At 33.7% G+C, this 144,179-nt stretch overlaps 1 protein-coding gene and 2 long non-coding RNA genes across 6 annotated transcripts; 1 reads left to right on the top strand and 2 right to left on the bottom strand.

Annotated features, from left to right (window-relative positions):
- The first annotated feature begins 24,771 nt into the window (after positions 1-24,771).
- On the top strand, positions 24,772-25,945 carry LOC138125051 (uncharacterized). Its single transcript, XR_011157331.1, has 2 exons — positions 24,772-24,895; positions 24,944-25,945. It is a non-coding gene; the product is annotated as an uncharacterized lncRNA (long non-coding RNA).
- Positions 25,946-48,703: 22,758 nt separating this feature from the next.
- Positions 48,704-137,886, bottom strand: LOC138141573 (homeobox protein OTX2-like). Of its 3 annotated transcripts, none has more exons than XM_069062312.1 (5): positions 137,569-137,886; positions 80,477-80,610; positions 67,894-68,151; positions 54,258-54,430; positions 48,704-50,561 (listed from the first exon to the last, which is right to left on the bottom strand). In XM_069062312.1, exons 2-5 carry the CDS (start codon positions 80,559-80,561, stop codon positions 49,974-49,976), a joined length of 1,104 nt encoding a protein of 367 aa, XP_068918413.1. In that variant the 5' UTR covers positions 80,562-80,610; positions 137,569-137,886; the 3' UTR covers positions 48,704-49,973. The 3 variants fall into 3 exon arrangements, with proteins under 3 accessions (XP_068918413.1, XP_068918412.1, XP_068918414.1); XM_069062311.1 differs by lacking the exon at positions 137,569-137,886 and adding an exon at positions 98,085-98,174 and having other exon boundaries at positions 48,705-50,561; XM_069062313.1 differs by lacking the exon at positions 137,569-137,886 and adding an exon at positions 98,085-98,174 and having other exon boundaries at positions 48,705-50,561; positions 54,258-54,412.
- LOC138141168 (uncharacterized) lies at positions 63,188-64,463 on the bottom strand. Of its 2 annotated transcripts, XR_011163026.1 has the most exons (3): positions 64,089-64,229; positions 63,684-64,023; positions 63,188-63,620 (listed from the first exon to the last, which is right to left on the bottom strand). It is a non-coding gene; the product is annotated as an uncharacterized lncRNA (long non-coding RNA). The 2 variants fall into 2 exon arrangements; XR_011163025.1 differs by having other exon boundaries at positions 63,188-64,023; positions 64,089-64,463.
- Positions 137,887-144,179: the final 6,293 nt, after the last annotated feature.

Here is a 144,179-nt window from a genome sequence, read left to right as displayed (position 1 = left end):
GCTTGGTGCTCGTTATTTGTTTCAAAAGTTAGTGTTATTTTTTTATGTGAAGTTATACTTGTGACACATTGTTGTTTTCAGAATTAAAATCTCTATCAGAATTACTAAAAAAAAGTATGTAATCCCATTAAAAAAAAATATTTTGACAGTTTAGTCTTGAAGCCCTCGGAGCTATACGTGAATTTATTAAGCCGTTTTGTAGCTTATTAACAACCATTTAATTTGGTGTATAGATAATTAAAATCCTCCGATAAATAAGGGAGCTATGGACTCGTCTTTTTTTGGGGACACCCTGTATATATATATATATATATATATACATAAAACCTACACCTCAGCGCCTCCGTTTTATATAAACACTAAACGTTGTGACCTCATATATGACGCTACCACCTCCGTTTTCGGAGGTCATAACGTATCCTATGAAATAAAATAGTGCAGCACTATAGTGGGTTGCAGCTATCTCCCTCTGAACTTTTCGATGGAGGTCTTATGGTTAGTACTTTGTCAAAACATATTCGTCTCTAGTTCAGCCGTTCGCTACGAGCGCCACCGTCGTTTGCGTATATTTGAACTTCGGACGTTGTTACTTCCGCCATATATTCACAATAATTGTAGATAAACATTGCACTTCATCGCCTCCTACATTTGGCAACATCGAAGTAGACATAATAGGACGTACCTAATACGTTTTCATGCCGGCTCTATTGTTAGCGACGTCATAACTAATACTGTTAAAAATATTATTATTGATGAACAACATGGATTTTTGAAGGGTAAATCAACTACAAAAATTTATTTGTTCTTACGGAATATGTGATCAATTGTTTTGAAAAAAATATGGAAGTAGATTGTATTTACGCTGATTTAAAAAAGCGTTTGATCGAGTTGATAGGTAGATCTAAATTGTGTCTCAAACTCCACTGTTGTCTTGGATCAACTCTTATCTAAGAAATCATAAACAGAAAGTGCGCATTATTTCACATAGATCTAGGGAAATTAGAGTGACTTCTGGAGTTCCTCAGGGATCTCATTTGGGCCCTGTGTTGTTTTCGATATTCATTAATGATATAAAGAATGTTATTAGAGATAGCTTGTTTCTGCTGTACGCTGATGATTTAAAACTTTTTTACAACATTAGATCTGATTGTGTACGAATTCAGGATGATTTGTGGTCGAGTGGTTTCATGGTGTGAGTTCAATGGTCTAGAACTTAATATCCCCATGTGCAAAGTAATTCGTTACCCTAGAAAGAAAATTATTACCCTTCCATCTTATTATATTCATAATTGTGCTTTAGAATGTTTGTTTCAAATTAGTGACCTAGGAAAAATACTCGATAGTAAACTTACTTTTTGCTCGCATATTGAAAAAAATGTCAAGAACTCAAACAAAATGTTAGGCTTCATGGTTCATCAGTGTAGTAGTGCAGTGTGTTGCTATATAATGCACTTGTACGGTCTAATTTGGAATACAACATATATAATATGGTGTCCGCTGTATCAAAATGCTATTCACAGAATTGAAAAAATTCAGAGAAAATTTATAAAATGTGCCTGCTATAAATTCATTTTGATAGAAATAACTATGATTATTTTATTTATCATCGTTTTCGACCAATCGTAAGGCTTTATTTTTTGGATTATAGTGACAATTCCACTCGGAAAATTTCAACCAATCATAATTTTTCGATAATTTTAGGACCATGCTAAATTATCGGTGTAATTCGTTCCTAATTGGTCCAATGATTCAAAATACTACAAGCTGATAGGTTTAAATTTTCCGAGTGGAATTGTCGCTGTAATTTTCTCCTCCCTCGAATTTTACCAAACTCATTTGATCCACAGTAAAAATTTTGTTGTTTTCAACTAAGCTAACTAACGCTTGAGAGTCATAAGACTACGTATAAATTTAAAAAATTGTGTAAAAGTTGGAAATGAAATTTTCTTTCGTGGAATTGTCATGCCGAATACAACTCGATGGTACGAAATTGCGGGAAATGTTTCTCCTCATTTTACTCGTATTTGTTTCTTAGACAATTTCCACTCGTTCGCTACGCTCACTCGTGGTAAATTGTCGTCAAAACAAATACTCGTATAATGAGATCGAAAATTTCCGGCAATTTCGTACCCTCTCGTTGTATTACTAATGACAATTCGATAATTCGTCAAGTAGTTTTCTCAGATGTTTTCAATCCTATTGCTAAAGTAATAAAATAAATACTGTTGTCAAATGGTACTATTTAATTCATGAAATAATCAACCGAATTACACTCTAGCTCTTGAAATGATCTGTTTTAACACTCAAGCTTTCAAAAGCTATAGTGGAGTAAAATCACATATCTAGCTCGCTTATTTCTGCGGGTAGGTGATTCCAAGGTATAACTAAATGAAACCTATACTATCTTGTAGAGAACATTTTGGGGCATAAGGAATGGTCATCTACAACTTTTTTTAATAGGACCGAACTTTGAAAACGGCCTTGATACGTAGTTGAGGTGTAGTCTGAAAAACTACGTTTCTCGTAACATTTAACGCTGTGTTAATTTAACTATTGAAGCTATAATTATGATTTTCTGTATATTTGTAGTAAACAGTACAGCGCTTGCAATAGTGAATCGAAAATTTCGCAAATATCGATAGTTTTGAAAAAAATAATTAATAAATTTAGATTAATCAAAAATGCGCATCGTAAACTTCACTCTGCTGGGACCTATGTGAAATGTTGAAAATTTCGATACACATGCAGCGAGTCAAATGTAACTAGGAAATTGTAAAACTTTTAAAAAAAAGAATTAAGTCAGTAGCCCGTATACTTTTTGAGAAAATAATTTTTTTATTCGACGAGCGAACGCGCCGGGCGGCTCCTGGCAGGCAAATACAGGTGTCCCCAAAAAAGAAGACGAGTCCATAACTCCGTTATTTATCGGAAGATTTTAATTATCTGTACACCAAATTAAATAGTTGTTAATAGACTACAAAATGGCCTAATAAATTCAATTATAGCCCCATGGGCTTCAAGGGTAAACTGTCAAAATATTTTTTTTCAATGGGATTACATATTTTTTTTAGTAATTATGATAGAGATTTTTATTCTGAAAACAACAATGTATCACAAGTATACACTTAAATACCAAAAATTTCACCAAAAAAATGTAAAAAAAACGCTACTATCGTCTATGTTCCATTTTGTGCTAAACATTGGCATATCTGCGCAATCCCACATGTTATTATTTGTCATTTGTTTTTCCAGCTACCTTAATTTGGTTATTACATTCTAACGCAACGCATTTTGATAGCTTTTCACCTGGTGCTCGTCACTTGTTTCAAAAGTTAGTGTGATTTTTTTTTATGTGAAGTTATACTTGTGATACATTGTTGTTTTCAAAATTAAAATCTCTATCAAAATTACTAAAAAAAAGTATGTAATCCCATTTGAAAAAAAATATTTTGACACTTTAGTCTTAAAGCCCTTGGAGCTATATGTGAATTTATTAAGCCGTTTTGTAGCCTATTAACAACCATTTAATTTGGTGTATAGATAATTAAAATCCTCCGATAAATAAGGAAGCTATGGACTCGTCTTTTTTTTGTGGGGGACAGCCTGTATAACCCGGCACGCGTATTTAGTCGTCGTCTATCGATGTAGGGATTGTAGCAGTCCAAAAACAGTAATTGTAAAATTTTGAGTAGGTAAATTTTTTGTATTTTTGTTAAAATTTACCTATTTTAAATGCTTTCTTCGTCATCTTCATTCTCATATACCTAAACAAGAAACATTGTTGTGACATTTTTTGCAAGAACAATCTGCAGCATTTTAAGCCTTCCTTCATGCACATACATTTATTATTTTGGCATCATTGGTCTGTCCAAAAAATGTTCATCAGTTTTCTAATGTCATTAGGTATGGGATCCATTGTAGCTAAAACAGGTTCTAAAATGCCCTTATTTAGATTGGGAGATTTTAAATTGTATTAAATTAACCCAACACTACAAAACGCACTAGAATACATAAGTTCATGACAAAAATGTTATAAACTGCTTGAAGGATATATTTCAAATTTTACGTGCGTTAGCTACTTCTTGCTCTACGTAGAATTTAATGAATTTTATGTCAACCAATCTCTCGCTGGACAAACTATACATGACTACACAACGATATACGTAATTGATCAATGCATCTAAAATTTGGGTGAAGTATGTAGGTACATAATAATTATTATTTTTTAATGTTAATACCTTAGCACATGTTGACCAAAAGCATCATCTGTTGGTGGCAATTTTTTAGCAGACTTATTGGAGGTTGTAGTCAGTTTATACCTCAGTTGGTTTAATATGTTAATGGTCTCAGTTTTATTTTTTTAAAAAGCCAGTGCGAATTTAGTAGAAATTTTAACAGCCTCGGTCATAGTCATCGAGTTTAACTTCCCTAACTCTTTAAATGTTTTCAGAAGGACATTGTATGCTGATTTTTTTTTGCCGATTTTAAAACGTTAAAAAATGCATGGCTGGTAACACTTCATTTTCAAGTAGGTACATATGTGCACTAAAAAACCCATAGGTCAATCTTTTGACATACTTAAAATGAGCATATTTTGCAAAAGAACAGGAAGTAAAAAAAGAGAGAAATGAACTGCAATTCAAACTAGTATAAAAATAATACTTTTTGATATTGATTTACTTTGAAGATATTTTTTTAACATTTTTTATAGGAACAGGAGAATCGACGAGAAATAATATTTTGCTTTTTTTTAATGGTATTGCTTATCTATTCTTCTTAAATTAAAAAAAAAACAATTAAACAATAAATGTATGTGCATGAAGGAAGGCTTAAGATCCTGGAGTGATTGTTCTTGCAAAAAATGTCAGAACAATGTTTCTTGTTTGTATGAGGATGAATATGACGAAGAAGAAAGCATTTAAAGTAGGTAAATTTTAGCAAAAATACAAAAAAATTACCTACTCAAAATTTTACAATTATTGTTTTTAGACTGCTACAATCCGTACATCGATAGACGACTAAATACGCGTGCAGGGTTATATCTGCCTGCCAGGAGCCGCCCGGCGCGTTCGCTCGTCGAATAAAAAAAATATTTTCTCAAAAAGTATACGGGCTACTGACTTAATTCTTTTTTTAAAAACTTTTACAATATCCTAGTTACATTTGACTCGCTGCATGTGTATCGAAATTTTCAACATTTCACATAGGTCCCAGCAGAATGAAGTTTACGATGCGCATTTTTGATTAATCTAAATTTATTAATTATTTTTTTCAAAACTATCGATATTTGCGAAATTTCCGATTCACTATTGCAAGCGCTGTACTGTTTACTACAAATATACAGAAAATCATAATTATAGCTTCAATAGTTGAATTAACACAGCCTTAAATGTTACGAGAAACGTAGTTTTTCGGACTACACCTCAACTACGTATAAAGGCCGTTTTCAAAGTTCGGTCCTATTAAAAAAAGTTGTAGGTGACCATTCCTTATGCCCCAAAATGTTCTCCACAAGATAGTATAGGTTTCATTTAGTTATACCTTGGAATCACTAAAAGTCATAATTTCAGTCCGATTTTACTCCACTAGTAACCACTCGTGTCACTGACATAATTTCCCTCCACCAATTAATACTGTCAAAGTAACAGTCGTTACCTAGGGCAGCTTTCGTGTTAAAAATCGATCATTTCAGAGCTCTCGTGGAATTACAACCGATAATATATTGGCTTATTTTGGTTTAAGTACTTTAAGATCCAGACGCATTCAATTGCTTCTTTTTTAAAGTAATTAATTATATGATTACATGTTCGTCAATCTTAGGCTTATTTTTACTTTATGTGCCTCAATGTAATTTCAGAAGTGTAATCTGTTAGTTGTTCCTTATCATAGAACCAACTATGGGTTAAGGTCGCCTTTATCTAGAATCTGCAGGAATGTTAATTCACATTCTCATAATGTTGAATTTTATAGTATTAAATATAATAGTTTTAAAATTAGTTTAAGAAACGCTGTTTAGGGAGTTGTCACTCGTATCTATTGTTTTTGTTATGTTATTGAAGTTATTGTACCGAGCGATCATTTAAAAAATAAATCGAGTTTGCTTTGGAGCCTATGCTATAGCATGGGTTGCCATAGGTAACACGCCGACTCGATTTATTTTTTAATTGATCGCACCGTATTTGGTTTTTTCTTTATTTGTTCTCCACTGTTAAATGGTATTGTTTGCCGTTAATAAACCTATTTCATCATATACAAAACATCTTAAATCTATTTTTAGCGTGAAAGGAGTGGCAACAGCGCCGGAAGTCACAGCATCGAAATAATGTAATATATTGTAGGAGGTGAGAGCGATCGAATCATACAATCTATAATATTAGAGGAAATTGTTACCCCTCTTTAGAAACCTTTGTTACCGACTCTCCCCTTATGTGAAATTATGCTTTTAGTTCTTTATATGTGCATCAGGTGTAGTGGAGGCTTGAGCGCCCGCGAGTATAACGGAGGTCTTAGCGATGAAAATGTACCTATATATATATATATATATATCGATTCAAGAATTGGGCACCTGATGTGACTGTTCCTGTCTATATTTATTTCGAAAAACTAGTTAAAATTACATACAGGGTGTTTTCGAAGTTGAGGCGTTCCTTGCAACACAAGGTACTGTACATTATTCTTAAGAATTTTAGCGTAAATCTTCTTAGTAAAATGTTTGTATTAACGGAGATAATTGATTGTATATTTTTATTGTTTTCTAAAATTTTGAGTTCGGTTCTGTCTATTTCTCCACTGTACTAGATTAATAACTGACATGGCGCAGGATGGTGTTTTTCTGGAAATCGCTCTGCGTACTCTCTGGACGCCGCAGCTGCATTCTGATAACGTTATAACATTGCCCATATACATTAGCAACATATCTGTGAGTTCATTATTTTGGTAATGATAAAGCCATTCCGACTAATTAGGTGACAACTCCGACAGTATTTTTGAGTAACGTCCATGCTCATTTAATTTTTTTTTTGTCAGTTCTAATTTCTAACAAATCAGCGCAAATTTGAACAGGACCGGTTTCAAAAATTTCAAAAAGATTAACTTATTGTATCTTCATTGCCGTACACATTTTACTAAGGTGATTTTAGCTAAAACTCTTTAGAACAACGCATACTATCACATGTTAAAAGGAACGCCTCAACTTCGGAAACTTCGGAAAAAATATGACTGTAGGTAAAATCAAGACATTTAGAAAAATTGCATTTGTAAGATAAGTACATATTATTTATTTGGTGAAATTTAAAATGGTTTAATGTTAAAGTTTTACATCAATAAGAAATTATGTTGGTTTTTGGTTTAACTTTGATTATTTCGTTGAGGTTAAAAAGCTCTAAGGAGTTATTTTTACATTAGGTAGACCAGAAGACGCAAATGTGAAATAGAAATCTGAAATGGAGTGTGGGAGATGGTAGGACACTTGCAGGAGTTTGCAAATTTTGCTACAAAATTAGTATTAGCGATACCGGTCTGAAACAAAATCCGGTAATGAGAAGCCGATGGAAACCGTTATAAAAACTCTTAAGTACATTTTACGCGTTCAAGCTACTTAAACGAATTGAACGTAATCAATCTCAAAATCACCATTTGATCGATCCTATTATAAACACGTCTATTACACGACGACAGAGCGAAACCTGCCAAGTAAAAGAGTGGAAACCGCTCCGTGCATCCGGATCCTGCTGGATGCTGAAGCATCTCGTCGAGTCCACGCCCCCTTTTGTCTCAACGCCTACTAGATGTGGCGCTTGCGTGACCACGTGATCGCCGATCGCCCAATGCAAGGTGGATCTTGTAAATCAATTCCGTTGTCCCGATGGCAATGAGTTGGATAAAGAGCCCGTCTCATCTCGGATAGAAAAGAGAAGCGGATCGAGAGAAGAACCCTGAACAGTTTCAGTGGGATGTTGAAAATATTCAAAGATTTTCGAGTCAAGTTCACTTGAGTTCGATTATGGCATTTTGGCCGCTGTTAAATGTACGTAATCTGTATTGATTTGTACTTTCGTGCATTCATTTAGAACGACGGGGCCTATTAAAGGTACCATTTACCGACACAAGTGGAAAAGAAAGTGTGCACTCGGTAGAACAATTCTCACGTAGGTCCTCCAAAACTCTTCCCATACAAATACCAAAAGTGATGTTTTGTGCATCAAAACTACCACTCATACCACCATATTTTTATATTAACTAAATCCATGTAGGTATCGAGCAATCAAATTAATTTGTGATCGAGTCATCCATGGATTTGAATCCTTGTTTCAAGCAGTGTTTATTCAAGCGTCCAGTTCAAGTAACGACATACGATTTCGGATTCATGGATAACTCGATTATAAATTAATTTGATCGCTCTTTATTATAATATTACGTACAGGGTCATTATAAATGATTGTACCATCGTAGTTGGTGTTGAAAACACTACTACTAAGACCCCCTCAGCACATAACACTTTTTTTAATGATTTTACCTCGTTTTTAAGGTACCCTTTTTTAAAAAAGTCAAAATTTTAAGGAATCGATCCTGTTGTTCCAAAGGTGAATTCGATTTCGGCCAAAAAAATTCACCTTCTACCCTGTTTTTAAACATATGTATATGTATTTAAAAAAGCAAATATTTCAAAGATTTTGCCCTGTTTAAAGTTTATTTAAATGTTTTTAAAAGTATATTTATTTAAAAAGCAAATATTTGAGAGATTTTGCTCCGCAACTTTTTTTTGTGGATAAGTTATGAAAACCGCCTTTTAATAGGTATGTACATACAAACATACCTACCATAATTGACTAAAATTGCAATTATCAAAAAGGATTTGTGTTCTTGTTGGAAAATCATATGTAATATCACTAAGAATCAATTTCCTATGCCCACATAAATAAAACTACGAACAGTGATGAATTAAAGCAAATTGTCAAGGAGAAACTCTCAGATTTATATGAGGTAAAAGAGATCTTATCAGTGCGCCCCCGCATTCGAGTCTCAGGCATCTCAGGAGAGTTGAATGAGGCAACTTTACTCACTTATTTGTTTAAGCAAATGAATGTGTCTGAGAAAAAATCTGAATTGAAGCTTCTAAAATTAGCTCCCTTAAAAAACAATCAAAGTATCTTTTGTGTACTGATCGAGGTGGATATTTCAACTTATAAAAAGGCTCTGAGTGTAAGCATTGCTTAATCGGTCTGGACAGCTGCACAATTTATGATGCTGTAGAAGTATCTAGATGTTTCAATTGCAACGGTTTCAATCATTCGTCACATAAGTGTAAAAGCACTCTAAGCTGTCCTCGCTGTCCATGCTGTCAAGGAGTGTAAAGCCTCAGAGCTGTGTTGCGTAAATTGTCTAAAACTATAGGAAAGGGCCGAGGATAAAGTTATTGACTACAATCATGCTGTCTGCGATTACGATAAATGTGTATCTCACCAACAACTCATCAGCAAAGTAAAGCGGGATTTGGGCTATCACAATAGCAATTACAGCCTGTTTTAAATGATATGATATCACAATCTCGCTCTACCTTTGTTTTAAGTTTGTACTACCAAAATGTTGGTGGTATGAATAGTAAGATTTTGTTATTTACGAACCAAGTGCGGGAAGACGATGTTCCCGCATGAGCGCATTTTTTAAAGCACGAGCGACGAAGTAGCGAGTGCCTTTAATTAATGCGCGAATAAACGGAAGATGTCTTCACGCAAGTGGTTCGTACAATATTTTTTGTACGAAAATTGAATTAAATTTTTTTGTTTTAATACATTAAACATAAACGAACATAAAACCAAGTAGGCAGTGATCTTTGGTTATTGGAAACAATTGCTTCACTTGATATTTCAATTTTTGCAATAATTTGTGAATTTTGTAGGAACAATTTTCAACGATTATAAATCTTTCCGTAATTTTTTAATGGAGGAAAACCCAGGGAAGTTGTATTTTATGAACTAAATTTTATTGTTATCAAGACAGATTTTTTTTTGAATGCTTCAAAGGGCCAGTGTTTTTTGCAATTTTTACATTCGAGTCGACCGGGAAGCACTCGTTTCGGAGCGAGCGTTCGATATTGGAAGCGTTGTTTTCAAGGCTATGAGTACAAAAAATTCTTTTTTAAATTCAGCTCCTACATGCGACTTTGATTTGATAGCCATTTCTGAGACGTGGTTATCTGACTGTGTCTATTCCTCTGAACTTATTGATTATGATTTGTTTTCTGTATTTAGATGTAATAGAAATTTTTCTACTCTAGGGCTGTCTAGGGATGGTGGTGTCTTGCTCTTGCCCTTGGTGTTGAAATGGTTGATGTTTCGTCAATTCGTAAGGGTGTGCCTTCCCTTGATGTGTTTTGCTGTAAAGTAATGTTGAACTCTTTGACCCATATTCATGTGTTTGTTTTATACTTACCTCAATTTTTGACAACTTCGAATTATCGAATTAGTAAAAAGCATTCACGTTGTTTTGACATAACGAGCGGCCATGGAAATTTTGCATTTAAGTTGGTAGTAAAGCTGTCTGATGAATTAGACTGCTTTTCTAAGTTTAAGGTTATTCTTGTCAGTTTTACTACTTTGCAAGAGAAGAATAATCAAACATCGCGGGAAATTCAGCAACATCTTATAGTATAACCAGTATTCAGAGTATAAGAAAATCCTAGTTAAAAAAATGTCAAACAAGAAATTGAGGTTATGGTAAAAGAAAATTTATATTTCGTGAAACATCAACAACAAACAATAAAACTCAATCTTCAACATGGTGTACAACATGGTTAAACGAAGCCATCCTCGGAATCCGAATCAAGCTACATTTTTTATCGGAAATAATAAATAATAATTTGAATTTATCAATTTGCCGCGTGAAGGTATTTTGCCAAATTAGGAAATTCAAAATTACTAAACTGAAACAGCAAGTGATGCCAACATACTGTCATACTGACACCACGGATGTCATTGAAAACGACTATATGTTCATTTTGATAGATCCGCATGTCAGGCACTTTAGTGACGGAAATCAATCAGTGTGTCCAACGTTAAAAAAATAAATCATGGCCAAAACAACGTGAACGGTGTTTATTTATGCTTCTTAATTATTTATGCTTCTTCAATCTTTTAAGTAAGAAAGCACTGTTTACGCTTTCTTAGTAAGTGCTTTTCCTTCTATTACCCATTGGACACCAAACGTGAAAGATTTTAGCTCTCCTTTCGAGGACAATTTTTTCCTTTTCGAAAAACATTAGCATCGTTTAAGTGAAATGAATGGAATTTAAAGCTCATACGCGAATAAATTTTCAGTCAAATGTAAATATGTATAAACAAGCATTTGCTATTTTGAAAACCATTTTATCACAATATACGTTTTGTTCTAAGAAATTCTAAAAAATAAATAAAAAATCATAAAGGCGTATACAGTATGTCCCCGGATTGAGTTTACAAGAGGGAAAAAAAATGTATTTTTGATTTTACGCAAAAACTTCAGAGGAATAACATTTTTTGCTTCATCTAAAACCCCCATTTCTGTTATTAAAAAGTCTTTTTCAACACAGAGGAAGACTTAACATTAAAATCAAAGAATATGCAGAAAAAATATTTTCCTTTTTTTTTTTAAAAATCAAATGATAATTGAATATAAAACTATTCTATTAACTATGCGCCGTTTTCTGTACATCATTCAACCCTGTATCGAAGTTTAAGCTTCTGAACACCCATGCCTGATACATAACTGTTGGGAAATTTTTCATTAAATTTTGTAATTAATGACAAAAACCGGTCCAACATTGGATTAGATAAATTCTTTGTTCTAAAGACAACATTTTGCAACAGTAATAAGTTGTTTGTCAAAAAACCAGGCCAATTGTAATAAAATTTATAACATAAAAATTAATTCCAATTAAGTCCAAATTTGAACAAAAAATGTTAATTTAAGAATACAGTGTATCAATACTGAGATTTTAATAACGGAAATGGGGGTTTCAGATGAAGCAAAAAATGTTATTCCTCTGAAGTTTTTACGTAAAATCAAAAATAAAAATTTTTTTCCTCTTGTAAACTCAATCCGGGGACATACTGTATATTGACACGGAATGTGCAAAATATTACAAAGGTCCATTAAACTTTCTTAAAAATCTTTAATAAACTTTACTAACATAAACTAAATGACGTTATTGTGTAATTTTTCTGCTGCTTGAGAGTCTTGAGACGTTGGGTTGAGATTAAACCAAAGCGACGTACAGTCTATTCTATTTAAGAATGCAGTAGATGTCGCTTCGAATGGAGAACGTATCACACTGGCGAACGCGGCAAATTTGAAAACATACATTCCAAGCAACATTAACAAAAAAAAAAGTAATAAAGGAACTTACGGTAGTGGTATTCTATAACAAAATTGTAGTTTCATGATGCGTTTGATACAAAAACTCGATAAGTTTGACACTAATGACCAAAAAATCGATCAAATACCAAAATTTGACAGTAGTTATCAAAACGCAAGCATTGCCTTGTTGTAAACTTTTCTCTCGTTTTGACCAATCAACGACGGGAAAATAGTCCCTATGCTATTCTACACTGCATACTTAAATGGAATAGACTGTAGTATACATAAAGTTCACCCATTTTCAATATAGGAGTACATTACTGTTAGGGAATTTTCTTTTTTTGTGTTGCAATTAAAGTGTTTTCTTTTTTCTAATATTGAACATTCAAAGCCGGCGTTTTAAATGTGTCAAAAAATTTAACACTGTCAGATTATAATTATATTTGAAAATAATACAATTAACTAGCGATATCATGGAGGCGACACTGCCACAGGCAGGGTTATAAAGAGAAAATATATCACTTTAGAGATAAAACAAAGTGTTCACCGGTGTTTAAAAAAAAATTGGGAAGTAAACGGTCAAAATTTGGGGAAGATGCCAGTTTACCGAATGGTTTAGGAGATTTATGCCGTAAGTTCATAAATCCACTTTTAATTTAAATTAGCTTCAATCTCTTTAAGATATCTGAAGGGTTTGAGCACTGTTCGTTTTTAATGTCTCATGCTTCCACTCTGCGTCTTGCTCTGAAATTTTTTCCTTAAAATCTGTTTACGTTTATTAGGGTACACCTACTTACTGGTTTCATATATGTCAGATACGTTTTTTTTTGCTGTAGTTGTCCGTTTTATCCAAAATGTTTATGTTAGAAAAGGATATTTTACTGACTTGGGGTATTACATGGACTATACCATATTTTAAGTAAAATATTTAAGACTACTTTCTTCCTTCATTGCGGAACCCGATTAGAGATTTGTCAAAAAGAACAATTATCGTACATTATAACCTCTTAAAAATACACATAACCTGAATTATTATCTGAGACATTGCATTTTCAATAGAAAAAAGTTGTGTGATATTACACCACAAAAGTTACTAAAATCACTAGATTTAGCAGTGTATATTGAAAATGGATGAACTGTATAAGTAGTAGTACAGTCACGACCACGGTATTTCGTCAGTCTTTGTCATTCAACTGACATGAGCTGTAAACCAGGTTTTATATATTTCTAACCTCAGATTGGATTTTTGACATGGATGCTACTGATGGCATTTTGATTTTTATTGTACGTGACAGATTTTCTGTCACAACAATTTTGAATGTCAGTCATAATGACAATAAAGCTTAGGCTACACAAGTTTTTTCGAATTGACGGTAAAATAACTGACGAAATTCCGTGGCCGTAACTGTAAGTTATCATATCACTTCATAAAATTATTTTTTAGAAATATGGGAATGAAATTGGCAATCTTCATTCCACGCACGTTCCTATATGGTTCTCGAATCACCAACATTCACACTACAATAACATTACGTTAATCCTCGAAATGTATGCACTTGCTGCACTATTCGTTATACAGATTTTCTCATTTATGGGAATTGTTATAGGTTTGAAATATGTGCTCTGCATGCTCGAAACCATTAGTTTCCACCGCATTGTACTCTTTAATGTCGGTTTTCCATTGAAGCGTTACTTCTTCGAGTCTTTTTTCACAATATATCGGCGCGACACGACTACGTGCCCCAGTCAAAAGAGAGCTCAACCCTCGACACATCTGCCTTCAAAATTATTATTACTTTGAAAGAATTCTTCCCGAAAGTAGCGACACCATCATGAATCTTGCACTGCAACTAATTTGAAAAATAGTTCGGTTAATGATGCTGTCTTTAGTATTCATTAAAATTTTGTTGATGTTCATTTCAAAGATGTTTTATTGTAAACTGATATCTGAGGAACAAATTGATAATAATCATAACCAGTAACTAATATTACAAAATGAAGAAACTTAATACCAAATAGATCGAAGAAATTAATAGTAATAGAAAAATGTGTCAATTGAAAATTTAGAAACAGGACAGCATTAATCAATCTTAGAAAACTGCAACATGTTTCGATTCTCATTTAGATACGTCAATATAAAAGTTAAATTTTGTATGCTTAATCAATCGGTACCTATATACACAGTTTCACTTCGAGGTATTGTAAGAATTTCAGCCGGCTGGATATTGACAGACGTATCTGAAATCATTTATTTAACATCTAAAATGTACCTTTTAATTTGTTGTTTCAGTTTCAGAATCCATCAATCCAAAGGTCATACATGGTACATGAGCATAAATCAGAATTTAATAGTCTATCCAAATCTGCAAAAAAAATTGAGGTACTATTGGGGACAAATTACTTTGGTCGTCAAGTCAGTTGACTGACATAAGGGGCTATTCTGTATCGAGTACGTTAAAAGTAAAGCATACGTTAAAAGTTCGGACTTTGACAGACCTTTAAATTGGGGAGACAAATTTGCTATTCTGTAACTTCAGAATAACGTAGACCGATAAAATGGTAAAATATAACGTAGGTACGACAAGTTGATTGTGAACGAGCCTTAGCGCTTGCGCACTGAGAATTAAACTCATATTTGACAGTGTTAGGATTGAATCATAGACAAATGAACACACTCAACGAAGTGTGTCTATGGATTGAATATAAGTGAAAAGTGAGGTTAACGTAATGTAAACAAGAGTGATTGGTGAAAAGACAGCAATAATTGTGGAAGGCAAGTACTTGAGTATTTGGATTTATTGTGTAATTTTTGTTTCCGATGTTGACTATCTGATGTGGTGCTAGTGCGTATCTTTGATATCCATGAGCAGACGCCTGACATTGCGGTGAACATATTAATGTGTTGGGTGTTGATACGCATAACAGAAGAGAAGAAAGAAGTAGAAAACGCAAGCATCCCCAAACTAATGTAATAAATATCGCAGAAAAACATGAAGGGTGCCGAGTCCAATATAAAGCTGGCCAATGGGGTGTTGACTCGTGCTGCCAAACGCCAAAAAAAGAAGCATGTCAGTGCTACATTATAAATTTTAGTCATAATTTTCATAAGGATTGTTTTAAGTATATAATGAAATAAACATTTAAATAATGCATATCTATTTTTAATTGGGAATTTTTAATTGGAAAAATTGGGAAGTGCTGCATGAAACCAATCTTGTTGATTTAAAAAAGGAAAAGTTTATAATTATTGTAAAAACTCACAGAACATAACCCAAAAATGAAGATACACTGGGCAAAAAAACGGTCTATTAATTTAAGGGTCGGAAATCGTCGACCCATAAAAATAACGTACTTCCTCCCAAATTTGACGTACGTACGACAAAATTTTAACAGGATGCGCAGATACAGAATAGCTTTTTCGATTTGACGGAGCTTTAAAATTTTATCGGTGTGTTACTTTTAACGTACTAGATACAGAATAGCCCCTATAAAGTTGTAAAGCAAGTATTAGGACGGTTAACCTTATTTTTTACTACTGTCAACCACTGTCACTGTCAAACTCATCATTGCAAAATGTTAAATACCGAAAAATGGACAACTGAAGGAGATATTCCTAGGAGGAAAAATTGAAAAGGTTTCCACAAGGTAATTTGGCCCATGGACAATCCCCCAGAAACAAGGGAGATGATTCTAAATTTTTGAATGGTGGAAGGTGCCATATTTTTGACAAGAGAAAAGTCAATAATTTGAAATTGTTATCACTATTGACTTGACGTTAATGCTTGGTTTACATTAATTTGTTTTGAAGTGACAGAAAAATGACGACCAAAGTATTTTGTCCCCAATAGTACTATGCCAGCGAATAAATTTCGGACAGCAAATAGGCTGTCATTTTGAAAAATGAAATGTAGTCTAGGCTTTATTATCATAATTTCTGCATATTAATTATTTTCTCAATATGTACTTCAAAGTAACGTCAGATTAACTTAATCTACACATGCCATCTGTATCTGATTTTGTGTTGTCTATTGTTAGTCTTATTGGAACACAGATGTATACGGAAGGTAGATTTTGAACAGGACGTAGTGTCTCCTGATATTAAGTTAATTATGATTATGAAACACGATTTGTTGTATTGTGTCAAAGTGACAACAATTGTGAAAAATAGGTTATACCTATGTAAAGAGTGTTTTACGACTAATGACAATGACATGAAATTGATGTCCAAAATTTATTAGCTGTCATAGTACACTGTGTGCAGAAAAATCGCGTATCTACACCTATTTTTCACTGTGTTAAGTCGGTCTAGATTATTTCCGATTTTTTATTTGTCAGTGTCAAACAACTGTTTCACTGGCAGTATATAATCTATTTACAAATATAATGTCAAAATCCACATTTACAAAGCACAAAATATATATTAAGATTTTTAAGCATAGCAGGCAGCTTAGTAGACACACATGCACCAGACAGCAAACATCCTGGAACTGTTCTGGCACAAGAAGATATTGATTTGCCTCACAATTAGGTCCTCCAGATAGACAAGTCGCGGTTAAATTGATGGATACAAGTGTAAACGTTATAATACAAAGTGTCTCTAAAAAGAACGTAGGTATATTAAGAGTCCTGTGCAATTACCTATGCGGTTCTATTTCATTGTGTCGAACTATGTCGAGTCGTTGAAGCCGTCAAATCAGATGTCAAATGTCAAATTATTAAATCTTAGGATCATTCACATGTGAGTTCGAGGTCTTAGTTGTGTGGCTTGTGAGTTTCTTCAGTTTTTCTATGCAGTGTGTAAATTAAGTAACGCATACATTCAGTAATTCTGTTGATATTAATATTTTGGAAAAATTCTCGAAGGGGTATAGTGATTTTAACTTCAGTAAATATTTTCAGTTTCTTATGTCATTTGTTTTTCATGTTATGACGTCATCGACATTTTTTTTTAATAACAACCTATATTTTTTGTTATTGATTTTGGTAGTATTTTATTCCGTTTGCAACTGTATAAAATTTTCAATACGTCATAGGATTCGAGAAAACAGTATTAAATTTCAAAGATTAAAATTTCATTAAATTGGGAAAACTTATCTAGTTGCTGGTGTATAAAAACAAAAAACATTAGTTACGGCTGTCAGAATTACACAATTTGTAAATGTCACAATAAAGTAAGTGTTATTATTTTGCTTTTTCTAAATTAGAAAAACTATTTTATTAATAAAAATGGTACAATTGAGCGAAAAGCAGAGAACTGAACTGTTAATGATGATTGGTTATGGCAACAGAGCTAGGACACTCAAGAAGTGTTATGGCAACATTTTGTTTAAATGGAACGGTCAACAGACAGAATTGTAGATATTGGGATAGGGAAAATCCCCATTGGATGCAGGAAATTCATACCCAATATCCTCAGAAAGTTAATGTTTGGGCAAGAATTATTGATGACAGAATTCTAGGTCCATTCTTTTTTGCAAACAATTTGACTGGAGATAGATACCTTCAATTTTTACAGTTGGAATTGATGCCTGCATTAGTTACATTATTCTCCAAATAACCCTGACCTACCAAATAATACCATTTGGTTACAACAATATGTCGCGCCGCCTCATTACGCACAAGGTTGGTAGAACTGACTAATTTGTATAGCAGGTTGCCTCGTTACCATTTAAAACAATAGTTTGAATTTTTCCCCCGCAAAAGTTACTCGTGACGTCATAATGTAATAAACCTTTACTACAGAATCTGTCGATCACGCATTAGGTGTTCCTCACTAGAATAAAACCCGAAAAACCACCCAATAAACCCCACGGAGCTTATAAAGCTTGGGTTCTATTCGAACACTCAAAATTTCTGGGTTGATGTTACGTCACGAGTTACTTTTCCCACCACCGCCCAATTTTCAACAAGGCAACCTACTATACAAATCAGTCAGTTCTACCAACCTTGATTACGCAATTAATGTGCGACGTTACTTGGACCAAGTTCTCCCAGGAAGATGAATACGAAGAAGAGGTCCGATGGAATGGCCGGCTAGGTCTCCTGATCTAACGCCATTAAACTTCTTTTTGTTTTTATGGGGGTACTTAAAAAGTAAAGTGTAGGTACAACAATCGACCCAATAATTTAGAAGATCACAAGCAAAGAATTCAACATGAGATTATAGGTGAATATCACTTCAAACTATGCAGAATGTTATTTCTGTGCTTATCTTTGTGTTTGATGTTATTGTTAGAGTTTTTTTCTGGTTAATCAATTTATGTAGTTTCTTTTTATTACAATGTTTGTCTCATCAAGTCATCGTTATTACCAACTTTGAATTGAGCAGATATAATAATATCTAGATAAATGTAGGATTTGCGGAACTGAAGGGGAAACAATTGAACACATCATTTCTTCTTGCACCGTTTTAGCTCAAAGCGAATATAAGAAACGTCATGATATATTCGCTAAAATTATACACATGCATTTAGCTGTTAAATTCAATTTATTAAAGAATACACAACCACATTATAGTTATATACATTATGTTATGGTTTTCACCGACCACCAAAAACTCTGCATGTTGGAAATTTGTTTTAGGAACGGCGTAAAAATTGATGGGCAGTAGTTTTATTCCACACGTAATGCTTTTGAAGATTTCCAGAAAACTTTTCCAGAAGTGATCGTGCATTTTGATACATTTAGCAGAAAAGTACATCGTCTTGTGCACATATTCAGGGAAACTGGAAGTGTAAGACGTAAAGAAGGTAGTGGGAGACCAAAGGTGAGAAATGAAGAAAACATTGAAACGGTATACGAGAAGTAATTGCGGAGCACCCAAATACTTCAACACGCCGTTTACAACAAGTCAATAGGTGAGAATGTGGAGTGCAGAGAATCCTCATTATTATGCTGAAGTACTGTTATATCCACAAAAAAATGGAGTTTGGGCTGCAATAAACAGAAGAAGACTAATTGGACCTATATTTTTTGGAGGTAAATATTCAGCTATTTATTGTATGTAACTTTCAAAAACATAACTTTTCAAATTGGAGGAATACTCAGTACTGAGAGATATCGTTTGGAGATTTTAACTCCGTTTATTGAGACACTGTTAGACAAGGCTATTTCCAGCAAGACTTAGGTAGTTAATTTTGATTTAATTTTTGTATTTGTCCTCTAATTGGAATATGAATTCTGTTGGGCAAATAAATTATTATTATTATTAAAAAGACGGGGCTCGCATTCACGCGACCTGGGGAAATCTAAATTTTTTAATGGAATTTTATGACTACCGCCTTATTAGTTTAAATATGAATGGCCTCCCAGATTTTGTGATCTGACCCCGTGTGACTTCTTTTTGTGACCATACATTAAAAATTCAATTTTCACTGGAGCTGTGGTTGATATGGATGATCTTCGGCAAATTTGAGAAAATCAATAATAATTTGTCTTGGATGTTATCGACTTCATTAAAAGAAGAGTTAGGTTATGCATGCATGAAGGTGGTGATCACATAACACATCTTCTTTAAGTTTTATTTATTAATGTTGTTCATAATTATTTTTAAATCAATTATGTACACAACGAGTGTTCAATTGAATTGTTCATCAAGTTGGCTATGACTTTATTTTTTAAGAGACAACAACATCGTAAATTAAGTTGGTTAGACAAAGATAGCGACAAAAATCAAAGCCAATTTGATGAACTTTTCAATTGAACCCATGTTACATTTGTCTCATTAAAAAAGTCCTTTTAAATAGAACTCTGTTTCTTTTACAATTATTCGATTGATAGTTCAGACTTCAAATGGCTGAGTAGTTCAAGAATACGTTCGTTCCTAGTTCTAGGGTTCCTAAATAGTTCCAACTTTATGTTCAGACATACGTAATTTTTTTCATGACACACTTTGATGAAAGGTTCTTTGAATCACATTCGGCTATTTAATTCATAATAAGGTTTTGTGGCTATCTGTTTTTAAAGCATTTTTGCCGCTATTCAAGTTTCGATTCATTAGAGCTTCCAGAAGCGTCTCATTCGGGATGGAATTAAGTTAGAGTGGATTTTATGAATTTAAAATGTTTAACCATATTTTCAGTTTATTCATTTATTGAAGATACTATGGTTTACAGATTATGCTGCATTTCAATTTCACCCTGTATATTGCTTCTTTTATAGTCATTTGTTATAAACAAAATTTTTGTCACATCAAATGGCATTAAATAAATAGGTTAATATACTTCTCAGTTTTTTATAGCATTACACAATTATCAATTACGTACCTAGTGGTATTATTTGTAAAAAATAACAATGATATGAGGTTAAAACAATGTTGTTTAAATATGACCAGAATGTCGTAAGCAATCTACTGACTTGGAAGTAATTTGGTATGCACGTTGACTTACTTCATCAACTCCTAAATAGGTCAGCAAAGATCGATTTGATAGCTATGTAAGTCTTTAATCTGGTGTGGTGTTGCTTCGCTGGCGGGTTCAGGAAACCTTAGTATGTTGCGATATGGATGGGAGAATGTTGGAGTTGTGCCAGTCATCCGTCAAAGAGAGGGACGGACACAAGAGCGCTGATTATTCGGTCTAATCCTGCACAGCACGCTACTGGCCCTACTAATTGTAATACCCAGCATCACCGCACCACTTATCTGCCTACGCAGCACCGCCACTAACTACCGCGACGTCCGACAGTCTACCCCGAAACAGCATAGTCATTCCCCACGAGGCGCTACACTTACAGATAAGACACACCCGGCATTTGGGACACAAAAATTCTTGCAATTCCCAAAAAGAGCAGCAGAAACAACATCGCACACCAAGATTTCTGAACATGGAGGGTGGGTTTCACTTCCAAGAACTTATCTGCTTCTTTTCTGCTTTCTTAATTAATTTACACTGGTGTTTTTATAATACGCAGGCTTTTGTGAATAGTACTTATGATAAAGCACAGTTGTGGAATTGATAATAAATCTCACCTGAAATACATTCTGTATTTTTTCTATTTCTGTGGTACATCAAGCTGCACTTGGTCCAAGTTTGCTAAAGGGTAAAATAAAATTTCCCCAAACTGTGAAATCACAGCTATTTACGATATAATAGTTATTTGTATCGCTAGGCCAGAAACTGCACGTTTGCGAGCATGAGTACGGTTTGCAGTACGAGTCGATAGACGAGTATTGTAAGTACGAATGCTCGTAAAACAGTTTCTGGACGTGTGATACACAAAATTTTTCATGCCGACTTCTGCGGATTTTTGTTAAATGGAAGTTAAAGCACTTGTTCTAATAATTGGTATTAGGGACTTTTTTTGTGTTGGCAACACTTACATTTAAACATTTAAATTTTAAAATCAACATCGCTCTTGTTTCCTGACATTTATTAAATTTAATTAATTTGTTTTGTTTTTGACATTTTCCTGAAACATTTGTTGTAATAAATACATCAGCCCATATTCAAGACGTGGCTCGAAACGTAATTTTGATTAATTAATTTTAGTTAAATATCGCTTCTTTGTAGTTTGTACGTTGTTATAAATAGAAAAACATTTTTAACGAGCCATCCACAGAACAAACATTGACGTTTGATAGAATTCTGATCACAAATGCCAACCGAAACCGATGACAACTCGAAATCCCTACTTTTAGCCGGACTAGGCCGGCAATGCATGTGTTTCTGGACGATTTCGAGATCTGTAATTTACCAAATTCCGGCGGGAGGCACGAAAATATTGTAACGCGTCATTTTACAATAAGTAAGTGTACGTAAGTCGAGCTGGATAACCTATCTACATAGTATCGTAATATGAAAGTTGCGATATGAGGATTGTACATTGTATCTAGGGTGTTTTCGAAGTTGAGGCGTTCCTTTTAACATGTGATAGTATTAGGCATTCATGATCTTTTTGGGACCGAGTTGGCTATGATTTTTTATTTTCATGTTGGACAAATTGACTCAATGATGCAACGGATGCAATTTTTTTTTCTGTCAATGTCTGTTCGACATTTTCTTGGCACCACATTGTCAGATTTATTACTTTAATATTCGTAAGAAAGTAAATGATTTATTCAGTGTGTAAAAATAATTTAATTTCCGTCAAAGGAACAGTAAAAATTGTCAAAATAATTTTATTACGATAAAAAAATTCTATTAAACGATTTAATTTAATTTAAAAACGACATACCACATTTAAGAGATCCGGCAACAATGTGCCTGCTCAGAAAATATAACCTTAAACTGAAAACAGCGTAACCTAACTCAAAAGATGTCAATTTCCTTGAGGAAATTTAGTTATCACCGAGGTCCTGCCAACAAAATCACTAGATGGTCATAACCAACTCGGTCCCAAAAAGATCGTGAATGCCTTATATGCGTTGTTCTAAAGAGTTTTAGCGAAAATCACCTTAGTAAAATGTGTACGGCAATGAAGATACGTCAGTTATTAATCTAGTACAGCGGAGAAATAGACACGACCGGACTCAAAATTTTAGAAAACAATAAAAATATACAATCAATTATCTCCGTTAATACAAACATTTTACTAAGAAGATTTAGGTTAAAATTCTTAAGAATAATGTATAGTACCTCGTGTTACAAGGAACGCCTCAACTTCGAAAACACCCTGTATATCAGTTATTAATTATTATTATCGTTATTCAATGAGAAAAACTGTATTACACATATTAATAAAGTAATGGAGATGAAATATTTTTTATTTTTGTATCATCACTGTCAAAATGGAGACGATACGAGTATATACGATACAGAAAGTAAGAAAGTATTTCCTCAGACATCGCGATTGCAGCAAATGCGGCTCTTGCAAATGTACCTAATATTAGGGAAATTACTGCAAAAATATACTTCCCCCAAAGATACATATAGTGCGGTTACGACTTAATTAGTGTTTGCCTTTCACTAATATTCATTAGTCTTCATAACAGAACATCATAAATCTATCTGTTACTAGACCCTTGTCATTGGCTGACCGCAAACAAATTCTGCTCCATATTTATTGGTTTATTGCTTTTTTGCAGCAGACTCAGTAACGTGAGTCTTTGTAAACTATTTCAGAAGCCACAGCCATAATCACACCATATCTAAATCTATACAAAAATATCACTTTGTACCGGGTTTTCATAAATGATTCCTGTCACAAGAAGACTGTGGCTTCATTTAAATACCTACAAGGAGTCACAGCACACCTGATGCATGAATCAGTTATGAAAACCCTGTATAACATCTTACCGTAATAGTGCGGCAAAATATGTAATTATGCCACTCGAAATGCCACCCGAAAAGCCTCACTTACGCAGACGTATAATATTACATTTTTAATACTATCGCGCGTTCAAATGAAATCCTGGGCTGGGTCGCCGTTGGACACCGTCAATTATTGTGCTTTTTTAAAGCGTAGATTAATTGGAGCATGTTGACAGCTAACCTAAAATTTAGAGCCAGAAAAATCTTTCTTTTTTTCTTTCTTTGCAATGTTTTACATTAAAAATAGAATAACTTAACGATTCCACTTCTTGAAATAAATATCTAAAGGCACCCTTTACTGAAAACAAATATGTTCAATTATGTCCCGATTAAACATACGCAAATATAATTGGTGTCAAACGGCGGGAAATTCAAACTTTACACTGTTCTAAACGGTTTACTTTTTCCAACGCCCAGCCTAGGATTTCATTTAGACGCGCCATATCATATACATATAGTGTAGCGTTACGAAACGCCACAATGGCGATTGGCCGGAGTAGGAGGCCACGAGGTCCTACTTATGCTCGCGGGGCTAATAGATCGCAGTTCGAAGACCCGGAACTAGCAGTTAACGCACGGCATTTGGCAGCGCGACGCGCCCACCCTGCCTTCAAGTTTTTTACGTCGCTCATTCCGGAAGCGGAAAGTTTCAATTTAGAGTCATTTGTGCCAGCCACCACGGGGGGGCTGGAAGAACACATGTTACCCCCGCAAATGTCAGGCTGAGGTGGCCTCACGCCTCTAGGTTGGCGAGCTGCAACCTATCTTTCAGAACCCCACTTTCACTTTCTCTTTCTCTTCACTTTCTCTTCTTCTCTTCTCAGCGATAGGTGACCGTACGGCAATGTTGGGTCCCTTTTCCTCTTTAGTAACTTGCCGGAAAGTCATCTCCTTCTTTTCAACCCCATCTTTCTTCCTGTCCTTTTTTTGACCTGCGAGTTACGGCAATTAACATCAGGATAGACGTGCACGACTTACCGACACAATACCGTCCAAAATCTGAATTCTCCCGCTCGGTATAATTTCGAGGTAAACAAACCGACGCCATGACGGTCCACCTGTCATGACACGCGCACGTGTAGTACCACCGGAAATGCACATTTTTGATTGCGCAGTACCACGCAAGCGCAGCCCGCCTTATAGCACAACTGAATAAGGTCGAGAATCGCGCGCGTGACGATTTTCGCGATTTATGGGACTGCGGTACCGAGATTAAAAATGCGGAAGTCGGACACTTCGTCGAGAGCCGTCGAAGCGACGCCAGCGAAGCGCCTTTTAGAGTTCGTGGTCGAGTGACCCCTCGCACTATAGAGGTAATTATCGTTCAATTTTGAATTCATTTCACTAAGACCATGTATTAGGGGTGGTTCGATCCAGTTTAGAGTCAATCCCGTTTGGATGAATTGATCCAGTACCGTATCGCAACTTTAGAGTACCGAAAATTTTTGAGTAAAGGAGTGCCGGAAGGACTTCGATTTAGCGCCAAGAACCCCCTTTTTCGCTGAAAGGGATCGTTCGCAGGGCGATTCGTAGCCAGATCGTTCGCAGGGCGATTCGTAGCCAGATCGTTCGCAGGGCGATTCGTAGCCAGATCGTTCGCAGGGCGATTCGTAGCCAGATCGTTCGCAGAGGCGACCATTTTGGAGAACATCGTTCGCAGAGGCGATCGTTTATTTTGAGCACCGTATCGCCAAGGTCACACCGCAAGTCAAAAGGACGCTATTCGAGGAGACAACAGACCCGTCATAAAGCTAAGTCGCCATATTTTTTTACCGCGGCATTGCAAAATTTAGGAACGCCTCGAATTTCTCGCTTCTCGCTTTCATAATTTTTGTATGTTCACTAAATTTTTTTGAAACTTTGCAAATGTTTAGAATTTTTTTGTAAGAACCTTTTCATTCAATCTCCAGTGTCAACTTAAAGAAATTTCAGTCAAATTTAACGTTTCGGAACTTCACCGATTTAAACTTTCCTATCAGGATCAATTTTAATTTTTTGTCAAGGTGACACCCCAATCTTGACCTTGGGTTTCATTAAGTTTACATTTAATAATTAGCTCGATCAGAAGGAAGTCTAAGTTCGGGAGGTTCCTCATCAGGAATCAAAACATCTTTTATTTCGTCGAAGAATATCATGTTTAGTTTAAGATTCGGTCACATGTGAAAGAAAAGCTTTTCTGGTTACGACCAAAGTAGATATTAAGGCCACCAAAAAGTACTGGTTCCGCATCTTTCAATTTTCATCTAGTAGTTACAAGCGAACCATTATCGCATTCGTGTGAACCAGTACCGAACCACCAAATACTGTTCTGTGGATAATTTTGCAGTAACCGAATAAACCAAAATTTGTTTAACGATCAGAAAGCGTTTGCTTTTACTTACCTTCGACGAGTAAGATCTGAGCACTTGTCCCGGCAGCTGGACAAGCAACAACCAGCTCAAGACAATAGCTGCCTGGCGCCCATTTTTTTAAAAATCCGAACCCACGCCCTCTGCCCCGAAAAACCCCCTGGGAGCCCGGAGCTGTCACTGGCCAACTTTTGGTCACACAAATTTTGACGCCCAGAACGTGGGGCTCGATTTTTTGGAGCAACCACAAATTTTCGTTTATCGTTCATCTTCATTGAGGCTCAGTCACTTTTTTCAATCGGAGCAAAGGGAGTTGGTAAAGGTTTATTGAAAGTTGAATTTTTTGATTGTGTGTTAATGAGAAGCGGAAATTTAGCGGCGAATTCATTGTTTGAGTAGCGGTCTTATCTTGTACCCTCGACGACAAAAACCTTTTCTCGGAATCGACTATCGTGTTGCGCGCTGTTTTTTGGTAGTGTTTTGACCGGCGTTTTTATTGCGTTACCGACCCGTGGAATCGCGGTGAGTCTTCGTCAAAATGGACGAACAATTCAAGGTCAAGCATTTACTAGCTGACGAGCTGACGTATGAATTGCGTATACGCGGCATCACGACTAGCCGAAACCAGGACGATAAGAGGAAACTGTTAGCGAGAGCTCTGTCCAAAGAACTAGGTCGACCGGACGAATACTTTCTGTCACTTCATGACGCAGAGTATGATCACGACACCGAGGTCCAGGCCATTGAGGACACCCTTGAGAGCATACGCACGATTTTGACAGAATTTGAAGGAACGACGGAAAGTTAGGGAGGACACACAAAATGACAGTCACAATCGACACGGGAGAAGCATTGCCGATCAAACAACGTCCGTATTGGTGGTCTCCGTACATGCTTGCGGAAGTCAACAAAGAAATTGACCGCATGCTCGAGAACAATGTCATATCGCCTTCTGACAGTCCGTGGTCTTCTCCAATTTTGTTAGTAAAGAAATCTTCCGGTGAATACCGACTTTGCTTTGACGGTCGCAGGCTCAATGCCGTGACAAAACGTGACAGTTACCCATTACCGCGTGTCGACAGGATTCTCAGTATGTTGCGAGGAGCAAAGTACATCAGTTCGATCGATCTCAAGAACGCTTTTTGGCAAATCCCGTTAGATTCAGAGTCTAGACCGAAGACAGCTTTTGCGATTCCCGGCAGAGGTCTTTTTCATTTTAACGTATTACCGTTCGGACTGACAAACGCAGCCCAGAGGCAGCAGTGTCTCATGGACAGAATTTTCGGACCTGAACTAGAACCTCACGTCTTTGTTTACCTGGACGATCTAATCATTATCGCCCCGACATTCGAGAAACACGTACAAGTTTTGAGGGAGGTGATACGACGTCTTCGAGACGCGAAACTCACCGTGAATGCGAAAAAGTGTCAACTTTTCCGCTCAAGTTTGAAATATTTGGGTTTCACTGTCGATGAACATGGTCTAGGTACCGATCCAGACAAAGTAGCGGCCATGGTGAGCTATCCAGTCCCGAAGACTAGTACCGAAATCAAACGTTTCGTAGGCATGTGTTCTTGGTATAGGCGTTTCATCCCTCATTTTTCGACCCTCATGTCCCCGATAAACGCGTTACTTACCGGAAAGCGAAAGCGACAGAAAACGGAGTGGACTCCTGAAGCTCAGGAAGCTTTTCAGAAAATCAAGGATGCACTTGTTTCAGCACCCGTATTGTCAAGTCCTGATTTCTCGAAACCTTTCGTGATCCAAACTGACGCTTCAAACACCGGTCTAGGAGCAGTTTTAACGCAAGATTTAGACGGAGATGAGAGAGTGATCGCGTACGCCAGCCGTTCGCTAACAAAAGCCGAGCGAAATTATAGCGTTACGGAACGAGAATGTTTAGCCGTTTTGTTCGCGTTGGAAAAGTTCAGACCTTACGTTGAGGGCACCCATTTCACGATCGTGACGGACCATTATTCATTGCTCTGGTTAAACCGAATGAAGGACCCAGCAGGCAAGTTAGCGCGATGGAGTGTCAAGCTCAATCAATTTTCATTCGATTTGGTCCATCGTAAGGGCAAGCTCAATGTAGTACCGGACGCACTATCGAGACTACCTGCAGAAATTGCTGCGGTAGACATTGACAGCTTTCTCGGCGTGAACTTGAATGATTTGGACGAGTCGTACACGCGACTTCGCGACAACATAATCGCCAATCCTCAAAGAAATCCCTCATGGAAAGTCGAGAACGGTTTCGTGTATCGATTCGTACCGAACAAAATTGTACTACCCGGCAACGTCCCGGAGTGGAAGCTTTTAGTACCGCGAAATCAAAGAACAAAAATTTTAGAATCATGTCATGATGCACCGACATCAGCTCATTTCGGGTACTACAAGACACTTTCAAGGTTATCCATCAATCACTTTTGGCCGAAAATGCGTCGTTCCGTCATTCGTTACGTTCGAAACTGCAAGGTTTGCAATGAGCAAAAAGCACCGAACACCGCTCGCGCAGGGCTTATGGGAAAAGAAAAAAAGGTTCAGTTTCCGTGGCAAATGATTTCCGTTGATTTGATTGGTCCATTACCGACGTCCACGAAAGGATATTCGTATCTCTTAGTGATCGTAGATTGGTTCACGAAGTACGTTGTACTATTTCCGTTACGAAAAGCTACGAGCTCAAAAGTTACAGAATGTATCGAGAACGGAATTTTTCTTGTGTATGGTGTACCGCAATTCATTTTGGTCGACAACGGCAAGCAGTTTGTCGGAAACGAGTTTGTAAAGACTTGCGAGAACTACAAAGTTCAAAAGATCTGGTTCACAGCCAAGTATCACCCTCAGAGCAACCCTGTGGAGCGATACAACCGCACAGTTGGCACTGCCATACGAAGTTACGTCAAAGGCGCTCACAAAAAGTGGGATGCCGAGGTGGCAAAGATCGGGTACGCGATTCGCACAGCGGTCAACGAAGTAACCGGATTCAGTCCAGCATTTCTCAATTTTGGTAGGGTAGTACCCTGTACCGGTGAATTTTACGGCAAAGTAGCGGAAAATCCGGAAACCTTGACGACAGCTGATCGCGAAGATCACGCGAAAAATTTAGAACACCTCAAGACCATCTTGCAGGATGTAACCCAGCACCTTCACAAAGCGCACGAACGCAACGAACGCTCGTACAATCTTCGGAAGCGCGACGCTGAATTTTTTGTAGGCGACAAAGTTTGGAAACGCAACAAAGTACTTTCCAGCGCTGCGAAAGACTTTGCGCAAAAATTAGCGCCACGCTACGTGCTGTGCACGATAACGAGAAAACTATCGAAACTCGCGTACGCTCTCGAAGATGAGAACCGCGCAGATCTAGGTGTTTGGCACATGAAAGATTTGAAAGAATTCAGAGGATCTCTGGCAGAAGCCGAAGAACCGTAGCGAGCTTTGCATTTCACTTTTTCGTACCGTTCAATTTTTCGATTAATTCTTTTGTCCTCCTTTGGAATGTTGACGACAGTAAAATTTTACCGTGGAGTTTGTTCAGGAAAAGTTTATTTAAGAACCCCAAATTATGACATTTAACCGGACTTGACTTACATCATACCGCAGTACTCAAGTACTAATTGACATTGAGATTCAGTTTTCAATCGTTTGATACGCGCAGATATCGACAAGCCATTTTCGTGGCGAAACCAAAACTTTTCCAGTGATCAAATTTTGACGTTTTTTTTTGTGAAGACTTCATCTTCGTTTTTTTGTAAAAAGTAAAAGGCAACTGAGTTACCTTTTCCTTTTTCTTTTTGAGGAGGGGGGTAGTGTAGCGTTACGAAACGCCACAATGGCGATTGGCCGGAGTAGGAGGCCACGAGGTCCTACTTATGCTCGCGGGGCTAATAGATCGCAGTTCGAAGACCCGGAACTAGCAGTTAACGCACGGCATTTGGCAGCGCGACGCGCCCACCCTGCCTTCAAGTTTTTTACGTCGCTCATTCCGGAAGCGGAAAGTTTCAATTTAGAGTCATTTGTGCCAGCCACCACGGGGGGGCTGGAAGAACACATGTTACCCCCGCAAATGTCAGGCTGAGGTGGCCTCACGCCTCTAGGTTGGCGAGCTGCAACCTATCTTTCAGAACCCCACTTTCACTTTCTCTTTCTCTTCACTTTCTCTTCTTCTCTTCTCAGCGATAGGTGACCGTACGGCAATGTTGGGTCCCTTTTCCTCTTTAGTAACTTGCCGGAAAGTCATCTCCTTCTTTTCAACCCCATCTTTCTTCCTGTCCTTTTTTTGACCTGCGAGTTACGGCAATTAACATCAGGATAGACGTGCACGACTTACCGACACAATACCGTCCAAAATCTGAATTCTCCCGCTCGGTATAATTTCGAGGTAAACAAACCGACGCCATGACGGTCCACCTGTCATGACACGCGCACGTGTAGTACCACCGGAAATGCACATTTTTGATTGCGCAGTACCACGCAAGCGCAGCCCGCCTTATAGCACAACTGAATAAGGTCGAGAATCGCGCGCGTGACGATTTTCGCGATTTATGGGACTGCGGTACCGAGATTAAAAATGCGGAAGTCGGACACTTCGTCGAGAGCCGTCGAAGCGACGCCAGCGAAGCGCCTTTTAGAGTTCGTGGTCGAGTGACCCCTCGCACTATAGAGGTAATTATCGTTCAATTTTGAATTCATTTCACTAAGACCATGTATTAGGGGTGGTTCGATCCAGTTTAGAGTCAATCCCGTTTGGATGAATTGATCCAGTACCGTATCGCAACTTTAGAGTACCGAAAATTTTTGAGTAAAGGAGTGCCGGAAGGACTTCGATTTAGCGCCAAGAACCCCCTTTTTCGCTGAAAGGGATCGTTCGCAGGGCGATTCGTAGCCAGATCGTTCGCAGGGCGATTCGTAGCCAGATCGTTCGCAGGGCGATTCGTAGCCAGATCGTTCGCAGGGCGATTCGTAGCCAGATCGTTCGCAGAGGCGACCATTTTGGAGAACATCGTTCGCAGAGGCGATCGTTTATTTTGAGCACCGTATCGCCAAGGTCACACCGCAAGTCAAAAGGACGCTATTCGAGGAGACAACAGACCCGTCATAAAGCTAAGTCGCCATATTTTTTTACCGCGGCATTGCAAAATTTAGGAACGCCTCGAATTTCTCGCTTCTCGCTTTCATAATTTTTGTATGTTCACTAAATTTTTTTGAAACTTTGCAAATGTTTAGAATTTTTTTGTAAGAACCTTTTCATTCAATCTCCAGTGTCAACTTAAAGAAATTTCAGTCAAATTTAACGTTTCGGAACTTCACCGATTTAAACTTTCCTATCAGGATCAATTTTAATTTTTTGTCAAGGTGACACCCCAATCTTGACCTTGGGTTTCATTAAGTTTACATTTAATAATTAGCTCGATCAGAAGGAAGTCTAAGTTCGGGAGGTTCCTCATCAGGAATCAAAACATCTTTTATTTCGTCGAAGAATATCATGTTTAGTTTAAGATTCGGTCACATGTGAAAGAAAAGCTTTTCTGGTTACGACCAAAGTAGATATTAAGGCCACCAAAAAGTACTGGTTCCGCATCTTTCAATTTTCATCTAGTAGTTACAAGCGAACCATTATCGCATTCGTGTGAACCAGTACCGAACCACCAAATACTGTTCTGTGGATAATTTTGCAGTAACCGAATAAACCAAAATTTGTTTAACGATCAGAAAGCGTTTGCTTTTACTTACCTTCGACGAGTAAGATCTGAGCACTTGTCCCGGCAGCTGGACAAGCAACAACCAGCTCAAGACAATAGCTGCCTGGCGCCCATTTTTTTAAAAATCCGAACCCACGCCCTCTGCCCCGAAAAACCCCCTGGGAGCCCGGAGCTGTCACTGGCCAACTTTTGGTCACAATGTATACATATACCTATCGGGGGTTCATTTAAATTTCTCGTCAAAGTTGGCGTTGAAGAATCGATTGTGAACGCACCACGGATTACGGATTAGGGATCACGTATCAACTGTTTAAATCTAACCTCACTTTTTGCGTTGTTTGTGTTTTTACTCTGGAGACTGACGAGTGGTGCTTTCACAATCGACTCTACAAGGCCAACTTTGAGGAGAAATTTAATAATGAATTTGCTTTATAAATGTTATAAGAAAACTAAAATTGTTTCAATAACTCATCGACATTTTGTCCTTCACTATTGGCTGTCTTATCAGCTTATCACACTTGGCATCAGTTTTCGTAACATACACATCAATCGTCTTTTAACGCAATTTTCTTACCATTGTAAGAAATTTCATTTCACAGTTCAAACACAAAAGATGTTCAAGAATTCCACAATTTATGTGCATTATATTGAAACATATTCACTGTATAAGTTTGTTTCGGGGTTTTGTTCGTTTCTCCCAATTTGACACCTGACTAAAAGAGGAATATTTCCAAGTCATCCTCTCTTGCATTTTTCCCAAATCATAACTTATGTCATAACAAATTTTAACTATATTCATCGATTTAAAGGAATTCTGATATTTGCCAGAGATAAAGTTGGTTCATTCACCCCCACAGCGCATATTTAAATGAGATTTCAGAGATAATTAATTATGTGAAGTCCGTTGAAGGCACGAGCTACGGTTGACTTTTTGTGTTGCGATATATTTATTCAAGACTTGTGCTAAGCACAGTTATTTAATTGTTGAATGCTCCGAGCGCAATAAAGCACAACTTGGTGGTGTCACGAATTTATTTATGAACACTTGAATTTAACCTGCAAGTCATCTTCGAACAAACTCAGAAATGTTGCAGTATTTATTTACACCTGCTCCGACACTCCAATAACTTTTCAAGAAATTGAAGAAAATGAAAAATAAAAAATAGCAAGTAGCTTGTGCAAATTACATACAAATCCAAAGATTTTCCATTGTTATTCGATTTTACATTTTGATACCTACACATATCGGGTGTTCATTTAAATTTATCCTCAAAGTAGGCGTTGAAGAGTCGATTGTGAACGCACCACGGATTACAGATCATGGATTAGCTGTTTAAATCTAACCTCACTTTTTGCGTTGTTTGTGTTATTACCAGTCTGCAGACTAACGAGTTCACAATCGACTCTTCAACGTCAACTTTAAGGATAAATTTAAATTAACAACTGATATAACAAATATGTACTCGTACAAAATTAAGAAGGAAAAATTTTTCAATTTTCACCTGTGTGAACCGATTTTGATAAACGTCACAACTTGACAAAACGAAACGTCAAGCTAATTTTAAAGGTTTTAAGGGATGTGGAGCCTTTAAGGGGCTCGTCGAACAAAAAAACGTTGTATTCAATTCGTTCGTGTGTAAATTGGGCCTTTTTTGGCACTTGTTAAATAAACCACTATTAGTTAACTTATAGACAACAAGTAAAGTTTCTCGTACGAAACGTTAAGGTGTGTTTAAAGATATTTTGTTAAGATAACGATAACCTTAAACTATGATCTTTCACATTATTAATAGTAGACTTATAGGGTGTTATTCAAATGCATGTATGTAATATGTATCAAGAAATTGTGGGTCTTTGCAGAATGCAGATCCTAAGAAGTCCAGTACACTCGTTTTCAGTTAATTCACTTTTCACACTGCTACAAAAAAATACACAGATGTCATTAATTTATTTTTTTTAATCACCTTAACTCAGTAGTATACTGGATATTTTGATCAAATTTTATTTCGAAAATGAAATATTTTTGTTAAGAGTTTTTTTTTTTTGCTTATAACTTCTCATCATGAACAATAAATTGCCGTTCTTCTTTTGTACGTGTAAGTATTTTAAAAGCAGCTGTACAGCTATAGGTATATTAAAAAACAAGCGAAAATCTCTTTAAACATGTAAATAGATTATAAAGATTGTCAAAGAAAAAACTTGACTATTGATTAACGAAACACAAAAACTCATCCATAAAAAATATATTTGAAAACGGAAAGGTCGATATAAAATTTATAGTTTGCACAAAATACAACTGCATAGTTCTGTAGAAATTCAGAAGTCTTTAAAAAAGTAAAGTCAATATTTTTTCTACAGAGCATTATAAATGGTAGCGAGAAGTTGTCAAATACCTGGTCCCCAATGACGTCGTCATGACTCATGAATTTAGCCTTCCTCTGATAAATCACGACTACATTTTATGGTATAACCCTTGACCTATGATATCTCTATTGATCAAATGACAGCCGACCTAACACATTCACAGATTTGATTATTAATATATACAAGATGAGAGCAGCACTTTTGAAGATGAATTATTATGAAGTTATATGTGTCAAATATGCTTAGTGGTAGTTTTGTTTCGTTCTAATTTTGAGAAAATTAAAATACTAAAATTACTGCAATCAATTCTACATTATCAACCTTAAAGCCGTCAATTATTTCAAGTCGTTCGATTCGTGAAACCTAAAATGACATCTAAACGAAAACTCCTAACAAACCGGTATAAAATATCAATCAATAAGAAAGCACCCTAAACAGACTGTCATCCAGCGTGACGGCATCCGAGTACGACCGAGATTTGTTAAAATAATTTCACGGTGGCCGTAGATATTCCCAAAAGACCCGGTTTTCTGATATTAAATTATTTGACAGATGGTAAAAAGTAATTGCGAACTGAAGTTAAATTCCACCCTTAAGCTCCCATGGGTCGTGTTGTAATTTGTTAGTTCTGCAACGTACAGACAGCTATTATCAGTCGAATCGCTAATGGATGTGGTTATGGTATTGAAAACAGCGTTTGTATGTGGTGAAAGTAATTTTATACCGGAGTCCCTTGAGAACGGGGCATTTACCCTCTTTTACGGTATATTACAACGTGATTAAATATCCATTTGGGGTGTCTTTTGCTTTAATCTGCCGATTCCCAACGAATTAATTATTTCTGAAATCGTAATTAAAAAATTCTTGAAAGCATGCATTGTAAAGGAACGTCAACCTCATTTGCTTGTTTCAGATGCTTTAGATGTGTTTTCACGTTGTTGCTGATTTGGTTTTTAAAACATTACTATATTTTATACACATACATTGGTTTTCTGTTTGCATATTTTACCACAGCCTGGAAACACTTTAATCGTTGAATCACACTGTGATTATCTTAAACTGTACCAAATTACTAGAATATCTTGTATAAACTTTGAGTAGTAAACTCATAGAGTACCTAATACAGTATATTTAAAGACTTTAGTTCTGCAATTGAGACTAATTTGCTATCTTTAGATGTGCAAGCTGTTGATATTATTTATTTAATAAACGAATGTATCACGATTAATATAAATATTAATTTATTATACCTAGATAGATGCAAAAAGTACTAACAATAATAATTAACACAGCATTCACAATTTACTATCAGATTAATTACATAAAGTTAAAATGTATGTTATTGTTTTAATAGTAAGAGTGAAAGTGTTTCTCGTAGTAAACTAAAAAACTTTGAGAGAAACAGTTATCAATATTGAAATATGTAATTTCAAAATCTTAGAAATCTTGTAAAAATAATACTAAATGTTCCAGATTTTTCTTTTAGAAATATCACTCAATGGAGAAAAAAGGGAAATTAGATTATAAAAATAAATAACTAAATAAATTATTTAATAAAGTAATAACATAGAGTTTATCAATTAGAATGAAGAAAAAATCCGTAACTGGTCAATGTTGATATCGAAGGGGATTCGTAATAGTGGTAAATTCAGCAATGTAACTTCATCCTCCTGGCCACCCTCTTGAGTATCATTCTAGGGAACAGGGATTGATTGATATATCATTTTAAAAGCATTTTACATTTTCTTTACAATAATATGAAAAATAATAATTATAGTATGTAGTTTATTTGATGAGTTCTTGTGTAAATTGGGGTTTTTTGGCACGAGTGCCAAAAAAGCCCAATGGACACACGAACGAGTTGAATACAACGTTTTTTTGTTCGACGAAGCCCTTAAAGGCTCCAAATAGCTTAAAATTTTTAAAATTAGCTTGACGTTTCGTTTTGACACATGGTGACATTTATCAAAATCCTGTCACATAGGAGAAAATTCTCAAATTCTGACAGTGTCAAACAAAAAAGTATACTTAATATCATTAGAAAAACTGCACTGGAAGCACTGGTAAAATTATTTTCAAATAATTTAAATTCTCTTTTTCAACCGAAGCAGCCGACCATTGTAATAACGAGGTTTACCACGGTTTATAAGGAAAACTGTGAATTATTTAAAGAAAAAAAAACTGTGAAGGAAAAGTCGGTAACAGAAGACCAAACAAAAGAACATGGGACAGAAATTATGGAAGCAACTCCATCCACATCCATTCGAAGGCTTAGTATCATTATGCAAATAAAGAAATAAGTTAATACATTTAGGCCCGGTTGTACAGGATCATTATAAATGATTGTTCCATCGCAGTTGGTGTTGAAAACCCACACAAATTTTGGATGTGCCGCAGCCTCGCAACGTTAGCCAAACTAGTAAACTTGATTTCCACTACCGTCAGGAGTGCCACCTATCGGCGATACTAGTCTCACTCATTTTATAAGGCTTGCGGCACATTAAACGCTGTCACCAACGGCAACTGCGATGAGACAATCATTTATAATGACCCTGTATAAAGCGATATCAAGTTCGTTGCTAAAGTTAACATAATGAGAAGCGATCTGATAGGGGGATATTTTAACATTGGATTTGAATCAGTCAATCAAATGGGCGGATTTGAGACTTGACGCGTTGTTAGCTGACATGATGTTAACTAAGCTTTATACAACCGGACCATGTAAATTCATTTTCGTAATGACAAACTAGAGTTACTAAATTTAGTAACTTTCAAAAAGTTAGGTTATGTATCACGTTATTTGCTTCTACAATTTTGTATTTTTTCATTACGTTTCCATTATCTCCATGGCTCATTTCTTTTATTTTGTTGAAAGCTTTTAAAATGTGCTGCTTCGTCTGCTTGCTTATTGATGCTCTACTCCGTATTTTTTCTATGTAGGGAATTTTGCGGTAGTTGGTGACATTTTTATATTGCATAATTTTAGCCGGCTGTGAAAAAAAGTAATTTAAAACGTCAGATTTTTTTTATTTTCGCATTTGATGTTTGAAAATGAATGCTGAAGAAAGTTTATCACTAACGCCGCCGCAAATTAGGCAAACTGCACAAAGACGTTAGAAAATTTACTGCCGGAGAAGTCCAAATCCCAGAATGAAAATTAAACGTTTTGTTCATTGTTATTTATTAATTTGCTTTGTTCTCTGCGTTATTTATTTTTTGACGTCTGTCAGTTGACAGTTCATGCTACCAACATCAATACAGTAAATTTTACTAGTCTATTCTAACACGCGCTAACGACCTATTAAAGCACTCAAATAACGTCATTTGGATGCTAGAATAGACTTATTCTAAACGCAAAATAGACAAATAAACTTATTGCACCCAAAGATTAAAGAATTTCGTCTGTACACTATTAACCTATTGTTGTATGTAATATTATACGTTTGGACTGTACTCTATCAATGACACAGATAATTTAAAATTTTCCTGTAAATAAAAGAAAAATGAAACACATTTTTTATATTTAGGAAATGAGTTCTCTTTTAAATAAAGTTATAAATAAATGTCATTTTGACGTTTTTCTAATTTATTTTAACATAAATAAATTAATCAACACAAAGTAATAATTTAAAAAGTTGTGTCTTTTGAGACAAAACGTAGTGTGTTGAAGTGCTACACACATTTTAAACGAGATAGGACCGATCTAAGTAACGATGCGATTATTATTAACAGATTGATGGATGAAGACGTATTTGGCACATTCGCGCAAATGAAGCACTCGTTCCTTCGTCGCTTGTGCTTCAAATAATGCGCTCATGTACGAAAAATGGCTTCTTGCACTCAGTTCGTAAATATCTATTATCTACAACACTGCGTAAAATACTGAGTTTTAGTAGTTTTACACACACTTTGAACATGCATGAGCTTTACAGCATACACAATTTAAAACAAATCAATCAGAATTTTCTTCGAATTAATTTGCTGTTGCAGTACATATTTGCTTCCTCCGAAATATTAGGAAGTGTACAATTCATATCGGCTTCTTCACTCTGATCCATTATTTTAATGTATTCTTCGAAAAATCACTACCAGACACAAATCAGAATGTATTATTCACTCACCCTGATGCGATGTTACAGAAGTGAACATTGTTCTTTTGCAAAACGATACAAATGAACAAGAGCGACTATAGCGACTTCCATGTTTATTTTTTAAATGCCACATTCGCTAAAATCTTAATATTTTTGTTGTTGATAGAACGTTTTCTTAAAATTCGTAGTTTTAGAAGCACTCGTTCCGTTTGTGCTTTAAACAAACCACTCGCTTTAAAACGTACATACATTACACACATGTTACATAAATAACTGTTATAATAATATCGGGTGTTCATTTAATATTCTGGTAGCATTACCTATGGAAATATTTTGTTTCTGTGAAGGCATGTCGTCGTTTGAACTTCCCGTTAGTAAAATTAGAGTAGAACTGTCAATTTTGACATTTGGGTTCAGACAAGTTTAGATTGAAAGTTATTTTCGCAATCGCAATGGTTTGAAAGTGAATGGTTAATGGATCTACTCCGTACAAAACTGCTTAGGCGAGTTTATCGCCGAATTTCCCAATGTTATTGTTGACGGAGGGAGGCGTTTACCGAAGAAAAACCACAGGTCCGCCGCTAAAACGCACTGCTGCAATTAGTGCAGTTATTGAAACTGCAAGAGAAATAATGCAAAATGTTCCCCACACTTCAGTGCGTCAGTTATCGCAACGCAACAGGCTGAACTTTATGTAGGAAAGCAGGAACGTGCCACAAATTGTTTCGAAAAGAAGAAGGTAGACATTTCCAGCACCTCATTTAATAAATTGATTAATTTGTGCGTGAATTCTAATTGTGTTACTTTTTTTTATCATAATTCGTGTCATGCTGTTATTTTTTAGTGAGGTTATGTCCTATTTTAACGCTGCGACATCCGTTTTTCAAAACAAAAGATTTCCATAGGTGATGCTGCCAGAATATTAAATGAACACCCTTTATTATAAGATTGTTTTAACAATAGGTAATTGTTAATAATAAAGAGTAGCATCACCTATTAATTATTAATAACATTTAATTCAATTTATTAAAGGATACACAACCACATTACATTTATAAACCAGAAAGTTGTTTAGAAAATGACAATTACAAATTATATTTTGATCGGACAGTTTTTAACTGACATTCACATTCAGCATAACAGACCAGACATTATTATTTTAAATAAACAACAAAAGCAAGCATATCTTTTAGATATAGCTGTTCCAAATTCACACAATATAACACAGATATATAATACAAAAATTAATAAATATTTAGAACTCTCCGTTGCTATGAGAAATCTTTGGTGTTTAGAAAAAATTTCGATTTTACCATTTATAATTTCAGCAACAGGAATAGTACCCCAATCTCTTTTTAAAAATTTAAAAATTTTGGACTTAGAGAACACATTGGTGGTTGAAATTCAAAAAGGTATATTATTATACTCATGTCACATCGTGAGGAAATTCCTTAACATTGACACAGAACATAAAACACAAAAAAGTCAAAATGCGGAGGCGAGACGCCGGTAATTATGTTGATAAGCACTGCACTATTACTTGATAGTATTATCCGTAATAGTGTATGTAGTCCGGCAAAATTGCCGTGCCGCCGGGTGGAGGTGGGATACGAGACATTAATTTTGTGACAAAATCCAAGCCGAAAATATTAGAGACCATTATTGGCCATTGTGTCCATTTAATGTGTCCATGTAAAGTTATCTCATATGTTGTCTAAATTTAGACAATTAACGACTGTTTTTAACTGAAAGAAATACATCTAGGTACCTATTATAATGAAATACATATTAACATATTCATAATATATCTTCATTTCATAAGCAAAAATTTCTTCTTAATGGAATGTAACACTAATTAGCAACCGTTTCCACTGTTTAGATCATTGTATGTATTTGAGCGGACTAATTATAAATAAACGTAAAAAACTTGTCCACCATAGGGCTACATCGTTGTCCAGGGCTAAATCCAATCGAAAATGTCTGGGCGATTCAAGAGCTCGAGACTTGCAAGTGCAATTATTTGTACATTTTTCAAGAAGACTACTTTCCTGTCCATATCAAAGAAAGTAAACTTTCTACATACCGAACATCACTCATTTATCAGTATGTATCTACCATTTTGGTGCCTACAACAAAAGTTACCACAGGATATAAAAACGTTCGATACATTATGTAATGAGTAATTATGTAAGTAATGTTATGGTTTTGATAACATCTGACGATGACAGTAATAACAGGCCTACATACGTATGCACTTATACTCGTACATACATATGAACAGTATAGTCTGCAGTCGATTTCAGCATGCACGTTTGACAGTGCATGAAACAAAGACAAATTGATCAGGAAATAAAGGGATATTAAATAAAAAGCCGAAAGTCAAAAATCAAACAGTAAAATCGGATTTAAAGTCATTGATTCGTTGTATTATGCCGCTCCGTGTTCACCGGATGTGTAATTCAATAGAGCGCAGAGCAAAACCCAAAGTTGGAAATTTAAAATTTAGCCGACGCGATTACATGCCCAGTTAAAACCTATCACGACCGATCTTTTGATCTTTCGCTAATTTACCACTGCGATCGGCTGTTTCGAAACTTCAATCAACTCATTACTCCGAAGCCATCGATCGTTTAAAAATCCTATAATTAAATTACAGATTAGACTGTATAAATTTTCTCAAACAACATTACCGATCGAGATAATATATTCTTCTGCGACAAAAGGTAAATTAAAAATTTAAGAATTCGCTAACATGGAAACGGAAAACAGAGTAATCTTAATAAATAATTCATTAAAATAATGACAGCATTCTCTTCTTCTGCCCTTTTTATAATCCTGACTGCAGGACACTCGCAGACGCTCCAACAGTCACTTTGTGGTTCGTCCTACCAGGAATTAATTATGGTAGAGATTTTGCATACAGGGGAGTTTCGAGTAAACCCTCCTGGCGCTTTTTTTGTTCCTGAGTTGAGTGTCCTTTTAGTTAACAGGTTGGTGCGCTGCAGGATACCGATCCTTGTCTTTCCATTATTGACAAGTAGGTTTCCACAACATTAACCGCGTTGAAAGCTCGCCTAAAAGTTTTATAGGAAATACGTAGAAACCAGAAACCCCTTCACAATTATGCAGACCTTTCGCTTTTGTTCAAAATGCCTCTAAGCAACTGCAAATTCTGTTTTGTCTGTACACTTGAAATTTATATTTTTCTTCAAGTAAAATAAATTTTGTTGTGTTTTTGACCGCGACAGTCATAAATTTAGTCGCCACATTTCTAAAAATGAAATATTTCCGGAATTACGTGCAGCCCTATGAGATTAACTCCATAAAGCCAACCCACTAGGCTGAATACATCCGGAAACCATAATTCAGGTGACCATAAAATGTACAGATATATTTACTTAAAAATTCAACACGCCACGGTGAGATTCATCCCTCTCCGGATATCAAATTGTCGACCTAAAAATAAAATTTCTCCACTATTCATTCGCAATTTTAGTGGTCTTTATATTAGGGGATATAAATTATTGCCATTTTTTACGGTTTTGTTGAGCAAATTTGGGGATTCGGCCTAGTCATTGTTGATGTGTTGCCTTTTATGGGGTTCGTGCAAGGAACTCCCACATAATTCATCGACGTCATCACAAAGCAGTATTCGTTTCAGCATGTCCTCACTCGTTTATTTCACATTATCGTTTCAAATAAATTTTACTCATTTTACTCGCTGAGAAATGAAAACGATTGATTTTTAACAGTTCACTATAAATAAGTACAAATAAATTATCTAATTCAACAACGTGTGAGTCATTGAACGTGAAACGCATAACATGTAGATTCCAAAAAATTTATTTCATTTCATTTCATTTCATTTATCACATTTTTGTGAATCAGAACAAAAAAACTTATTCGAAATGTTGTATGTACTTGAAATTTTCCGATGGAAAAACAGAAAGTATGGACATTCACGCAGATATATGTACATATAATGACAAAATAAAATGTAATTTACCATGAAAGAAAAAACTCTCAGGTAGAGTGATACACTACTTACAAATAATTACAAATTGCAAATAAAAGAAACCATATTACATTATACAGGGTCAGGCGTCGTATGTATCTATTTGGAAAAGGTGGGTCTTAAGCCGGTGCCACACATGCGATATTCGCCGAACTATTTGCCGAATAACAACCACACGTCTACACACATCGTTTATTTGTCGAAGCTCGGTGTCGTGAATTTAATAACGGAAAAATGCCGAATGTTTGTGCGAACCTATGTTCGAGAAGGAATTTGCAAATCATTTAATTGTTCAATTTCATTTTCTTTTTATTATTTAAATTACAAAAATTTTAGATTTACTTACATTTTTGAAAATTTATAAGTTAATGAACATTTATGTGTATGCGGATTTGGCAATGCGCAACTCAATTTTTTGAAACAATATTTACTTGTAAGCAATATTTTGTAAAATAGTTCTAGCAAATTGTTACTTTGTTAATGCTTACAAAACAGAATAAATAATTATTTGCGTTTTTTGATATAGATTTTTATCGACTAGGATTTGTGCTTATCATAATAACCAATAAGGAAAAAGTTTGGAAATAATGCTACTCTTCGTAATAAGGAAAAGTGAAAGCTTGATCCAAATTCTCTTCGGTCTAGAAAATTTACCTGGGTCCACCTGTCTTCACTTACAAAATCGGAAATTACACGGCGTATTGGTAATAATTCACCAGTGCTGTGTACAAAGGAAGCAGGCGTGGGAACAAGGTGAAGGTGCGAACCCTAATCAAAAACAAATTTCTTCTTCCGGGTTCTTCCTCAACGTGTCACCCATAATGGTCATTTCAGGCGAAAATTTATTACAGTTGTGTGGCATTCGCATGTCCATTCAGCTCACTGCATCTATTACTTATAAAACATAATGCTGGCACTATAGCTAAAACCAATGAATAAAATTGATGAAAGCTAAAAATATCCATAATCCAGTAATAAAAACCTAATAAATTAAGATTTTAACCCCTAACTCGACGACACTATAATAACTTAGGGTCAGCAGATGCGTTCAATGTTTGGTCGTGCTCACCGATATGGAAGCCCAGTACCCTGGCACGTCTTCATACAAATTATTTATTTATTTATTACTTACGATATTTGTCACTTATCACTCTTTTCAGTTTTCTCATGATTCATATAAAGTGGTGCCAAATTTGAAATGAATTATTCTTGAAAGGTTACACTGTCAATTGTCAGAAAAGAGTGGCACGTGTTCGCAACCAGACTACTAGATCAGCCAGATTAGTAGACACGTGATCTGTTCATTAGCCCGCCACGTGTTTATTCCTACGCTTAACGTTTTCTGTTTGGTACTTAATTGTTCTCCTCCTATTGTTCACTTGTGATAGCAAATTTTCATCTATGCAGAACAGCCAATCAAACATTTCTACACCGATTAATTGTAAATTAGTAGTTTGGTTTAACGACTCAAACCGGGAAAAATATTTTCATATTAATTTACGGTGTACACTTCTATTAAAAAAAAAGCGTACACGTATTGAGAGCTAATGTAAATGGGGATAAAATTAATTAAGCGTTTTCAAGAAAACGTATTACGGTATTACTGACATTTTGTATGTATGTCAAATGTGTGAAAATTGCTTTTTATAAATTTTGAAATTGTTGTTAGATTGTTGAGAGTTGCCTTTTTCTATAAATTTACGAATAAAAGTTTGAGTTGTGTTTGTAGTAATTCAGTAATTCAAAACATTTACACACATTAAAATCTCTGAAAAATACATCGATAAAATCCAGCTATCAGCATGGGTTTTGTTACAGGTTTCTAAGTAACAACAATCAAAGGATAGGTTTACAATATGGCAATCTAGCCAAAATTGTGCTCACTACTTGTACGCGCTTTTTTTGAATAGAAGTGTACGTGCATAAGGCAACGAGTAAGGAAAATTATGAAAATGCAGTAATCAACAAACTTTTCTGAAAACATGTGGCGCAAGGAAGTTATATTATTATATGTATAACTTCCTCGATATGGCGTAACTTCAGTCATACTAACAACGATTGTGAAGTAAGCTTTTGCACTTCAGGAACAGCAAACAAGGTTGGAAACATTTCGAGAATAAGATTATTTTATGAATACTTTGTATTCTCGAGTAAAAAATAGAATTTATGTGAATATTAAAATTATTAACAAGTCACAGCTTATTAAGTTAGCACGTCGTAAATTTTGTTTTCCGAAGCCAACCCTTATCTCTCTTTTCGTTGGTCATATTGTATAATGAAAGTGACATTTAAAGACAAATAATATTTTTTCAATCGTGACATGAAACATTCAAGTGTTGAAATAAATTAAATTGGTACGTCGTTCTGCTTCTGACTGGTCTCTCTGCCTGTACACATGAGATAGGGACAAATGCACTGCTTTGACAGATTATGTTGTACTAAATAATAGATTACTTTGTGCCGAAAGCTCGCTAAAATACTCGGCTCTATTTCTATCTATGTTAATCCTAACTGACTGCTATGATTTTTTTACAAAACGTACAAAGGCACAGAAACTATGGATTATTATTTGCATGTGCAAATTGAAACGTGTTATTTAAGGTTCATACAAGTAATGAGAGCTTAATGGTTCACTAATCCTTCATCAAACAAAAAATTGAAACGAGTACAATTGTCTCAAATGTGTCTAACAGAATATGTAAATGTTTCAGTTTAATGCGTCCTCTAGTTTTTTTATAAACTTTATAAAAAATATTTTGATTATTATTACTAAGGGTAACTGCTCTATTTTAATATATTTATGAAACATATGCTTTTCTCAATCAAGTTTCATAAAAAATTACAGACTCAAATGGTTAGATAGGTATGCCCTTTTAATCGGTGTGTCTTGCTGCTTTCATAGTAAAGCCATAAAATTTTATTTACACTCAACATATTCACATGGAATGGAAAATATACCTACAACAAAGCGCTAAACACAATACTTTCCATTACTGGCACGGAATTATTTATAAAAATATAGTTCATTATTAGATACTTATAATGTAGTGGATGTGAAAGATTTGTGGAACACAATATCCAAACATTTTCACAGTCCTTTAGGCTCGTCGTGCCCTAAACCCTATCGTTTGACAATCACTGTCTTGTACAACTCGTATAACAATAACGCTCATCAGGTTTAGTTTAACAATAAAATGTATTTATTATAAAGGAAGTACCTAATCAAGTTCGAATTGTAAACACTAAGTGATTCTTTAAATTTCATTATTTTTCCCATGTGCAGTAATTTCTGCAAAACATCTTTATTAGTGACTCTGATGTTCAGCTTACTTCATGCAGTATGAAACACATTTGAACGTTTGAGACACATTTGACTATCCTCGACCAGGATTCGGGATTTTTAGAGAGATTTGTTACGGTGCGGCGAATGAAACTTTGATCTTTGATATGAAGTCAAAACGCCACAGTATGGAGTGGGTTGAAAATTTTGTACAACCGCTTTCAGAACGCCAAATGTGATTAGCTTTTAATTGTCTATTTGATGGATAGCTAGAATTAATTTCCATGGTACACGATAATCAGAAGGAAGAATAATAGAAAAATTATATTATAAGGATGTATTCTACTCCGATTGAATAATGTTCCGACCCAGAAGAGTTTATATACTGTCATAGTTGTTAAATATCCATGAACTCGGTTTCAGAATATAAGAGTACCTACTCCCCTATTGGCCACATATGTCTTTCAGTATGAAAAGAGCATTTTCGTGGTTACCTACTCATTTTCGAGATAATGATGGAAATGGCTCAACGCACAAGCAAAATATTTTTTTCTCTCTGCATTCAAGGTGCCCCAACCTGCATAATATGTGTTTTAGCTGACTACACCTATTAGAAACACAAATAGCCACCACCATATACATTTTTTTTGAAAAGTTCTATTACTATTAAGGATGTCATTGACCTTTATTACGTAATAACAAAATGGTATTTTCTTGTCTATTTAAAAAATTTACTTTTTTCGTTCTACGTGTCTAATGACGTGTGGTTGGCATTTTTATGTATTTTGCAATAAAAAATATAACAAAAAGAAGCGCCTCTGCCTTCGACTTCACATTCAACAATCTATTTAAGCAGCGCGTGTGTGGCATAGTTAGGACGGGGCACGTATCGATCAGGGTTTTTTGTTGCAGGATCAGATTACTGTCAATGCAAAGAGCAAAGTCCTGTCTCGCAGGAACGCAGCAGGAGGCACTCAGATATCGGCCACATTCGATTACTATTAACCTCCTGAATATGAACAAACTGCAGTCGTGTGAGGTGGCTCCTCTCAAAGAGGGTTCTTTGTATATAGCCTTCATAATTAATACTGTCGTTGATTACGCCATCACTTTTAGCAGGATTATGGTCAAATGTCATTCGAATTAAATCCGTAGTACCCCGATCGATAAGGAACTGGCTCTTAATCGAAAAGCGATGTACACTTATATTTAAAATTGTCTTTTTATTGTTTTAGAAGGAATCATGAGTGTTTGTGTAAGGAAAGGCTTTTCGCGCAGAGTACTAGAGGCAGAAACCAAACACCGATGGCCTTCAATTATTTAGAAATGAATTAGGCCACACGTCAGACACGTGCCTTTTGTGTATTTAGATTAATTTCGGGCATTTTCAATTTGGGTAGCGGTTTCGTGTTACTGCGAAGGTTTCCCATTCACGGATTAAAAGGTATTATCGGTGCACGAACAAGTCTTTCCGCACTTCTGTGGTGATTAATTTTGTTCATATAAATAAATTCTCGCAAGGGACTAATGTATCACAAGCGGGTTGATTGAATGACTCTACCGCTATGATTTGAACTCTACCACCCCTAAACTTTTGATTTTCGGACGAGAGTCAAGATGATATAGCTTATCAGGAAAATTAAATACATAATCGATTTAAAGGAATTGAAGAAAAAATTGCCAAAGACAAGGCAAAATGTTTCGGAAAAGTATACTTAATTTTGCTTTATTTTCCGTTGATAAGCAATTATAGATAGGTAGGTACATATATACCTACAAAAAGTATCATTAAACTGAATAAGGTATAGTTTCTCCAGCGAGAGATTGGTTGACATGAAAGTCGCTAAATTCTACGTAGAGGAAGTAGTACCTAGCGCACGTAAAATTTGAAATATATCCTTCAAGCAGTAATATTTTTGCCCTGAAATTATGCTCTAATTAATGTATTCTAGTGCATTTTGTAGTGTTGGGTTAATTTAATATAATTTAAAATCTTCCAATCTCTCGCTGAACAAAGTATAGTACTTTTGAAATTATGTAACTCTTTCTAATTCTACAGGAGACGTAAAAAATATTTTTTTTACATTTGTAGTCACCCAGTATCTTACAAAATTTGGAATCAGCTTATGGGTTGGCGTGATGGGTGGAAATTTGACAGGCAAATTTGAATTTCAGCAAGATTGCTTCAATTGTACAAAATATCTTGAATCTTTAGCAAATCATATGCCCATATTCTTATTTCGAAACATCCAAATATGGTTTAAACACGACGGTACTACACCTCATTTTACTAGCGATGTCCGAAGAGTGTTGTTTTGACAGCAAACTATCATGCGCTTATCGCTTCCTGATCTGAGTTCTAATCTTTGTTACAAGAAATTCCAAAGACTTTCAGAACTATCAAACTATTATACGTGTCTTTAATTTCTTGGTTGAATACAACTTTATTATGCATTTTAAGATGCAGAATGTGTAGATTTCTTAAATAGGTATGTATATGTTTTTATGGTGACGAGGGATTTTATTTACTTCCTGGTTTTCTTCAAACAGATTTTTTGAATCGTTATATTTTTCGTAAATTTGTGAAAGAGTTTTTGTGATATATAATTTTATTTTAACTTATTTTACTTAAACTCTCGCCAGCGTATTACACGTACCTATATGCACTTAAATTTGCCAGTCTATAATACAGTCTTATTACAAAATGATCACAGCGATTAGGTCCAAATTATTAGGAAATTTCAAGGTAAATTTTGCGTTCATTTTTCAAATCAGATAACTTTGCAACAGCAACTTAAACTTATAATTTTACCATTTATTTCTGTTTCTCACCAGAATGATATCCATTCTGGTATACGAGTGAACACCGTTCACCTTGTTTTGGCATAATGGGACGCCATGATTTATTTTTTTAACATTTTGATTTCCGTCACCAAAGTTCCTGACATGCAGACCTATCAAAATGAACATAACATGTTGCTAAATTTCCCGTGATGAATGAGTATTCTTCTATTGTATACTAGTAAAACTGACAACAATGCATTAGACATTGACGCTATTTATAACCTCAAACTTAGAAAATTTTCCATGGCCTCCCATTTTGCCAAAACAGCGTGAATGGATTTTACATATTATGTACACCAGCCTTGAATTTAAAGTTTCATTTTTAAGGCACTAATAATAACTGAAAAAGAGTGGAACTTTTATTGAAAAATTTATTTAAAAGGAATTCAATAAAACCAAAGAAATTCATAAAATACTTATTTATTTCATTCAAGTTACAAGTTAAACTACAAAATTTGACGTTTGTAACTAATTTAATTACTGTAAATAGTTAAAAAAAAAATGTGTGAAAAATGAAGTGTAAAAAACGAAAAAGTGAAGTAAATATGAACTGCTGAAGCCCGAATTGTGAATATATTTTCTTTAAACTTCTTTACGCGGAATTTTATGTACAAAAATGTTAAATTATATCAATAAGGCGAGAGACTTACTATCTAAATAGTTTTTTAACTTTTTCTTAAATCTCTGACAATACATTAATCCTAAAGAATTATGATGTATTGATAGAGATTTATTATTTATTTAATTTTTTTATTTAACATGTTTTTATTTTTTTAACTGTTTTTAAATTCTTTTTTTATTTTTTTTTAAATTTAGATACTAGTTTTTCTGTAAATATACAATCATTTTCACATTTGAAAAATTCGGGCTTCAGTTAAAAACAATACCTATTAAAATTACAGGAATTGTGAAATTAGATACAAACGTCAAGTTATATAGAAAAATTGCAATTTGTGTTTCACCATATTGACAGTTACAGTTAAAATAATGTTACAAAACGGCATACAAAACTTTTAAATTTAATACCTGAAGATATGCTTCAGGCTATTAACACAATCTAATAGTAATCACCAAAAATTCGATATTAGGTAATCTTCGTCAAGTATTTTCCTTTGCAAGTTTCCTTTTAAAATTCTGTGAAAATGTCCTAGACAAGTAAGGTCGGCCCCAAATCAAATGCAACATTTTGCCTTGCAACGAGGCTACCGGCCGGCCCAATTAAAAAACAAGTAAAATGAAACTTACAAATAAAAATATTTTAAGGTGGAATACCCGAACTGACTTTGTAAATCTTAAAATAATAAAATACAAGGATAAAATCACATCGATTTCAAACGATACCGTTCCTTACAAATACTTTAACATTCTAAATCTAATTTTCTCGCAAATAAATTCGTTGCTTACGGTACAGTCAGAAAAGATGCAACTTTACTTTACTGAAAATACATAATTGTTCAATTACTTATTATTATGTACATTATTTTTTAATAAAGTTAAAATGGTTCTAGTCTAAAGTCCTTTCTCAGATATAGGTTTCCGATATGGGACAATTCAATATACATATCTACATACCCATACAAGAACCACTTGGGTTATTTTCGCATAACCCTTGGACGAAGTAAATGTATATATTTACAAATCTGTCTCTTGTCGTTTTCGCATTAGAATTTACAAAATTTACACAAACACACTCACAATCATCGCTCCATAGCTGATATGTACACAGAAACAACACTTTGTACTTGAGATATTAAGCCATGTTGAACTCCAAGGGGCCCTCAGAGGAATGCCTGGACCCAAAATTTTGGTGGTGCGGAGCACCCATTCCCATAGCACTGTACCCGCTCATTTGATAATTTCCAGCCATATTGTTCATAGCTTGCATGTGGTTTTGGGGGTTTTGAGGGTTCAGGTAGTCTGGCTGCATTTGGCTGTAGTACGAAGGTGGGTAATTCTGGGGGTAATAGTTATGGGAGGCAGAGTTATGACCGTGCCCGTTGATGGGCCAGTTGAAAGCGTTGTACTCGTGCTGGTAGGCGTTGAGCGGCGTAGATTCCGGGGATGGACTGCTGTTGACCATGCTGGAGGCGCTACCATGCGAAGGGATGCTGCTGGTGGGTCTGTTGTATCCCTGCATCTGCGGCGACTCTTTCTTAATGTTGATCGTGGGCGGCGACACCGAAGTGGACGGCGCCGGGATCGTAGTCGGGGTGGTCCTGGGGGTGGCAGCCGGGGAGGCCTTGCTGGCCTTAACTTTGGCCGGAGATGTGGCGGCGCGCTTGTTGGTCTGCTGTTGCATCTGCTGACGGCATTTGGCTCGGCGGTTCTTGAACCAGACCTGCAACAAATGAGCAAATGGTGGTAACGACAAGCTCGAGTGATTTTCTGCTGGTTTACGGCGATTTTTTTTTGTTCCTTATTACCAATCGGGAGCACGGTTAACGTTTCCCCTAGTAAAAATTGTTAGGCGATAATACATGTTTTATAGGTTGCTCGCCGGCGAGGAGGTTTATAAAGGCAAGAGGCGGACTGTTTTCATGGAACAACCCCACATAATCCGGGAACTAATGGAAAACTGCCCCCTCGTTGCATGTTCTACCTATTGTGTTATTGTATTGAATAAAATATATACAGTTATCCCAGTGCGGTGCGTCCACAGATTGGATGCTGGGGGAATAAATTCGCCCCCTGCCGACAGGCCGTTATTGCTCATGTGAGCTTCTTTGTTTTGATTGATCCATGTGACACTTTAACAGTAACTGATTCCTAATAAATAAATACAGAAAAATTGATACTTTCAATGTGTCATCTTGCGTCATTAATTGACCCAATAAAATGAAATTTTGCCAATTTATTATAACTCTGTAAGAAATTACATTCACTCTTGGGCAATCCGCAACTTTTCAGATATAGAAAAATAATTACAAACTAACTAAGTATGTGGATGCAATAGTTAAATTCTCTCATTTTAGAATAGAATTTCTCGAGAAAATGCTGTCAAATGCATTTAAATTAACTCATTAATTCCCAGTTTTTTAAATAAATATGTAATTAACTAATTAACTAACAACAGTACAAATGACACAAAAATATGCCATGAACTTTTACATTCATGTTGAAATTAATTTCTTTAGTTAAATTAAATAACAACAAACATCCGTTGTCTGCACTACATTTTTTCTAAATGTTTTTGTAAAAATAGGAGCATAGTTTTTCTCTCTAGCATTTCATCGAATTTATCGGCAATGCATGCCACGTTAAGATAATAACGTAAAAAATATTTTTCCGACCGTCGGTTCGGACTAGTGAGTACCCAATAAATAAAACATTTTAGTTTTTATGAAGAATTTTCCAAGATTTATCTACTATCCCACAACGCAGACACTAGTTCAGATTTATCATTTTATTAATTCTTTAACATCTGTGGAATAAAATGATTTTCATCTAGTTACCTTTGCATTACCCTTGTAAAAATACGAAATGCCGCTCTACAAAAAAAAAGCCTAACCTCAAAATATACAAATAAAATATCCAAATTCCAAATGTTGAGATTGAAATTAAAAAATTAAAACAAAATCATTTTGTTCCACACTGTACAAACATTGTGAAGTTTATTGTTTTCCTAAATTTTAATAAACAAACTTTTATTTATAACTTCAAAATTATTTTTTTTTTTAGTAACATCTAATAACATTTATAATAATCTATTCCAAATAACATTATATCGGGTGTTCATTTAAATTTATTCTCAAAGTTGGGGTTGAAGAACCGATTGTGAATGCACCACGGATTACGGATCACTTATCAGCTGTTTAAATCTAACCTCACTTTTTACGTTGTTTGTGTTTGTACTCTGTAGACTGACGAGTGGTGCGTTCACAATCGACTCTCCAACGCCAACTTTGAGGATAAATTTAAATGAACACCCGATACCTGATATTAGATATAGTACAGTCAGAATAGATCCATTTTAGACAAATAGATGTAATATTTCCGAAAGTTTTTTAATTTCGCAGAGATGTTCATTCGAGTTTCCTATTTTAACAAGATATATGAAAGAAAAACAAACTCAAAGATATTTACCAAAATAACATCGATTCCTCACAATCCCCAGGACTTTTTACAAGTTGAATAAAAGCCGTCAATGAACATCTGCATCAGATTTCAAAGCCTTGAGAAGTATTTTTTTATTATCAAAGTATTTTTTCAGCTCTCTTCGATATGTAGCTATTATTAGCTAATGCCTACCTTTACCATGAACAATATGCGAATTACTATTTTTTTAAATACCTTTGACATTATTTATTTATTATTTAACAAACAAATTAAATTGCCTTACCCTCCCACTGTTTCGATTAATACAAAAATGAACAGCTCTTGTGTTCAATATTTAGAAAAAATGTTGTTAATTATTACTATTAATTATCGATGCAACAACCTGCAGTGATTAAAGCGACATCTCTTCATTAAGATAATCTGTTCCCTCAGCCTATTACAGACTGACTTTTGATGAATAATATTGATTGATAGTCCTTGTACCTCATTATTAGGCACACATCCCTCTATCAGCATAGTGGGACTCCAGCAAACAGCAGCTGCGCTGTGTGAAAAGACTAACCAGCCTTCAAATTGAATCATTACCTAGAGGACGGCAAACATTCCGCCCCTTGTATTATACCATTGTCGTCTCTACACCACAAATGCAAGTTGCAGCCTAACCCAACACGCTACGAAAACAAACATAACTTGCTGCTACACATTTTAGCAACAATCTCTACCCCTTTCTCCACTAATAAACTGCGTGAAACGCGGCAAATTGTGTTAAATACAAGGAGGAAATAACGATGGATATAACGGCACAAAAGCCGGTAACGGATTTGTTGACATAGCTGGTTAAAGCGTGTAAACGCATAACTCATTTTTCATGGCACTGTCGAAAACTGTCAACGCTTTTCAAATTTGTGTATTGGTTTTGGGCAATAAGTCACAGTGTCAATGTTGCCACGCTGAGGCAGACACATTTATTAAATATCGGTTTGCTTGCTTTAAACAACATTGCTCGCCATGGTCTACACACCTGATGCGAAATTTATTGCATCTTGAGGACGTCAAAAGTTTCCAAATGTTTTTGATTGTCAATTTTATAACTGTATTGTGGAACGTGATTTAAGTTTTTACTGGTTACTGCCAAATAAATATTCGACTGACAATGACAGTTTGCAGAAAATATCAGAACAGACTCTAGCCTTTGATCAAAAAGTATCAAAACAAAAAATTACATCAAAATAACAGTCATTTTACAGAAAATGTTATAACATTTTAATTAATAAATTTACATTCACTAATTTCTCAACATGCCCATTGTTCTTTATTAGTTTATTTTCCACCGAAACTAGCATATTTAATCATTGCTTGAAGGGATTTATCTTGTTTAGTATATATCAAAATATGTTAAATATATTTAAAAAAATGTTCCTAGTGAAACAACAGACTCTCAAAGTTAATAACGGATGTTCAGAAATACCTGTGGTCGAGAGCGCTGATGTTTGCTTTTGTTTTCGTTGACGTGTGGCCTAGCTTCCTAGCTCGCTAACATTTCAAGAAACAAGAAGTGAACGACGTTGAAAGATTTAGAAAAATAATAGTTAAACTCTATACTACAGACATTTTGAACGCTCGTTATTTTTAAACAATTGCTTTAAAAGCATTTACTTTTCGATTCAAAACTTACAGAAGCAATTTTTCTTTGAAGTTGTTGTAAATAACAGAAAGAAATCATATTCGATTGAGTCCCTGTGACGGAAAATTGAACATTACTAAAGAATGTTACGGCATAAATAAGCGGTTTACTGCAGTGAGATGAATATACATCACTAGTGCATTTTTCATTTGAGTAAATATATCTGTTAAGTTAATCAGATTTCATACAGAGTATGTGACACTTAAGTATCACTTGTGCTAGTTTCCCACGGGACGTAAATCAGTTGTTCGTTTTCGATTAAGAATCTTAGATATATTTTAAAAAGATTCATACCTGGACTCTGGATTCTGGCAAGTTGATCTTGAGGGCGACCTCTTCCCTCATGAAGATGTCGGGATAGCGCGTCTTGGCGAAGAGAGCCTCCAGAAGGTCGAGCTGGGCTCTCGTGAACGTCGTCCTTTCTCTTCTCTGTTTTCTGGGGTTGACGCCTGCAAAATATGAATAAACTAGGCATTATGCTTTTGCCAGTAGACTGAAAAACATTAATTATTCAAAGGCTGTCCACGGCCGGGGCTACGAAAAATAAAAGTGTCGTGCACCTGGCAGCATCCTCGGATCTCTTTCTAATTTTAAACCCGAATAACCCATTTATCACGAATGACTGACATAAATTCGTTAATTTGCATTCGAATTTATGTCCAGTAGCTAGTCGGTTGGAAAAATCAAGTTAACAAATCATCGAAATTATTCTTCTGATCGCTGTCCCGCTTTATATGGTAAATTATGCCCCTGGATGAGTTTCGTATAAAACTCAAGACTAGTAGCAGGAGTGGAATCAAATCTAAATTGTTCCAGTCTACATTTTCAACTCTTTATGTGCGTGCTTGCCGGATTACCGCGCTTGTTCAGCCAGCTGGTCTCTCTGGTAGTCCTTTTTATTCCCGACATTTATCGGGGATTATATCGACGCGGCTGCTTCGAGGACGGCTGCCTTTATACCGAATCAATACCTCCCGATGATTCTCTACGTAATTTTCGAAATTAATTTTAAGTCGACCGGCACCACCCCCAAGTAAACATTGCGTCGCTGTTCATACACGGAAACGCAATAACCTCAACAATCGACGCTCCGGTCTCGACCGCACTCGGACTCGCCCGGAGTTATTGCCACTTGGGGTTTCCGCCTACTCCTGCAATGAATACATCGGGTGCTAATAGATTTGTAAATACTGGGGTTCCCTAAATGCGGCGGCTAGTCTCCAAGGGGCGAAATTTGATACGGACCTCTTAAGGAAGCAATGGACTGATTTAAGGGCGTAAAATATTCATCCCTGAAATAGAATCCCGCGCACAAACGACGGAAAGTAATGAAATGGTTAGTATTCGTCGGCATAATTGGCCCAGTTGTTTAAAGCTTTCTTGTAATTTTGTTAATTTTCCTACATAAAGCAATACGGAGTAGCTACATACACAATGCGAGTGTTAAGTGTGCACCTAATTTGATAACATCGAAATAAGTATGTAGTGAATTTTTAAATCCTCCGGCAGATCAACCTTATTTTTTTAAAGCACATCTTCTTAGGAATTGCTTATTTTTCGATCGTGTTTTGCTTTCACATTATGAAGTTATCGATAATTTTTTTAAATGACATACCGTGGTATTGGGATAGAGGTTGGAATCCCGGATTCAGGCACTCGGCAATTATTGCATTAACAGTTTTTGAGATAATACAAGTAAAACATCTCTGCAAATACGATGAAAACATTTTGAAGTGCCATTTAAAAACCTGTCGATGACTTCATAGTGTAAAAACAGAAAATGATTGAAAATGACAATCCTTTGAAAATATTGCATTTTAAGAAAATAACGTCATGTCCGGGTATTTTTTTTTAAATTACACACTACACTGGCAATATGTCGGGTGTTTTTTTAAATTTCACCTCGTAGTAGGCGTTGAAGAGTCGATTGTGAACGCACTACTCGTGTAAAACGTGTGAGATTTAAACAGCTGATCCGTGAACTGTAACCTGTATAGTGCGTTCACAATCGACTCTTCAACGCCTACTATGAGGTGAAATTTAAAAAAAAACACCCGATATGAACAAACATAAAATTCCGAGATTATTCGAAAGTTTAATGTACGGAATCTGGCATTGAAAATCTGTATTACTGGTAAAAACCCCAATTGTAAATCTAAAATGTAAACAGGGTGTATCTAAAATGTGTGTGTTAATTTTAACACGTAGCAGAGCTTGTCAAATGAAACGTTTTTTCTAATTGGACTTATTATGATAAATAAATTAACCATCAAAATCTATACCCGCCTGTGGCTGTGGGTAAGGGAGAATTTTTCTGTGTTGTGATAGAAACGGAGCCTTGTTAAAAATGTTAAATTGTTATAGAAGAAAATATATAATTTAAAAAAAATGGTTACGAAAAAATAGAGGCTAGCTAATTACACAAAACGACTCGGTTGGTAAAAATTGGAAGGCAAAAAATCTTGGAAGACTTGGAAAATGTTACAGAGAAAAGCTTCTTAAATTGGGGAGTTCTTTCAATGGTTAAAATTAATACACGTATTTCAGTTACACCCTGTATATTTCACATTCAGAATTAGAGCTTTCGTGGTAATGCACTCTTCAAACCCTAGATTTTTATTAAACGTTTGCATAATTTCGAAATTTTATATTTAAATCTTAAAATTAACAAACATTTCTGTTTATACAGGGTCATTATAAATTATTGTAGTCAAAGCACGCCATGCATGCCCATCTCAATTTTTGATACTGTCAATGTCATTTTTTAGGTGAAAATTGCGGTGATGAGAATTTTATTTGTTTTTTTTTTTAATTAACGATTGAATCCAAAAATATTGAGTTGTTTTGCACCCAATTTAACTCCTGTGTGTGAACGGTGTGTACTCACTTATTCACACCATTTTGATGTTTTTTATATGGAGCGGCAACCATTAATTTTACATTGTTTTTACGCCTACTTGAACTACAATCATTTATAATAACCCTGTATTTTGAGTAAGTGTGAGATTTACAAAATGCATTTAGTCCTATTATGAAATATTACAAAAAGATAATTCAAATCACTTTTTAAATTTTCGTACTTTTTACTTAATTTTTCTGAGTTTCAGAATTCGAAAAAAATGATATTCAACTCAATTGTACTATTTTGGAAGAAAGATCTTGGGATATATTTTCAACAGTAAACATTTCTTGGAAGTCGGTTTATGAGACGCGATGACTTTTTAATGAATCATAATGGTTCCAATTATTTTACATTGAATGTTCTAAATTTTAATGTCTGCATCTTATGAACAAAAATGTCGTTTTTCATTTAAGCCACTATCGAATTAAACTAATATTTATCTACTGATCATTACGTTTCAAATATTATCTTAATAGACCTTAATGCAATTTGTAAAACCTTCACATGTGCACCTAAATCGTTACGTTTCTTGTTTTAGTATAGATAAACTTTTTACCTAATATTTACAACTAAAATTTTGTTAATCTACTAACGTCTTGAAATAATCCCTACTAGTACCTATTTTTAATATTTACCGTTCATTGGATTGTTGCTTTTAGACAACCTATATAAATAATCCTGGCTCATATTTTTCAAACTGCTCGCTTTTTGTTTTCTGCTAGCTCTAGGCTTTCTGCCCATTGTTTTCAATTTACTGCCCATGCAGCTTCCGGAGTTCATGCTATTGACAGTGTTACCACTGTTCATATTGTTCATATAGTTCACATAGTTCATATTGCTCATATAGTTCCTACTGCTCATATTGTTCATATCGTTCATATTACTCACAGGATTTACATAATTCATATTGTGCATCGTATTGTTCATACTGCTCATAATATATCCGCGATCTGCAGCAAAAAAGAGAAAAAATTTAGTTAACAGGTCCAAACAGTTGTTTATCCCTATATCAGAGAATTCGAACAAAAGAAATGAAAAAAGCACATTCATACATACATAACAAATTTTGACTGGTACCTTGTTTCGGGTGGCAAAAATAATCTAAAAATAGAAACGTAAACACGCTCTAAAGAATTACTTAAGCCAAGGTAACAGAAATATAACGATTATATTGTTGAAGAGGTAGTAGTAAATTAGTAGATATACAGGGTGTCTCAAAAATGGCGCCCAATCTGCTAAGGGTCTTAAAGAATAGTAGTCTGGTAAGATAAATCTCAATACAAAGTTTGATCGGAGCAATAGATTTTGTACAACTTGCTCTTAAATATGCTGATTTCAAAGAGATGTAGGTATGTCCTTTATTCACAAATTTTGAATGGTGAATTATAAATCACTTTACTGTTTTAATTTTTCAAAGACCCCTTTGGGTAGTGCAATAACACAGTATTGGTTAACGGCTCTTTATTTTTTTTTTAAATAATTGTATATGTACTTTCCCGTTGGAATGGAAGTGTTATTTTGATTGGCTAAGGCGAATCGCTAAAGAAGACTTAAAGTTTAAATGCTGCATTATCTGACCATGACGATTTGGTTTATTTTCAATTACCGAGCTCATGTGTTAACTCAGATTAGCATTTTATCGGCGAGTGTGTGTGTTTGCACTGACTGAGTGCACCCACTAGTTTAGGGGAGGTTCTGGATTACTCTAAAACAAATATTTTCTTAACTTTCAACATGGGCGGAAGGCGAAAAAGTCATCATTATTACACACGCCATTAATATGGCATCGAAAAAAAACCGAAAACACCAACAGTACAACCAAATTCCATTGAAAACGATCACATTTTACACGATCAGGTGGAATGTTGCCTTAACTGTTTGCGTTCACAGCTACAAATCCTGCACTTATGAAATAAATGCGCGATTACATCTCCACTTCTGGACCTCACATCCGCGTAAAAACAGAAATGCAATCCGCAGCATCCGAGCGAAATTCCTAATTTAAAACTAAGCGAAGATGATGCGGCGAGCTGTGAGCGGCGGAGGCCCTCGGGGCCCGTCAGGATCGAAAGTACGACACGGAGGATTTTCTCGGTGCAATTTTGTTTGGGCGTCTGTGGGCATCGCCGTCCGCCCCCGCCTGGGCCGCGGTCGAGAGAAAGAGGGTCTGGAGCAGGACGTGGAGCCGCTCCTGGTGCAAGCAAAGAGAAGTGCCGTGTCAGAGAGAAGCTGAGCCGATTACCGGGGTGGTGGGTGGTCGTTGGCATGGCGACGGCTGTGGCAGTCAGCGCCTGCAAGAACTCTCTTCTCTTGGAAAGAAGCCCCGTTGTCAAGGTGCATGTGCCTCGGAATAACACCGCGACCAATGTGGAGGTTTGACGTGGTGCAGTCAGGTGGTCGGACATTGAGAATCGAAACATATGGACGCTCGTTACGCGGGGAAGATACATTTCCTAAATCAATTTGTCATTTTAACTTTATTTGCAGAAGGGAGTACAGTTTGTTTTTTTTACGCGCCCACCCTTGTTTGCTTTCTCTCCTTTCGCCACTGATGTTGCATCTTTTCGGGGTCGATGGGGCGCGAAAAGCGTTCCAAATGAAAATATATGCGAGGCGGTTGTTTAAAATGAAAAGAAAAGAGTGTCCTTGCTGCACCAGGAAAGTTTTCGTAGACGATTTACTACAATCTTTAGATAGGTCTTGAAATAGATCTTAGTACTAGTAAGTTTATGTTTTTTGAAGAATATCGCAAATGAAACGCATGGCACGTGAGAAAATGTACAATAATATCGAGTAGCTAGAAAGAATACAAAGAAAAAGGGAATCTTCGCAGATTTGAGGGAATTTTTTAAAAATTTATCCGAGACACAGAATAAGCTCAACGATAATATGTATCAAAATATAAAATGAAAAATGATCTTCACAAATATGACACAAAACTTTTGTGCCTTTATTTCCTAGCAGTTCTTTTAATCACAGTTACAATACTGCTACACTGTTTAAACAGGTGCTGTATATAATGCAATAAAAATCAATAGGAAATATATTTTTTTAACTATTCAATAAATACCCTATCAATGCAATTTTTAAAATCTGGGAAGATAAGCAAATGATTTTAACAGTAGGTTGTCAAAGTAAAAATTAATTTCGCTTTTAGAAATAAATGCTAGATACAGAAGCTACAAACAGAGCGAATAAAAGGAATCCTTAATAAAGATATTCATAAGTAGAAGTAGTACTTTTAGGTATCATATTAAAGCGCAACATAAAATGCATTCACGTTGTTTTGGCTGTATGGGAGGCCTTGGAAATTTTGTATTTCATTTGATAGGAAAGCTGTTTGTTGAATTAGGTTATGTTTTTCTAAGTTTGAGGTTATAAATAGCGTCAATGTCTAGTGCATTGTTGTCAGTTTTACTAGTTTGCAATAGAAGAATAATCAGACAACGCGGGAAATTCAGTAACGTTTTGATAGGTCTGCATGTCAGGCACTTTAGTGATGGAAATCAAACAGTGTGTCCAACGTTAAAAAAAATCATGCCCTCCCATTATGCCAAAACAACATGAACGGTGTTTACTTATTTTATATTGAATATAATTATGTATTTATAGAATTACTGTGAAATTCTTTAAACTTTCTTTCGTAACTAGTGCCATCGATTATTTATGCAGTATAAAAAAATTAATGCGGTAAATTCACAGTAGCAGTGCAAATAATGTGATTAATGCAAACTCAAATTTAATAACGTGAGAAAGGGAAGAAATTATTTTTTTACAAATTGTCGTTAAATCAGTTGTAAACTATTATTGCTGATGGAAAAATTGTCAGCCTCGCCCCATTTTAAATTTGTGTGGTATTACCTACTCATTTTTAGTTGATAAATTGAGTGAGGGTCGCGACGGCAAGTGCACTTTTTTGAATATCGCATTCTCTCTTTCGCATTTTCGTTGACTCGATTAATATTTCACTTTGTAAATGTTTTCAGGCGAGTGGGCCGTCGCCATCGCCTGTTTCCGCTTGATTCCGGGCATTATCAATTCAAGTCCGCGTCTGAAAATCTGCAATGTTGAAACAGCACGTGCGAGGGGCAGATAATTCACGGTTAAAATACCCCAATAAAACATCAGTGATTCAATTTGACACCCCAGAGAGCGTTCATTGGCCAGGTGGTGGTTCCCATCGACCAGAATTGCTCTCGCTGCGAATCGAAACTAACTTGGCTACTGTATAAACGCAGTTATAAACCGAAGCAGAAATTCCATTTAGCCGCACTTCTACCGTGAACAATACCCCTTGCACCCTATTGCATACATTATATCCCCGACCCCCGACCGACGGGCCACAAACTTTCCAAATTAATATAATAAATTTGTAAAACGGCGCAGATATTATCGACCCAATCATATATGTAAAAATATGTGCATTTGTTCGTGACAACGGTCCTCGACTATTGTTTAAAATGACGGAGTAGGAACGGGAACCCGGATTAATCCGGATTTAGGATAGATAGCGGCTCGTGTTATCGACGGATCGCAGCAACACACCCAAAAATCGCGATTTTCATACAAACGCTACTAATCTAACATTTCGACGTTGTGACTCGAAGGAAAATCTGATTTGAATGACGCTTGTCGAACAACAATCACGTACAAATTAATTTATGAAAGCTGCTGTCACCTGAATCAGAATTTATAAATGACAGAAATACAAGCCATTTAATTCTGACAGCGCATAAATAAGTTCATCTGCGTTCAATCCATTGTGACGTTCTTTCTCATTCTGCTTTAATTAATTTTGTAAGAACTTGTTTCGGATTTCGGCTCGGCTCCAGACACTCGACTCCAAATTCTCTCTTAATATTATTGAATTGTTTGCTGGAAGGACGCGACCGTCGGATAATATTGATGTGACTTTAAGGGTCATCGAGTAGTAAACATACACTAAACATATACTGTACGTGAAGCCTGTAAATAACACAAGTGACACGACACTCGGGAATACCGGGCTTCTTTGCTGATACATTACAGCCAACAAACACACACGTTGTGATACCTACACATCTTAATTTAATTAGTTGTCATTTATACAATTTTACAAAATGGGCCGCAAATAATACTCTACGTGGGAAGTGTGTGCGGCATTTTTATGTCTCCAATTTGTCAATTTATGCCGTCTACAGAACTACACAATTTCAAAAACGAAAAGTAAACACGTTGCCAAAAAAAATTATTTTTCTTTAAAAGTTGAAAGTAAAGACAAAACAAATTTGCAGGGTTGACCAGAAACGTAGACAGTTCTTAGTTTAATAAGCTTGTATTAGAAAAAACTTAAATGATACTTATCCCACTAATTTTGAGTGGGATAAGAACTTCATTACAGCACGCATTTTCATTACCTCTCTCAGTGGGATAAATGAGTTTCATTACCTCACTACTCACTAAGTAAATCCTTACCCACTGAGTGCGGTAATGAAGCTCATTTATCCCACTGGCGAAAATCAATAAGATTTACCTTTTTTTTTAATTTGAGGCGGTCTTAGATAAAATATTGTACATAACACGTGGGCTAAAGCATATTACAGGAAGTTTGTGTGATTACACACTCGAGTCCTGTAATATTGCTTTTATCCCACTAATTATGTAAAAAACTATTATGTTACGGTGCAATAATTATGTACTTATTTTTAAATTTTGTTTAGTTATTGTCAGTATAGCTTTAAAAGCCTTTTCTAAAGCAAATGTTATTCTAAGATGCTGATCGTATTTTTCAAAGCTTTACTTTTTTAACATGAAATAATTTCCTTTTAAACTCTTATAGTAATCATTACGACAAATCCTGGAAGATGTGATTTTTTTGTAGAAATATAAGATGGAGTACAATAATTTTAAACCATATCGATGGCAGACAAAAATACCGTAGATACTTTATTTGAAAATTTCAGATTATACTTACTTGTTTCATTTTTCAAATAGCCGGAAAATTTTACAGCTTTATGAGTAATTGGGAAATGGAACTATTGGCTTTTCAATCAATTATAGTGTTTTAGGTCGAAATGCTTGAATCAATAATAGTTATTTACATTAGAGTACGGGATGTGAATTTTCCGGCACGACAACTGGTTTCGGGCACGATGGCGCAGCCGAGTGCCTGATTAGTTGGAGGGCCGGAAAATACGTCCCGTACGACATTTGTATTAGACTTTTCGGCTGACCAAAATATTAAATCTTTTAAAAATCAAGACTAATTTTATTGTAGAATTTGACATCGTCAATAAAGAATCGAATGCTGTGGAATCAATTCCTTGACGACCGTGACCGCTCATTTGTTTTTTTCCTAACAAATTATTTGCCGGCTAAATTTTCACGGTCGTGCTTCAAAATTTGATTTTGGTGTATTAATCGAGTGAAAAAAATGTCTAGTATATAATATAGAGTGAGTTAAATGTGACACCAGAGGCAGTACAACTAGTGGCAGGACTAAATTCTGAATTATTACCACAAAAATCGAAACAACGTTACATAGGACAATTTCTTCTCACGAAAGTATGTAATAACTATTCTTTAATTCACAAATTTTTAATAAACCATATTTTATTACAGACAGTTTTATTAATAGGTGTTTGTGGTGCCTGTCGCCGAAAGGAGTTATATACTCTGAAAATGAAAAATGTCAAGAGAAGATATTATATTGATAACTGACACAAAAACCAATATTTGTAGATCGTTTGCCATTACCAATCCAAACTGGGTTGAAACTGTGAAGAAATATATGGAAGTCAGGTTAAATTGGTATTAATAAAATTGACAAATATTTAAACCTTGATTGCCCTATGGACACAAGATTGAAGTTCCTAAAATGATTCATGATGACTGATGACCTTCCTTCAACATCAAAAACAAAATGTACTGTGTTGCAGCTACAGCTCAAACAATGGTGAGTTGTGTCACAAACTTCGATACAGTGCTTTAATCTACTTGAAATTTTAGCACTTGCTTCCAATATAACTATGTACCAGCAGACAATTCCATCACCAGTACCGTAAGAGAAGCACCAGTACAACATATTGACATTCAACCCAGAAGTAATAAAGCTGACAGTTACCAAATTGTTTCTGCATTGTTCTCTAAAGGGGAGAATTGTAACAATAATGTTTACAACTGTAATTTTACAAAATAAATTATGTTAATAATGTTGCAAATTATTAAAATGTCTTGTACTTAACCACTACTTCCTGGTGAAAACGAATCATCTTTCTTCAGGTGAATACAAGATTTTGGGGTTAGAATGTTTTGTAAATTTTTATTTTCCAGTTGCACTTTAGCACTAACAGCTAGTACTGGATAAAGTAGGTACACAAAACCATATATCAACTTCTGTGGTTAAGTTTTATTGTGCAATTTTGCAGATACTTATGAAATACCTGACAATTGTCAAACTTTTTGACATATACAGCTGCCAACCCAATAGGTTGCATTTTCCCTGTTACGATTATTTTCTTTTTCGATCGATATAAATTAAACAAACACATTTATCGGAAAAATTATTCAGGGAAACGTGTTTTTTTACACCAAATTAAAGTAACGTATGGACACTTTAATTTTAAATTAACTGTGAGAAGAATAAATCAACGGTGTCCGCATATTTTTCCCGTACTCCACCAGATTTTTCCCACATTCCACTAGAAATTTTTGACATTGTACGGGAAATCGCACCTCCCTTGACCTAAAGTGTAAGGTAACGCTATATTTCCCAGATTGGGAGGCCGAAAAAATCTTTCTTTAAGCTTTTGATATCCTGTAAATACTCAGTCACTTTTCCATTAGTAGGTAGATTGCATAGAAATCTTATTCGAGTAAGTAGCTTCTGTCTTTTGAAGACAAGATGGCCATGTTTTCAGATAATTTTTAGATCCAATAAACACTGAACTTTTCCATTTAATTTTGTTCGGTTTTATTATGTTTTTTCAAGGTTTACATAAAAAGTAAAATATTTAAGAGTATTATATCATCAATATTAAATTCGTTTCTTCACTTCACGTTGTTTGCTCTACCATTCATCGCGCAAGTAAATAAATAAAAATAAAAATTAAATTCAACTAACAATAGTTACAATAGTCAATATTTCCTAAAACTTATTATGGTAAAGTGTCAAAAAGCATTTATGACATGATATTAAATTTTTACAGACATCGAAACAAATTGGAAAACCTCGTCATTGTGCGGAGATTTTTTCAAGAATTTTTTGGTAAAATTACAGTCTGAATAGTTTTACTTCAGTAAAATAGGTACAGTTAATTTCAAAATTATAGAGTACACCTAATTTTCTACAGTGTAAAATGCACTTACATTTTTTGTCAAAGATCAATGTCAATTTTGACAAACAAAATGCCTAATCTAATCGAATACGCGAAAGTGGTCATTCTTTCCAATATTATAACATCGCGAAGAGCACCGTGTAGAGAGGATAAAACAAACAATATTATGGTGCTCTAAAATATATGTTGCAAAACTTACTTAACCTATATAAAAATATGACGTCTACATTTCAAAAAGGCATCTTTACATCTGGAAAAAACTCTAATAAATCGACTTCTTGATTTTTGAGGTGTACTCGATAATTTTGAAATTAACTGTACATTCATACATATTGATAAACATATTGATACCAAAATAATAAAATGCAGATTTCATACCCACGCTAAAATCCAAACATTCCAAACAATTTTATTACATTTTTGCATACACATATTTTCCAAACTTTCAGTATATTATGAATAGAAAATTGAAATTAAACTTAATTTAAAGAACGTGATCCAGTCTGTTCGTTTTTGTTCAATCTCTCGTAATGGGGTGTTCATTTAAATGTATCCTCAAAGTAAGTAGGCTTTGAAAAGTCGATTGTGGACGCACCACCATAGATTACGGATCAGCTGTTTAAATCTAACCTCACTTTTTGCGTTGTTTGTGTTTTTACTGTGCAGACTGACGAGTGATGCATTCACAATCGACTTAAAGTGTGTTTACACTATCTGATTTTCAATTGGAGTTTCTATTTGACAAATATAATTGAAAAAATATTCAAAAAGTCTCGAATGCATTCTATTTTCATATTCAGACTATATGATTTAATTTGTGAGTTTTCATTCGAGTTAATGTCATTCGCTTATTATAATCATTAAATTCTTCTTAAATTCTTCATTCTTTTATTATTGTTTTTAACACACGATTCTTGAGAATCCATTGGAATAATTATGTTTAAACAAACCGACTAGGCGAGTACAAAGCAATGAAGCAATAAACGCAGTGTGTGTACGGCATGCGACATATGACCATAACCTCAACTTAATTACACCAAATTGCATTGCGCATGCTCAATCACAAGAAAAATCACACCGAATAGGTGCTGTTCTATTCTGGAGCATTCGAGAAATATCGAATTCAAAATCAAATGCAAACTAGAACTGGGCCTGTCAAATGCGAAATCAAATAGTGTAAAGGCGGAAAACTATAACGTATATAAATCGAATTCAAAATCAAATAGAAAATCAGACAGTGTAAACACACTTTTACTCATCAATACCAACTTTGAGAATAAACTTAAATGAACACCGGATACTTAAAAATCTTAAAATTGATTACATCGTGATGTCTTTTAATTAAGAACCAATAAATTTTACCCGAACGTTATCCCTTGTAGCTTCTAACTAGAGTATTAAACACAAAAGACCTTGTTTTTTTTGTTTTATTAAAAAATATTAATATTTAATAACATATTCTGACTTTTATAAGAAATAAATAGAATGTAATGTATATTTACAGTATAATAGCTATAATCCTCCACTAATCTACTCTGAAAAGGAGTTTTAAAACTCGGTTCATCAGAATCAGTCTTTGACCGATTTTGATCTCTTGACTGTATTGTTACTAGAAGACAAAAAAAATCTACTTAATAAAAATGAAAAGCTATTATTGTCTATTTAATAACAAAATTAAACTCATTTCAAACTGTAAAAAACGGTGTCATTACTTTATTATATTTTACGAGTATTATTTAACCAAAAAGTATGCTATGCTTACGTTTTTTTACATACTATCATATAGTTGAATTTTTTTAATAAACAATTGTGAAAACGTTGTCTTCTTGGTATGAGCCAAACTGTAATTTTCATGATAATACGATTGGTCACATTGAGTGTCAACATTTTTTTATGTAACTGCGCTTGCGCCCTAACGAGCGAGAGTTTATTTCAAATTCGAAAAGGTTTCTCCTGATTTCTCATTAAATTTGTTTTGAAAATGAATTCACGGAAGAAAGGTACGGGAAGTGAAGTGAACATAACCTTAACCATGATTTGGTGTCAAATTGTTATACAACTGGTCCATATGTCCAAATTTTAGGGTGGTACAGTATGGTTTTTTACTTCATTTTGACACTGACAATTGTTTTTTAAAAAAATTTCACTATATGTACTATTGCGGGCAAAAAAAGTGGGACATCAAATTTCTGTCAGTTTTGAAAAATTCGATGTAGTTCAAGCTTTATTGTCATTTTTTTTGACACTATTCCAGCTGACAGTTTAAAAATTTATTTTATACTCCTATTTTACTTTTCCAAATGCCCTCTGCTTTTGATAAAGGTAGATTTTGATTGGAACTTTGCATTAAATAAATATTCACTACGTGCTTACTTACAATCATTCCCTTACAACCTACAATACTTAATGACAACGTCAATCAATTCAAAGTAGGGTTAGAATCAGATAAGGGTTATTTCACATTAAAAGTCAAGACAATGACGTTGATGTCCCACTTTTTTTGCCCGCAATAGTACCTATAGCACGTAACAGCACTAAATGTTTACTTAATTGAGGACAATGTAAATTATTGTAAATGTAGCTTTAATTCAGTAATTTAAAAAATTATAAATTTTTTTCGATTTCAGTGTTGAGGGTAAATTTCCCCTTTCGCATGAGTTTAACTTTGATTTGATGTATTATATCGCCGCCCCTGTTAATTGCATAAATTTACCTTGCGGAAAAGGGACACTCTCCAGATGCGAGCCCAGGGTGAACCCGAGGGCGGGCATGGGCATTCCGGAAAGTCCTCCGCTCAGTCCGGAACCAAGACCAGGATGGGGTCCGTACGGCGGTGCGTGCGGCACCGGTTGTTGTTTAACAAATCCTTGCATATTCATTGGAAGATAAAGGCCGCCTTCGCCAACACTTGCGGTGCACCCTCTAGTTTCTTCCTCAATTTGGGGGGACGTTTTGACGGTCGACAATTTCACTGCAACAAGAAAATGACATGCGGATAAAAAGGACAAGTCCACATTGTCGGCGGTCGAAAACAGTTACGTCTGACCGGTGCACGGACAAAATACAAAATTCTCGGTAAGAAAATATTGAAGTACGCCGCGGTTTCCGTTTTCTAAAGGGTCTAAAAGGCGCGTTCAAAGAGATAATCTGAAAGAGATGTTTTACCGACATTTGATGGGTTTTCGACTACTAGTTTGTTATTTCGTGAAAACAGGTAGCGGTGCGGAAGTTTTTAACGACTGCTTTTCAGCTTTTGCACTGCTTATTTAAGCCGCACAGGGGGTGGATGTAATGAAATAAACATGTGCGAAATATGGGTTAAAATGAGGTTCGTCGTAAATGGTGTGATTTTTTTTAAATCGTCAATGTCTTCTTGATCCGGAGATCAGTCAAAATTAATCCACAGATTTTGTTAGCGCTTAACCACTGCATTACGAATGCTAAATGATGTTGTAACAAGATTTAAATTGATGTTGTAGTAATTTTACGCAATTTACCATCGTTTTTAAATTTGGTTACCACTAAATTTTGATTTTGATGTATTTTATTTGCTGTTATAGGCAATTAATCGTGCAATCGTGCTTTGCTTTGTTTACTAGTTATTTATAAAAATTCTGTTTTGAATTCACTACCTTCAAAATGACATTTCGCGACCGCAACACTCAACCGCGAACGTAGATTTCGTGTGCTAAAAAGCATCATGAAAATAATAATTTGGCTTGATAATAATAAAATCCGGTTTACAAAACGCCATTTCGAAAGAGTGAAAATAAATCGCTATTAATTCGATTGACACTCATGGACAAGCGCCATCTATTCATAAAGGTATACGAGGAATCACACATAATATTCCCTTCAAAAAATATTGCACATTCGCGCAAATGAAGCACTCGCTCCTTCGTCGCCTCGCTCATATGCACTCGGTTCGTAAATAACTATTTCCACACCACTTTAAAAACTTATACATGTTCTACCAACTTGGTAGTATTACATAAAAAATAGACAATACAATGTAAGATATCGCGACAAGATTATTATCTAACAAAAAATTCAAAAAACTACATAATTACAAATCCAAAAAATATAAATTTAAAACAAAATAATTCTCATGTTCTTTTGAATAGAAATCTACAGCAATGTAATTTATCATTGTTTTATTAAAAACGTATTATGTACTGTCGCGAGCAATAAATTTTGGTCGTCAATGTCATTTCAAAATTTGGTTAGATTGTCACAAATTTAAAAAAATTCCCTGCCAGATTATGCCCACGTCAACAAAGTGTCAAAAAATTGAGATAAAAATGACAATTAATGTCATACAACATGATGATAGGTTATGATATTTACGACTGTTTTACAATGGAGTATTTTCGATTGCGTCAAAGAATGACCTTGACGACCAAAATTTATTGCTCGCGACTGTACATACATATTTATTAAATTTATTAAATACTTATTATAAACTTTTGAGACCTATTGATTTAAAGGCGAATGTAATTTACAGAATTGATATGACGATTCCTTCTTTCAAGGTATAATTTATTCATTACATCTTTTCAGGTTAAAGCAAAAAATATTTTTATCATTTTTAATCTTTCATGTCATTCTTTATTTGAATAAAGTACCTAAATAGGTAATTTCCATTGACTAGGTATATTCTTCCTCAAATAAACAGTGTTTCAAGACACATTATTCAGTTTATTACAAATAAATTAGTGGTTATGAAATCTATCAAAACTTCGCATTAATGTATAGCATATAGGTAAAAATAGTCACACCCAAAATGTCGGTAATTTTAAATTAAATTAAGGGAAAGATGGGGCAGGTTGTCATACAGGGAAAGTTATAAAAGAGCTAATACAAATCGTACAGAAAAACTTAAGCATTCGAGTACGTTATACCAAGAAATTATTACCTTCTACTCATAACATATGAAAATCATAACAAACGTATAAACAAGAGTGTATAGAGGGAAAATTATTTTGGTCCATTTTGAGTTATTACAAATTATTATAAAATCAAAGCGTTTTGTAAACAGACATTTTTTGCTTATATTTCCGTGATTTACTTATTTGTCTGAGTCTGATTGGTAGTATTAGATCGAACCTACCTTCATTTGCTTCATCTTTACGGATAAAGAACCTGAATAATTTGTCTATGTAGCCCAGATCGGAAGCTAAAAAACAATGATAAAGAAAATAAAGAAAAAGAAAATTGACATAGTCCATGGGTATCCAACAATTTTGCTTTGTCTTCAAAGAAAAATAAACAATAACTCCCATTTTTTTTTAAGTTTATTCAACTTTATTAACAAATCAATCATACCTGAGCGAGTATACGGCATATTATCTCTATTAGATATCTATGTATATGTTTTGTGGGAGTACCATTTTTTATTAAAGCAAATGCAATTACTCAAGATTATATCGAGCGATCCATTGAATTTGTTATTAAAGTTGGCGCTGAAACTGAAGCCGTAGGTCTTTTTGAATCGATACACTTATTTGTGTATAAATTAGGTAATGTTAGAAAATGCTATCAGTGGTGTCAAACGAAGGACCTGTTTGTGCTTAGAACAAAATGGTGAACACTTTCAGCACCTGTTGTAACATTCTTTAATAAAATAAACATTACCATTGTAATTTTTCTTTTAATCCCTCGAATCCTTAATTCGCCATTTTCTGTTTTACAATTGTCATTAAATGTTTGCCGCGATAGTTCAAAATTAGACATGCGTTGACAGTTCCAGCGCCAACTCTATAACAAATTCACGATAGAAAGATCATGACTTGGAAGATTATTAAGAAAATATCAACAGAGAGAAGTAAAAAAAGCATTAGGTTGACCTTTAATCATGGGTTCCTACTGTATTGAGCATGCCTACAGAAACTGAGCATGCGCTTGTCAAACAAAATTTAAATACAATTATTGCGTTAGTTATGATAACAGAAAAAGATAATAGATAGATACTATATTACTCCTATATTATAAGAAGAGAAAGCAAGTAAACAATGTACTAATCTATCGCGCGATCAAATTAATTTGTAATCAAGTTATGCATGGCTTTGAATCCGTATGTCTTTTACGATTGATATGTCGAGATCTAACCTGTGTTTCAAACTGTGTTTATTGGAGCGTGGAGTTCAAGTAACGACACACGATTTCGAAGTCATGAATAACTCGATTACAAATTAATTTGATCGCTCTTTACAAAACAGAATATTTCTTGCCAGTTGTCAAAGTAATGTTTCGCCGTCATTACAAAATGTATTTTCTCGTCTATAATTTATAACGTACCAGTGTCCTCTATCTCGGAATGTTGCGTACCGCTGTTTTGGGAATCGATAAATGGGTAAAGCATGATCACAATCAAAATATTGCACTGTTTTTACGATATAAAATAGTATCACAATCAATGTGTTCAGGACGGATACGGCACTTCACTATCAATAAAATAAACTAGCTCCACTAAGTGTAAATAAACGAAACTTAACCTCACTAGCTACACAACTAGAGTTACTGCGGAGAATTAACTCGAGATTGCACAGATTTAAGAAAATTGATCTGACCACCTTGACCGATCTCTCTAAACTAACTTTGTCCGTCAAAGGCTTTATGGGGTAAGTTATGGCAGTATTGGAATAGGTAGACAAACCATTGTAGGTATCCTGTAGGGTGCACACCGATTGGTACATTGCAAGGATGAGTGAGAGGGGCATCAGGCCCTGTTGGGGTGGGGTAGGGTGAGTTGTGCAGATATTTTTTGTTATTGTTTCTCGAACTGGTCGAACGTGAGACTATGTAAGATTTTTTCTGAAATTTGTATCGATGCTAAATTCCTTTCTAACAATACCCGATTGCATAAAGTAGGATGGTTAATTGGCAAACGCATAATTTCAATAAAGAACTGCAAGATATTGTGTCATCATCAATCATTAAATTGAAGCGTCTAAGACTGCATTTAATCTTCTTTATTGGCATGGCTAAACTGCCAAGTATTTTTTTTTTTAATTAAAACATGTTGCTGATGTGATGGGTAGATACTTTATTCTTATTTGTCTTGTGTTTTATTTGCATCATTTGTTACTTCTACGTAATAGGTTTTTTAATTAGGTACTTTTTATTCTAAATCGTCTGTAATTGAATGCTTAGTTTATTTGTTGGAAATTATTATCTAGTATTACATATTATTACGCAAGACATTTTAAAAGACATTTCCAACGAAAAGTTAGAAAATTCGACAAAAGTTACATGTCTGTGCAAATCAATAAATACATTAATGTCTATAAAACATAGGTATATCGGGTGTTCATTTAAATTTCCCGTCAAAGTTGCCGTTGAAGGGTCGATTGTGAATACACCACAGATTATGGATCATAGATCAGCTGTTTAAATCTAACCCAACTTTTTGCGTTGTTTGTGTTTTTAATCTGCAGACTGACGAGTGGTGCGTTCACAATCGACTCTTCAATGCCAACTTTGACAGGGTATTTAAATGAACACCAATAAATTTTGTAGGTACGTGTTTGTATTATTTAGTTTATTTAAATTAAAATGATAAATAAACCACTCAGATCCCATACGGACTTTTGAAAACAAAAAGTAAAATTTACGAAAATTAATTATTTGCGCCGATACTTAATAATCAAAAGTCATGTGTTCTTTATGAGTAGTTAGCTTACGAAGTTAGTCATTTTCTGAAAACATCATAACCAAATGTATAGAGTGGTACAAAAACTTTAAAAAATTTGTGCAATACCTAGGAAAAAAATTAGAAACAAACACTCTTATTATTTATTAGTAGTCGCTCATTCGCACTCGCCTGACACGCTTACAATTTCCTCATCATCATCATCATATAAATGTCACTACAAGCATACTGCAAGTTGTCAGCTTTGCCTGGAATAATTTACGACAGGACTCCTTACCTTTTAAAATTATGTAGAAAAATACAGTAGGTAAGTAGGAATTCTGAAAAGAACCATTTCATACCTGTTCGCTTCAACAATTGCAATGACTTGCTAATTTTGTTAACAGTCAAACAGTGGGTGCCACATCCAGGATAAATTCATGCGGGGTAAGTGAAAAAAAAACTTTTATTGGGGGGTCATAAACATTTTTGAAAATTCGAGGGAGTGCCACATTTCAGGTAAATTTTTGGCTAGCGACAAGAGTAAGAGGAAGTAATGGACAATATTTTTTTTTTAACTCACTAACTTCAAAATGAAATTTCGCAAACGCAACAGTTAATCGCGAACGTAGATTTCGCGCACTAGTGCTTCAAAATCATCCAAAAAGCATTGGCTTTTTAAGCACTCTGAAAATAATTTGACTTGATAATAATAAAATCTGGTTTACAAAACGTTATTTCTCCAATTTGGATGTTGAAAATTTCGAAAGAATGAAAATAAATCGCTATTAATTCGATTGACACCATCTATTCATCATCTATTCACTAAATTGGGAACTATTGGGTAATAATTTCAAAAAATACTTATTGTACAAATCTCGATGCGAGAAGACGTATTCGGCACATTCGCGCAAATAAGCACTCGCTCCTTCGTCGCTTGTGCCTCAAACAATGCGCTCATATGCGCAAAATGTCTTCTCGCACTCGGTTCGTAAATAACTATTACAGTTCAAAAAACTAGTTCAAAGTCGTTCAAAATTTCTCGAAAAACACGTCTTTCCCTATAATTGTTTTTGTAGTAATCAGCATCATGTCTCTCTGTAACTGTTCCTTTCATCTTACAAATTAGCAAAACAAAGAGACTTACTTTTCAAAAACCCTATGTTTTCTCAATAAAAGATTACATTTTTAGTAGAAATCGGTGGTAGATTAGAAAGAATCTGATGGCGACATAACGTGACCCGATCAGTCAACACTTGAGGTCTGTAGACTTATAAAGTGATACCTAGAGGAGGTAAGGTTTTGTGATTGTTTAATTTAAGAAGGCACCCCAACACCGACAATCACAATTGAATAAATAAAAAGCGCAAATAGATAGTAGGGAATAATCCAGGATAATCAGGATGAAGTCTGTAATAAAATAACCCAATAATAGAGAGGAAGAGCGTGTGCCAGCCGAGGCAAAGCAGACAGGCTCCGATTATCCTGCTTATGTATGTCGATTACTTCTCTAACCTGCTTATGGCGGTCTCTGCCGTGTTGTAAGAATGTGTGAGACCCGTTTTAGGTGTTCACAGATTCCGATGCTATCTATCTATTTTGCCACCATGCAAAAAGAGCTTTACCGGAGATTAACGAGCTTTAAGCTAACCACTATGTAATTCAATTATTTGACATTATGACTCTCCTTATGGCTTTTTAACGCAGATTTGTTCGCACGTAAAATAAACAGCTCTCTTATGGCATCTTTCGGTCATTTGGCCATTATCCTTAAGCACCAGTACTTCAACCGCGACACTTTTACGGCCCGGACTAAGTGACAACATGAAGATATCGACGCTCAAATCTCTCCTTTAACAGATTGCCACCAATAAAATTATAAGCATTTTTAAGCACTTTGTGCCAATATAAGCAAAAACTGCCTCGATAACGAATTTTCTGTTTTGGAATTATTATAACCAAGGACGGTGGTTGACATTCCGATTTTGTGTCGGGTAGTATCAGTTCAAATTAAAATTTCATCCATATAATTTATTCATGGAAACGCCAGTTTATGTTCGGTAGAAAATGCTACCTAACAAGACAGCTAGCTCCCAGTAAATTAAAAAGCAATCTAAACTTACCAATGGTACATGTGGGCATGTCCTAACTTACCCCACCAAGTTAAGGACACGCCCTAATGTGGCACACGCGCTCTCAATACACTAAGCCCCGCCTAGAACAGCTGCAATGATTTTTTTTGTCGGTTGTCCCCTCAATAAAGGAACAAAAAGAGATGAAATGTATCCTTGACGTTGATGTGCAGTTGGTTTTTTAATACGTTTTTCCTTTTTCGACGTGCCTTCTAGATTCCCGCTTGTTAAAAGGGACACGATAAGTCCTAATTATTGTAAAAGGAACAACCACGAATTTTCCTTTAATGGGAGTAATTTGCACGATGCATCATTATTTCACATGATAAAGTATATTCGAGATCAAGATATAGTATCTGTCATTTTTAACATTAAATTTCTTCTAATCTTGCAGCACCGATGTAATTAAGCTGGAATGTAACATATGATTGCGTAATCATACTAGCGCCACTTTTTATTGTATTTGTACATTACACAAGGTATTAATTTAATTAGAATTATGATTTACAAACTGCATTATGTAAATACTACTGAAGCTCAATCACTCAAACATTTATGAGTGAATTACGAGTCAATAGACCTTGATAACTGTAAAGAATTAACAACCGCTGCTAAAATATTATCATTATTAGTTAACACGTGTTGTAAATGAAATATCTACTCAATTACATAAAATAGTTCATCGTATTAAAGCTTAAATTTCTATTTATAATCTACATACCAAAAAAAAAAAACAAAAAACTTTAGGTGTGATTTTTATGAATTGCACCCAGTATTTTTTGTTGTGTACTTTAGATAATCTTCAAGACAGAATGTCTTGACCAATTTAAAACATTGATTTAACCGTTCGATATTGTTAGAAGAAACAACATCTAATAAATGGATTTTTTGATTAATACTCTGTTTTCTGTTATTTTGCTTCATTTAAACTATGCAACGATAAGCTGCAAGATTATCCTGGAATAATATTTTAGAAAATTATATTATTTATTTGCGACCGGATCCGACATTTTTAAAAAGTAACTGACTACAAAGTCATCTAGCATTCTGTTTACGTGCAAATTACCTGAATAATTTGATCATTACTATACAAAAGATTACTCTGGAGCTTTAAAATTTGCAATTCAACTCATGCTTAAGTCTAATAGTAAAATACACAAACCATGTTATCACTAGAATGATCGTCAACATTGTTTCTTGGTTTCATTTAGGTACACTAAAAATATCGCAATTTGTTTTGCCGACTTTATTTTTGATTTTTACTTACTGCAAGTTCTTTATTTTATCTAATACCATAAACCTTATTGAAACAAAGTTTCGTTGCAGTTCTTAATCGATATATAATCGATGTATAGTTTACACATTTTTCTTAATTTGTTGCATTTTTCTATGTTATTCACTCTGTACCTACGTTTAATTACTATTGAAATATAGGAGTATAATTTTCTTTGATTAGAGATTAGGTGATCGTCAACCACAGAAAAGATCTGAGGGAGGAGGATTTTTATTTGAATGAAATACTTTCCAGTTGTTAAATCCTTTAAAAAACGTGCCCCATAAATCTATAGATATAATTTGAAAGTCGTTGTTGAGCAGGGATGAAAGCTTATAAAAAGCACATTTCATATCATTTGACAGGCCAAAGCGGAAACAGCCCTCCGATAGAAACTAGTCCGAGGTGACAAGTATAGTATCCTCTCTAACACAGGGGCGGCAAGATTTTTTATACCTATTCATTGTACGGTCACGGTGAAACCCTCATTTTGAACAAGGAAGCATAAATAACTTGTATCAATGGAGGGGTAAATATAAAAAACGGAAATTTGCGGTTACGATGATATCATTTTTGTACGAACGATGGTTGTTTTAAAAAATGATGCATTTCTTAAAAATGTTGGTATTTTTTTTAGTACCTACTTACGGTATAGCTTTCAATTAATCCATCAGTTCTAAACACGAACAGCTTGGGAACAACTTCAAAATGAAAACCAATGCAACGAGTGGTTAGATAACGCTGCACGTGTTCGGAGCTGGCGAAAAAGCTAATGACAGCTTGGACTTTCCCCAACGTAAACAATACAAGTGCAAGCAACCAGCATCGTTTTTGCTTTTGCACTTGAAACTACGTTAAATATTTTTTTGCAGGTAAAAATTACCTCCTTTATTATACACATAATTTAAAAAAATAAAAAATCTGAAATCTTTATATCTAAAATATATACCTATGCATCTACCTACTGTCAATTAAAGTTAATTTGATAAACTAAACTCAAGCAATAGATATTTGTTGTTCACACATGTGTTATAATTATAAATGTACTTGTTCATATCAACGTAACTAACATTTCTGAAAATGTAGAATTGAGACGATATTTTTTTAGATTTAAATGCAACTTCAATGTTTTAGACATGTTCTTACCAGGCGCTTTTTCTAGGAGACACTTTCAAACACCGCAGGGGCCAGTTTAGCCACCAGCACTTACTAAAAGGGTGAACGGTAGAATTGCAGGTGGTCGACCAGATAGCAAAATCAACGTAAAACTGCATCTCCTTAAATATACCTACAAATGTGGCACAACAAAGACCGACTAATTATGCATTAGAGTGCTTCTATTATATCTTAAATTGAAAAGTTTTATAACTTTTATTATGTGTATTATGTTAATCAATATGAACTGTGCAAACTTATCATGTGATTCCTAACCTTGCATTGATTAAATCTAGGGGAAGTAATTTTAAATTTATTAGTAATACAGGGGGGATGTTTAGAACATTGGTTTTATTTAAGGTTTTTAAGAGTAATCTAATTAGAGAAGGAATACTGCTAAAGAAATAGTAGTTTATTTGACGAGTTCTTGTGTAATTGAGGTTTTTTGGCATGAATGGGCCAGTTTAAAACGCGAGTGAAACGAGCGTTTTAAAGGCTCACGAGTGCCAAAAAAGCCCAATTGACACACGAACGAGTTGAATACAACGTTTTTTTGTTCGACGAGCCCCTTAAAGGCTCCAAATCGCTTAAAATCTTTAAAATTAGCTTGACTTTTCGTTTTGACAATTGGTGACATTTATCAAAATCCGTTCACATAAGAGAAAATTCTCTAATTCTGACACTGTCGAACAAAATACTTTTATTGTGTGCTAAATTGAATAAGATTGAATAAATATCTACCTATTTTTACCACATTTGGCTAATTAAAGATGAAACAAATATTTTTATGTACTATTATTGATTAAATTTAGTTTCAAGTTTAAACGTCTAAACTTGTCAAACTCGTAAATAGTAAGAAAAGACAGAATGGAGTATAATAAAGAAAATAATTTTACTTAAAGAACATGTAGCTAGATAATTTTCTAAAAAAATTTGAACCATAATTTTAGTGTACTATTGGGGACACGGAAAACTGGGCAGATGTGTCATTCAGTTGTCAAAATTTCTAAACCATACCTTAGCTACTCATAACTAAGTTGACAGTTTTTTTGAAAATATCAATTATAATGACGGTAAAGGTGCATTTACATTGACACTTTTTGAAATGACAATAACAGACTGCCCAGGATTCCATGTCCCTCATTGTACCTACCTACCTTTAATTAAAGATGGTGATGATAATACCTAATTGATGTATGTCTTAAATTGTTCATTGTTTTTTGAGAATAACAAGGTCAAATTTATTTAACGGAAACCAAAAATGTTATGTACTATGGCGGACAATAAATTTAGGCCGGCCTGTCATTAGCTTGACATCAAAATGTGAAGCTGGCATTATGTTCAACTAACCCCATTTTCGATTTTTGTCATTCTTGTCATCGTGACAGCGATAATCAAAATTAAAATTGGGAAAAGAAGCGTGCACCAGAGAGAAGTGCTACTACAAATCAGTTATGCTAGTGCGTCATGATCTGTAAGTTACGAAAAAGGCGAAGGAAACGCCAAAAAGCTTGAAAACCTTCAGTTTGACAAACTGACACATCAGTCATAATGACAATAAATGGTCGCTTGCATTGACTTTTTTGAAATGTCAGAAATTTGCCGCCCTAAATTTATTGTCCGCCATAGTACTTCAGTTGATTAATTATATTGATTACTTTTAGAACTTTATTTCAAAAACTACGTAATTACTAATAGGTAAGCCATAATAATAAAAAAAATATATTTTTTTCTATTCATTTTGATTGTGACCAGTTCCTAGTAACTTTTCAGTTGCTAGGTTAGTGACAGGGAATTTTAGATAACACTAAATCCAGTCGCAGTTGGCAACTCTCGGAGGCGCCATTTTGGCAGAAACGTCTCGCTGACATGACGACTGGCGCAAACGTTTTTCGACGTAAACTGTGTGCGCATATCTATAAAATTGAGTTTTGGTACGAAATTTCAGGATTCAAAAAGAAAATGCCACGTCGTCTATTCAAAGTTGAGGCCAAACGGTTAATATTGACTTGTTTCGAGACATTTATTGAAGCCAACGAAAAACAACTCACAAAGATGAACATCGCCAATAAAGTTAACTCTATTTGTGCTGTTTTGTTATATGTACATTTTGCCTAGAGTTGTAGTTTGATGCCGTCTGCCTTTTCATCCCCTATAAAGCATTTGTTTCTTGGTGTCTAATTAGTTTTTATAATATATTTGTATTAATCAATGCAATTAATTGAAAGGTCTGATTACCTTTAGTAATCCCCAGGTATTTTTCACGTTTTGATATTGAATGATCTGTTCTGTACTTGGACATAACCCCACTTTTCAACAGACGTGATCACAGTATCAAACAGACGTTTTTGTTTCTCCTACTACAAATATTAATTTCTGTTATTAATTTTGATAAATACATTGAGATTTTGCTTTACTACCATAGTCAAGTTTTGACAATTGTGACATTTCCACATCACATTCACACCACACAAAAATTTAGTGTAAAACGTATGCACCACACAGCTAAACAGCGCCTACTATTTTTTTCGTTGCGGTAATAATCAAAGTGAATAGATAATTAATAGTTATTTATGTATTACGCCATAAAAGCCAATTTACGCCCGCAATACATACACTATTTTATGCACGATTAAGGCCTAAAACCTTAAAATTTAACAAACATTTAACAAACATGTTCGCATCGCGTAGTAGTTGCTCCCGTTAAATTTTTAGTTTTGCGCATAACCTTGGGAACAGTGAAAACAACGGTTGCCATTTTGCCAGTTTCAATTTTCGATTATAAATTCATTAACGAAATAATGAATGAGGTTGAGAAAGCGACAGAAAACGCAAGAAATAGCGGCTTGCTGCCTGGAAAATTCAACCAAGTGTACGAAATAAAGTTAAATAATTGTTGTAACTGCATTGTAAATGTACCTACAGTATCCAAAATAGTTTTCAATGAATAGTTTAAATTTCAATGACATTTTTGACTTTTATTTGACATATCTTTATGGCCCATGGACATAAAGTGGTCCGTGGGCCATAAAGAGATGTTTATGTCAAGAAAATGTTGCATACCTAATTGTCAAATTATAATAAAATCCTGCATAAAAATACTTACATGGTTGAGATCGCCGTTGTCTGTAATTCACATTTCCATATGTACAAAACCTTTCCAAGCTATGTACTGCCTCTGGGGGCCACATTTTTTCATGTTTTTTGGATCTTCCAGCATTCCTGAGGTTGTTGATTCACCTGTAGGAAAATGAAAGAAAAGTGTACAGACTTTTTAAAAAATAAAAAAATCAATTTAACAGAAGATATTTTATTTTTGTAATTTTTTACTTTTACTTGAAAAATATGTAATTAATTTTTTTGTTCGACACTGTCAGAATTTGAGAATTTTCTCCTGTGTGAACGGATTTTGATAAATGTCACAATTTGTCAAAACGAAACCTCAAGCTATTTTTAAACATTTTCAGCGATTTGGAGCCTTTAAGGGGCTCGTCGGACAAAAAAACGTTGTATTCAACTCGTTCGTGTGTAAATTGGGCCTTTTTTGGCACTCGTGGGCCACTATTGCCAAAAAAAGCCCAATTTACACACGAACTCGTTAAATAAACTACTAGTCTCTTCTTTTTTTACATTCATCTCGCGTACCGACGTAAATTTGGTCATTTTGAATTTTGCCGTAGGTAGGAATTACAATATTAGATAAGCATTTATTTTGTATCGTATAAAGCTTGTTTGACACGATGCTAAATTTTGTAGAAAATTTGTTAGAAAATGAGAGAGAACCTCGATCAGGATCAATTAACGAGCAGGATCATAGTCTGTCTTTGTCAGATCCTGATCGTTCATTGGCCCTCTCTCATTTTCTAACAAATTTTCTACAAAATTTAGCATCGTGTCATACAGCCTTTAGATGCTTCACCCCGTTTAATTTCGCACCAAAAAACGACATCAGTATTTTATGTTTGTAACAAATGGGAAGCAAACAATAACACTTGAAATTATTTATTTTCTACTGAACACATTTTAATGACAAAAACTGAAACTTTAAATTTTTACCCAGATTCTTTTTGTCGGTGTCTATTTAGCCAAATTATCACTGCTACCAACAAGAAACATCGTAAAGCTGTCATCTCAGAAATCAATGACACTGATAGAAAACATTCACAGAGGTACTTACCTATCTTTCTACTTGACCACTTAACCAAAAGCAAATATTCTTGAGTTTTTTTAGACTCTTGGTGAACTTACGTGTACGTATAAGTAGTGTTAAATTTGGTGATTTTAATTTGGACAAAGTTTGTTTATTCCTATTAACTACGGTTACAAAATCAATATCAAAATAGAGGTAAGTAGCTATAAAAGAAATGTTTTCTGGGTCATTATCTTTTTCCAAATAACTTGAAAATTATGTTACCAATTGTCTTTTATTGTTAGGTGTAGGAGTTATTAATAACCCTAAGTATTTTTTTCAAAAATGATTTTGGCCCGGTTGCATAAAGCGATGTCAAGTCGTTGTTGAAGTTAACATAATGTCAAGCGATCTGATTGGAGGATATTTAACATTTTATTTGAATCAGCCAATCAAATGGGCGGATTTCCGACTTGACGCGTTGTTAGCTGACACGATGTTAACTAAGCTTTGTGTAATTTGCCTCCATTTTGATTCTCTAATAGACATATTAACGAACGCGACGTCATCATCTGGGATGTCCTTATAGCCATTATTTCACGGAACATTTTACGAACATTTTTAGGTTGGCAAAGTTTGATTCGTCATGAGTGTCAGTTTAAATTACAAAATGTGCAAAGAATTATTTATCAGGATTTATCAAGCAACAAATTCGCGACCGTATTTTTGGGAATTTCACGTATTTCAGCAGGCGTACATGAAAGATTATCTTTCATATTCGTGTTTTGTGACAGAATTTGGATAAAACAAAAGGCGACTTTGAAGACTTGATCAAATTTTCACTTTTAAAATTAAGACATTACCAACCGCCACGATAATCCCTAAATCGAGGAAAGTAAACATTTTTGTTTAAAAACGGCTTAAAAAGAGCAAATTACAAAAAATAGTATAAAAAACTCGTTTCATAAGACCTTGAAGCACTCATTCTCTAAAATAACTCGTGGCTACGCCACTCGTTTTTTAATCTTGAATTCGTGCTTCAAGACTGGTCTTATGAAACTTGTCTTTTAATATACTATTATACAACCGGGCCTTTATGTTTTTTAAAATCTTGGTGCTATGAGATACAATAGTATGTATATTATTTAAGGAGCGGATAATGATAGACGGCTATTACTTGTGAAGATGATCATCCGACCGAGTAATACCTAGCCATTATCCGCGAATAAAATAGGTACTTTTTCTATGAACTATGAAGAGAAATTGTTAAATAAATTTCATTATTAGACAAACTGAAACAGACGTTTTACAATTATCACTTTGTACACTTGATATCATTGCATTAAAACTTGCGATTGCACTTCACACACTAGTTGCTGATATTTGCAGTGAGTTTTGAAATTATTATTCAACGGGTCGTGGGTAATGAATCCTGTTATCCAGTGAAAAATACTTTAATAATTACAGTGTTATCTAATAGGAGTAGAAAAACCTTTTTAACTGTGCAGTAATTTTAAGTGTATATTAATTTTTATTTTTGACAACATTCTTATTAAAGTTTTTCTTATATTCATTTCTTAAGATTAGATAGGTATGTATGTAGGTATAGTGTATATTTTCCCAGATATGTCCTTTATTGATAATTATTGCTGAAAACTTAACTATTTATGCCTTTATTATTAAGGGACATTTAATAACCATGCTTGTTCAGTAAAACCACTTTTCTAACGGCTTCCGAATACTATTTTTTCGCATTTTTTATGAAAGTGTAAAATAATGTTTATATTGTATATGTATAAAGTTACTTTGTTACTTTGTTTATTTAAATAAACGTAAGCAATTAAATTTGTTTAATTTTACTAGACAGAATAAAAAAAATGTTGTTACGTAAATTCCTTGATAAAATGGCGATATAAAATGAGATATTATTGGAAAAAATTCAAATGTAAGTAGCAACCACAGTGTTTGTCTCTGTCAGTACTGTTCAAAAATATCAAGAAATCTTTGCCTTCTTGGAACCAGAGAAACTTTTATCTGCAGTTCGTTAAAATTGCTTTAATCCTAAACAGGTAGTTTCTTTTAGACGAGTTTGCAGGAGAGTGCAGGTGAAGGCCTAGTACGAGTACCTACTGAAAACATCGCACTTTCTAAAAGTAAAGACTCCCAGAATGTAAAGAAATTTACATATAGAAAAAATATTATATGTAGTTATTATTGTTGTTATATACAGTGTGATCACTGATCAACAATTACTTAGATAAGGGCGGCTATGACTTTGACAGTATTAAATTTTTTGTATCTTTGCTAACTTTAGCTAGTAAACGTGTAAACAACTGTCACTATTAATTAAATTTTAACGCAAAATAGTTATTTACGTTAGAGTGCGGTAGGTGTATTTTACAGGGCGACAACTACGTTTCCTGATTAGTTGGAGCGATGTAAAATACCTACCGCACGACATTTGTATTTGATTTTTCGGTTGAGCAAATGTTTTATTTTGCACTTTTGCGGATTTTTATGAAATAACAAATATCAAACTTTTTGACATACAGAGCTGCCAACCCGCTGGGTTGTACTTTCCTTATTATGATTATTACCCATTTATTAGTCAATTAAAAAAAAACATCTCGGAAAAATAAGACATGTAAATGTGTTTTTTGACACTAAATTAAAGTAAAGTATGAACACTTTAATTTTAAAGTAACTGTACAAAGAGAAAATTAACCGTGCGTGCTACCGCACTCCCCTAAATCTTTACATCATCCGTCAGTAAATCGCATTGACAGGTATGGTATATTTTACAGTTGGGGACGCCGAAAATGGTTTTTACTTCAGAACATAACAGATTCTTCATCGAATTTTACTTTTGTAATGGTGTTTTCAGTAATGGACAATGGACATACAGCGCTGTTGCCTGTTTTCCAAATTTTGCCTTCTTGGAGGCAGATTTCTTGAATGTTCTGAGAAATACGGTTCGAACGTTTCGTGAAACTGGAACTGTAGAACATAAGAAAGGGGGGAGACTAACAGTAGGTACGTACCCCAGGTGCCACAGCAAGTGTTAACCAACAAATGTAAAATAAAAATTGTTTATATTTAATAGAGTTTATAGACCGTGAATTCGAAATACGTCACAATCTTGAAACCCCAGGATCTTCAAACTAATTGTAAAAATCCCGTGCATTCAGTTTTAGGCTATAGATCCGCATAAGGGCAGAAAAGCCATGTAACTTCAACCAAAGAAGTTGAGTACGCCACTGATATCACGTTAGGACGGATAGGAAGATTTAAAAAGTTATCGAGTGCAACGCAAAAAGGTGCAAAAAGTTTTGTTACGCGGGTGCTAGTACATAACACGTGCACATTAGTTGCGTTCAGTGCGACCTTCGGCTATTGTTTGTTTCGAATTTTGCGTCTCAGTGTGATATTATCATGGAAAATTATACCAATAGTGAAATGACCGATGTGGTACTTTGTTACGGAAGTGCAGATGGTGTTGGCTTAAGGGCCGAACTTTGTATCGCGAAAAGTTTCCGGTGCGTCGTGTTCCGCATTCGCAAACATTTCTGGTTGTTGTCTACGGGAAAAAGGTACTTTTCGATTGCATTCATCAGCAAGAGTTTTGTGAGTGATTCGGATGTGCGTCGATCAACCTGATTTTATGCGAATATTGTTTTTAAGAGAGTTTTTATCATCAGCGTAAATCCCGGACGATGCAGCAAGTTTTGCAAGGGTTCGGAACAATCTACACGAAGGGCACAGGCCTGTATTAGAAATCACGACCGACATTTTGAACATTGTGTCTAATAATTGTAAGTACGGTTTTTGCTTTGACTTTTCCTTTCACTTGGTTTTCACTTACACGTTTTTGCGGCTGTTTGTTTAAAGTGTTTTTCGGCTATTTCATTCAAAACAAGGTTTTGTCACTCTCGGTTTTTAAATCGTTTTTGCGGATATTCATGTTTCGATTTATTAGAACTTTCAGAAGCGTCTCTTTCGGGATGGAATTAAGTTAAATTGGACTTTATGAATTTAAAATGTTTCACAACATTTTCGGTTTATTCATTTTCTGAAGATCCTGGGGTTTTAAGATTATGAAGTATTTCGAATTCACCCTGTATAACCTCGAGCAGACATAGGTCGATAATCTCAGGGACTTCTTTGATCTAAATAATTGTTGATCGCACTATACAAAATAGAGGATATTTCCAAAACAGCTAATCTAATAGGCACCAAAATCAATAATCCTTGAGTTCTCATTGTAGCGAACATTTTACAAAAAGAAAAATTCAGATCGATTAATTTTTTAAGCTGTAGGGAACGAAAGAAAATTTAGACAGACAGACACATGCACAGCCGACATGCGGAAAACCACTTTTCTTTATGTTTTAAAGATCCCACAAGTAGAGTTTGACCTTAACTTGCACAATTCTTTGTGGAATACCTAAAGGAGTAAAGAAAAAATATAACAACTGAAAAGTTCTAACAATAAGCTATTTTTGCAAACTGAAAAAAAAGTCTTTCGTGTTGAAAATTGTCAAATCTAACAATAGCAAATATTTAAATACTCCTAACTGACATCAAAACAATATGATCAATAAAAAAAAGAGATGAGGGGCAGCTATGGAAACAAAACTTCTGAACCGGTCCGGTTGTGTCAACAACAATTGTAAGTAGCTATAACAATACGATTGCGCGAAAAGCATTTTTACGTGGATAACAATTTACACAGAAACGATAATCGAATCTTTGGCCCGTTAAAATGAAACGATTTGCAAAGGATTAAAGAACTTTAGCATTCCTCTTAATCGTTTCTAATGACCCATTCACTTGTAATGGAATGGTCTTTCTTTGAAATTTACACCCCCCAACAAAGCTGAAGAAAAGGTGTTTAAGACGACTATAGATAATTGCATTCACTTACTTATTTTATTATTTATTCACAGCTTTCTCTTGTGAAATCATTTCCATATATATTTTGTGAAAATGACAAAAGTACCAAAAGGGAAATCGTTCCTGTTAAAAAGCTGGATAGGTGACATTGATGAACTAAAAACAAGAACAGTGAAATCCATTACTGATGAATTAAATGGTTGATTTTAGAGAAAAATTAATATAAGTTCTTCCTTAATACCTAATAATATCTTACGATGTCGAAAGGTCATTCTCGTGCTACAAACATATTTTAAATTGTCATGGATACAATTTATAACTATAGAAAATATTGAAAAATATATGATTACATAATCGATAATCTGTAAATACACATTGTGTTTCATTTATTTACCATTGTATTTCCTGAAATATTTCAAACAGAAATGCCCATCATAAATGCATTTTACATATTTTACTGCATATTCCGGACATCTTTAAAAGATTTTCATAGATTATCTAATAGAAAGCACTAACTAGACAGTCAACAAAAAAATAACTCTTTAATGTTAAATAACTTTGTTTACAAATGTTTCTATAGTGATTTTTTTCTTCTTTTTCTACCAAGAAAAATGTATCAAAAATTTGAAACTTTAGCTCTTAAAGTTTTATGGAGTTGCACCAAAAGAGTGCAGGTAATAAAAGTTTTTTTGCGGTGCAAGCAACAAGAACATTATTACTAAGTGTTTCGAGTTCATTACTACTAAATTGCATCGTTAATCAGACACCCAATTAGATTTTAACAAATTAACATAGCCATAAAAATCATATAAAATTCAGGAGAAGAATTTTAATAGAAAAAACAAAATATTGCTATAATAAAGTTACGAGGACTGAATTATTCATGATAGTAATGATGCCCCCCTCGTCATAACTAAATATATTTATACACACTTCTTTATAATTAAGAAACAGTTAGATATTGCCGACTTGCTACCGAATCCAGTTTGACGACAATAAATTCTCTTTTTATGAACTTATGTAAATTCAGTTTCTATATATAGGAACCCGTTGATGATCACGTTTCTCCTCTCAAAACTGATACACAACTCACGTTCATTATTGTCAGATTTCAATAATGTTGAAAGCACAACGCAGATTTCATCTCTCCGAACTATTTATCATTTGCCAGTTAGGTGAAGTGATGCAACAAGTGACATGATTGTTTCAGAAAATTACTCCTCTCGTAAATGTTGCACGATCAAAGAATAAATTCTAAGCTCATCCTTATGTATTACGCAATAAAAATAATGTATGTATAGAAATTGTAGCACATAAACCAAATTTCTTACAGCACCGTTCCAAGAAAGGCGTAGCCAATTGGATATATGCTGCTACCCGAATTCGAATAAAAATAATAAATGATTTAATTCACCACACTTGACCGCCAGTTTTCACGCTCGTAACTCTTGACATTTATTTATTTCAGGTTTTTGCACCTGTTATAAATATTGTACATTATACTTTATTGCTTTTAAATTTTACTTTCTTTCATATTTACATATTATATAGATATACGCAGAGAAAAAAGTAATGTAGGAACAAGTTTTTATGTCATAACTTGAATTTAAAATTGGAGCATAGAAGAATGAAACCGGATGGACAGTGTCTCGTCTGATGGAAAAGCAAAAAATACGTGTCAAATTGGAAGTGGAAAAAATATGCCAAATGTGGAACAGCTTTTAATCAAAATGACAGAAACGATAAATACAATAAGAAAAAAAAATGCAAATAAACCTTCCTTACAATCTGCGTTTCAAATGAACATTTTAACGAAATGTCTGCAGAGTTAAAACACCAACAAAGCAAAAAGTAAGGTTAGATTTAAACAGCTGATCCGTGATCACTGATCTGTAATCCGTGGTAGATTCACAATCGACTCTTAACACCTACTTTGAGGATAAATTTAAATGAACACCCATACCTAGTAAACTGAAATGACTTTATTGTAAATAAATTAATGATTTTTATGATTTTTCTCTCACTAACCGACAATGCTATTAAATGTCAACAAATACAGAATTAGACACGCTCGTCGACAAGATAATAGAACAAATAAGTTAAAAACATGCAATTGTGGTAGTAAATAATATCTTTCTTCAATCTGTATACTAAAAAAATATTTTAGTCAACGTCTGTGGCTGTGGTGAGTCTGCAGTTGTCAAAACATCTTGTGTATTTAATTAGTCAACTGGTTTCTAATATAAAATTATCTCCTACTGAAATAATTTCATTCAAATGACCAAAGATAAAAAAGTTGTCAGATTAATTTCTACCTAACAGATTTAATCGAAGGTAAAATAACAAGACCTAATTTTTTTATCGGGTAAATTTTTCAATTTTATGAAAACTTTTTGCTTTGACAATTTTACGACTTGAATTTGGGCATTTTTATTCTGGTTAGGTCCGAGAGGTTTAGTTCGAGGGTTAAACTTTTGAATTAAAATGCCCAAATATCATCGAGTAAAATTGTCTAAAGCAAAAATGTTTAAGTGAAAATTGGGAAATTTATTAGATACCTATAAAAAATTAGGTCGTCTTATTTTTGGCATAATTAACTCCAATCCGATATAAAAAATTAGGTCGTCTTATTTTTGGCAAAATGAACTCCAGAATACAAACTTTAACGTAAGGTAATTATTTATTTATAATATAGTTATTAAAAACACAATTATTAATAACAATTTGAGAATCTGACAAGAGTAGCATGCAATTTTAATCACTTTTGACACAGTAATAGAACGTTTTTATCGCGATAAATATTTTTGATTGGATGAAAGCAAGCGCTCTGATTGGCTAAACACGCACGTTTGATGTACGTGAGAAATATTAATCCTTGTTATTAATAAGTATTTTTTTTGCACTTTTCAAATCTTCGTCTAAAAATTGTATGTCTATGCTTATCTATTATTATTTTTACGTACCTACATATTTTATCATTACTCTCAACAACTTAGTAGGTACAGTTATGTACTTCCAAAATGTAATCACTCTTCCGGATGTGTTTTAGAAAATCTGCAAAATATTAACACAGAAATATTTGTTTTTCAATTAATATTAGCGTGAACAGATAAAACTGGTTGATTCAATGATTTCAGTGTGAATTTCTGATGGATGAAGAGCATTTTTAAAGTGTTACAGTTTTATAAATCTCATGGGTCGTCCAAGAACCATTACGGAACAAGCAATTCGGTACTTCTGTGGTGGAAGAAGCGAAGGTGCGGTGACGTTAAAAAATTATACACAGCGTGGCTAACCTCACAATGTAACAAATAAATCAAAGCTGTAACCTTCACTTACACATATATACGCCTAGTCGGAGAGAGAGGTCACTGTTTCTGATAACACAACTCTCCTGTATTACCGACACAGCTACCGTGGATTACTTGTCCTTATAAGCTGAATTTATTGGAATTTATATACGAACATCGCTTCGCCGGATGACTTTGGTGGGTCCAGCTCGTCCTTTCAGTTTTCATCTCGGCTTTTTATTAACTAGCAAAAGGGAAAAAACGTCTTTATTTGACTACCACAACTTAACACGTTAAAAATAGGAGATCGCGTACTTAAAAAGTGACAATACGCAAGAAGAACAACGAACAACAGCGACGTACATTAAAATAACGTTGCTTAATAACAGATGTCTTTTCGAAAACTTGCATACAAAGTTTTTATTGTACCGTATGTTTCAAATCGTATCATCAAGAGTGGCTGTGAAAAACAAAAGCATCGAAAATGTGTGGCGTAGCTGTACATTATTACAGATAACCACGGATTCAGATTCACATAACCTAACTTTGAATTTGCGAATTAGAGGGCTACTATATCTACGGGAGAGTGGCTCTGCCAAATATTGGTAACAGTGACTCATTCATTTTGAAACGTTTTTGTAATGAATTCTTCAGATTTTCAGGTTTTTTGAAACATCTTGAATACATTACAAATACATATGGTGAAAATGTGTACACATCTATAAATGTAATCTAACTTATTAACACTACAAACAGATTCAATTCAATTTGAATAAAATATAAAATAAGAAAAAATGTTGTATGTACCTAACTTTAATAACGCAATTACACGAGTGTATGTACCTACTATTGTACAGTCGATTGCAAAAAAATCGAGTAGGTATATTATAAATCAAGAGCACTGGATGTTCCTATTTTTAATACATGTAAATTAGTCTTTTCTGGCTTTTAATGGCGTGCTTTTTCAAATAGGTTATGTGTGACACAAGAAATGTCATTAGGTATGTCTGATGTAAGAAACGAAAAGTCTTGTCATTTTGTTTGTCTGGGTTACATCAAAATTGACAACAAGAAGGAACAGTGTTTGTTTCCTGAATATTTTCAAAGCCTACGTACTTAGTAAAAAAATAAAAACCATATTTACACGTTCATTTCGTATCTTATAGTAACTTTTTTCAAAAGCCTTGTTTGCATTTTGCCTAAGCAAGTTTCTGCCCAGACAGCCACAACCCACTGTTGGAGAGGATGCTAGGCTAAACGTGTTATTAGTTAATAAGTCAAGAAAATCCGGTGACTCCAGTCCGGCAACTGGTTCGTGACAACGATATCAGTCTACAATATCAACTACTGTCCTGAAAATGCTTAGATCTGCAAAGCTGCAAGATGCAGATGGTCCAAGAGTTAGCTCAGGATGACCGCCGAATCCAATTTTGCGAGCAAATGATGAACCTGATGAATTGGGCCGTTATTCTTATTGGGCTGACATAACCCTCATTGGATGCTAGAAACTCATACTCAGTTCCCTCAAAAACTCAGTGTATGGGTTGGGATAATAATAGGTGATTGAATATTGGAGCCACTATTTTTGGATGGTAATCTCGATGGAGCAACATATCTTACGTTGCTTCAAGAAGATGTCATGCCAGCATTAGTAACCTTATTTCCAAATCCGTTAGATCCAGATTTAGCCAATGAAAGAATATGGTATCAACAGGACAACAGGATTATGCCGTGGTCGTTCGTAGATATTTAGACGAAGTTTTCTGCAATCTATGCATTGGAAGAAGAGGTCAAATTGAATGGCCGGCAAGATCTCCGAATCTTACTCCCCTTGATTTTTTTATGGGGTATATCTCAAGAGTAAGGTCTATGTAACAAAACCGAACAATGTTGAGTACCTTAAGCAACGTGTTACACATGAAATTAGGCAAATCAGTTTTTCCAAAAATTCGAAAGAAAAAAATGTTTGATTATGAGACGAATGATTAACAAATAAATAACCCAAAAGATAATTTAAAAAAATTAAAGTTTGCACAAACGCTGCCATAAGCAGCCGATATTTTCTTTCACGTAACGTCTATGAAGGCTTTGTCGATGCAAAATTTACACTATAGAAGCGTTCAAGCCTGCTGAGCAAAGCATTCCATCATAGTGCGGCAGTCAGGAATCAAACTTATTTCTTTGCTCTTCGCTTCCTTTACCTATTTTTGCAAGAATCTAGGTAAATTGCTCGAATGCAATTGCTCGAAGACGAATTGCTCGAAATCAGCTGCTCGAAAATCAATTGCTCGAATATGACTTTGCTCGAATTGCAAGTTCCTCGAACGGCAGTTTCCCGAAAATGTTTTGCTCGAAAGTAATTATCATACACAGGATAATGCGGTGATTGTTATTACAAAGGCCACATCCGTATTGCATTTAATAAATTTAAAAAAAAAACTGTTTTACACAAAATTTTTAACTTCTGATTTTTACACATAAGAGAATTCATTTCTAAAATTTATAAACGAAATTACCGAAGAAAAATATGAATTAGATTTTAAATCAAACGATATTAAAAATCTGAAGACGGTAAGGCGGTAAGGTCGTTACAGATCTTCGGGTGCAGGCATTTGAGATTCCATTATTTTCGGACTGCATAAAGGGTGTTTTTTTTTTTAATTTGGCGTCGAAGTAGGCGTTGGAGAGTCGATTGAGAGCGCACCACTCGTGTAAAAGCGTAAGATTTAAACAGCTGATCCGTGATCGGTAACCTGTCTAGTGCGTTCACAATCGACAGTTCACCGCCTACGTTAACGCCAAATTTTAAAAAAACATGTTACATTTTGTACGTGTTGAACCACAAACAGTACAAATTTAGAAAAGTAATTGTAAACATTTTTTTCGGCCTCCCAATCTGGGAAATATAGCGTTACCTTACACCTAAGGTCAAGGAAGCTGCGATGTCCCGAACGATGTCAAAAATTTCTAATGGAGTTTGGGAGCAAAATCTGGTGGAGTACGGGAAAAATATGCGGATACCGTTAAGTTATTCTTTTCACAGTTCCTACCTTAAAATTCAAGTGTCCATAGGTGAAAATTTAGCCTAATAAAGACAGCAAACAATTTGTGTGGAAAAAACAAATGAGCGGTCACCGTCGCCAAGGAATTGATTTCACAGCATTCGATTCTTTATTGACGATGTCAAATTCCGCAATAAAATTAGTCTTGATTTTTTAAAAAATTAATATTTTGGTCAGCCGAAAACTCTGTTACAAATGTCGTACGGTATTTTCCGGCGCTCCAACTAATCAGGCACTCGGCTGCGCCATCGTGCCCAAAACTTAATTGTCGTGCCGGAAAATTTACCTTCCGTACCTACTCTAATGTAAATAACAAAAATGTGATACTATTTACAAACATTTGAAGTATGACCGATTTCAGAAGTATGACCGATTTCACTGATCATGAAATTACATAAAATACCAACTTAAATTTATTGTGCTCTGTACATAGGGTAGGAAACAGCATAGACTTCAGCAATAAAGTTGGTACAATGGACACGAAGAGGATAGAGTGCCTGTTATGGACAAACATGCATTTTTCTTTGATGTACCGACACTGAGTGGGTAGTCGTTGTTCGTGCTCATTCGTGCGTAAAAGTGCGTATTTTTCTTCTACACTTTGCGCGGTTGGGCACAACGCGGCGTAACGCAGCGCGTTTGGTGTGGATGATAAGTTCGCAGGCAATTGTGCTCATTCATCGGCAAAAGTGCGTATTTTCCCGTACTGCCAGATGCGCACAACGTTTTCGCGGTTCAACACTGCGGTGTGCGTCCAGTTTAGATGCACCTTAACAGAAAATTATACTCGTACTATATCCCAAAGTATGTTGATCAATCCGCTCTTGCAAATGAGAAGAGAATATTTGAGGTAGGGTATATTATTCCACCGACTGGCTCGAAATACCGATTTTAAAATGTTAAACCAACCCTCTGTTTTCAGTCATTTATATTGTTTTCAGAAGGGAATAAACACGTTGATAATAGTCATTTTCTGGACATTGAGACATTTATGACCAATGTAACTTAGCAGCTCAAACCATCAAGTAGATGTAATAATGTCTTAAGGCGGGTACACACTGGACAAACGCAAGTGAAAAAAAGGTACGTATTCAATCGAATTTGATCGGCGTTGGTTCAATATTCACCTTTTTGTTCACATTTAGGAGAACGAATGTCAGCACAGGTTTTCGCTCAATTTCTCTGAATTTGGTCGTTACTTTTCGGTCGCTTATTGTGTACGCACCTTTAGACTTTACACTAAAACTGTTTGAATGTTCCTGGTCTATTGTTTCTATATCAGGGACAATAAAAGATGAAGCACATCCTCGTAAGTTCTTTCTCTTTTTTTCGTTTCGTCCGTTAATATTTAAAGAATCATATGTCAATTCAGTTGACACTTTTTTCCATCTAATGCATCACTTCGGTGAGGTAGGTCAATATTCGACTAAGGGGAATGACATTTTGAGAATGTTTACCGCAAATATTAAAACACAGCCAATACAATTAATAACAGGCGTTATAGAAAGTAATAGTCATTGATTCATAATTAAATATAGAACAATAATATATTAGAGAGATTATAAAATAAATTCAAACGTATGTTTTGACGGTCAATTCTTACAATCTAATAAGTTTAGATTTATCTTTATCTCTGTCTGAACTTGGGAGATCCTTATTACATCAGGCTCCCATAAACAATAAATTTTTGATGTATTATTAGATGACTATTTATGTGAGAATGTGACAATAATAATTAATTTTTAAAATGTGATCTTCTTAACGGCGCTAAATTTGAATAAATTATGCATAAACACTTGAGTAAATCATTTTTTATACGCAAGTACGGATCGTCTACGGAAGAAATACTTTCATACTGACTGCTTTATTGCCAATATAAATAATTTTAGCACTCATATGTGGTTAATTTAGTAGGGGTCGATAATTTGTTGTTTTGATTCATGGACGAGGCAGCAAAATGAACCGTTCCTGTTACCTTGAATTTTTCCAAAAACGTATTAAATTTATTCTGTCATTAAGTCATCGTTCTTTTTTTTTCGCTACTACGCTCGAATTTACATGCCACATAAAATATTTTTACGAATTTAAGTTATTCATCCAGTAGTTCTCGATTAACATTTATTAAATTGCTACAAATTTACAAAATATTTTATCGGCTTATAAAAATTCATCGGACGCCTCATTAAGAAAGCATCTACTGAAATTGAAAACGGAGATAGCTGGTTTAATTTATACATTAATTGGCCATTTTACGAAAATAAAAGTATGTGAAGGAATTAGAATGGGCTGTAAAAGATATATTGGTTGCTTATATTCATATTTAAATTTCACGCAATCACAGTCTGAACGGCGTGGAATGCGGCCCCTACAAAGGTGTTGAATCTGTTAGTTTGGAGAATATTTAGATAGTGTCGCCTAACATATATTTCAAATTATGTTTATTAGCGAGACCGGCGGGTGGGAAACGTCCACATGGGTCTTCGAAAAAAAGTAGATCCTTCTAGATGTAAAAGCTCACAGGTTCAGAAGTTAAATTTATCTTAAAGATGAAAATAAAAAAAATAATTTAAGAAAAATTAAAGATACAACAATTCAGATAATTAGAGCGTATTCCTCACATTTTCTTTTAAAATGGTTTGAAAAACATGTAATTCCAGTATTTTAAAATCTGCAGGTCTAATAATATTTACTTAACTTGTACTCTTCCATATGATTGGTCCAAGAAACTTTACTTACATGGAAACATACATACTGTCATACTGTAATGACAAAAAGTCAATTTCTACTAAAGTACCGCACGTATAAGTGAAGTGAAAAGTCGCGTTACTTCTTACCGTTTACAATACAGTTAGATGCGAAGAATTATTTTAATTAATTATTGTTAATAATTGTGGAAACCAGTACAGATCTGCACCATTAATAAATTAGATCTTTAGGCAGAGTAGGAGGTGGCTGTGAACAGTTAGTTAATATCATTTTTAATTTATAACAATGAAATAATACAGAATTGATAACATCGTGTGATTCAGATGACTATTACTGGTAATGCAGCGAGTAATTGCTATATCTTATAGAAATTATGCAGAAACATATACACGAGATTTGCATTAATTGTGCACTCACTTAAATAAACTGGATTTTTTTACAAATTAGTAAAAAGACATTTTTTTAAACAAGTAGAAATTAAACTTGATTAGTTATCTGATCCTTTTCTATGCAATTCGGAACATTAACCTACGAAAGATTTCGATTTTTAATAAATATGTCTAAATACAAAATGAGCTGAAACATACATATGTATACCGGGTGACCCCGCGAAAAGCTCTAGAGCGTTGTTTTGGCATTTTTGGAGGCCATGGAAATTTTGCATTTATAATCGATTCACGATGAATGGGATAAACTGACTCAATTTTATATTTTTTCCTGTCAGAAATATGACATAATTGTTCCAACATATTGGGTGATTCAAAATGATTGTGGCCAAGTATGGCAACTATGTACGAAAATTTATGTGGCAACTGTGTGAATGGGGTAGAGTTGACATTTGTATGACATTTCATAAGCGTGCATTTGATTTTTTCAATTCCATTACACATTGATTTGACAACTTACAAAATAGCGCGACTATGAACTGTCAAGGAAATGTCAACTCTACCCTATCCACACAGTTGCCACATAAATTTTCCTACATAGTTGCCATACTTGGCCACAATCATTTTGAATCACCCAATACATATTGTCTAATTTAATTTGATTAAAAAATTATGGATAGAAAACGGATGTATGTATACAGTTTTCTATTAGTACCTATGTTATACATGTAGCATTAATAAACTTTGCACATTTGTTTTTATAAATATTGAAGTTCGCTCAAATTATGATTCAACTCGGAATACGTTCAAGCTGACAACGGTGTTACCGTTTCCGTCACATAATTTAACCTTAATTGAAATCAACCTAACCTAATACGAAATTCATCAATTTCTATTAGGGAATTTTATTTGTTCTGTAGCTACTACCAACAATATTACCAGACGTCATAACCACCCCTTATCCACATTTATCGTAAATCCATTATAATTTGGTAGTAACGCTGTCTGTTCAATTAGGTTATGTTTGTCTAAGTTTGAGGTTATAAACAGCGTCAATCTCTAGTGCATTGTTGCAGTTTTACTAGTTTGCAACAGAAGAATACTGAAACATCGCCAACACGTTGTGTTCATTTTGATGGGTCCGCATGTCAGGCACTTTAGTGACGGAAATCAAACAGTGTGTCCAACGTTAAAAAAATAAATCATGGCCTCTCATTATGCCAAAACAACGTGAACGGTGTTTAGGTTCTCCAACTTCCGCATACTCTTAATTTATATGTTTGACATAAATTATTATTTATGGATTTTAAAGAGGTAGATATTATCTTCTATCAGTTCCCAATTATAATACAATGCCTAATTGAAATTGAAAGCAAACATGCATGAACCTTTTTTCTGTACGATTAAATTAAATTGATTTGTTCTAAAAGTGGAATCCATAATTACAATTTTAAAATATTTGAATCAAATCATGAAAACCGATGTAAATTGCTGCTAGATTATCGAAGACATACATGAAATTAGTCTATGGTTGCGGTGAAGGGTGAAGGGGCCCCATCGGAAATTCCATCACATATTTCACATATTGTTATTTTTATTAGAATTTGACTCATTCAAAAAACGTATAAAATGGTGTTCAGTGGCCACCTAAACACCTGTGCTTCTCGCATATTCATCATACCGTTGTATTAGTATGGAAATATACGACCTATGATTTTTTTTCAGTTCCTTCCCTTTACAATAGTGTAGCCGACCTGCTCCAAACAAGATTATTCACTACACAAGAATTAGGTTCATCTTTCTTCAACTTGGAAGACGCCGTTCGGCCGATCCGTTCGAGAAGACGTCGGTAGAAGTTTTACTTCGAATTAAATTATCCTGTTTTTAAATTAAAGCAGACGTAGCGACATTTTTTATATAAAACCAGTAGTCGGAAAAAATAAAATGAAATGGTCATTGGACTACAGGTGGACGTGGTGGTTATAATTTAGTTTTTATTGCTTTTTTATACCTGTTTCGGAATCATCAAATGGAATTTTATGCAACATATTATTTAATTTAATATTCTGAGATACCTAACCTTTCAGACGCCTCGGTGCAAATTTAACTCCTGCGAATACCTAAATGTCTCCGCAATACCCACAAATTACTAGATCCGTTAACTACATACATATATGTTTTTAGCTAAACTTTTCAAAAACTTAGTTACTAGTAGATAGATATATAATTGTAAAATTTTATAACATACCGATACGATGCCAAACAATCAAACACAGTTTATTGACTTCATTCTTTGAATCCGCCAGATAAAAGAACGCAAAAGAAAACTGATAAAAAGAAAGATACTGTTTTTAGGCATATAAAACCACTACCAATAGTTACTCTAATAACATTACTGAATCATTTTAACAGAGGAAATTTAGATCTATAACAATTTTTTTTTTCTGAATAATGCATACTTTTTCATATTCAGCCTATTTCCAAAAGTGATATTCTCCTTATGACGTAATTACTGTTTTAAATCAAATTTCCTGCTGCAGGCAGAGTCAGAAAAATTTATTACAAGTGGAAATAATAAATGTATCTAAGGTAGCGGTTTGGGTCGTTAAAAAGGAATAAAAATTAGTACAAAATACAATAAATCACAATTTTACTACTGTTTAGTCCACGAATAATAGTGTTTTTGGATATTAAAGTAATCCATTTAGCTTCAGTTTATTTATTATCCCACTAAATTAATTAAGTCTTTCATTAGTTTCTAATATTTCTACAAATTACGGTATCAATAATTTTTTCTAGGTCCAATTGCTAATTACACTTTTTTATAACATTTAATGGCATAAATGTACCCTATATAAAAAACACTCCAGTTTGATTACTCTCGCAAAGATAATGCTAATTTAAATGCAATAAACATCAGTAATTATTATTTTTTTCTGTCAAATATAAATTAAGTGTTAAAATTATTGAACATAGGAATCCTACTTAAAATATTACTTGGCTCAAACTAATAGTTTTTAATTAAATTTCTTACATACTTCTTGGCGAACGTAAAAACCAGTCCACTCTTCAGCCGATATGAATTTCAAGAATTTTCTGTGGCCTAATGACATGCGTAACTTGCATATTATGCATTCTACTACACACATATCTAAGTTTGGATATGTATCAATAGGAATACTTATTTTGCTATTTAACTGTTGTCTGTTTATAATAAACACTTTCAAAAAAATCTTTAGCAAAGCTATATTTTAATTTTTAATTTACTTTTGTCTTCTTCATATACCACATGATCGAGTACTTTTACCTCTAGAAGACTACGACATTTTTTTTAATCTAAGTTGGCAATAAAAGTAACAATAAAAGTTATTGATGTTATTTTAACAAATACAAAAATTCGAGTAACTTCATTTAACATAATTTCATAGCCTTCTAAAGAATCAAAATATTCGATCGTATGGCACAACAGCCACCCCGGAAAAGTAGTAACTGTTATATCAAGTGACTATTAAAGGTTGTAATGTTTTTTCATATGTTGGCAACGCAAATGTAGGTCATTGATGTCAATTCCGTATTTGACAGTAGAGATATGCATGTGCGCTTATTTACCAACCTATCAAAAACACATTTTTTTTAGTCACGTAAGTAGTAATAATATCGTGCGTTTATTTAAATTTATCCTCAAAGTTGGCGTTGGAGAGTCGATTGAGAACGCACCACTCGGGTAAAAGTGTAAGATTTAATCAGCTGATCCGTGATTCGTTATCTGTATAGTGCGTTCACAATGGAGTCTTCAACCCCAACTTTGAGGATAAATTTAAATGAACTTACGATACTTTTGAATCCAGTAACTTAGAATTTAGAATAAGTATCTCTGTGATTCTATGATTTTAAGATCGACAGTTGACGTCCCATTCCAACCAGTTATAGGTGCTAATTAGTTCCTATCTCATTCACTTAATTTGATATCTTCCTGACTTGTAAAAAATTGTGCATCTAAACTGCATAATTAGTGCAGTTCCTTGATTGTAGAAATAATAATTTCAATATTAATTAAATAACGACAATCTTTATTTAAAATTTAATAAGTTGTGCACTCTTGCGTTTAGCACATTTAACGGCACTGTAATTACGTGTAAGGAAGATAAAAAGTAAATTATGATTGTAAATTGTATGTTAATTAAGTTCATTAGATCACTTCAACAAGTTTATTTCCTATTGAACGATGTACCTCCTCTATTGTGTAAAGAACATTTTACAAGTTGTGTATTTTAAAGGACTAAAGTAATGTACAGTACATTAAAAAAACTTCGTATCTTATTCAATAGAATAAAAATTAAATAGAATGTGTCCTTATCTCCACTGGTGTCACAACTTACCGACAACTGGCATGTATAACATTTGTTATTACAATAATTATCATAATAAAGTGGGAAAATCATTAGCGACAAAATATGTGCATGACGTAGATCTTGATGATTACTGATTAGTATGTTTGTTGGTGTGAGCTACTAATAAATGAGTTTTTTTTTTAATTATTAACCGCATCAATCAACGATCGCAAAAATGTAAAAATATGTCTACATGTCTATATTCCTAGTCTTAACAAAATTAAAATTAATTTCTTCCAAGTAAAAGAGATATTATATTGTGTGTGTCTTTGAATAATTTATTACACAGGATTGCAAAAATTATTATTTTTTATAATTGATAAGTGAAATTAATCATGCCCAAAGCTGTGCTTTTAATATTACCATTAAAAATTACGGGCGCCAAAAAAATGTTGTGGGCACCTCCTGAGTAAAGGAACATTTTCACTGTTTTCACTGGTAAGAATTGCCACATTTGCCAACGGCTCATGCGTCAATCTTTCCTACTCGTCAAAAAAACTATTATTACTTTACTCACTTGTTAGAGAAATATGTAATGAATTATTAAAGGGTACAAAATAATACTTATTTAATATTAAAAGGTGTAACTACTAAAATTGTCTTTTTTAACTTGTAAATAATTAGATTGATACGAAGTTTGCAAAAAACATAAATATGGAAATTTGTATCGTCATAAAAAATTGTTGTCTCCCACACATTTCCTTTTTTACTAAAATTAGGTTATCACCTGTCTTCTTATTATATTTTCGTTTTTATAAAATTATAATTAATCATTTCTACAAGTTAATACATTGTGTTATATAACACTTAACTTTAGATATCTCCCAAGATTTTTACCAACGTAGGTACCAGCTAAAAGTAAATACATTCTTTGACAATTACTTTACATACTTGAAAGTTTTGATTACATATTTTATATTATTTCATCAACCTTTTCAACTGTTTGTGAAATACATACATACATACTCATAGTCGTCCACATCCACTCTGTCGTCCTACACTTCCTGTTTTAGTAAACATTTCACAGCAGATGAAGCTACGCCATAAGACAACGAAAATAGAATTAGTTAGAATTATACTTTACTGATTATTTCATTCATCATCGTCTTCGACCAATCGTAAGGCTTTATTTTTTGGATTATAGTGATAATTCGATAATTCGTCAAGTAGGTTTCTCAGATGTTTTCAATCCTATTGCTAAAGTAATAAAATAAATACTGTTGTCAAATGGTACTATTTAATTCATGAAATCAACCGAATTACACTCTAGCTCTTGAAATGATCTGTTTTAACACTCCAGCTCTCAAAAGGTAACCACTCGTGTCACTTTGACATAATTTAATACTGTCAAAGTGACACTCGTTGTTACCTAGGAGAGCTTTTGTGTTAAAAATCGATCATTTCAGAGCTCTCGTGGAATTTACAACCGATTAATTTTTAGGTACTAAATCTTCAAAAGAACATTTGACCAATTTCTGTCGAATCTCTTTCATGTAGAATTAGTCAAAAGATTTACCTGTTGATAAATTTCATCCTACAATTCCTAAATTAGTCTTCCTTACAAGTACATAGGTACTATGAATTTTTCGATCATTTTAGACGCCTTCTAAAGAAAATGTTTTCTACACGACTTCTTGAGTTTTCTTTTATCTTGTTTAATTTTTCATGTTACTTATTAATAAAAAACAACAGGACATCAATTATTTACATTAATTCGGCAAACTCACTACTTATTAAAAATTGTAAACCAACATTATGATTATGAGAAACTTCAGGAAGGTCTTGTCTATTGGAAAATTAAACAAAAATAATTTACATTTGGTGGTGAAATTTGCCTGAGAGTAATTTAATTTTATGTTTCTAATAAATATTTTTTTCATAGAAACATCACGTGTCCTTTTATATTAATGCACTTATTATATCTTAATTACACACTGTTTAATGCAATCTATAATAATTCATTATTCAATCATTATTTAAATATAAATATAAATAAAGAAACCATATGCACTTGCACTTTCTTTCAAACTCGCCCTCTTACAGATACGTTGCTCATTATCAAAGAATTATGACTAAAAATTACAACATACATATTTCTATTTTGCAACTAAATTATATGTTAGAAGTTATGACAAATTTATGAGTCCATGTTATCTTCACATGCAAACATTTTTTATGACTGTGTCTACATTGTTATTCTTCATAATTAACTGTTTATATTATACGTGCTTATAATTGCAACCAGTTCCGAATTTATTAAATATTTATGTAAATTTTTAACTAATTATTTGTCTGTTTGTTATCAATGATCTAACCACTTGCAGCAGCTTCGAGGCGGCTCATGCGTTCCGCCGTCAAGAATAATGTTGATATTAATTTAATGTACCTGTAGTTTTGAATAATTTACATTTTTTATATAGGTATACACCAGTATGTAGCTATGCAATAAATGTACTTTATTTTTTAGTAACACGATATTGTTTCTTTTCGTCATAGATACAGATTGTGAAAAACAATTCATATCTCCCTTGGGATTTGTCAAATTTTTTCACCCTCCACATTGTTGACAACAAACTCATGAGAACGAAACTATAGCAACCACATATTCACGCAATCTTCCCTGCTCAATATTTTTAATAAAATTTTAACTTTTAAGTACAGAGACTAAAAAATAAAATATTGTATGCACCACGGGAGATATTCATGTTTTTCCCCTCGGTTGACTTATAATTCCTCGGGCCAAAGGCCCTCGGATTATAACCACGTCAACCTTAGGGAAAAATCATGTTCATATCTCTCTTAATGCATAAATAAATATCTAATAAACAACACTGTCCGATGACATTAACATAAAAGAATGTTTTCATTAATTGAAATTTTATCTAAAATTTACGAGAACTTTATAGGATTAAAACATCTCCTAGTCACACCATCTGATTAATACTGTTAAATAAGCTAAAACTTGCTCTAATTTTTACTTGACAACATAATTAATCAATTAACTACAATACAATACAAGAAAATGCCACATTTTTACGAACTGTATTAAAATGTAGTATTTAAGACTACATTGCTTTAATGGTATATTATTATACAAGTTTAATAAGAGGATTTACTGTAGAACAAGGGGGTTTGGGGCAAGACGAGCGCAGCTAAAATTATTCCAATAAAACGACTACTATACAAACCCTCTTATTAAACGAGTATCTTATACTAGTTTTTCTACTTCGCGTCATTTATTTAACAAGAATATGGACAATATTTTTTTAAATAAATTTCTTACCATCTAGGGAGTATTTATTGCAAGATGTAATAGGTTCATGATTGTTTTATAACGTAGTATTATAAATTTAAACAGATATTTCAATATTTAAGTAAGAACTAAAATATTGCCAAGAATAGTTTTTCACAATAGGATCTACCGCGTGAGCAACAATTACTGTTTGAGTTGGCAATAAAACTATGGACTTTTTTGGGTCCCTGTTGACTAAATTTGTCACATAACCGAGTGAGCTTGAGAGCAAATTACCCACCGTTTGACATGCACCAAAGTTATTTTGGCAAACAATTCCTTGAAATAAATTTAAAACTCCAAGAAAAATAAATTTACAAAAAATGTAAAATATACTATTTAAGTATTTTATGTTTAGTAAAATTTGTCTTCTAGGGCCATTTTCAAACACTGAACTGCACTTGTGTTTTATTTACACTGTCATTTGTTTGTCATTGGATGAAATTCAAATTTGGCATTGAAATGTTTAAAAAAAAATCTGTAGGTATAATAAATCAAAAAATTTTAAGAACGAATCAGTTCAGTTAAAAAATTCACAATCCTTAGGGTGGATTTCATCAACGCCAGTTAACGTTAACTGTAGGTTAAAATGGTTCGTTACTTTGGTTACCTATTGTTGTAACAATGTTTTCGTCTATTTTAATCTGTAGTTAAATTTAACTCACGTTGGTGAAACCGGCCCTTAGTAAATAATAGAAAACCCTGAGACTGTTCCAGTTATGCCATCATAATGATATTTCGAACGGCATATTTGTTCGTTGTAAGAGCATTTATACCTATAGGACTTGGCACTTATCAAAGTTAGAATTATTTACACCAAAAGGTTATAGAGTTAACCTTTTCTTTAAATGAATTTTAACTTATCAAGTTTATCAACAACATTGGAAAATAGTAAAATTTATAAACAAATTTTGAATAGCTAATACCAGTTGTGCCTTCTTCTTGAATATTGATTACTCTAACAATCTCTCACTAGTACATCGTCATTGTTTCATGAAAGACATTTTATTTTCCTAATTAAAAGGTTACTTGTTTTATTTGCCCCACTACTTATTTATCATCCATCCGTAAATAATCGCATGTTTCTCTGAAATAAATAGATACTCGTAGCTACGTAAAATTTATTGCGTAAGCAAGTTTAATTAATCCGTGATTAGTCGAGGAAACACCCGTGATAACAAAAATATTTTTCTGAAGATTAAATCGAGCCCAACCCAGATGTGCAGAAACTATATTATATAGAACAGTCCGTCACCCTCTGAAGATGTAACAATGTGGTGAGTACTGAACGCCCGCAAAATAATTTTCCACGCCGCTGCGTCCAACCCCTGTTATTTAACAAGTAATAATACTGCCAACCAACCAGAAATAATACTACAACTCTGCCCAAAAGTATATTCTAAATATTTTATGACTACGTTTTGCATTTAACGTGGCATGTCACGAAGCGACACGACACGTAGCAGTAACAAATTCTTGGCTTGTACTTGCATAATTATGTCTATCGCATCAAGAACTGATTTAATTTCTTCGTACACGGATGTACGGGTATTGTTTTAATTTAAGATTAAAAAAATGTATGCAAATAAGTACTGCTTGATTAATATCAACGTTTTAACTTGCTGGACTTGTAGGAAAAATAAAACAAAACCCACAGAATAAATGAAAAACGATAAAGCGTTGCGCTTAACCAAAAGTTTGTTCAGATTCTAAATACACTGACCGGCACAAAAAACTTGCATTGTACATTTTGAACTTTATTAATATAATTAAATTAATAAAAAAAAAAATCGATTTTACCATTTATAATTTCAGCAACAGGAATAGTACCGCAATCTCTTTTTAAAAATTTAAAAATTTTGGACGGCGGGTGGAGGTGGGATACGAAAAATAAAACGCCGAGTACTTGTTTGTGGCTGATTTTCAATTTCGTGAAAAATTTCTTCTGGAACGAAAATGCGATCTTCTCGTTAGCGGCCAAGATTGCGCTTATTTATTTCGAAACACCCGAAATCGCGAAGATGCTGCACAACGTCTAGAAAGGTTCGTGCATTGGGAAGTATCCTTTGAGGAACCCTTTCACCGTAGATTTTACGTGCTAGCTTTGAATGTCTACGGGCTCCGCAATCTTAGATCAAACCCATATCAGTTTTCTCCAGGTTGGTGAAAAACATTTGAGATTTAAATTGTTGTTAAGATTGTGATTCTTGTCAAAGTGACTTAATTTTGAATTAAATGACAACAAAAAAGTCTACTATGATTTTTTTACCCATTTTTCCGTACCTACAGTCCATTCCATTTAAGTATGCAGTGTAGAATAGCATAGGGACTATTTTCCCGTCGTTGATTGGTCAAAATGAGAGAAAAGTTTACAATAGGCAATGTTCGATTTTTGATACTATTGTAAAATTTTGATATTTGATAGATTTTTTGGTTATTAGTGTCAAACTTATCGAGTTTTTGTATCAAACGGATCGTTAAACTACAATTTTGTTATTAGAATACCACTAGCGTAAGTTCCTTTATGACTTTTTTTTAATTAATTTTCCTTGGAATGTATGTCTTCAAATTTGCCGCGTTCGTTAGTGTGAAACGTTCTCCATTCGAAGCGACATCTACTGCATTCTTAAATGGAATGGATTGTAGTACTATGGCGGTCAAAAAATGTTAGCCGTCATTATCTCGACATTCCCGTCAAGTATAAATAAACCTTTACGAACCGTCACCCCACCTTCGATTCTTGTCATTTTGACATGCATATTTTTATTCTGCCAAACTGTGTAAAGCTCAAATGTTCCAAAAATCCTATGAATAAACAACATTAGAGCAGTCGTACATAGATAAATTGAGGTAAACCTTCTGCGTAGTAGAAAATGAATGATCGTTTTGAAATTTACCACCCAAAAAATACCAATCAAAATCAAGACGGTAATCATAATGACAATAAAGTATGGATTAGAATTTTTTTTTTGAAATAACAAAATGACGGCTAAAATTTTTTGGCCAGCATGGTAGCATAATAGTACATAGTGTACCTATAATATTTTTTAAATGTGATTAATTGGTTTCCTATAAGCAAGGGGCTTCTATATAACGTAAAAAATATATACTTTGCACAATAATCTTGAACAATTCTTTTGGTGCTTGAACTTTCCAGAACATCGTAATTTACAAGTAAGTAAGTGCGAGTATTCAACTCTCAAATTTACAAATTCAGAAAAGCCAGACAGAATAATAATACAATAATTCTTTTCACGATTTGATAATATTATTAATATTTTAATTAGCTTTGAAAGGTTAATTATTTCAAAAAATAAAATTTATGTTTATTTTAATAAAATAAGTATTCTGTATTCAGAGCGAAAATGTCAATTGTATTATAAAGTTTATTTTTGTGGATACTATTTCAAAAAAAAAAGTTGAACTAGCTGCTCCTCCGTATTTTTTTTCTGAAATACCTATATTAAAATGGGTTCAATAATATTTCATTTTTCAACAAACAGGAAATTGGTGAAAACAACGGCAGATTATGCAAAGACACGATAAAACAACTCTTGTTAAAAGTGATAAGTCTAGCTAATTATTGTTAAAAATACATTCACGTTTCTCTAAATGTTTTCTCTAGAGTTTTCTAGATAAGTATTGAGATTTACCGCACATTTACTTCGATAGGAAGTATATTAAAAAACTACATCCGTTACAGGAAATAAATAGCCTTCTGAGTCGAATGCTTATTTGTTACCAGATAATTTGATTGAAAGATTTGATTGTTGCAGACAAAATAAACAAGTTCATATTTTTATATAACAAGTTAGCATTTTATCAAAATGCATATTGTTTGAACTAAAATTGTGAGGTAGTTTATTTCTGACATTATACAATGTGGAAACTTTAACTGGAATAAAATTCATAACTTGGACAGAGGCTGTTTTTGTAAAAAATCCCGAAACAAATCGATTTTTGTTTTTTCTTGCCCACATTTTGGCACATATGGTTTTTGCATATCTCTTATCGCAAGTGCGCAACCGCCCATAACTTTTTTTTTTTTCAAATGGAAGGGTACGCCAAGTGACACCTCGTTTGAAAGCTCACTTCTCAGGGAATACAACGCCCTATTTTTTCCTGAATATTTTCAAAGCCTACGTGCAAAAAAATAAAAACCAATTTTATAAGTTGAATTCTATGTATTTAATGCAACAAATGCTCAAAATGGGCACCGTTTCTTTCTTGGCAAATTGCAAATTAATAGTAACATGCATCCCTTACGTTTCGTAACATTTCCGGTGTGATTTGTCACGCCGCAGGCCACAAACGCCTTCATTGCGCACTTAATACATAAATTCCAATAATAAAAAAAGATGTGCTGGTAACAGAAGAATTAAAAAAAAAACACAAAAACATAAAACAATAGAATTTTAAACAAGATATTTCTGAACTTAAACATGGTTAGTACGGTGTTATATCGAGTGTTCATTTATGTTCAATTAAATTTATCCTCAAAACTCGATTGTGAACGCACCACGGATTACAGATCACGGATCAGCTGTTTAAATCTAACCTCACTTTTTGCGTTGTTTGTGTTTTTATTCTGCAGACGGACGAGTGGTGCGTTCACAATCGACTCTTTAACGTCAACTTTGAGAATAAATTGAAATGAACACCCGATACATTCAACATACAACGCATTGTATTATAAAAACTGTATTTTTTCTCTTAATTCGAGGCATTCTCTAATTAAAGACACAAACTTTCTCAACTTAATTTATTTATTTAACAATTGCTTCACTACTTCGGTAACTCTTTTCATTCTAATTTTTGCAAAATAACAAAAAAAAAATTAACTTGTTATTTTAAATTGGAAAAATGATAAGATCAGTTAGGTCAAGCTTCAAACCATTCACACTCTCTCTCAACATTATTGCGTATACGACAATTAATCATCAATCTTTAAAAAAGTACAAGTATGTACAACGTTGTACTGGATGCTCGTTTAGCCACCTGTTTTCTTGAAATTTCTCCACGTTTGTTTCCTCGTTAAAGCAATTTTTTTTGTGACCTGCAACTCTCTAATTGTTACCGGTAGCAATTTGTACCGTTTATGGCTTTTCGCCATTTAAGATAAGGGTGATAAATACTTAATAATAAATTCATCATTTAAAAACACATGGGCCGAGAAATAAAGCGTTGTTAAAATATTCAAGGCCTCCAAAAATGGAAATAGTTTTTAGATTGGCACTCGCCGATACACATTTGGAAACTAGTCTCTTCCACCTTTCGGTTACATAAGATTTTGTCGTAAACAGCGTAGAAGTGAAAATATGCGAATAATAGTTGTGTAGGCAGGTATACTTTTCGAATACCGACGCTACCTCGTTTTGCTTTTATCCGGGGACATTCTCTCTTCGATGAAATGATGGAGTTGACAAAGCGTGTAACGTGGGGCGTGCAGCACTTACGACAACCGCTTTGCGGTGTCCCAGACTGGTCTTATCACTAAGCATCTTACACCTCTATCAACCAGATTCGATCAGATACACATTCTGCAGGATGTACGGCCAAGAAAAATTACAGGTGACTTTAATTGCTCTCTCTTAATTGATATTAATATATGAGGCACACAGTTGCTAACTAACTGTCACCTGCTCTTCGAGTGCTACAGCCAATCCAACAAATAATGAGACGGCTCCGCGACCATCCAAAGAAGACGTCGGATAAAGCATCTTTGAATTTTGGCATCGGAATTGCATCGTTACCGCGACGGGAAGAGAAAGATGAGCCGTTGTTTATGTGAGTCATGGAGCAGTTTAGCTAGAGGCAGAGTGGTACCGCGGTCTTCGCTGTTTGTTGCTGCAGTACCTTGACCGAAATTTTGAGGCGAAGATTAACCACAAAGGGACCCAGCTTGAATATGACCAGCTATGCGTGCTAAAAATCGAAGCGCTATCTTAAAACCATCAGGTAAAAACTGGCACCGAGAACAGTAGCTAAACATTCTAATGTTTACGTCAGGCGAACACGTTCTTTACAAATTCTAATGTAACATGTCACGATCTCCTAAAAGCAAACCAATTTAAATTTTATATTTATAATGACCAAAACAGACGCAATTTTCTAACTGTTCAAATTTATCGTTAGTACTTTTATAACTTCAGGTTTGACTATTAAATTGTTGGATGGTACAAACCGCCGCACCTAGTGTCAAAGCCAATTACACTAATGAACTGCTAGGTACTACATCTTACTAAATGAAGAATTAATGTATCTTTAAAAAAAGTAGGTAAACAATAGCAAAACTATACTATAGCTATGTATTGTTAGTCAAATATGTACTCAAATCTCTAAATTAAATCAAGAAATCCACGAAAGTAATTTATGTAAAATATTCGATTGTGAACGCACCACGGCTTACAGATCACGGATCAGCTGTTTCAATCTAACCTCACTTTTTGCGTTTGTATTTTTACTCTGCAGACTGACGAGCTGTTCACAATCGACTCTTCAACACCCGGTATATTTTGTACTATTTTAGGCATGACTTACTTATTATGACGCGTGAGCAACAATTACGTACTGTTTGAGTTGGTAATAAAACTGGTGACTTTTATGTCATGTTCCAACGAGAAAACCATTTTAATTTTAAAAAATTCCAAAAACCAAGACGTTTAAATTTGAAATTTATATCAGTTGTCAATAATGTCTTGCCAATTTCAAGTAAATTTTTTTTATCGCCATCTGAAACAATTATTGTTCCTCACGCGGTATAATGACAACAATAAGCAATTTATTTATATTTGTGAAAATTGTAGAACTTTTGATACATTTTATTGTTTAACAATCCGATCCGCATATTATTTATGCATAAATTAATAACTGCAAGCGGATATTCATGAAAAACAGATGATGCATTGCTCTATCATAAATCTAATATAATAAACATTCCAATGGTATTAGAAAAACATTGTTAATTTATATAATACGTAGCGACGTAACTATTCCATTAAACACCTACACCATTTCAAAATTGACACATTAATTATACATTATTTTTTATTTTTATTTTGTCTTTTTGTCTATCGTATTAACGGGTGGACAAACAAACTTGTAAAAATCACAGGTCGAGTTAATACCATGTGGTATTATAAATTAAGATGGGTCTTGTTAGTAGCTGGTAATAATCTGTACCTACATAAAATTGCATTTTATAATTTTCCAGAATTTATGTTTTACATATTTTTGACTTACAGGCTGGATGGAGTACATTCTTTGTCTAGTTCATTTTTTAATAAAAAATTATTATTCTCAAAATAAATAAAACGAAATAAATGAAATGGAAAAAAAGGTTAGATGTATTGTTAGATTTTTGCGGCAACTGAAGAAAATTTCTGCTAAAATCTTTTACTTTTAATGTCGAGTAGGGGAAGGCGAAACAAGCAATTGATCACATTAGATTTATCATTTATCACTCCCGTTGTTCTAAAAGACTCTCCAGCCGATTGAGTCCCGGTTTATTCACCTTCAAGTAAATTTATCTAGCCAGTAGTTGCTATGACTTAGAATCTGCTATTGGTAGACCCATGGTAATTACCGTTCAAATAAAGTTACTTGAAGGTGAATAAACCGGGCCCTAATGTAGTAAAGTAGCAACCAATAGAAGAACCAACTCTTGATTCTTATCCCTACTACAAAATAGAAAAATTAGTTTCTAGAACCAAAGTAAATTTAAAAAAATTAAGAGGAAAAGTCAGATGAGCATGTCAGAAGTATCTTCTAAGGACAACGAAGAGAAAATACAAACATTCCATGCTTACATCGTAATGGTTTTTATCTTGTGTCAAAAATAGATCTATTGAAGTTGTGCGAAATATTGGTTAAATCTTAACTTTTATTACACAAACGACACTACGGTAGTTTGTAATTTATACACCATTCTGCATTAAATATGCATTGATTCCCCACGGCAACAGTTGCAACTTAAAATAGTAGTTTATTTAACGAGTTCGTGTGGCCTTAAAACGCTCGTTACACTCGCGTTTTAAACTGGCCCACTCATGCCAAAAAAAGCCCAATTTACACAAGAACGAGTTGAATACAACGTTTTTTTGTTCGACGAGCCCCTTAAAGACTCAAAATTGCTTAAAATCTTTAAAATTAGCTTGACGTTTCGTTTTGACAAGTTGTGACATTTATCAAAATCCGTTCACACAGGAGAAATTTCTCAAATTCTGACAGTGTCGAACAAAAAAGAATTTTACCTTATAAAGAGCGATCAAATTAATTTGTAATCGAGTTATCCATGAATCCGAAGTCGTATGTAGTTACTTGAACTCCACGTTCCATCGCAAAAGACATACGGATTCAAATCCATGGATGACTCGATTGCAAATTAATTTGATCGCTCGATATTTATAAGGGGTGTTTTTTTAAATTTGGCGTCGAAGTAGGCGTTAGAGAGTCGATTGAGAACGCACCACTCGTGTAAAAGCGTAAAATCAAACAGCTGATCCATATAGTGCATCAACAATCGGCTCTTCAACGCCAACTTCGACGCCAAATTTTAAAAAAACACCCGTTAGATTGCTTAATGTTGACTGGATGAGGATTTGTGTAATACATACACTGTGCTATCTGCTTTTTAGAATCAGTTTTTAAAATTTTATCAAGCTTTCATGAGCTTTTTTGATTTTTTGATGGTGTACGGGGTACAGAGCTGAATCTGTGGGCCTAGCTGTTTTGCGCATCCAGTAAGGACACAAACATTGCAGGAATTCAAGGGCTATTAGTTTAAAAACAACAGTGGAATAGTAAATAAATAAATAAATATGTAGTTGAAATACATTCCGAAACATTAGAAAAACATGTAAAAACAGCAAAGCTGACCACAGATAATTAACAGAGCACGCTGAAGACAGAGCCAAGCTACAACTTGCAACACTATATACTTGTACACGCCACTTATGGAGTACGGACTAACTCCCTTTATTCTCAACTTAAACAATCAAATCAACTGTCTTTATGGCAGCTCATCTCTAATGAATCAAACTCCATCTTCCTTGTATTTTTTAGCTTGTTTGCACAATTCGATGCGTCATATCTATTTTTTATACCATAGGGCACCCAGCGACGACTTTTTATGTCATGATTGTCCATAATGTTAATAGCAGATATTCCATTTCTCAAGGTACTTCTTATAATTCTATTGCTGAATTGATTTTAATCTCTAATCATCCTTCGCACAAAGGCTATTATTTCCCTTAGAATTACAGCCATGAGATCTTTCATGACAGTAGAAACTGACATCTGATGAAACCCTTCAAACTTTAATTCAATGTTAAAGGGCACTGTAATCACAAGGAAATTTTTCGATGTGAGAGAACTTTTAAAATCATAATATTCCAACCAGTTAAATTAAGTCAATATTAAATATGTATCGATGTACAAAAGTAAACAATTGTTTATTAATCTGTTTAATGCTGTGGATGCAGTCAATATTACATATTTCGAAGAAATTTTCTGTAATGTAACCCGACTGTATGTCAGATTATCAACAATTTGTTGTATCTACAAATGAACGAAGGATATTTTGGTAAACTACATATTTCCTGAAAAAAAATTAAATAGAAAAATAAATTTACGCATACAAAAACATTTTTGTTTTCTTCTGTTAAAATTTTATTTCAATCAAATTAGATCATCTAGTAAATTCGATAATTGCACTATTGCATTAATTGCTGCTGTCATTCGGTCTAATGGGATTAAATTTTTCGAAGAAAATAGTCTGTCTAATTCTGTACACGGTTTAATCTTTATTTAATTAAAAACATTTTAGTTAACATATCCATTATAAATAATAAATTAATTATGCAAACTATTAAGAATTAAAATGTTTAATGGAAACATCAAATTTCATTTCATTAAAATATGAATATTTCTTTTACAAAAATTGTAAAATATTTATTGCAATTAAAGTAAAAACAGTAAAATAAAAATTAAATATTAAGGCTAATTTTTAATCAAAACTAATTTAAATGGCAAGCAATAATTGTGATCAATAACAGAAGCAGAATTGTAAATCGCGACTATAAAAAGTGTCAGTAACCTGTTTATAAAAAAAACAACATACATGTGATACCCAATAAAGTACTAATTAAGATGCTTTCTTAATTTGTGTAGCTTACTATAACTTCTTGTAAATTGAAGCTTTTCTTCTTAAGATGGTTATCTAAATAGCATCTTAATGAGGTGTATCTGGCCATCGTGTGAAAACGCTACATTTCCTACACGAATTTTGGACACGTTTAAACTACTATAAACACAAATAAACCTAAAAGATGCAAACAGTGTCGCTGCCGAATTCAAACTCAATAAATTACGAGAGCCATCACGGCCAGTTTCACCAAAAAGAGAAAAGCTATAAACTCTAATTGTGTGAATATAATTTATTGGAAATATGCCTGCCACAATTTCAGGTAGCATACCTTCAGCTCGATGAAAACACTATCGCAGACGACGAACCCACGAACCCACTACTGTCATTAAACGTTCGTTTATAACCCAAAACTAATTATAACAGATTTGAAATGAAAACATTCTACTTAATCCTTCGTTTTTATGATAATTGCATTAATTAAACATGTCACGTTTAAATAATTAATAAATATAAATGCGAGTCCTAGAACGTGTCGAAATCTGCATCCAACGTCGGGAGTGACAAACAAAAGTGAAGAATTTGGTTCGGCACCACCTGGAAAAAGTTTTGAAGTGTGCCGCTCCCGTTACACAGTGGTAAGCCGCAAGGAACAAGGTCGACTGATTAAAACTGGTAAATGTCGTAAGATTTTTTGAGTTATTTTCGTTCCGTCAAGCTTGTATAGAAAAGGAATTTAATATTAATATTAAAGCAGTCTTCTATAGAGGACAGGAGCGAACGTTGACAAAACTTTGAGAACCCTTTGATCCGGCCGCGACCTTTTTTATGGGCTCATACGCGACTAATCATCAATATTATCAAGATTATATGCATACGTTTAGATAACTAATTAAATTAAATGGGTGTATAAAAGGAGGTGTTCGTTTATCCGTAATTACATCCCATCTCAACGGACTTTTACCTGCACTTACCGGCATCTGAAGAAATTTTCCAAGGTTCGACCAAATATGATTCTCTACCAGACAACTATGACAAATCAATTAAATATTTCTAAGAGTGTATAAATACAGATGTTGTATTTGTTTACATAAGACCGATTTCAATAGTTGCGAATACAATATATCGCAAAGGTTTTGTTGGAAAGACCTTTCGGGGTTTGTGTAGGTACATACAATTTTTTTTAAAGCAAACACACGAAACTTTTCGCCAGCGCTTTTTTAAAACCGTTACAGAATAAGATACTAAATTTGAAAGAGGAAAAAATGTGAATAGATGACGTCCAGCAACAGTGCTAAATCAAACTGTTGAATTTTTTAACGTTCATTTATTGCATTTTTTTTGATGAACCAAGTATTTATTGCCGTTATAGTCTAATTGAAAATTCCCCAACTAAGTTTGCCTTTTTCTCAAACTACAGTTCATGTACCAATATTTTACTTATATGTTTTTGATAAATACCTACATTATGTAAAAGTAAAATTTAAATTATATTACGATAAAGCTGTAAAGTAGATAAATTTAAATATAAAAAAGTGTAAAATCTGTTTTGAATTCTTTTTATCAAACAAAAATAAACCAACCATAATGTGTAAGTGTATAAGAAAACAATACATCTTACTTGTGTAATTTTTGTAAGGGATCATGATCATAGTCACCTTCAAGTGTAAGCAATAGAAATAAAAATCTTTGTTTGAATATGCAAACTACCGTTCATTACTTCCAATGAACCTAAAAAAAAACTTGTGATTAATTGTTTCATTTTAAACGATAAGTTACCTTTGATAACGGCTTTACAGATTCTAGGCATTTGGGGTACATGTTATTTTGTTCCATTGCCCTTGTAGAACCTCCCAGAGCTAATTAATGTTCGTAATTATTCTTCAAGTCATTCGAAAGTAATTCTACCCTGGACATCGTAAATAGTAAAAAAGATTTTTGGTTATGTTTCTGTACCTAAGTGTTGAGTTTTCTACAGTTGAGAGTTCCTTGAATGGCTCTCTAGAAACACTTAGTTTTTTCATGCGTGTTCTTTTAAGTTGTTCATCTTTTATTTTGAAATACTTTAAAATGGTCTTGCAGCAATCTGCAAAAACACAAATAGTTTCGATATTTGGTTAAAAGTATCAATATGAGTTCATAAAAAACACTCTACAAACATATTTCACTCATTCTTTTTTTGATTATCAAAATGAGATTTGAAAATTCTTAGGCTTTAATTTTGTTAAACCAATACGTGGAGTGAAGTATAGCAGAAACATTGCTTTTGTGACATGACTGTCAAAAATATTCCAATCGAATATTTACATGCATGATATACAGGATGGAACAAAATAATTTTCATCTTTCATCTAGTTACCTTTGCATTACCGAAGTGCAGCTTTACAAAAAAAAGGCAACACCCTATCCCCAAAATGTACATCAAAATTCCAAATGTAATTTATTGCGAAGGGATGATATGAATGCAAAGTTGAGATTGAAATTGAAAAGAAAGCCAATAAAAGCAAGTCACAGCAAATGTGGCTACCATCTTGCTGCATACATAAAACTACAGGACGTTTCGTGTTTTCTTGCATCGTATCGTTTGTTAATTCAATTTAGTAAATTGTAACAATTGTCAATTTGATTGATGACATTTATTGACAGAACTACATAGTTAGGTATGTACTTCAAAAACAGTAGAGCGGTGCACCAAAGTTCACATGTGCAAAAATTCCAAAGCTAACTAGATGACAATCATTTTATTCCACCCTGTATCAGTCGAAAGGTTTTGGCTCACAGATTCCGGAAATGTTTATTTTATTCTGTGGTAATGTGATAATGAGGGCCCAGAGTCATAGATAGATTCAAACACCAATGCCTGTAGCACTTTTCAAGGTCATTTACAACTCCCAGTTTTCTAAGCAAAACTGATGTACCAGAGGAGTGCTTGCGAATGATATAGGTATAGTGTGAACATAAAGTTTGGAACAAAATTCATAATAACATTATGCGATATTTTTAAGAAAATTGCTCGGACAGGTCGATTTTATTTCGAAAAATGCCATCCTGTGACGTGTAATTTGTTTAAGTGACGTCATCAGTTTTTGCGCAATCACCATCAATTTTTTTAAATAACAACCCCCACTTTTTTCTTCTTTTTTTTGAAAGACCCTTCTACTACCTAACCGACGAATGAAAAAAAATTGGTACCTTATACAACAATTTTTTTGAGAAAATGGCAATTTTTATTTCAAAAATTTAATTTAATTTTTAATGTAATTTTTTTTTTCTATGGCTTTATTTAAAACAGAAAGTTTATTTTAATCGACCAAACAATTTAGAAGATTTACTGCAGCGAATTCGCTCTAAAAGCCCTGACATTATTGAGCGCAGTGTATAAAGTGTCGGTAAGTGCCAAATGGTTGGCAGGGAATAATTTCAACATTTGCGTTAAACTTTATTGTTAACCTTAGATGGTTGTTTGTATTTGTTTGAGGTCAATTAAAATTTTTACATTAAAAATTAAATTAATTTTTTAAAACAAAATTTGTTATTTTCTCAAAAAAAATTGTTATGTAAGGTACCAATTTTTTCCATTCATCGTTTAGGTAGTAGGAAGGTCTATCAGAAAGAGATGAAAAAAGTGGGAGTTGCCATTTAAAAAAATTGGTGATGACGTCATTGCGCAAAAACCAACGACGTCATTTAAACAAGTTGTACGTCACAGGATGGCGTTTTCAAAATAAAATCGACCTGTCCGAGCAATTTTCCAAAAAACATCACATAACGCTACTATGAATTTTGTTCCAAACTTTATGTTCACACTGTATAACATGACCATTCCGTTCTATGTCCTGGTGTCCTAGAATCTACAGGATGTTTCAAAATTGGCGAATTCCGAATTCAGAGCGTGGTAGGGAAGGATCCAGTGAAGCTCGTAAAGACTTAAAAAAAAATTCGCTCTTCCTGAAGAACATATAAGCACTTTAATTTTGTTCAATTTATAGCAACCTGCATATCCACAGTAACAAAATACTATTCTGGCTACGTTGCCGTTTCATTAAAAAAAATACACAAATTTAAGATTTTTTTACTCCAAAGTAAAGTTATTCTTCACAAAATTGTTTTACGTTATTACTTTCCACAATCATCTACGCCATAAATAACAATAAACATTGAACTTTTCAGCCTGTATTTGAAGAAAACGCAGTTCAAAGAATGCACCTTCAGACCAATGTATCTTTGTGGGGGGAGTCCCGATTGTGAACAATTTTCATAAGATTTAAACAGCTGATCCGTGATCCGTTGTCCGTATAGTGCATTCACAATCGACTCTTCAACGCCAGCTTCGACGCCAAATTTTAAAAAACACCCGTCATAACGTGTATTCAAAAAACTTTATTGTCAAGTGGCCTGGTAACCTGGTGTTTATTTTTGTTTCCGTTGACGTATGTCATAGTTTCATCAGCTGTCAATTATAATGTGACAAAGGAAGTGTAAAACCAAAAACTGAAAGTGGATATTCCATTTATTTATTCTAGTAATAAACATTGCTTGTAAGATCACGAAATAAATACTGATTCACATCTGATTTAATTATTATCATATGCAATTTAACAAAATAGATATTTTTGTATTAAGAGCGTGAAGGAGGCGATTTTGGTCAGCGGCGAAATTGTAAGCACGAGGCCCGAAGGGCCGAGGGATTAAATCCACCTTAAAGTTTTGAAAAAATTCGTTTTCAAAAATCAAGAGTTATGTTGTTGGTTGCCAGTGTGATGCAACAAATAAAATAACTATTAAAATTAATTCTTGTTCTTTGAGGCCTTAGGGCGCAAAAGCCATTATTTACGCCCGCAAATTACTGTATAAATGACTTCATTTTGATACGATTTTACAAAGACTCTTTTTTCAATAAATTAATAAATAGCACTGCACTTGACACAGTCACAAAGTTATTTTTATAAAAAAAAATCTGTTGCTGTCGCCTGGAGCTAAAAAAATTCTCATTCAGGAAATGAACATACGAGCTGAATTCTTTTGAAAGAACGTTAATTGGCGAGAAACGTTCACGTTTACTGCGGTAAAATGTGTTTCCCAATTTAGTCCTGATTTTGGCAGTGCCGTAATTGTCAGCAATCTTTCAAGAGAACGTTCTTACAAAACAACTCACCGGATATTTACGTTTTTTACATTTTTAGTAGATACTCGTATCATGGGGACCGCAACAAAACAAGGTTTCAGTGACAATGACTACTTTAAATAAACTCGAAAATTAATACGAGTAAACATTTTTATTCTAAACTTTTGACAAGAAATTTTTACATGATCAGCACACCGCTAACAGCGGTCAATGTAAACAAAATACTGAAAAGAGAGTTATTTTTTTAACTACGATAATATTATTCAATAGTATTCAATAATGATTAAACAAAATGAATCATTATCAAAACACGAAATCTGTACGATTGTATTTTAATTAATACGTCGCATGACCATAAAAGCAGCCTTTTAATTTTTAAAGTAGTAATTAGATATTTGCAAGTGCTAAGTACTGGAATCAAAGTGAAAGATATGCAGACATGGATAACCTCAACATTCACATATTCTAACTCGGTCAAAACCAATTAAATTAAATTCTAACCCAATCAACAGGATCGGAATATGCCATCTGCATCCCTCGAGTTTAATAACAATTGTAAACGGTAGAAGACATAATTGGTTCGTAATTAGCTATTAGGTGCATAAAATAACTATTATTTATAATTATGATACCTTTAGATTTCGCAGATAATTTTTGCATCACTCGTACGCTTGTGTTAAAAACAATGTAGTCACGAAATGCTACGCCACAAAACACTAAAACTGTTAAGTGCTCATACGTCACTGTCAAAACGTTGATAATGTAAATTGGATAAGTTCCCACCTAAGGGTTCTAATTAAATATTTGAAGTGCCGTTACTTTATTTGTATAAAAGTGGGAACCCACAAATAAATCAACTTTTCGTGTTGTACATAACTAGGGACAAGTTAATAGTTCTGCTGTGTTGAAAAGAGATTAAGTTATAAATTAAATTCAAAGCAACAGTGCGCCGTTTAAAAATTAGTGCGTTTTAATAATTAACTACCAAAAAATTCGTAAAAGCGCTACCGCTTCAGCTAATTTAAATCTCGTTTTTGTAGATAGTTACCACTTACTCGTTTCGTATTTGTTTTATAATGGCTTAATTAACCTGACCCACATTCATTAAGGTTCAGTTTTTGCATGTAACTGCAGAGGATGCAACGACGGGTTTTTATTTTTTATAATTTATTTGACAGACAGGTGGCATTTTAGCGTCTTGAGTAACTTCATTTTCATCAAGTTCGCTTCGCCTAATATATTTCTTATACATATTCATTAATTGGATTTTATTGCTCACAATATGTAAATGAAATTACTTTTCAGATGTAACGTACTAGGGCAAGGTGAAGGTAAGGCTACTGCAAACGAGAATTTTTGAAGAACTTTCAGTTTCACGGCTTCGACATTTCCTCACTATTACATTTTCTTTATGTAATTACCACATCTGAATCTCGGAACAAAAAATAACTGAATTTAAACAAACAAAAATATGGCCTTATCATCTTGTATTTTATAAATGTGCTGAATAAAATATTTCGTTCTGTCTGAAAAGTGAAAAGTTTGAGAAAATGATTAAGCAAAATTGTACAGGTCAACCTGGTCATCATATTTTAATTAATGATTAGGACGATGTCAATTAACCCAGTTGTAACTTTCAATGGCTTTGTTAAAATTTGTGTTAACTATACAGTGCGGACGTAAATAATCCCCCCACGCTTTAACTTTTAAAGCAGCATGTAAAACCTGATTCAAGTAGTCTCAAATTTACTGTTTTCAACGTAAAACTGAAGGGCGAATTTGCAAATATGGCGCTGTTAACTCGATATTTTACATAGCAAAGGAGGTTATGTTATATGTACATCATTTGAAAGTCTTTTAATTCTATGTTAAACAATGCTTAATTGTTTAATTCCATCAATTCGTTCTGAAGCATTGAACTCAACTAAAATTAAGATAAATAACTACATCTCTTTTCAGTTCATTTAATTTTTATTTATATATCTAGTTTTTTTATATACAGGTGTCCCGAAAATGGCGCACTCACTACCTAATCGAGGATGTTTAAATGTACATGAAAAAAATATGGAAAAAATTTTTCAGACAAAAAAATTAATTATTGCAAAAATGATAGTACAATGTAAACAAAGATATACTCGTACATCATTACCTTGCAGTGTTGCCTTAGTGAATTTAAGATAATTTTTACGATATCCTAAACTTCTAAATTCTCTATTATGCAGAATCGGATATTGATAGTGAGTGATTTTGTACTTTGTGATAATATATACGATTAGAGGTAGTTTTCATGACAATTTAATACATTTATTTCGAAATAATTGACCTGTTAAGTGCCACTTTCAAAGACCGCCAAATCAGCAAATAAGTCCGATAGAATTTTTTTAACATTTTTCTCACGTTTATGATAATCTCTTCTACACCGTAGTGCATCGGAAGTGTGCCATTTTCGGGACAATCTGTATGTACTTAGTTTTCAATTTAATTAAAATATGCAGGGTGTGTCAAAACTTGTTTAAAGTTGATTTGACATATGGTAATGACGTGTCATTTTCAGAACCACAGCTTGAACATATTTCCGATTTGACCGGAAATCAAGTTATTTTGTGATTTCAATTAAATTTTTTTGTACGTATGTACTTTTAAATAAGTATGTGAAGTCTACATGGGATTGAGAAGATTATAAAGTATGTATTGTTATTAAGAAAGCAAATTGAACATTATGTTATTAATTATTATAAATATTATGCTGTTTGATGAGAGAAAGCATGCCTCTTTCTGCCTCGAACAATTTATATCACATCTGGTTTCATACTTCCCACTTTTAATCTCAAATCTAGATCAACATCAAGCCGAGTTTTGTACTTGTTCTTCGGATAACAAAATGTCAAAAACGTGCGTTCGCAAAGATATGTGGAACAAAAATGACCTGGATGTTTCAAACCTGGTCCACATAACATCTTATAATCAGGAATTGCACCTCCGAATTGAGGCAAATACAGTTGTTATAGAAGTACACTACGCCAAAAAATTATCGCAACACTTACTTATTTTTCTTGTACTTTCAAATGCTTCATGAAATTTGGATAAGAACTGCATAAATAAGATATTACATATATTTAAACTAAAAAACAGTCACACTACCAGGACTCCGTTATCCAATTTTTCTCAAAAATGTACAAAAAAAATTCCGACAGATTGTGCAATTCCGTAAAATTTTGGGAAGTTTTATGAAATTTTCTTTCACTTTTTCAACATTGGTGATCAACAGTGGCAAAGGTGTTAGGAATGTTGCCAGAACTCTAAATGTCCATCCTTCAACCATCAGTAGTGTATTCAAAGGTTTAATGAAACGTATAGTTACAAAAGAAGACCTGGACAAGGCAGAGAACGGGCAACAAATATCCTAGAAGATCGTTTTTTGAGATTGGGTACCCTGCGACAACGGTTTGTTACTGCACGGAAACTCCAAATTGAGTTAGCCAACGTACATCACCGACACAGTCACGTTCAGACTGTTAGGAATAGGTTGAAAAAATATCAATTGACGCCAAAGGTGCCAGCTAAAGGTCCTCTCCTTGAGGGACTACCGTAGAGCACGTTTAGAATTTGCCGAACAATATGTTAACTGGGGACTTAATGAATGGGGCAAAGTTCTTTTTACAGACGAATTCAAATTTTGTTTATTTGCATCGGACAATCGTGTAAAGGTCTACAGAAGAGCAGGAGAACGTTATGCTGAGTGTAACATTCAACCAAGAGTAAATTTTGGAGGTGGTTTCGTTATAGTACGGAGGGCATAAACCTAGAGGCACGTACAGATTTACGTAGACTGATAAGAAAAGCGGTAAATGCGGATAGGTATATAAGAGATATTTTGGAACCTCATGTTGTTCCTTTTGCTCGCAGAACCACACATAGCTAATGTGTGTAATTAATGAAGTGAACATTGTCACTTTGAACTGGCCTGCAAGAAGTCCCGACCTCAATCCCATTGACATGTATGGGACAGGTTGGGACAGCGTGTTCGCTCACTTCCACTGCCTCCTCAGACTTTAGGAGAATTACCAGAAGCTTTGGTAGAAGTTTGGAAACAGTTAGATGGTCCTTACTTAAAAAATTTAATTTCAAGCATGTCAAGGCGTTGTCAAGCTGTTATTGCAGCCAGAGGAGACAACAAGCGTTATTAATGAATTTAAGTAATTTTTGAGGTTGATGTTTTTTTGCTAGTGTTCTCCACTGACCACCGCCTCGGCATTACCTCAGCGGGTTCCGCCTCAGTGTCACCGCGGCAACTCCGTGGTCACATCGCTCTAGCTTTCCAACCAAAAGACATTATTATGTATTGATATAAATAAAAGCAATGAACTGTTAATACTTCTAATCTAAGCCACAAAACAAAAATTTTGCAGGAGAAGCAAAAAACGAAACCTGTAATATGTAGTGAGAAAAACATAATACAGAATTTTTATAAATAAAATATGGAACTTATAAAATTTTAGATTATGAAACATAAAACCACGCCCTTTTGTCACAAGATGTCACGTTGCTAAATCATTAAACGAATGAAAGAACTATAAATATCTGGTGTTCATTTAAATGTATCCTCTTAATAGGCGTTGAAGAGTCGATTGTGAACGCACCACTCGTGTAAAAACACAAACAACGGTAAGATTTAAACAGCTGATCCTTGATCCGTAATCCGTAGTCACGTAGTGCATTCACAATGACTCTTCAACGCCAATTTTGATCAGAAATTTAAATGATCACCCGATACATATGTATATCTTTACTTCATTACAGTTGATTAACGTTAAAAGTCTTAGTATCTTGTAAATAAGAAAACGTCATCAGAACTATTTGTAATAGATTGAAGCAGAGCTCGTTCTTAAAACTACATATCTGTCATTAAGGTTTATTTATTTTTTTATTTAAAAACTCGACAATTTAAATTCTTTAGTGAAAAATTTACATATAGCAATAAATAAAGTTTAAAAACTAATCAAATTTTGACAGACGAGAGTTGGATTTTATAAACTAAACTTTTATCCAAATAATTGTATGTTTTCATTCGGCAAAAAATCATCGAATTCCTTTGAAATAACGAGTGGTAGCATAGAATGTCAAACCTGTATAGCTATAGTGTAAATCATAATTCCGCCTATGCTCTTTTCATTTTGAATATATTACTCTACTTCTGACAATGTCATACCTTTTTCAACCTACAGCCGAATCACTTAAAATTAATTCGCTATCTGACTGACGTTTAAAACATCTGCCCACCTCCAATCTCAAAGTAAACACCGTGAAAGTGCATCTCTCATAACTGACTCAACTGCACTAACTGTACCTTTCAATGTTATGATCAATGAACCTGGATGACGGCCACTCATGTGAGAAAATTAATGTTAATGGTTAGTTATTTTCTCGGTTAAACAACGGCTACTGGTGTTCAGCGGCGAAGAATAACTGGTGAAGACCAGGAACATCCCAGATTAGTAGATGCAAGTTTGAATTTTTGTGGCAGAAGGAGAGAGAATCTGGTCAATTAATAAAGGCCTCGATGGGTTGAGGGTTCGTTTAGGATGAAACGCGAAGAAGTCAGTAACGAGGCAAATTGAAATATAACCATTAATCAAGTTGACGCCTTATTACTACCACATTACGCCAGGCGAGTTAACAAGGTTCTTAAATCGTGATCGGCACACAATCCAAGACATCGCTCACTAATTGTCGCTCTCCAATAGACACGTCCAGTTCCGCCAAATTACCCACTGACTGACAGCCGTACAAAAACCTTCAGGAAATAAATACAAATCAAACCGGCCACAATGGTCCCAGCCCGCTCCTTGTATTAATTATTCTAGTGTCGTTGGCCCGAAAAAAACGTCCTCAAGCATTTTAAAAAAACCAGACACAAGATGAAAGGACTTTCCCAATTAATGTTGAAGTCCACGATTCCTGCTTGATGACATTTTAAACTTACTTTAAGAAATAACAGCACTGTCACCATCTCAGAAACATTTTTTGAGCGTTGGGCCATGCCTCCCAAATTGTAATCTAACGATTTGTAATCCTATCTATTCTAATGAAAAGAAAACAATTATCACATTTAAGGCCAAAATTCATAATAGCGATATCTCATATTTTTACGAAAATCGCTCGGATAGGTCGATTTTATTTCGAAAAATTTGTTTAAATAACGTCATTGGTTTTTGCGCAATAACGTCATCACCAATTTTTTTAAATGACAACCCCCACTTTTTTCTTCTCTTTCACATAGACCTTCCTACTACCTAAACGATGAATGAAAAAAATTGTTACCTTACATAACAATTTTTTTGAAAAAATCACAAATTTTACTTCAAAAAATTAATTTTTACTGTAAAAGTTTTAATTGAGCTCAAACAAGAACAAATAAACATCTAAGGTTAACAATACAATTTAACGGTAATGAAACCCCATTGAAATAGTTATCTGTGTATCAAGGCCCAAAAAGTGTATCTTTTTCGTCCGAGGCGAGCCGAGATTTGAAAACAGGCGAGGACAAAAGGAATGCACTTTTTGGCCGAGGTGCAAACAACGTTTTTCGTGTTCGTTTAGGTAAAAATTTTGAATAGTATGAATTAATTGTAAATTTTGAGATTATCTTTGACAGATGTCAAGTTAGGTATATAAACTGAAAAATGTATATATTTAGTTATATACCACTTTTCACGTATCCCGGGAAACGAACACGAAAAACAAATTTACGTTAAAAATTGAATTAAATTTTTTGAAGTAAAATTTGTCATTTTCTCAAAAAAATTGTTAAGTAAGGTAACAATTTTTGTATTCATCGTTTAGGTTTAAGTAGTAGGAAGGTCTATCAAAAAGAAAAGAAAAAAGTGGGGATTGTCATTTAAACAAACCAATGACGACGTCATTGTGCAAAAATTGATGATGTTATAAGTAAAATTTTTATGTCATAAGGTGGATAATTAAAAAATAAAATTGACCTGTCCAGTCCGAGCGTTTTGTTTGAAAACATTAAACAACGCAATTATATTTTTTTTTCCTTACTTTATCACCACACTGTATTTACATTGTAAAAATTTTAATTGACCTCAAACAAAAACAAACAAACATCTAAGGTTAAAAATAAAATGTAACACAAATGTTGAAATTGCCTTCCATCAACCATTTGGCACTCACCGATACTTTGTACACTGCGCTCAATAATGTCAGGGCTTATTTGTTCCTTTTCAGCGCGAATTCTCTGCTGCAAATCTTCTAAATTTTTTAGTCTATTAAAATAAAGCGATTTTAAATAAACCCAGAGAAAAAAATTACATTAAAAATTAAATTAAACTTTTGAAATAAAATTTGTCATTTTCTCAAAAAAATTGTTACGTGAATAAGGTAGCAATATTTTTCATTCATCGTTTAGGTAGTAGGAAGGTTTATTAGAAAGAGAAGAAAAAAGTGAGGGGCGTTATTTAAAAACATTCTCGATGACGTCATAATTAGGAGATGAAAAGCTGTCAACATAAGTAAGTAATAAAGAATATGCACTTTTTAAAAACAAAGTTGACGTCTTCGAGGATTTTTCGCAGAAATTAATCTTACGGTTTATCGAATTTATTTATTTATGAACGCACTGTATGTAGAGTAAGGCTGCGCTGAGATATGACATTTGGTGGGGGTGCATAGATGGAAAATGGTCGGACGAGTCCATCCTTCGCAAAATAGGGGTGTTCAACAAATTAACAATCAGCTGATTGTAGCTGTGACCGCTATGCTCTGCTGTGACTGGTTTTGTCACGCCACAGGAATATTTTGTCCGCGCAGATTTCCCCCACCAAATGTTATATCTCAAACCGACCTTACTCTACAGGTATGTAGAAAACTAGCCCTTCACCTTTTACCCCTAATTAAAATGTAAAGAAGTCAGATTTTTAGTTTTAGTACTTTCATAACAAGCGTTCAAATAAATACGACTACGCAGACTATGGTTTTCTCTGTCTTTTCCAAACTTAGGTCGCTTTTTAGTTGACAAGTCCTCCAAATACATAACCTCATTTTGTTCATATCATGAAAGCTCATGCTTTCGGATAGTTTTATATTATCCCCTTAACTCTTTCAACTGTTTCTGAAATACGTATTGGTGGTTTTTCACTTCCACTCTTTCGTCTTGCACTTCCTGTTTCACGAAATAAACTAGGCAAAAATGAATAGGGAATTCCACAATTTTTCTTGGAAAGCAAAATAATTGCCTCAATCCTCCCACGTATTCTTAAACACAAGATAAATTTAAAATGTTACAAGTACTTGAAACATTACATTTAATGTGTAGATTAATATATTTGTAACGCATTTCATTACAAAGTTTAAACGGTATTTATAAAAAATTCAAATAAGGAAAAATTCCCTATTCATTTTTGCCTAGTTTATTTGACAACTGATGAAGCTACGTTATACGTTAACGGAAACAAAAACAAGCAAAAATTGTGGAGGAGCCTAGATAAAAATATTGCCGCTAAATTAGGCTTAAACCGTAGTTGCCGGATGATGAGGTGGCTAAGGGAAGAGCCTTCATTACCCAGCATCATTAGCAGAAAAAGTTGTGACAGCAGTTTTTGGAACTAAGTGGATTTATTTTAATGGACTATTTGTCACATGGATATAGCATAATTGGGAATTATTACGATAAATGAACTTTCTAAGTTCATGATGCTATCAAAAGGACAGAAGAAGAAAATTGTGATAAGTGTTTTGTTCTATCAACAATATGCCCCAATCACTTGATCTGTATTTCCATAACTGGTGCAATATCGATGTCAGAATATTGGAGCAATTCCTCTATGCCCGAAGTCTAGACTCCCAATAATTATTTTTTATTTTCCAAATTAAATTATTCACTTTCAAAACTAAATATGTTAGTGTCAAATAAGACTATTTGAGTGTAATTTTTTTGTTTCTGTATTGGAAACAATAAATAATGAAACGCTCTAACTTGCAAAATCTGCATTTCAAGTCATTTTGTAGCAGAAAGAATTAATTGTTTTGTAGTAATCTATTTAAAATGTAGAGAAGACTATTTTTTAATGTAGTCTTATCAATAAATACCCACATGAAATATGTGCAAAAACATCTGTGGTCAAGTAGATTTGTACTTGCTTTGTTTTCTTTAACAATATGTATTGCGTAGTTGCATGCATCAGTTGTCAAATATATCGCGAAAGACGAAATGTACAGAACAAAAAAGTGAACGACTCTTGAAGCCGTTGCAAAAGTTAGGGAAATTTAGAAAATAAACCGTAACCTTCAATTCGTAATGTATTACATACAACAAATGGAGCTTTGATCAAAGTGAGGGTACGTACGGGCAAATGAAAGAATTGTCACAGTAAACCAACTGAAAAGACGACTTGGGTGCGTATAAGAAAAAGAAAAATATGGCTTGCTTGACCACACATGTTTTTTGAATGCTCCTTGTGTAGTTAAAGTCGACTTCATCACTCTCCGACCATTAAATAAAAAGTAGTAAGGTTGGCAGAGTTACCTTCTAGTACCTTTTTTATTTTGTCGACAAGATACGTGCAACCAGTTTTTTATGTTTTAGAGTTAATGAAATCACATTTCCGTCCTTTAATTAGACATTGTTATGTTTTACATTAATTACAATATCATATATTCATATTTGACACTTTAACACATGTTCCCCAAAACACAATTTACACCAAACGGTTTTGTAAAATTTACACTATGGAATTCGTAGTTGAAAAATATGTGTACTGCTGCATAAACAAAGAAACAGTGAGAAGTTTCTCAGATAGAAATATACTAACATAAGATACAAAAAGAAATTGTCCATTTTCCCTCCGACAAGTCGTATGACGACTTTTACCAAAGTTGTACGGAAAACGGTTGAATTGTTTCGTCCAAAGCCTACTTTGATTATTTTTATCACACCGTATTAGGACTGGACTTATTCTTTATCTAAAAAAAAAATAACAACTGAACACAAATCATTTCCTTGGGAGTCTTATTCTGTGCAAATTTGCTTTAAGGAATTTCGACCTGTAAAATATTTTTCAATCAATGACCTGCGAAAAAAGTTCATAGGCTCTTGCGATCCGTTCCTTTATTGATTTCACTGTATAAGTAAGTATATGTATTACCATTAACTGTACCTTTTATTCTTGAATCTTTTCTTTTATTCTTCACTCGCGCTTAACTAAGCATCTATTTATTTCTGCCTTGTAACTCCAACGATCATTCAGCGTCATGTGGCAACTTTAAAGACCAGTTCTGGACGAAATAATATTTTTACATTTTATTGTGTTGTAGAATTATCGACATTTAGAAAGATCAGCGTTCTAATATGCTATTAACCGTCTTTGAACTGAATATATCATACAAAATAACAAATGTATTTAAGTAGGTACTTGACAATGACTGTGAAAACCCGTTTTTGACACAATTTGTTCTTTCTACAATTGTTTTCTCTGTTTTACCACTTGTGTATCCGCATAAGTTGATGTTGACAATATTTTTAAAAGTAAAGTAGCGTATTATTTTTACAATATTGTTTTCATATACCTAGTTGCTACAAACCCATTTTTAAATGTGTAAACGCTTCGGCAATAATAATAGTTCAAGCAAATTTTTTTAAAATGTTTGGCTTCTTGCCAGTTACAATGCATTAAATTGCTTCTACAGCACCATGTCAAGATGTAGCTCATTAGAATCATTCCTTTACCTCAGAAATTTTATGTAGGTAGGTATAGTTTTCCAACATAATTTAGAAGTCCATTATGTAGTAAAGTTTGTCCAGCGAGAGATTGATTGACATAAAAACCACTGAATTCTACGTAGAGGAAGTAGTACCTAGCGCACGTAAAATTTAAAATATATCCTTCAAGCAGTAACATTTTTGCCCTGAAATTATGCTCTAATTAATGTATTCTAGTGCATTTTGTAGTGTAGGGTTAATTTAATACTATTTAAAATCTCCCGATCTCTCGCTGGACAAGGTATAGTACATACTTTTGAAATTATGTAACTCTTCCTAATTTTACAGGAGACGCAAAAAACATTTTTTTTTACATTTGTAGTCACCCAGTATCTTACAAAACTCATTATTACTATAGTTATCGCAATAACTAATAATAAAACTAGAATTAAATGTTTTCACAATGGCGTACTAACGGTGCACTACGGTGTAGAAGAGATTACCGTAAACGTCAGAAAAATGTTTAAAAAATTCTATTGGACTTATTTGCTGATTTGGCCGTCTTTGAAAGTGGCACTTAACAGGTAAATTATTTTGAAATATATTTATTAAATTGTTATGACAGCTACCTCTAATCGTACATATTATCACAAAGTACAAGATTACTCACTACCAATATCTAATCCTGCATAATAGAAAATTTAGAAGCTTTGGAAATCGAAAAAATTATTTTAAATCCACTACGGTAACGTTGCAAGGCAATGATGTACTTTATTGTCATCATGATTACCGTCTTGATTATGAACATTATTTCTTGGGTGGTAAATTTCAAAAATCAAAAATTACTTTATCATTTCTACTACACAGAACGTTTACCTCAGGGTATCTATGTACGATTGCTCTAATTTTGTTTATTCATGTCGGATTTTTGAAATATCTGAGCTTCAAACAGTTTAAATTGATTGTCAAAATGACAAGAATCGAAAGTGGGCTTACGATTCCTAAAGGTTTATTTACACTTTACTTGAATGTCAAGAAAGTGACGGCCAAAAATTTTTGGCCGCCATAGTACGAGTGTATCTTTGTTTACATTGTATTACCGTTAATACATAATAATAATAACAATAATTGATTATTTGTCTGAAATATTTTTTGCGTATTTTGTTCATGTACATTTAAACATCCTCGATAAGGTAGTAAGTAGTTTGTACACCAATTTTGTTGAGACACCCTCTATATCATCTTTTGGCATAGAGCACACTTTTCTGTTACCCCAGTCGTGGCGCAAATAAGGACGAGTCAAAATTTGTAAAAGTAGCAAGGCCAAATACCTACTATATTTTTTTAATGTCTTTTTATCTTCTATCTATGTATTAGTGAAAGGGTTTTTTAAATCGGTCGATTAAAACAAAAACGAATATCAGTAAATTTGTATAAATACTCGTATGAGATGACACTGTAATAAACAGAATCTGCCAAATGTATACTTTGCCTTCTCATCCTAAACTTTCTTCTTCAAATAAAATCAATGAAGGCCATGGCACTATCGCCATTACATATTCATTATCGATATGTAAAAAGTCAATTTGCATACTTTTCATCGCATGGGTGAAATAACTTCACCTCGAAGATAAAACTCAAGCAGTTGAATTTAAAGCGATAACTTTACCAACATGCAGAGATAATTTTCAAATTTACCGATGGAAAAAAATTGGCCTGCCTGTTTTAGCCACTGAAAACAGAGAGACAAAGTAAGGAATTCTATTCCTTAATTTAGACCCGCACTGTACATATGTGCGTAAGTGTTTTCATTCCCGAGCTTACGCTTAATAAATTAATCCATAAATTTACACAAATTTAACAAAATAAAATTTCTAAGTGGCTTTTGGATTCCTCGCAGCTGAAATCACACTGCGTAAGTGCAAATTCACCAAACACTTGGTGTCAAATGTATTTTTCCTATTTATTCCTCCCCTCATTTATCACCCTCTCATTTCTAGTGTTGAGCAACACCACTCAAACAAGATCTAGCCGCAGCTACAATACACCATTAATTTTTACCTTTTTACTTAGATACTACTTTACTGCCATCTAGAACCTTGCATTAAACAGCTAGTTGTTTTAACTTTTTTGGACCAGCTGGATGCATCGACATTTGGTGTTAGTGGGTCAAAGTTGATCGACTAATATTCAATCTTGATTCAGCAAAATATGTAAGATAAAATAAATATATCTGTTACATCTGTTACATCAGCGGATTACTTGATATCGGCTGAGTTACATTCAATAATAAAAGCAACATCTCCACCTTCGCATTTCTTCAATTCGCGTGCAAACGGCGATAAATAATAAAAGTTTACGATTGAGAGGACGCATAAATTCCGAGCATAAAAATCCATCTTTATTATTCCTCATCCAGTCAATCATCTCGTGCATATTTTTTCCAACCGGTAACTGCTTACTTAAAACTTGTAGCAAATTCGACCTGAAGGATCACAAAAACATCCGTACACTTTATGAATGCAAAGGCGAGTCAGTGAAAATGACATAACAGAAATTTGAATCTCAATATAAATGGATTTGTCTGCGATAAGATCAGTAAACTATAACGAATTCAGACCGAGTTAGCTCGATTGATAATGTCGATAGTGTCTTTCTTTCTGCGTTCTTTGACAGCTCTCTGATGGGGATTTCCTCTTTTAACCAAATTACGTATTCTGGAATTCGTTTTAGACACTTTGATATTTTAAATAACAGAACATCAGGACGACACCATTGATGATGCTAATTTTTGTTTACTTTTAATAGAGGATGTCACTGGGCTGGGATAGATCGGAAATCGATAATTGAGAGGTTTTTGCTGTTGTCCGATCGTATCTATCAGACCTTTGTGACGTAGGCCAGCTAGTTTTTGTTAAGTGTGGTATTAATAAATATGAAGCTCAAGCTTTTATCTTTTTGTTTTAAATTAAGATACAGAAATGAATAACTGTTTCGCATTTTTATTATTTATAAACTGATCAACCGACTGAACACTAAAAAGGTGGAGTAACCAGGTGTAAATGCAGCCTGTCATCCGCATAATTTATGTTTTGCTTGACATAATTAGCTTATTAAACTATAATTTAATTATTAAATAAACGTACGTATTTTGCATTTATCGAATATATCCTAACTACATTGAAATCTAAACAAAAGATCTGCCAAAAAACAGGAAGTGTAATTTGTAGTAACTATTTCTCTCAGACATCTTTACCGGTCAATTTCTTGCGCTTCAGTAGAATACAAGAACGTTCAAAAAGTATTTCACATCCATCTATAGTGTCTATTTATGTCATTCTTATAAGTAAGTTTTTTACAAGTCAAACCAACGAACATATTATATTTTACACCACATCTATGCCAGATTATGCAGGAGACAAGAATCTGGAGCTCTTGAGAGTAGTGCATAAATTACTCGTAAAAGAAATTTTCAAAAATACATGTTTACGTTCAAGGAACACTAGACACGAAGAGTAGACCAAAGAGCCTACATAGAGGGTCTGCTTTCTAAAGTGTTTCCTACTAGAGTAAGGCCAGCCTGAAATATGACATTTGGTGGGGGTGTGCGTAGACGGAAAACAGTCGGACGAATCCATCTTTCGTAAAATAGGGGTGTTCAACAGATTAAAAATCAGCTGATTGTTACTGTGACCGCTGTTCTCTGCTTTGACCGGTTTTTCCACGCCACTGGAATATTTTGTCGGCGCAGATTTCCCCCACCAAATGTCATATCTCAGGCCGGCCTTACTCTACACTCAGTTCTCCAAAGTACATATACGAGTACATCCTTAGAAAGTAAAAAACTGCTTCAAAATCTAATATGTATATTTCTTATAAGTAGAGGGATCCAACCTTTTATGTAGGTAATATGAAGTTTTTGAAAATATATATGCAAATATGTAAATTGCGGGGTCGTTTTATACAAATGATATGAGCTAAACAGGCTACAAATATAGCTTGAAATTAGTTTTGGTTTGTGTTCCTTCAAGAGTATCCAGAAACAAATAAAATAATATGTACCTAGTAATCTCTGTTTGAAATGTACCTACTGAATTATATTTTTCTATTATTTCAACAGTGTCACGCGTATGTTTATGTATTTTATTTTCTTGAGGATAATTTTCGGAAATAATATATAAATACCTATGTATAGTCGTTTTCAAAGACATCCGTGCTGTCAATGTGTTGTAGCAGATTGTACACAAAAATTCATAACCAGTATTCAGAGTAGGTATAATAAGCAAATCCTAGTAAAACGACTATAAAATATAAAAAGAATAATAAAATATAAGGAAATGCACTGCATCAAGCTAAAATCTTAACTTAACCTGTTTAATATCCAACAGTGGCTACCTTGAAAAATTGTTGTTTTTGTCTCATTTAGAAGGAAATACTCGCAACTGTTATTTAATATTTATTTTATTTTTAGAATGTTATACAGTTAAGAAAAGTTTTTCCTACATTCAAGGGTGTGACGCACGCTTGATTTGGTATAAATCGTTTCTTTAAACAGATTCTAAATAAACAAGTAAAGCACCACAATTTACTTTTAATAATATGTATTTTAATTACAAGAACTGCATTGCAATTTATTATAATAATAATAATAAATCAAATTGATCTTTATTACGAAGAAGTAAAGGACATTGAAAACAATAAGTATCTAACTGTATGAAAATATCTGACCAGATCAGTGAATCTGACAAACGTCTTTCTCCTCCATAACAGGTGTTTTTTTTTTAATTTGGCGTCGAAGTTGACGTTAAAGAGTCGATTGGGAACGCACCACCGGATTACAACTCTGATTGATCAGTTATTTAAACCTAACCTCACTTTTTGCCTTGTTTGTATTTTTAATCTACAGTTCGAAAATTCAGTGTTTTTAAGACGAATCGTTCGTTCACAATCGACTATTCAACGACAACTTCGACCCCAAATTTTAAAAAACACCCTTTATATAGGTATCTACATATATCCTGTTCACGTTGGATTGAACATCAGTGGTGCAAATCGCACACATTTGGCATTAACGTTCATGAGTTGTCATAGTAACAGGTCAGGTCATTTGCACCACTGATGTTCATTCCAACGTGAAGAGATATTACCTAGTGTTAATTTTTTTATAAACTCTGCAATTAACATTATACAGTAATAATAACAATAAAATTAACTGAATCATTAATAATTTGACGTCAATATGTATCTATATCAATATTATTATTGAAAGTAACTTCCAACACATTGAATTTTTTTTTAAATATGTGACGCAAAACGAACTAGAGGAGTCTAAATAGGCATTTTTTCCTACAAAGGTGTTTTGCCTCTGTAGATAAAGGCTTATTTTAACTTATCCTTTAGAGAAACTTATACCTACATTTCTTAACTAAACTTCTTTGCTATAGCAGACCTAATTCGAAGGAAGGTACAATTTCCAGTTTCTGGTATTTTTAAACTAAAAAATAATTAAAGAAAAATATTTTTACAGTATATTTTTGTTCACACATAATTATAGTCCATTTTTTAATTATAGTCCGATGTATCAATTAAAAAGCAGAACAACTGTCATATTGCTATCTCTTTTCAACATAACGTAAACAAGCTATTGAATTCTTGTACGTATTGTATTAAGCGTGTCCCACTATGCATTTCGCTTTAGCATGTGTGATTCGAGCAAGACACGAGTTGTACGTGTATTACTTTAGCGACGTCAAATTTTTAGGTTACGTTTTAACCACATTATTTGTGATAGTTTTGTTTAATTTTGCTTGAAATGTCCTCCGTATGATGCCAACGAAAAGCATGTGGACAGATTCATTTACATAATTTGTAAATTGCAAAAATAATATTGGAATTGCGCGGAAACTTGCAAGACTGGAAGTTAACAGGTAAGGGGGTAAACTAATTCATGGCGTTGCCGAAACAAAATCTAGGAAGAAAGAAAGACAGTCTAAACGTGGTTGTTTAGTGCTGTTTTCAACAATTTTTAATATATCTGACCTATTAGTGGATATGTAAATAGTTATCAAAAGAGTTCTGAAGGGAGCGGTTTTTTGAAAGACAAAATTAAAACGGAGGAATGAATTTGCAGAAAAACCAACAAAGCACGAAAGAACACAACTCAAAATCTTAAAAATTGAAATTTGTTATGATATCTGTCTCATGTTGCCTAAATAAATGTTCAAATATTGGTAGAAACCATGCACTGCTGTCAAATGTCGAAAGCAGACGCAGGTCATGTCGACTTCTTGATTCGGACTAAGCTCATCGGACTATAATAAAAAAAAATGGACTATACTGCTGTCGTACTAATTTTGGCTCCGGCGACCGTATTCCCAATTATACCATCGACACCTGAATATTTCTCCTCATTCTACAACAATTATTTTTACTCAGACAACCTGTGTGTTTTCAAAAGACATTAAAGCTTGCATAATACCTACTTAAAACTCAAAGATACTTTCCTATTGGTGCAACTCCTGAACAAATCGTTTGATGTTATTTATGAACGAGAAATAGAAAACAAAATAATTATTCTCTATAACATAACGTTCTTTGATTTGTCGAAATAAAATCATATTTACACCATCAATGAAAAGATTAAAAATATTATTGTTTATGTGCAGGTAGGTACGAGTACCTACCTAATTTTATTGTTATTGGTCACATTTACTCCATCGTTAAATTTAACCAACACACATTTAGCCTATTTATTATAAGTAATGAAACATCAATTTTTATAAACGAATATACTATGTGACGAAGTATGTCATTACTAATGAGGTAATATTGGTAAAATACTTTCAAAGTACTGAAATTTATTACACAATAATTCATACCAACTTTAAATACTACAAGTCCCTTCGCTTACTAATTAAACATCTTTCCTTTAAACACAAGAGTGTTCAAGCAACTGGTGGTTTAAGTGTTACGTCAAGCTTCGGGTATCCATTACATAATTGACGACAACAACAATAAGAAAATAAAAGTATCACAGGTCAGGTCAACTCGATCTTATTTATACTTAAGTAATCAGCTGACTAGTTAATTAGCTACACACTTTTAAAGTAACAATACCTACAAAATAAAATTAAAATAACATTTCTACAATTTTTACTGTGATATTTTGTATTAAATTATTTCAATCCAATAGGGTCCGTCGCCATCAAAAATGAAACTCTCGTTTATTGAAAAATTGTTCACGACATTGTAAATCGTACGACTTAATAAAATTAACTACTCTCTCCAACGACCTTTTGCAATCAAAGAACAACATTTTTATTGTCAAATATATGTAAGTATTTAATTTTACATTTAACTAATCTAAAACACAAACTACTTAAGTTGTTAAGCACATATGAACACTATGAAAAATGATAAATCTGTTTCGATAATGTATGCAAAATCGTTTTTTGTAGTATCCTTCACCTCATTTAAATTTATGAATGTTAAACTGAATCATTGATAATTAGATATTTAATCAGTGCAGGTTTACAAAAAGAAAGTGATATTTTAATTTCATTTCACTGTCAATTTAAAAATAAGTTAACAAATATCATTATTTACTACACAAATCTGGGTCTTACTAATTTGCACAAATTAATTTTTATTTAGACGCTTGGAAATGTCAGTAGTAATTACACTATTCATTAAATTGCTTCAAATTAAATTTCTTGTTGGCTGAATTAGTGCTATACACACTGGGTATTCTTCGTTAAATTAGCTTTACTGCTGCACAAAGTGACTATTTATTTTAACATGTTGGTCCAGGTTTCTGCCTTGTCATTTTTATTAATGCCTTCACTCGCCTATCTAACAAGCCAATACTGTCTTCTCACAAAAGAAGAATGGAAACAAAATTGTGTAAGCATGTGTATAAAAAACACGAGGTAAATTATTTTGTGTAATGTTTAATTCAAGTAGTAACTGGGTAGTTAAATTGTTTTATGAGAAAATCTGCGTTATTGAAAATTTTTGGATAATGCACGGCGTTGGTAAAAAAAAAACAGATAAAAAAAAATACATACCAGATCTATATCATAACACGATCATTTGTAACAAACTGCAGCACTTATCACAAAAAACAGTTTCAAAAAAACAGTCACTGATGTCCTGCGAGTCCAAAATCTCGGTCCGATTACACAATAGTCTTCACTACTCTAATTAAAATTAATGAAGCGCGTTAATAATTAATAAACTTTCGCGGAGAGCATATTTCGTCGACAAACAGTCGATGGACTAGATAATAATGCACATGATTTACAACGATGCAATCTTTTAATCGATTATCCTATTGATTTACGTGATTTTTTAAGAGAGACACGACGAAATGCGTGTATTCTTATAATACACATGAAAGCTGTGTATATAGTTTCACTTTTTACCGCGGCCGCGCTGCGTCCGTTGTCCTGATCTTGTATTCAAGATGGCGGAAAACGGTCCGCTCCGATTGGTTTAACGAGATAAAATGGGCGTGGCGGACGTTTTTTACCGCTTATTGTTTGGTTATGGGTGGGGTTGATCCTACCAGTAAGTAAATTTGATGTTGCTTTGGTTTTTTTGGTCGCTTCTTTCTAAATAAAATATTAAAAATAGGCTGATATCTTACGCCATAGACGCCTCTTCACGATGCTACTTTTAGTTACAATTACTTTATGAGTTTCATTGTTTCTTTTAATCTCCGGATATCGTTTCAGGCAAATCTAAATGCCGGCTCCGTTTTTGTAAATATAAGTCAGGAAGAAGATACTTCCTGGAACATATAAATACATTAGAAAAGCAGATGGCAGCTGTACTTTTTTCTTACTGTCAGTATGTATATCTTCCAGAACGATAAGAATATAGCGAAGTATAGATAGGTACTTAAGTAGATAACTATTAAAAATTTAAACTTCACTTAAGAAAATGGTTCATTCAAAAAAGCGATCTCTCTAATTATACCACAATGTAAGTTTTTAGAAAAATGAATAATAAATAAACAGTTCGTTTGGAGATGTTATCCGATCCTCTTAGAGAGCATTATTACATTTTTGTCGTAATAGTCCCTTGTTCTCTTTTTAAACCGACAACCACCGTCTATTTTAGAAGGACTTATTTTAATAAATAATTGAAAATCTAATTAAACGAAAGCTCTTTGAAAATGAATTTAGAAAATAAAATACTTAATAATAGATAAATAAAATAATGGGACAGGTTTATAGCTCCATATGTGTGTCTCTTCCTAGCCAAGGGAATTTTTTTTTTTTCGATAATTAGAAACCGCGTAATTGCAAAAATCGTAAGTGTTGGACCAGCCTGTATAGTTTATATCTACTCGTACCTAGTTATAAATTATAATTTATAACATATACCGATCTATAAGAAAGATTTTTCAGATTTGTTCAGTAGGTATGTACTTAAGTAATCCGTAGAAAGTATAGTTTATATCTACTCGTACCTAGTTATAAATTATAATTTATAACATATACCGATCTATAAGAAAGATTTTTCAGATTTGTTCAATAGGTACTTAAGTAATCCGTAGAAACTATTAAGTACATGTACAGCAAAATTTATTTAAATGGAGAATATCTTTAAAAAAATATATATAAAATGTTCATTTAATTATGTAGTTAGGTACATTTTGAATGAGATACTTTATGTACGTTATTAAATCAAGCAAAATTGAATATTTTCAGAACTTTATCCTTTAATTTTAACAGTTGTAATTAAAAGAGCTTCATAATTTCTCGTTGACAGAACTACATGTAACAAAAAATGAATACATTCCTAAGTAACATCTTTTACTTTGAATAGATATTAAGTGCGATTTCCATGCGATGGTAATGAATAGAAGCGAAACAGAACGTTAAAGAACATGCAAGCTTGTATATTTTGGGACTTACGGTTCAGTACATAGTATGAATCAACCTTTATACGTAATCTACACTAACGACTGATTTTAAATTATTTTATTTATTTAACATAAAAACAACAGTTTTACATCAAAATAAAGAAGACTGCATATTCATCACAAATCTCCCAATTACGTACCTAATAAATAAATTAGTTATTATAAATTGCACTACTTTAAGGACATACATTTATATTAATTCAGAAAACAACAAATAATGTTTGCGGTTACGAAGCCGTAAAGAAAATTTTAAGACAGCTCCCATTAATTGTAATAAATTTATCTATAAAACTGGTTTAGAAATATCAAAACTCGTCTAGAGGTCAAATAAAATAGAAGATGTCATTTTTTTCCATTTCTCTCCAGATCAACATTTAACTAACCTAACAATATCACCAATTAAAGAGATAGATTTGCTTGAGATATTTTTTGTATCTACTTTATATAGGGTGTGTAAGTTTCGCCTCAAAGTTGCTTGTGAACCCAACACGGATTATTACAGATCACGGATCAGATGTTTAAATGTAACGTCAGTTTTTGTGTTGTTTGTGTTTTAATATGCGTTCACAATCGACTCTTCAACCTCAACTTTGAGGAGAAATTTAAATGAACACCGATATAAGAAAACGCATCTGGTATACCCACTTAGTATCGCAAAAGAAAACTATCTATTGTGTATCAGGAAAAAATTCCTACACTTTATAGATCTTTAATAACAAGCTTGTTATATTATTCTGGGAAACAAGTTTGTTATTCCGTGTCTATACGAGTATGTAAAAATTAATCTAGGTAACGCATTTGCAAAAATATTTTCATATTTAATGGGGTAAAGTTTGGTATTTTAAAAATATGAAACTTTAAATCCACAATGATTTCAATGGTATTTTATAATTGTACAAGTAAATAGCCATTGTCTAACGTACTCGTATTTAATTTTTATATACATACCATACTTATATTGAAAGACAACTTGCTAAGTTTCTAGATGCCTATTTTAAATGAAAGTTGTTTTGTAGAAATATTAATCTAATTTTTTAATAAATTTGAAAAGATGATTTTTCCAAGCTTGAGGCATTATTAGATAAATAGATACAATAGTAGAGGTGTTTGAAAAATGAGTTGACATTCAAAAGCACTTCATTGGTTTTCTTCCACGTGCTTATTTTTCACATGGTTAGGTACTGCATACTTGCTCAACTGTGTTAACTCCAATATCACAGAATTTTTGACAGCTTTACTGCCAAACTGCACGTGATTTCACTGTACAATAGTACATACCTACAATGTTGTAGGTAACGTTTTATTAAACAATTTATAATCAGCAGCGATTTATTTATTATCAGAGTATATCTAATGTTTTAGTAGGAATGATTAACATTCTTCAAATTAATAAGTATGTATCCAATTTTTTTCCATTTTTCACGATAAATTCTTACTGCATGCGGAATTCATTATGTTTTACAAATCTGGGTAGGTATTTAAATGTTTACATAAAAAATAAAACAAAACACTAGTTTTTAGTGTTTGTACTTAATTAAGTGTTATAAAATCATGAGTCATGACCTCGCAAGGTTCTTAACATTAAAAAAAGAAAATTGATGAATAAAATTGCATTTACCTAGTTGTAGGAATTTATAAAATTATACAGAACCGTGTGTTTGATATGTCACTTATACCGAATACAGAATATTTTATATCTAAGCAAAGTTACGTATCTTGAGGGATTTTAACGTTAAAGAGTGTCTCATTAAATGTTTAACAGAAATTTACAAAAATTGCAAACCACTTAGGTACCCAGATAATTAATAATTATATGCTTACCTAGACTGATTCAAAATACCTACGTCAATTGCTTATAGTATAAAAATAACAATAAATTCAAAATCCTATGATTGTAAGTTTATACAAATTTAGGTAGATACTTAATAAGAAAATTCCAATTCTTAAAACAGCTTAAAATCATTGAACTTTATTCAGATTGTACCTAGAAGTTGCATTTAAATTAAATAATAACTTTTTCGACATCTATTCAATAAATATTTAATCCTTGTGGCACCAGAAAAAATAACACAGGATGTAGAGTAAAATTCACAAGTTGTTTAGTGTCATAGAAATAAGTCGTCAGTGTAATTATTTGTTTTTTTTTTCATCTAAGTTTGTGAATATGTCTCACATGTGAAACAGAAGAGTTTTACGCGCTCAAGCACTTCAAAATAATCAATCCAATTTCTTAATGAATGGTTAACTAAAATAAAATTATGTGTGTCTGACTGTACCTATGTATACTACATAACATATTGTTGTGTGTTGCAAAATTCCAAAACTTTGTTTCCTGTTTTTCTTTAAGAGTATCCAAATCGTGACGGTTATTCGAATTATTGATGAAAAAAAAAACGCGCATACCTATGAGAGCTGACCTGACCTGACCTGACTGCACTGAAGTATCAACGAGCAGCGTTGAATGAATACTGAAGGAAGAAAAAGATTCAGCTTTAGCTAACACTGGAATGTCTCTTCTAAAATCGCCTCAAAAATTTGCAGACATATTAATTGAATGACTTCAGAAATATGATTTATAATCTCACTCAAAGATGAAAAATGAAAAAAAAATACTTATTTGGAAGAACGTGTGCGAGCACGTTATGCCAACTGAAGGTTTTAACTATTTAAAGAACACACAAGTAGGTATCTGAATTAATCATAAAAATGTACCATGAAGACGATTAAACAATTTTAATTTATATAATATGAGGTAGAATAAAACTAAAAATCATTTATTTTGATAATTTTTAGAAAATTGTTTTTTCTATAAACATTTTATTTTTTATATTTTGTACCACTTTTTCAATAGTGAATAAATAAAGTTTTGCTAATGTACCTACATAGGTAGTTAGATATGATTTGATACGGAATTCTGCAAGAATATCTAACGGTAGTCAAAAACAATTGTGGTCAAGTGGCCAGGACAAAAGCATTTATTTCCGTTAACGTATGACGTAACTTCATCAGCTGTCAAATATTTGGTTCAAAAGAACACGTATGACGCAAGGGTGGAACTGAACCACCATTAAGTAATATGTATTTCAGAAACCGTTGAAAGTTTGAAACAGTTACGGAAATGATACCTATGTACTTAAAATAAACAGAAAACTTCAATTTGTCAGTTATCACAACAAATGAAGATATTTTCAAAATGAGGTTAGGTTTGGAGAAGAGATAGAAAACTGACCACAAATTAACACTCCTCTGAATTTCTCCCTCAATTTTATTATTTTTCATACCTAGACTTTTCTGAATTTTTTGTTAACAATAATTATTTTGTGTCTAAATTTTATAAAATCGCAGGTAGCAAAGAACATAATATACAATAATTTTAAATTCCTCCATATATGTACAGGTGAGATGTCGGTCACATGTAACAATAACAAATTTGAAACTGACATGATTTGGACGAACCGAATTTCTTCAACAATGGCTAGCGGTATCAATTGTCACTTCTGTATTTACAATTGGGGTGATAATAGCATTTCTGTATACAAACACATCTCGTAGCCCGTCCTTATAACAATACCTTTCGGTCGTTCGGTGGATATATCTATTTTCTAAGTATTTCTAGTTTGGCAGAACCGCACTGATTGACAGTGGGGCGCATACATGACACTACCCCTGTCAGGCCTTGTCCACAAACAATCGTCCATTCATTCGTGCCCTGCTATAACTGAGATGTTATACAATAAAGCAAAATAGCTAGGCGGATACATCAAGAAATCTTTTTTTTTATTATTAAGTATTTTAATCCAGATTATTTGTACTATTTACAAATTGTCAAGAAACTTGCAATTACATACATGCATCTACGTGTGCACTGAGCAGTCGATCAAACCACGTCGTAAAAAACATTGTGTTCTCTATATTCTTTTATTATTGAGTCGTATTTCATAGATACTTATACCTGCATCGTATGAAGAAAAGAGACGCCTCGAGGTGTTTGGTTTGCAATAGAATATGGATATTGATATTCAATAAACGGTCGATGCAAACGCCTCAGGTCTTTTGATCCTGTTAGCTGACACGCCAATTTCGAAGTATGATATTTCATCCTGCTTTCCACATTCAAAATTTTCTTGCATAACATCGAGTCTGCTTTCTTATTAAATTAGCCGAAAATAAACCGTGATCTTAAAAAAATATTATAAAGCTACGAAAACAGGGAAAATTGTTTTAAATGGCTTTTAACTGGTAAAATGATTAGGTTTAATTTAAATCAATAACTTGAAACACTACTTATTTCATTTCCTCCAAAACAAAATTGTTAGCTACCGATTGTCTTTAATAATTACCGTTGTGTCTTTCTTCCACATTTCATGTTGTTTAATTCGTTTTCATTCCTAATGCAGTTAGTAAAGCAAATTATTATTTGACTAAGTTGACCTACGTATTTTGAAAACAGAAAATTAGACAATACCCTACCCTAGTACCCTACCACCATGTTTAACAACTTTAAAAAATATATGCATAGTAGGTATTTTTGTTTTGTGCCAATTAAGTACTTTTATAATAACTTACTAATGTTCTAAAAATTTTGAATTATAATAACTCGAGCGATCAAATTAATTCGTAATCGAGTCATCCATGGGTTTGAATCCGTAGGTATGTGTTTTGCGTTTGATATGTCGAGATCTAACCTGTGTTTCAAGCTGTATTTATTGGACCATGGAGTTCAAGTAACGACATACGGTTTCGGAT

Source organism: Tenebrio molitor, chromosome 1 (genome assembly GCF_963966145.1).
Source record: "Tenebrio molitor chromosome 1, icTenMoli1.1, whole genome shotgun sequence".
Lineage (NCBI taxonomy): Eukaryota > Metazoa > Arthropoda > Insecta > Coleoptera > Tenebrionidae > Tenebrio > Tenebrio molitor.
Note: the sequence above shows the minus strand (reverse complement) of the source record. Positions and strands in the feature narration are given on the sequence as shown.

What these genes read in the sequence shown, in the direction of transcription:
- LOC138141573 (XM_069062312.1), bottom strand. Translation starts at nt 80,561, where the DNA reads ATGTGGCCCCCAGAGGCAGTACATAGCTTGGAAAGGTTTTGTACATAT. An exon ending in ACAACGGCGATCTCAACCAT is followed by an intron (nt 68,152 to 80,476) that starts GTAAGTATTTTT and finishes TTCTTGTTGCAG; the next exon opens with TGAAATTGTCGACCGTCAAA. An exon ending in TGCCAGAATCCAGAGTCCAG is followed by an intron (nt 50,562 to 54,257) that starts GTATGAATCTTT and finishes CATTTGTTGCAG; the next exon opens with GTCTGGTTCAAGAACCGCCG.